The 118,394-nt window shown below is 35.9% G+C and overlaps 6 protein-coding genes and 2 non-coding genes across 10 annotated transcripts; 3 read left to right on the top strand and 5 right to left on the bottom strand.

The window, feature by feature from the left end:
• Window positions 1-352: 352 nt before the first annotated feature.
• Window positions 353-15,911, bottom strand: LOC126812112 (ras GTPase-activating protein-binding protein 2). Its single transcript, XM_050538363.2, has 11 exons — window positions 15,751-15,911; window positions 12,496-12,620; window positions 11,853-11,934; window positions 10,910-11,011; window positions 9,846-10,014; window positions 8,572-8,659; window positions 7,662-7,810; window positions 5,931-6,096; window positions 5,323-5,507; window positions 4,701-4,759; window positions 353-3,686 (listed from the first exon to the last, which is right to left on the bottom strand). Exons 2-11 carry the CDS (start codon window positions 12,588-12,590, stop codon window positions 3,342-3,344), a joined length of 1,440 nt encoding a protein of 479 aa, XP_050394320.1. The 5' UTR covers window positions 12,591-12,620; window positions 15,751-15,911; the 3' UTR covers window positions 353-3,341.
• LOC126813711 (small nucleolar RNA SNORA16B/SNORA16A family) lies at window positions 7,013-7,144 on the bottom strand. Its single transcript, XR_007677036.1, has one exon. It is a non-coding gene; the product is annotated as a small nucleolar RNA SNORA16B/SNORA16A family (small nucleolar RNA).
• Window positions 9,040-9,171, bottom strand: LOC126813710 (small nucleolar RNA SNORA16B/SNORA16A family). Its single transcript, XR_007677035.1, has one exon. It is a non-coding gene; the product is annotated as a small nucleolar RNA SNORA16B/SNORA16A family (small nucleolar RNA).
• Window positions 15,912-16,273: 362 nt separating the features above from the next.
• On the top strand, window positions 16,274-22,859 carry LOC126812468 (uncharacterized). Its single transcript, XM_050538876.2, has 5 exons — window positions 16,274-16,587; window positions 18,716-18,804; window positions 20,693-20,828; window positions 20,977-20,999; window positions 21,829-22,859. Exons 1-5 carry the CDS (start codon window positions 16,492-16,494, stop codon window positions 22,073-22,075), a joined length of 591 nt encoding a protein of 196 aa, XP_050394833.1. The 5' UTR covers window positions 16,274-16,491; the 3' UTR covers window positions 22,076-22,859.
• A 6,117-nt stretch (window positions 22,860-28,976) lies between these two features.
• Window positions 28,977-36,477, bottom strand: LOC126812130 (citramalyl-CoA lyase, mitochondrial). The gene is made up of 7 exons (XM_050538388.2): window positions 36,231-36,477; window positions 35,395-35,742; window positions 34,614-34,802; window positions 33,286-33,484; window positions 32,479-32,592; window positions 30,681-30,859; window positions 28,977-29,266 (listed from the first exon to the last, which is right to left on the bottom strand). Exons 2-7 carry the CDS (start codon window positions 35,626-35,628, stop codon window positions 29,168-29,170), a joined length of 1,014 nt encoding a protein of 337 aa, XP_050394345.1. The 5' UTR covers window positions 35,629-35,742; window positions 36,231-36,477; the 3' UTR covers window positions 28,977-29,167.
• Window positions 36,478-40,030: 3,553 nt separating this feature from the next.
• LOC126812151 (L-xylulose reductase) lies at window positions 40,031-108,623 on the bottom strand. The gene is made up of 7 exons (XM_050538420.2): window positions 108,478-108,623; window positions 107,267-107,364; window positions 106,121-106,275; window positions 104,455-104,497; window positions 103,758-103,919; window positions 41,933-42,050; window positions 40,031-41,382 (listed from the first exon to the last, which is right to left on the bottom strand). Exons 1-7 carry the CDS (start codon window positions 108,527-108,529, stop codon window positions 41,279-41,281), a joined length of 732 nt encoding a protein of 243 aa, XP_050394377.1. The 5' UTR covers window positions 108,530-108,623; the 3' UTR covers window positions 40,031-41,278.
• Window positions 56,793-101,986, top strand: LOC126812128 (uncharacterized). Of its 2 annotated transcripts, XM_050538384.2 has the most exons (5): window positions 56,793-56,960; window positions 71,527-71,723; window positions 97,190-97,903; window positions 98,733-98,914; window positions 99,957-101,986. In XM_050538384.2, the coding sequence occupies exons 2-5, from the start codon at window positions 71,684-71,686 to the stop codon at window positions 100,062-100,064; spliced, it is 1,044 nt and encodes a 347-aa protein (XP_050394341.1). In that variant the 5' UTR covers window positions 56,793-56,960; window positions 71,527-71,683; the 3' UTR covers window positions 100,065-101,986. The 2 variants fall into 2 exon arrangements, with proteins under 2 accessions (XP_050394341.1, XP_050394343.1); XM_050538386.2 differs by lacking the exons at window positions 56,793-56,960; window positions 71,527-71,723 and adding an exon at window positions 80,054-80,733.
• Window positions 108,624-108,743: 120 nt separating the features above from the next.
• LOC126812105 (uncharacterized) lies at window positions 108,744-116,738 on the top strand. 2 transcript variants are annotated; one of them, XM_050538351.2, is made up of 5 exons: window positions 108,744-108,877; window positions 110,035-111,762; window positions 112,764-112,905; window positions 113,305-113,485; window positions 114,930-116,738. In XM_050538351.2, exons 2-5 carry the CDS (start codon window positions 110,750-110,752, stop codon window positions 115,094-115,096), a joined length of 1,503 nt encoding a protein of 500 aa, XP_050394308.1. In that variant the 5' UTR covers window positions 108,744-108,877; window positions 110,035-110,749; the 3' UTR covers window positions 115,097-116,738. The 2 variants fall into 2 exon arrangements, with proteins under 2 accessions (XP_050394308.1, XP_055955007.1); XM_056099032.1 differs by having other exon boundaries at window positions 108,748-108,877; window positions 109,974-111,762.
• The last annotated feature ends 1,656 nt before the right edge of the window (window positions 116,739-118,394 follow it).

Below are 118,394 nucleotides of genomic sequence, written 5' to 3' on the forward strand. Positions count from 1 at the left end.
CAGTGTTACAGGACACAGGGCCCCGACAAGGACAGAGGTCTGGTCGTTTGGACGAAAAACCGAGGCCCCTCTGTATACATTTTGGCGTGCATGTAAAGGGTCCCCATGACCCTAGCGTTGCTGTCTAGGCAAAATTTCCCCTCATAACACACTGCATGGCGTAAACCCGTTTTCATTAGCCCAGTCGGAGCAGAACAGTGGGACGTTAAACCATCTGTTATCGACCAAATATTATCTTTCTGAATTTCACCAAGATTTCAGTTTATGAACAGGAATAAGTCGCAGCAACTCTCAAAACAAAAGAGCAGTATGACCATTATTATTTGCAATTTTAAAGAAAAACAAGATATCAAAAAATCCTAGGAATTTATTTTCAAAAAAAGTGCAGCTGAAAATCTTAATACAATTATTTCATAACGAGAACATTTTTCCGTTTCAGCTGTCAGTTTTTTCAAGACAATAGTTAAAATCACAAAATTCAACTCGTGAGAGAGAAAAAATTCAAACATATTTTTAAATCTAAACATAATGAAGTTTTCACCCATTCTCTCTTCCAAGTTTTAAACTTTGTTTAAATAATATTGCAAATATAATTAATTTGTTAATATAGGTGTAATATTCATAACAAAGAAAGTAGCTGTAGAATGATATCTTCATTAAAATAAGGGTTACTTCCAACTACAATTTTAACACAACTTTTTAAAATTTAAATCACATATTTCGAAGAATTTGTAGCATTAAAAATGGAAGCATGGGAGCTATCATCAAGATCATTCCAGAAATCTAAAATTAACGAGACCTGTTACATTCTCAATTTCTACCCTTATACAAATGGTAGTGGTTCAACACCTGCTTCTACAAATCGTCATTCAAAATTTGGTGCAGTTTAAAATTAAGGGAAGTAACTCTTATGTAAAATTAGATATCACTGGGTCATTTTAATCTATCTTTAAATTTTATTTGAAAGACACAAGGCAACCTAATTTGATATCAACTACACAGCACTTGTAACCAGTAAAATTTGACTGCAAATTGTTTCATTAAATTTCAAAATTTAAACATTAAATTACCTTTGAGTATTGCCTCAGAAGAATTTTGAACAACTAATATAAATCACATATTTTTTGATAAACAAACTTAAAGCATGTATCAATATTATGAATTAATTAAATCATTTGAAAACTAAAATTTGTTACGTTATAAATAACTGAGAACTCATGTTGACTTGTATTAAAGGACAGAAGTTTTTATTGAAGCCAAATTCACAATGCTTCGGAGAAGAAAAAATATAAAAGTTTTATGTTTGCACAATATGACAGTTGTGTTGGTATTTGCAACCGACTAGCAGAAATGGATCTTGTTAAACGATGGATGAACAATATTGAAATGTAATTTACAATGGAAAAATGTTGAATGATTTTGTTTTAAACACAGAAATAAGAACACATCGTTTCAATACACTTAATAGAATATCATTGTTTTAATACTTTTTTTTTTTATTTTCTTTTTTTAAAACTTTAAAATATTTAAAAGCATGACTATCATTCTATGGTAGACATTCCAGTACCACATATAAGGTAGATTGATTGATTCGACTGTACTACTAGTACTGTACTTCAAAAATAATGCAAATACGTAATAAGTCTAAATTTGGTATATTTGAAAACTGAAAAATTACCAATTCTAAAACAATGATATTCAAGAAAATCATTAAAACTAACGGTCTTTGTCTATAGAAAAACTTGATGTCAGGGATAAAACTTTCACCCTAGAATAAACTACTCAAGCATGAGATCATTAGAAAAGTAAAAATATTTTCTAAAATTGTCTTAATTCATAGTTGATCTTTTATCATATATCTTTATCTTTTTTTCATAACTCAACACTTTGTAATAAATAAAATGTAAAAATGATCAAAATTTACATTAGTTACGTATTAGTGACTGAATCCTGTCCAAACGATATCTAAGTCCGGTGTAGACGCGAATTAAATCGAATTGGACAGAAAAAGTGACCACATATCTAAAGCCATTAATAATCTACATGTTAATTGGTTTAGTTGCCCTTTTTTTATTTTTTTTCAAAATGTCGTTAAAAATTAATGACATTAAATCATATTATAAAACAATAGAACTCTATTTAAGGGGTCGGATTTCAGGTTATACGATTTATCCAAAATTAATAACCAAGGCAGGATAATCTATTATAGCACTGTAGACAATTGGTGACCGAATGGAGTCAATAAAAATATTTTCGTTAGAAACTGAGACAATCTAAAAATATTGGAATCACGTTCAATAAATATTTAATATTAATGAAAGCAGCCTGAAACATAAATCCAGAGGAATGTTCAGTCCAATCAACCATAGCTAGAGAATTTCACCCAGGCAGAGACAAAGGGTGAGGTTGGGGTTAGGGGAGGGGGGTTTTGGGGTGTCGGATTTATTATAATGCACGACATGATAATAGTAAAACTTAAGATCGCAATATGACAATGGAGTGAATAACAAGAGAGTGAACTCCGATTATTAAATAACTTTGCATAGTCTTGCACCATGTTTTTTTCAAATATAATTTCAAATAATTAATCGATTGATCCTAGATTTTTTTTAAAATTCTCGATTTATTAACCAAAAAATTAAATATAATATATCACCTTGGTAACAGTATGAAAATAAGACTGGGTCTTTCAATATTCTTTTATACAATAAATTTACAAATAGGATATTGTCAAGTTGTCACAACTAGGACATACCACCAAAAATAAAAACAACTTTTACTTTTCTTTCTAGTGGCATTTTACAATTATACGAAGACAGACATTTTCACACAAAACACATAATACAGAAAATATGCAATTCAGCTGAGGGCATTCAGAACTCGTCCTTTCATACAGTCTCTTTTTAACAAGTGAGAATAACCTTTGACCTTAGTGAACCAATGTCAACCAATTGAGACCCGTTCTGCGCACAAAAAAAATCTGTACAAAGTTTTTAAATTGGTTAACAATCGGTTATTAGATGTTACTTTAACACACGTGGGATCGACATGTAACCATGACAACACAGGACCAGCGATACTTGTATATTATCAAAACAAAATCGCTACTTGTTGCCGTTTAATCTGCCCATATAAATATATATAAATAAAGGGGCGTCGTTAGGTTACGTCAATCACATGAATGTTCTATGGCCATTGGCTATTTGGTTACCATGTTACAATAAATTATTAGCTGATCTTTTACATTTATAAAGGACTATTTAGCCATTGATATGCTCCTTTATTAACAGCTATAAATTGCATACTTTCCAATATATTAATTAAGCACCAGAATTCATTCATCAACGTCTTGCATTACTAAATCCGCCACCACCACCACCTCCACCGCCTGAGTTACCCCCTCGGCCCCCGCCTACATTAGAATTACCTCCCCTGCCTTCCGAACGATTACCAAATCCCCCTCTATTCATTCCCCCACGTCCACCTCCGAAACCTCCACGGCCACTGCCCCCAGAATTCATTCCTCCTCGTGACATTCCCCCGCGTCCGCTACTCGGTCGATTTCCGTCACCTCTCGGCTTTTTCTCCTCTACGTTTAATCTGTGATCTCCATTGTATCGAATTGGTTTGTTACTCAATATCTGTTGTACGGGATCCGGGCTGTCAAATACTACAAAACCAAAATTCTGAAAAATATCAATAACACCAAGACTAAATATTTTTACAAAGCATTCAATATATTATATCAACCATTATTACAACAAAATAATTTTCATTGTCAGAAATTGATGTTAAAGACTGCATGAAACGTTCAATTTTTTTTTTCTCAAGCCAACTAAATTATAAATTATGCGAAAACTTGCAATAACTCAATGACTACAGGAAGGACACTAATGTGTGTTGGTTGGCATGCACGTTAAAAGAGAAATGGGGGTTTTAACGTCTACCGACACTAACTAGGTCAATTCAGAAATGAAATGGGGTTTAACGTCCTACGGTTCTGCTCCTATACTGGGCATACGCCATACAGTGTGCCATGAGGGAAATTTTGCCCGGGCAGCGGCACTATCGCCTACTCTTATATCGAATTCCAACTGCCAAGGGATCTTTTACGTGCATTCCAATGTTTACACGTGACCTCTGTTTTTTGTATCATCCGAAGTACTAGACAGCTGTCCTTGTCAGACCCTGTGTCCTGCATCACTGACAAGGGGGAAACCACGTCGGAAAATCGGGATGAACTTTCTCGGCCAATGCAGGGATCGAACACCCGACCTCCAGGCTAGCGAGCCAGCGCCTTACCCACTTAGCCAACGTGGCTCCCAGGTCAATTCAGGACTATTTCAATAATTCACTTTCGTGCAGGATCTTTAGCAGTGGGAGGACCCGGAGAAAACCCACGAGGTTCATCTCTGTGCTTTGCCAGCTCAAGATGCAGGTTCTGACTAATTTTCATTTAAAAAACTGGGCCCTTATTCACGAAAACTTAAACTAAGATACAATCGAAATTTTAAGAAATACTGCAATTCGATTGGCTGACCAGTAAAATCAATTTGCATATATCCAATGAAGTTGCAGTATTTCTTAAAATTTCGATTGTATCTTCGTTCAAGTTTTCATGAATAAGGGCCCAGCACAACATTACAACAAGTATTCTCTTATCGTTTCAAAATTAAAATCTATTGTGTACAAAAACTTACCGGTACTTTTCCACCGCCACTTTTTGTATTTATTCTTAATTCCATAACATTACCATAATCTATATAAAAAGAAAATTATAAAATATTTAACAACAGTTTATATCAATTCAATTTGTAGAAATTTCATTTCAAATTTAAATTCTTTGCTGTTGAAATTTTAGTCAACTCATTTCTTATGAAAGCTGGCTCACTATGATCGGTAAATCTGTAGTTGGAAAAAGTCTTTTTTATTTTTATTATGCGAGAAAGAAATGGGGTTTAAAATCCACTCGACACAAACTAGGTCATGGTTTAATTTTATTTCAATAATTCGCTTGCATGTAGTGGTCTTTAGCAGTGGGAGGAAACCGGAGGACCCGGAGAAAACCCACGAGGTTAGACAGGCAACCATACTCCTTGTCATGTACAACCTGGGAATCGAAACCACAGCAGTTGAATCAATGACAGACCTTAAGATACAGCGCGCACTCGCTAACCATTCGGCCATACATCCTCCCCTTATTATATTCAGATAATTGAAAACCAGCAATGAATTATTTTTAAATGGCAAGTTATATTTTTACAAACAGGAATACAAACGACATTTTTTTTTCTTTTCTGTCGAAAATTATACAGTACTTACGTTCAAAGAAACTTTTCAAATCTTTTTCGAGAATATTGTGTGGTAGATTTCCGACGAATAACTGATGACTGTCTGGGTATCTGGGCATTCTACGTCCACTTAAACTGTCGTTATCTCCATCACCATCAGCACGGCTAAAACTGCTCGTCTTTTCTCGTTCACGATTTCTGTCTCTTGGTACAGGTCTGGAAAGGCAAAAACAGAATTTTATTTTTTTAATACCGTTTCTTTGAATTCAAGTATGCTTTATTCAAATTGAATATACTAAATCTTTGCCAGAAAATTCATGGATTTGAATTTTTTTTTTTTATCAATCTGATTAAAACAAATACTATTTCCTTTCGTTTTTTTAGTACAAAATTTTGTTTTACTTGTCTTTACTACTCTAGGATCTGGAAGAGTTGTTATATAACCTGCGTTCTGCTGGATGATGTGAGGGATTATCCAATGAAACTTTTACGGCAGAACTGTGGGTAACCCACTAGAAACATTAATGCCGATTGGTTAATCGAACTGCGATTATAAATGTTAACTGCGATTATAAATCTTAATTGTCATAAATGTTACCAATTTAAACAAAACATTTTTAACAAGCAAATTGATTTTACCTGGCTTGTCTCTGTGGTTGCGGAGCCTCATTTTGGTCTGATTTCGATTCGGTAGAAGTTGTTTGAGGTTTGTTAGCCGCCATATTGACCTGGCTAGCAGGAGGAATATTGCCACCAGGTGTCTTTTTACTCGCTAACGCAGCCCAGGAAAATGGCTTAGGTTCTGCTGTAAAAATAATCAAAATAATACATAAATGGAAATCTTTATTAAATAATGGGTAAAATTTTTGTTGCTCAAATGACAGGGAGGTGTCAATCTCGGGCAAGTTATTGCCCACACAAATCTTTGATATTAAGCATATTTCAGACATTTAGTGTTAAAATGAATACTATTTTGAATGACAATTCACTATATACAAATTCTGATCAGAAGTTTCTCTGATCAGAAGTTTCCTTTACATGTACCAAATAAGATATTCTATACTACTGTCCCTAATAAACATTGATTAAAATGTAGCTCAGTAAAAAAATATTCGTCACACATAAGTCGGACGCAACTTACAGACATCACTGCTACATCCATCAATAATTTAAATACATACGTAATTCATTAGATAAGACAATAATTATTAATGTGAAATGATTTTTTTTTTATGTTAATGACATACAAATGTAGTGCCATTAGTAAAATTTCAAAATAGTCCAAGTTTTGATAATCCTTAAAGATTAAAAGTAAAAAAATTTCTTGAAAAGTAATAAAAATTGATAATTGAAATGGTGATGATCTTTAACCCAGATAATACATTGAGAGAGACTCAACACAAACTAGGTCATTTCGGGACTAACATATGGTTCAATTTTATTTCAATAAAATCGCTTGCGCATAGGGGTCTTTAGCATTGGGAGGAAACCGGTGGACCCAGATAACCCATGACGTTGGACGGCAATCCTATTCCTCGTCACGTGCACCTGGGGAATCTAAACCACACCAGTTGGCTCAATGACTGACCTTATGGTACAATGCACATGCTCTAACCATTTGTCCATCCAACCCCCCTACCCCCTCCCCACCATGTGTGATGCATTGTACATGGTTATGGCCTCATGTCCTGATCACTGTTGTCTTGTTCAATCTGAGTAAGTTTTGTACTAACATTTGGTAATGCTTAGTCAATTATAAAACCGACTAGCGACCGTCTGAAAGATTTGATATTGGCTCACTTTTGACCACTCCAAGTCATGGTGACAAAGAAGTGACTTCGATAAAGCCTTTACATTAATTTCAAAGACTGTAGAACAACCATTATTTTTTTGCTAAGTTTGAAGATTGTGTGTAAAATTACATTATCCATGAGGGTAACTTTTTCTTTGGACAGACCAAGAGAGATGGGGATTAACGTCCACTTGACACAAACTAGGCCATTTCGGGACTAACAAGGTTAAATTTTATTTCAATAATTTGCTTACGCATAGATAGGGGTCTTTAGCATTGGGAGGAGGTTGGAGGACCCAGAGAAAACCCACGAGGTTAGAGAGGCAACCCTACAACTAGCGAATCAAAAACCATAGAGGTTGACACAATGACAGTCCTTATGATACAACACGCATGTGCTAACCATTCGACCATCCAACCCCCCGGACAGACCAATAACACAGAAACCAGTCTGGTCTACATGTATGTCAATGATGATTTATCACTTTCAGCCTGTATCTGCGAGAAGAAAATGCAAATCAATGTTTCGATTGTTGGGAATTTTATTAAGACTAATTTCAATCTTGAAGTGGACATACCTGGAGGTTCCTCTTCAACTGGGGGTTCGGGTGATTTCGGTACAGGTTCTTCTTCGTATTTATCTTCTTCAATATCTTCTTCCTCCTTCATTTCAGGTTCTTTTAAGGGAGGTGACTCTATTCTTTCTTGTACATGTGCTGTTCCATTACTAGAATATAACATACCTCAGAGTGATAAGTGTAAGACAATGGTATTGGGGGGGGGGGGGGGTTTATGTGTGTAATGATAGAATAATGAATTCCACCCACTCTTCATGGAATTCTATAATAAAACCTACATATTAGAGAGAGAGAAACAGGGTTTAACATCCACTGACACAAACTAGGTCATTTTGGGACAAACATATGGTTTAATTTAATTTCAATAATTCGCCTGCGCGTAGAAGTCTTTAGCAGTGGGAGGAAACTGGAGGACCTGGAGAAAACCCACAAGGTTGGACAGGTGAACCTACTCCTTGTCACGTAAAACTGGGTATTCGAAACCACGCCAGTTGACTCAATGACAGGTCTTATGATAAAGCGCGCTCATGCTAACCATTGAGCCATCCAACCCCCCTGTATTGGAAGGTGTATCACACATCTAATAATTAAGTTAGTTAGTATGACATCACGTCAATATTATTAGATAATATATGATTGTCTGTTTAATGAAGGCTACTAATGTATATGTATTATAACTTGTGAATGGCTGTTAAATACTAATAACACCTTGACCGTTATAAATGATAATACTCTAGGAGGGATAATAAGATCACATGCAACTAGAGCAAATAACGAGAAACAGCATTTTAAATAAAATCAAGTTGCAACATAAAGGGAAGTCTGCATTGACTAAATGGTCACTTGAAGAATTTTACAACTACAACCGGATTGAAAGCTGAATTATTTATTGCCAAGATGTAAGGCTTACCTGATCGGCGAGTCTGTGTTTGCGTAAAAATTTGATGGATCTCCCTGGGGTTCAACCTGTTGGCCATTTTCAACTTCTGATTCAACGTCTGAAAGAAATAATTGATAAAAAGATATAATTGATAAAAATGAAATGACATGGGGGTTTAACGTCCTACTGTTCTGCAGACACTATACAGTGTGGTATGCGGGAAATTTTGTCTGGACAGTGGTGCTACGGCCTACTCTTATATCGAATTCCATTTGCAAAGGGATCTTTAAAGCATGTCAATGTGTACATAGGACCTCGGGTTTTTCGTCCCATCCGAACAACTAGACAGCTGTCCTTGTCAGGCCCTCCGTCCTGCACCACAGACAAGGTGAAACCATGCCTGAAAATCCTGATAAACATAATTGATAAAAAGATACAATGGTTCACATTTTTACAAACAATAGAACTGTGCAGGGCTTAACCGTAATTTATACAGCAGTTTGTACTAACATTTGGTAATGCTGAGGCGATTATAAAATTGATCAGCGACCGTCTGAAAGATTTGATATTGGCTCACTTTTGACCACTCCAAGTCATGATGACAAAGAAGTGACTTCGATAAAGCCTTCCTATATCAATTTCAAAGACTCTACAACCACCATTATTTTTTTAAGTTTTTGTAAAATTACTTATCAAGGGTATCGGATAAACCAAGAACAGAAACCGATCTGATCTAAATTTAAGGTCGTGGAGACAGGAAATGTCGGATACAAGCCAAACCAGTAGAAGACAACCCTATGAATAAATTAATAAATTTTCCATCATATGATACAGAAGTCATGGATGGCGCAAGTAGAAATATATGTACAAAACCATCACCATGCCACCCCCCCCCCCCCCAAAAGAAGTGAAGAAAACCAAAATATTCGTAAGCTCTAATTAGTGTTTAGCAGGCCCCAAGTTCACAAAGCATTCTCATGACTTATGTATAGAATTTACTCATAATTGTTCGCCTATATTTTTTTTTAACTAAAATATTATAGCTCTTAATAAAAATTTTGTTGTTTTAATGTATCAAATACATCAATAAGAAACTATGTGTAAAGTTTTTTGTTTCTGGAACAAAGATGTTTCTCAAACAGTGATTGAAAGTTGAGAAAATGTAAAGACATGCTCCGGGGAGGGCGGGGGGGAATCAATACAAGCCAGAGTGGGATAAAAAGACGAACTGTTATCAATAATTTATGCTTTCTAGTTACTATTCGGCAGTGATTATAAAAGTTGTGATATTCTTGATAACTTACCACACTCCTCAGTGATATCCACATCACTGTCATTATCATGAAATACTTCATCCTGATACCGAAAGATGTCATTGTGAACGTAGTATTTTTTTGGTGATTGAGGAGCCAAAACAAACGTCTGCATGAAACGTCTCATTTGTTGTCCATTGTTCGACAGTTCACCGGTTACCTGTAGAATGCATAACATGGAATATAATATAAATAATCTGCAATTAAAATGGCAGGAAACCTATATACAACCCAAGAATCTTACAAAAATAACTATTACTAAACTATCAAATCAAGCTCATAAACCTCCAAGTTAATTTCATCCAATATGCTCTTATTTACAGCCTTTTGTCACAAAATCTTTAAAATAATTTCTATGACAACTGCCTTTTAATTGGTTAGATTTGGACTAAATCTTAGTTCTCGACCAATGAAAACGTTGAATCCTTTAGTTAAGTACATGTATTTGTGAACAAGGCCCCAGATTAAATTACCAGGAAAGAAACAGTAAGGAGTTAACCCTACTAATCAAATAGTTTTTCTAGTAGCTCAGGCAAAATCTTCGTCATATATTAATAAGACGCAACTTACAAACATCATTGCTACCGATTTTTTTCTCCAAGGGAGTTAAACTGGCGGACCGACGTTAGAAATAGGATGTAGGGCCAATTCAACAGCCATTTTAGTATTAACATATATGATGTAACCTTATCTTGTGTAATAAACAGGAAAATGAAATGTGATATAACGTTTCAATTCTCTGCTCCGACTGGGTCTTATGAAGACTGGGACTGATGTCTGCCGCACTACAGCCTACTTATTACATCAAATTCCAACTGTCAAGGGATCTTTTCCGTGCACGTCTGCCAATACAGTGTGCAATGAGGGACAGCGGCACTACAGCCTACTTATTACATCAAATTCCAACTGTCAAGGGATTTTTTACGTGCACATCAATGTTTTTCGTCCATCATCCCACCCAAACGACTCGACAGTGCTAGTTTTAAATGTTGAAACAAAGTCTGTGAGAGGTGCTTTATGCCTAGGCTTGGTGAAAATGTTAGTAGAAAACAAACCTGGACGACAACAGCTTCTCCAACAGTAGATTGACTGTCAACTTGTCTAATCTTGGCATGACAATCTCGGAAATTCAAAGACATTATCTTCTTGTGGATTTCCTAAAAATAAAATCAACAAAAAAAGCTGTTAGTCATCTATTTCTGATAATCATCTTTTGGGGGTTTTTATATACCAGAAAATGTATATGAAATATTTTGGTTTTCAATAGAATTCACACCCTCAGCTTACTTTTGTATAACATTTTTGATATGTCAAGTCTTGGAAAATGAAATGGGTTTTAACTTTCTACTGTTCTGTACCGACTGGTCTAATGAAGACAGGCATACGCCATACAGTGTGTGCTATGAGGGAAATTTTGCCCCCGGGCAGCGGCACTATGGCCTACTCTTATATCAAATTCCAACTGCCAAGGGATCTTTTATGTGCACACCAACGTATACACAGGACCTTGGTTTTTTGTCCCATCCAAACAACTAGACAGCTGTCCTGCACCGTCGGAAATTGCTGAGAGAGAGAGATAGAGAAATGGGGTTTAACGTCCACTCGACACAAACTAGGTCATTTCGGGACTAACATGGTTCAATTTTATTTCCACAATTCGCTTGCGCGCAGGGGTCTTTAGCCGTGGGAGGAAACCGGAGAAAACCCACGAGGTTGGACAGGCGACCCTACTCCTTGTCACGTACAACCGGGGATTCAAAACCACGCCAGTTGACTCAAATGACAAACTTAATGATACAGCGCGCGCGTGCTAACCACTAAGCCCCCCCCCCCACCGCAAATTGCTGATGAACTTTCTCGGCCAATACAGAGATCTAACAGTCAAGTCTTGGAAGGGGTCCTGCACTAACCCTTTATGAATTAAAGTGTAACATGAACAGTAATTAGTGTTTAACATTTTATGAGGTCAACAACCATTTTGGTTTGAAGCCAACTTACCGATTGTCCTGTGACTGGAGGCAGTTCTTCACCAGGCTTCTCAACTCCTCCATGAACAAAACAAGAATTGTGACTGTAAAACCTGAAAGAATCATTATTGGATATTGGTATGATTTATCTTTAGACTTAGTTGAATCAATCCACACCAAGTCAACATCGAAAAGAATTTGTGGAATCTTGATTTAGCATGAGCCGTTTTCTAACCAAGTAATTCTGTAACCCAAATTTGGTGAGATTCTTTCTATAATATTGCTTCATTTTTTGAATCAGGAACTTGTTCTTCTTGAGGTGACACAATTCAAGTCGACTTTAAAATTGGTATGTTTTTTTGAACAATTCTGCATCAATATGGTGAATTAGATTTTTGAATTTTATCCAACAACATGGTCAGTTCCTGGTCCATAATTCTATCGTACTTGTTTTAGGAGCAGTCCACTGGACTGGACCTTTTTGATGGACAACCAATTGAACTATCGGTTCAAGGTCTCATATTTATATCAGTTTTCATAATGTACAAACATGGTTGTGCGCAATGCGAGGTAGGAAAATTTTGTGCCGAACCTGGGCCATTATATCGAGGGTCTCTACATGCATATAAGGATCAATGAGAAAATTCCTTTTAATTCCTGACGAAATTACTTACCTATGAAGATGCCTTGGAGCTTCATGAAGCAAAGTGTAATATTGCCTCACAAATTCCCTGCCAACACATTGTGGGCTTGGGGTTTCCATGACCATGACTTTAACTTGGCTGTAAAAAGTCTATAGCTGAAAAGATAAAGAGAACTATCATTAATAATTTGTTTATTTCACGTCAAATCCAAATCACAAGGATATGCTCCATTCGTAGAAATGTACACTTCCCTCAAATCGGGCCTCTGATACCGCATATCATATGTTAAGTTGCATAATTGGGTTAATGTAAACTTACGATACATTTTTAAACTTTTCAAATCATGCAAAGGACAATAATTTTTTCTACAATAAGATCACATGAGCACTAAACCTCAGCAACCGCATTTACAGAATGGGGACTGAGCAGCACAAATGATACATCTTACAAATGTATTCAAAGTTAGAAGTACAGTGGCCGGTTTCACAAAATTTTAACTAAGATAAAATCCAAATTTTAGTAATTTGATTGGATAATATTAGATTGATTTTAGTGATTAGCCAATCAAATTTGATGTACTAAAATTTGGATTTTATCTTTAGTTAAGGTTTCGAGAAACAAGGCCCTGGCCCCGAGTTCACAAAGCATTCTCAGACTTAATTTAAGAATTTACTCAAAATTGTTCGCCATATGTAAACTAAAATATAGCCCTTTATAAGAAATCATGAGCAAAGTTTTTGGTTTCTGGATCAAAGGTATTTCTTATAAACAGTGATTGAAAGTTGAGTAAATTCTTAACTTTAGTCTGAGAATGCTTTGAGAACTCCGGGCCTGGTCTCAAGATAAAATTCTTCATTTCTTGCTACATGTATGCATATACACTAAAAGTGCTCGGGGAATGCACCACGAATAATTTACATATAACAAATTTACAGACAAAACACAATGCGCAGAAATCAAACGTACATATCAAATTGAGTAATGACAAAAGAGCCAAAGTACAAGAAGTTGAGGGAGAAATATTACTGTTATTTATTTTAACTGCCTAGTTCAGTATGTGTAGTGTATGTCTTCCTCATCAATATATAAAGCTACTTGCACACAACCACTACATGTAAGAAATATTTACATTTCTCTGGCTAATCAAGTGAGCATTATTATTAACAGTAGCACCCAGCGATATTCATCCTATGTGACAATTTAATTCTCTGGAACAATTCCAAAATCAATAGTATGTTTTACTCCTAGCCATGTATCAAGTTCTTGTCATAAACGTTTCTATTATTGACATTCTGTGTATCTCAATACATGTATTTATAATTACCATTAACAAATTATGGCTAATTATAAATTAAAGGCTCAATACCACTCTTGTTGTAACTGAATAATATGTCCCAATCTTTATTCTGGTCAACAAATTGTACTATTTCACAATATTCCAATTAATTGATGATACAAATTTTATCTTAACACACCTAATTTAAAAAATTGGAAAAATTCAACTAAATGATTTGAAAACTCTGACGTAAAGCTTTTCAAATGTGACTTTTTTGAACCCTCTGGACAAGTAAAATAGGATTTAATGGATAATTTACACAACAGGTAGGACACTTACAAATCTAGTACTTAGAATAAGGCTATTTTTTTATTTTCTGGAGCTGTCAAGCCAGCAAGAGTGTTATTGTCCCTTTAAACCGAGTCGCCCTAAACAGACTGTACTGTATCCACTAAGTAATGAAATGTATCTGCAGATCAGCTGGATAGGCTTATAAGGGTGGATCCAATTTGAACCGACAAACAACCAGGGAAGAGAGAGAAAAGAGAAATGGGGTTTAACGTCCACTCGACACAAACTAGGTCATTTCGGGACTAACACATGGTTCAATTTTATTTCAATAATTCGCTTGCACGTAGGGGTCATTAGCAGTGGGAGGAAACCAGAGCAGAGAAAACCCACGAGGTTGGACAGTTGACCCTACCTCCTTGTCACGTACAACCGGGGTTTCGAAACCACGCCAGTTGACTCAATGACAGGCCGTATGATACAGCATGCACGTGCTAACCATTTGGCCACTCAACCCCCCATCAGGGAAGAGAGCTACAAAATACAACTAGCTTTGTGACTGTTCTACTATCATATTCAATTTTTAGCAATGTCAATTACAGTACTGTAACTCAGCTCCAAACTCAGATCACAACATCAATGTTGATTTAAATTGACAAAAAATCGTGTTTTCAATGTCAAAGATTTTGGATGATATTGAGTTACGAGACTTAGCTACTTTAAGTACTGATTCTGACCACAAAACTGTTTTCGGAACAATGGCAGCAATTCTATGGTCTGACATTCTTATATCAGAAAGTCAAAGGTTCAATACAAGGCTACTTTATGATCAAAACTCAGTGAACTGATCTTAGTCGTGATCGTCAATCCAGCTTTCTTACTAGTATACTACCGGTACTAGACTAGGCCTATTGGATAAAACTACTGATGAGGACATACAAAAAAAAACGTTACAAAATAGGCCTAGACCACTGAGTGATACACAAATTTTCTACAATGATTTATTCATTTAATATTGTCAGTAACTGTTCCTAAAAGTACAGGACGAGAGTAACGAGACATTCACTAGATACTAGTCTGACCATTTTGCAAATAACTTACACTGGTAATTAAATTAAACAGTACTAAACCTACATCTTTCATCAAATTTATTAACTGCCATTCAGATACAGTACTACTGTCAGTAGCATGTTAGAAAAATTCAAAACCATAAAAAAACACCCACGACACGATATGATGATTCATGACCTGAATAAGACAATTTTCTACTTGAAATAATTAGTTTAACGTTGTTTCTTTTTTTGTAAATACATGGAGAAAATGAATACAGGTTTATAAAGACAACATGAAAGCAGGCGAATCAGAACAAAAACACGTGTGAACAGTGGGTTACGACTTCGCGGACGACCGAGTGCCAATTTCAACCCTTTCTTTCAAAAGAAAATAGATCCTGAATCCAGGCGTGTTCAAACACGTGGTTCATCGGCCGGTTGTGTTTTAGATTTTACAACAAATTATATACATATCTGGCATTATATACAAAAGAAATAAGGCTTCTATTCCTCAAAACAACAATGACGTAATTTTCAACATAATTATTTACGTATATTTTTCACCGTAATACCACAAAAAAAAACAATATCTCCAAGAGGAAGCTAAACTGGAAAGGGAGTTTCGTAAGATTAAATGGTCTTTATCGAAATATATCGGGCATTACTCACCTCAAAAATGATCAATTAATGGTCTTTGAATACTTGTATTAGATACACATTTAACAAATAATACGTAAGTGCCAATTATTCAGAATAATGTGGATTTTTGGTTGTAAAATTTTCAGATGCACATGCATAGATGCGCAGAAGTGGTCTAAAGAATTTCAAGCCAGCGCACGGATAGTCCTTCGTGAAATAGAAAATGTAAACCCCGGACGCTTATTAGCCCACAACATGGATTATTAATATTTGATCTCTAAAAAAGCGCATTAAAATAATATTTTTAAATGGACAGGCATACAAATACGAAAGAGAAATAAATTCTCAAGTATAATCTCCCACTACATGATAGCCAAGTAGCCTGACATTTAATTATTACCAAATTGAAAATGATGTGGATTATTTTAATACAAATTATTCAGATTACCGGGCCAAAATCATTTCGTCAGGTGAATTGATATATTTATGAAATTATCATACTAGAAATTACTCGAAATTGACAAAAAATGCCCCCTGGAATGAAATTTTGGAAAATTATGAAAATTAGTGATTTTCCGGAAAATAATTCTCGAAGAGTCTTTCGCAAATTGCGCAACCACGTTTCCAATGGTTACGCTTTTTAGCTTTATAATGCTGTGATCACGATTCGTGTTAGTTTATCACGGCTTCAGTGTTCTGCAGATTGGATTGCCTTGACACTTGACAGTGATCAAATTATATTGTTTGTTAATTTAAATTAACGAGGACAAAATGGCACAGGCATATCATTGGGACGCGTTAAGGAAAAAAAGAGTACTGGATCGAAAACACGAAGCCCTGGATCGACTAATGCATGCGGGCTCCGAGGTAATGTATAATGTAGCTTGCGCATTCTTAGAATTTAAAGGGATCAGTTAATATTTTCTTCACTGAAGGGTGGAATACGATAACATAACGCACGGTAGATGTCGACAAATAACTAGGTCATTTATGTAGTTTATGAATTGGCCACAAAGAAAAGCACAAAAATAATGTTAAATTTTTAGTAAAATATTATAATTATTCTATTAGATCATAAAATCTAGTCTTCTTTTTTGGAAACCATATAGATCTAAATTAAAATAAATATAATATTGGTGAAAAAACATTTTTAAAGTTATTATTTGTTTGTGCAGTTAAAAATAATAATATACATTATAATAGATTATAAGTTTCTTTTCAACAAATTTAGTTTTCGTTTATGCAGGCCTACTTGACAGTAGCCAACATTAATCTGGAGTGAATGAATCAAATAAAGACTTTACACCATCGGACAAGGCAAACGGCTTAATAAATGAATTTATTAACTAATTGAAACTTGACAACAATATAGGCCTAATAATAATAATAATATAATAGTAATATGCCCCATCTCAATAAAAATCCTAATTCTCTTACAGAGATCGTGGCCTATCTTCGGCACGAAAGAAATTACAGACATTCATTCTGTGTTTCGATCTATAGGGCCTACACCAAAACTAAAGGCCCTAGCTGATGATATCCGTGGGAAAATATTAAACATTGTAAATGAAACAATATAAGCAAACCACTATGTCATATTTTTATATCTTTCACGTAAGAAAAAGTCCCTGAAATTTGGAAATCCTCAAATGTAGTAGCAATTTTTATGAAAGCATCTCTTCCCCCCCCCCCCCAGCCCACATTGTGGAATTGTACGCTAGGTGTGGCTAGGCTATAAGTAGACTATACACAATGTGTTGCTTATAGGTATGTCAATAATTCTTGGGTTTTCAATAATAAATAATTTGTAATGATACATTATGAAATTGATTATTGCATGTTTATTTTTGTATTTAAAGTAGCTAAGTCTCTAACTCAATATCATCCAAAATCTTCAACATTGAAAACACGATTTATTTGTCAAATTAAATTAACATTCATGTTGTGATCTTACCGGAAAAAGATGGGCTTTTGATATCCAATATTTAAGACAAAATAAACATTTTACCATTGGTACACGAATTGTGTACCATAATGCGCTTCAGCCCCAGTTGTATCAAGAGACTCGAGGGACGAGGCTAGACACATTGCACCAAATCAAAAGGCATATGTAGACTGGAATAACCAGACGCTAGAAATTTGCACTCGCTTGAGACTGCTGGCTTATTTCGCCGAACATAACTGATTTGAAATTGGAGTAAATACGGAAACCATTGAATGTAAATCAGGTTATATACATTCATACTACAGTATATGTGTTGCGACCTACTTTTGTCAATTTCTAGGTCCCAAATATTAGCGATTTAGCTCCTTTAATCTTTGGGTATTTGTATTCTGATAGGCCTTTGGTGCTGCTGACACTGCCGCAATTCAGACCCGTAAAAGTCTGATTGCCTAAATCCTGGCATATAATCTTATCTAATCTGGTCGGGAACCCAATTGATCCTTTTTTTTTTAACCCAAAGGTTCTGAATATAAAAGAAAAGGATATCCCCCCAATGTTGCACACTTTTTATTTAGTCTACAGAACCTTTCCAGTAAAACTCCCTTTTTGACTGTACTCTGTGATCTGATTAACAGAAATGAATGCTGTATTCATTAATGTGAGGGAGCCACATACGGTGGGTAAGACGCTGGCTCGCTAGTCTGGATGTCGCGTGTTCGATCCCTGCATTAGCTGAGAAAGTTCATCATAGTTTTCTGACATGGTTTCCCCCTTGTCAGTGGTGCAGAACGAAGGGCCTGATAAGGACAGCTGTGTAGTTGTTCGGATGGCACGAAAAACTGAGGTCCCGTGTATACATTGATATCCACGTAAAAGATCCCTTGGGAGTTGGAATTAGATACATGTATGAGCGCCACTGCCTGGGCAAAATGTCCCTATATGCCCGTCTTCATTAGCCCAGTCTGAGCAGAACAGTAGGACATTAAATCCCATTTCATTTCATTGAATTAATGTGAGAACTTGTAATTTATGACAAATTGATTATTCCAGAATCCAGTTCCGACACACATCATGACGAGAACTTGTGAACCAGGGAATAACATTGTCTCTACAGACCCAGAACAGTTTAATCAAATAAGGTTTGTTTGGTTTTTTATTCAATATGAAGGGGTCATAGAAGTTAACTGTACAAATTGGTATAGCGAGAGAGAAAAATAGGGTTTAACGTCCACTCAACACAAACAAGGTCATTTTGGGACTAACATATGATTTAATTTTATTTCAATAATTCGCTGGCGCATAGGGGTCTTTAGCTGTGGGAGGACCCGGAGAAAACCCACGAGGTTGGACAGGCGGCCCTACTCCTTGTCACATACAACCAGGGAATTGATACCCCCGGCATTTAACTCGATGACAGACCGTATGATACAGCACGCGCGTGCTAACCATTCGCCCCCCCCCCCCAATTGGTATAGCATGTGGAAGATCTGATAGCACAGTTGAAATGCTAAGAGTAGTAGACAGAAACGCTGCTGACCTGGCAAAATTCTCTGCCTCACAATGTACGTGTACCAGTACTGCGGATAATATTCCAACATCGTAATGAAAATGAAATGGTTTTGGAAAGACATTAAGCCCTACTTTCTTTTTATTTAATAAGGAATACCCCAATGAAGTTTACTGTTTGTTTCTCTCTGGGAAATCTTGCTGGCCAATTTGAATGTCACGTGATGTATCCTTCTGCCCGTCTCTTTTATATAAAGCATATTTTATGCTCATATCGCCGAATCACACACATTGCACGCTAAAACTAGTTTCAAGTAAATAATCAAAATGGCTGTTTTCGATTGATGTGGAAAATGTTCATTTGAATGGGACAAAAAAAACTGAGGTCCCGTGTACATATTAGTGGCATGTAAAAGAATTGAAATGAAATGGGGTTTAACGTCCTACTGTTCTGCTCCGAACTGGGCAAATGAAGACGGGCATTTGTAAAAGAACATCTTCACTTTTGGAATTTGATGTAAGAGTAGGCTGCAGCGCTGCTGTCTGGGCAAAATTTCCCTCATTGCACACTGCATGGCATATGCCCGTCTTCATTAGCCCAGTTTGAGGACATTAAACCCCATTTCAAATTGATTACAAAATTATTCAAAGGGAGAATACTCTGATTTCTTTCATAAGAACATCTAATCTGTAGAGACAAAGGGAGTACCAGTCCAAAACTGTTAAACGAAACAAAAAATATCATCTCGCAAAGTTTTATTTATTACCAATACCTATGAGATTGGGTTTGTATGAAATGATCACATAAATTTTTGAAAGTCTAGAAAAATGTAGGAGGGCAATTCCATGGTAACGGACGTACCATTTGCACACTTTTCCCTTCCTTTGAATAACATTTCTCGAAACTTGTATGATGAAAATCAGTCATTTTGAGTGACAATTGATAGATCTTAAATAGGGCCTCGAAATGAGTGTTATTACAAATCTGACCAATCATCTTAGAACTTGCTAAGCAAATTTGATACCACTTTTTGAAATATAAATTGAATTAAGAGAAAACATTTTTTGGAAGACTTACTTCAGATGAGACCTTGCCCTGAAAATATATAATATCATAAAGTGGGGGATGGGGGTGAGAGACATTGAAATGGACTTTTTTTTCTGATTTTGTTACGAAGCACATCTGATAAACTATTCCCGATATCCTTATGACACTTTAAAATACACACGAACCTATTAGTTAGAAATTTCTCAGATTTATATACTTTTGTGTTTTCATGGATCCAAATTTGACTTTTGCTACAGTAATTAGAAATATCTTAGATTTATTGATTTTTGCTTTTTCATGGACACAAATTTGACGTTTTTTTGGTAAACTTATACAAGGTTGGGACATGTTGATGACAGCCTTGTCGTTATTTTTAGAATTTGTGTTTTCACGGATATAAATTTGACAGTTTTTTTGTAAACTTATACGAGGTTCGGACATGATGATGAGAGCCTTGTTGTTGTTATTTTTAGATCTGGGCGCTCTATATTGGAGGTTACGCATGATACCAACTTTAAATATCGAGTTTATAAAGGAATGAGCAACGAACCAATACATGTAGATAATATATATAAAGTCATATACCCAGGCTCCTATTATAATGATGATGTAGGTTTTTAACATATTTTGTCTAACAGCCAGTTTTTATCTGCTATCAATTTCTTCTCTAAACTCTCTAATTGATATTTTTTACACCTAATTTTAAGATCTGATATTAATAATATTCATACTTTACTTTTTTGTCTATTTTAAAAAGTTACCTAATAAACCTATAATGAAGTATGGAAATAAGGCATATTACACAATGTCAGGCAGATGGGCACAGATACAGGCTTTGTCGGGCACAAAATAAGTCTTTGTCAGGCTGTGTGGGACACAAATTTCGGCCTTTGTCAGGCACAAATTTCTGGCAGAAAATCAGGCTTTGTAGGGCAGAAATTCGGGCTTTGTCGGGCAGAATTTGGGGTTAGTTTCATCTGAAGTGCGTCTTGTTCTCGACTGTTTTACATGTACTGTAAGTTTTTTTTTTACAAAAATCAGGATGTGCCCCACCTAAAACACTGTCCTATTTTAGGTATATATATGATTGCAATTAATCTCTATTCACCTTAAAAAAAAAACAAACAAAAAACCCCGAAAAATGTGGAGCCATGGTGGTGGGTAAGGCGCTGGCTCGCTAGCCTGGAGGTCACATGTTTAATCCCTGCATTGGCAGAGAAAGTTTATCGAGATATTCTGACGTGGTTTCCCCTGTCAGTGGCGCGGGACAAAGGGCCTGACAAGGACAGCTGTCTACTTGTTCGGATGGCATGAAAAACCAAGGTCCCTTGTATACCTTAGCATGCACGTTAAAGATCCCATGGCAGTTAGAATTCAGCATAAGAGAAGGCCATAGTGCCGCTGCCTGGGCAAAATTTCCCTTATAGCACACTGTATGGCGTATGTTCGTCTTCATTAGCCGAGTTAGAGCAGAACAGTAGGAATTTAAAGCCCATTTCATTTTCTAAAAACAACCTCTCCCATTTCGGATATGCTCCTTCAATATATATAATTACTATTAATCTGTATTCATCTATCTCCATTACTTAATTTAATAAATTATTTTCAGAGATCCCCTTCCACACTTTAGAGTCAACGAAGAGGGCTTCCAAAACCGATATCGTAAAAATGCCAATCAAAATCCACATTGTGATCACATCTACACAACCTTATATCCAGGCAGTGACAATATTGAATATACGGAAGACGTCAATAAAAAAAATCGATGCCTAAATCAAAATATAGATAAATATGAAATCACTGAAAAAATAAACGGAAAATTCCATATGCATTGCTTATCGCAAGTGCCCGATTAAACATATATTATGCAAGAGCTAAATCTGCCTAATGCAGGTCTTTCTTTAGGCCTGAAATGTTAACTAAATTATTAATTCGACATTAACATATCCAGACCATAATCAACTCTTGATGCCATCGGATCTCTGATATTGAATAGATTAGAACGGTTCAGCCATATCTTGATTTAATTTAAAAATGGAGTAGTGAGACTTAGCTTCGAACAACCAGTACAGTGGTTGAAATTATTGCATACGTCTTGTCAAAACTGTCAAGGGCTAATATTTTCGCTCGCAATAGAGTAATTTGAATGAAACTTTAAAAATTATTCATTTTACATTATCTATTTTTGAACTATTATAGCAAGAATGGCTAGCTCTTTATCTAAATCTTACATAATGTATCTTTAATTTCAATAGAAAACTGAGTAAAAGAAGCTGACTTTAAAAAAAAAAAAACCCCAAAAAACCCAGGTTATACCGGTCCATGTATATAATTTACGATTTTTGAAGTCGATGTAATATATATAACCATCATGCTTACAAACATGTTAAAATTTGTAAAAAGTACAACTTATCTAATATTTTACAAGTCTTATTGAATTTTAATTTAAGATATATATTTACAATGTAAAAGCCCAATGCAATTGTTCGAATAATTTTTCTCCGTTCCATGAAAAAAATTATATTCGGATGTTTGCTGTGGAATTCAGAGCCAAAGGTGTTGCAAATTTGCCGTGTTTTTACACTAACTTAGATTGATAGTTGTTGTTCACCCTTGAAATTTAAAAAAAATATAATTTATTTTCAGACCCGGGAAAAATCTGCCACAATTTTATAAATTGGAAATGCCAGAAAAAAGTCGAAATAGTCATCTGCCATTGATTCCATACCGACCCCTTCCTGAATCTTTTACGAATGTTAAACGTGATCAGACTTACACACTCTTTCATAACTATGAATTTTATCAGGAGTAAAATAAGATTTGACATCTCGAACAAAGTACCTTCCCAACGACATTGTTAAAAGCCTTTATTTGCCAAATTAAAAAAAAACAACAAAACATTAAAGTCCTGATCGCCATTGTAATGCTATAGATTCACTCTCTAATAGGAATATCGGTCCAAAACTGGTTAAATTCCGATGGAAACAAAGCCAGGATATTATCTTTTATTTTGATTTTGTTTTCTTAATGAAATTTTTTAGCAAAAAATGCCAATGGCCCATCAGGACTTGAATGTTTGCAAATATATATGCTGTATGTCCATCTTGTTTTTAATGTGGTTTGAGCTATATTATATATTTGATCTTTTATATTAAATATTGGTTTGAAAGTGTCTTGCTTGCTATTTAATGTTTAACTAACAAATTTGTTTTGGTGGAGGTGCTTAGGGGAACTTGAGATATTTGACTGTATGGAGGGAACAAGTTTATGGAAAATATAAGCTTGCTTTCTTTCTAGCTTCTCTCAATGTATGTACATCTAACCCAGTTTTCACTATGTTTAAAAAAACCCGAAACAAAACACAGAAAGAATCAGACCATGTGTTAAAGATAGTAATCTGTTTATGCGGGACATGTCATCCTGAATCGACAAAGTCCATCTGCAGATCGACTGAATTGGACATTATGTTAAAATTGTTAAAAATTCAAAAAGTTTCGACTGTATTGAGACTGTAGTGAACTACTTAACACTGTTAATTTCATTATACGAGACAGTTTACGTCGCCACAGTTTCGTTGTGTCCGGGGATTTTATGATTTAGCGCAAAAAATGTTATTTTTCCAGCGCGCAAAATGACCGACGGGTCTGATCCAGTTTCGGTCATTTTCCAAAGCCCTCGGGTCCCAAGCGGCATGTACGGCCGATATGGAACCCATGATTGAGAATATATCTATTACTAATCTCAATTTTTCATGTGCATGCTGGGTAATTTTACCATATATTTTGGTGCTTTCTGAATTTTTGCTTAAATACGCTTTCCTGTAAATGCGAGTGAAATATAGATTTAAGCTTTGTAATGGATGAGTTACCCGGCCTGCTCTTGATGGATTAAAACTGCACCAGAAATTAACCATGTGACTAACTACTAATATTTATTTCAGGATTGAGACTCGCTTATTTCTGAAGAATAACCACAGTTCTAACATACCAGAAGATAAGATCTATCCCATAATACACCCAGAACCTTCGCTAATCCCATCAAACGTCCTGCCACCAAGAAAACCTCATTATAAAGTTTAATCACGAAATACTAAACTTAAAATACTCATATTTTGTAGCTTGCCTGGTAAGTCTTAAAAAAAAATGACCCAATGATTATATTCCGACAGAAAGCCTTGAATTTTGACAAATTAATCCCAAAGCAACAAAACTCACAAGACTATGTTGAAAATAGACTGGCTTAATTCAGGACATGTTGAGGGTTATTTTTTATTTTTTTTTTTTTTTTTTTAAGCAAAATTTGTATTCAGGATATCTGGGATTGGGGGGGGGGGAAGGCTTAGTCTGTATAAAACCCCTCTTGTTATCGTGTGACAATACTTTATCATTGGTACCTTAATTGCACTGATCCAGGCAATGCTCCATCTCTCCATGATTTAACTGTTCATTTAGTTGCTATTTTGGAGTAACCCCATAAAAACATGAGCCTATTATGAGATTTTGCATCCAGCATTAAGACCAGATACATATGCAAATATCAATTTAACTTTGAGGAAAATACAAAATTTAAAAGTATTGTGTTCAGGTGTTATATTTTAATCTTGAATGTTGCATGATTTACTGTTGACTTTTAACTTGCTTGCTTGTGTGTTTTGGAGCTTGGGTGCTTGTGGCTGGTTTGTTCAGAAAATAATCTGCTTCTGCTTAAGTCGTTCTTTAAATAGTTTTTTTTATACCCCCCACCCCCCAAAAAAAAAATAAATTAAACTTTCACATATGAGGAATAAATTAAAATTTTATTTTTCCTTTCATTAACAGAAGTGTGAATAGTTGGATTGGGCGAGAAAGAAATAAACGGGAATATGATCACAGTCGAGACGGTCCTTTACTTAACTCTTCATGGCAAGGTCTTCGCACAGAATATGGTTTCCGTAAACAAGCCACCCCTGCTTTAGAAGGGGACAACCAGTTTCGTTTTTAGATTTAGTTTTAAATAGGAACTCATTAAGATAATCAATTTGTTGTTTCTTCAAAATCTATTACAAAATTCCTCTTCCATTTTAAATGAAAAACCTCTGGTTAAGAAATAATACACACATTATGGATCATTTTAATTCTAAAAATTCTAATTTTTAAGGGTGTTTGTTTACAAGGGAGGAATTTTTCAACATTGATTTTACATTAATTTAATGATTTCCTTCTTTTTGAAAAGTTAAAACTGGCAATTTGAAACATTTAAATTTTAGATAAATAAGCTGGGCCCTGTTTCACAAAATTTTAACTAAAGATAAATCCAAATTTTAGTACATACTTCAATTTTGATTGGCTAAGCACTAAAATCAATCTAATATTATCCAATCAAATTACTAAAATTTGGATTTTATCTTAGCTAAAATTTTGTGAAACAGGCCCTGGAATTCCAGTAAAGCATGAAATGCACATTAATTTAATTCACACCTTTTGAAATTTACTCGTTAAACAATAGGTGTGAAACTAACATTTGCAACACCTTGTTAACATATTCTTGTTTCAACCATCACAGTATTATTCATTGTATATATCAATTGTTTATTTGAATGTTATTAAAGAGGTATTAACACTTTTGAAAGGCATTGTCGGTTGGTAAAAATATAATTTGATTTCGTCTGATTTGATGTAATTTGACTAGTTACATCGGACATGCTTAAATAAAATTTGAGATAAATCTTTGAAGTTGTCAATCAATTAGATGTGTCGTGCAAATTTTCTCCCCATGGTGATAGTGTTTTTCTATGGGTTTAAGCCAACACTATCACAAAATACCTTACTTGAAATAAGTCTATTTTGGGGAGTTGTAAGGAGGGGGGGGGGGGGGGCAGGGGTGATAGTGATAATACCTCTTTAATGTATTTCATTGTTAATTTATGAATAGAAGTGTGGGTAGGATTGTTTGTCATCTTCTTACTACCTTTCACAAACCAACAGTATTTGACTTATTTGTTAGGATCTACCAAGGCCACACCAAGTTGATTTTCTGCACTTCGGAAACACCTGTTAAGCCTTTCCTTCTGTCTTCGGAGAAATAGACTAATTTAAAAACCATCCTTCTGTCTTTGGAGTAGTAGACTAATTTAATAACCAAAAGTACTATAATTGTACTGTTCAAAAGCTTTTAGTTACAAATCTGTAAGTTTTGGATATTAAAACAAAACATCTTTCACATGCTTTAAGACTAATTTAAAGACCAAAAGTACTATTATTGTACTGTTCAAAAGCTTTTAGTTACAAATCTGTTTTGAAATATTCAAAAAAACATCTTTCACGTGCTTCTAGTGGTTTTATATTGATCCAGATCCTGAAGAACTCAAAATTAATTTGGTTTGGCCTCAATCCACCATTTTGATTACCAGGTAGTCAGTGATCACATGCTATTAATACATGTATATATGATATTTTTATACTTTTGTATTTCTTTTTTATTGATGTTTAATTGAGACCAATCCTAGTTAGTGTGAACCTTGTATAGTATTGGTGGATACTGTATTAATTTAACTCTTTAGTATCCCGTACATGTAAATATTCCCTTAAAAAAAATAAGAGAAGTGATGTAACTCATTTATGAACCCACCAGAAACTACTTTTCCCTAGTCCAGGGGGTTTGGATGCTGAAGGATTAACATACGCGCTTTAGATAAGATCTGTGGTTTTGATTCTCGCTTGTATATGACATAGGGACTCCTGTCCAACCTTGTGGGCTTTCTTTGGGTACTTTGGTTTCACCCCACTGCTGAAGACCCACACACAGAAGCCAATCATTGAAATAAAAATTAACCCATGTTAGTCCCGAAATGAGTGTGTCGAGTAGACATTAAACCCCATTTCTCTGTCCCTAAACCACCTCAAGCAGTCGGTCATAGCACAGGTCAAGTTCGTGTCCTGACTTTTCACAGGACATTGAGTAGCAAAAGGAAGCAGTACTTTCTGGTGGTACCAGTTGTTAAAGGGTCAACTGAATTCAAAGCATTATTGTTAATGGATCCATTTCCCAATGATATGATTTATTTTTGAATGTTTTTATTTGTAAAGCATTTATTATTTGTTTTTGTATGTGAGCACAACTGTGATAATTGATTAATTATATTGATGAATTAAAATTGAAAGATTTATAATTTTGTTAAATGTTTGTTTTGAAATAAAATATATTTGTGTGTACTGAATGCATCTATCCTTGTTTTTAATGAACTGGACTATAGTCCTCGATGTTGGCTCCCCTACCTGGACACACCAGACATTTTCTACAAAATGTAGTAAGGATTATGGGTTTTTTGAGGACTTTTGGCAAAATTAATTCAATTGCCCACACTTTAGAAACTCTACAGAGTTCAGGTCAACACAGTATTTAGAAATTTGTTATTGATTATGTGTGTAGGACAGTTACGAAAAGAGTTATTTAGAACCTTGAACTTTGCTTTTATTATTGTTTTTAGTAAAAACAAATTTCCAGATTAGAGAAGAGACGCTAGGAACTGAACTAGGCATAGAAAAACAAACTGAAACATAACTTGCAGGACCAGCAAAATGCATCGGCAGCGTTTTAGTGCAGCACTTATGAACTTGAAATACATGAGCCAGGTGGTCCCTGCCTCTCTGGCATTTTCATGTACAGCTTTGGTCAATTTTATGCAAGCTACGAAATGAAATGGTCTAACAGTAACACAGTGGTTCTCAACCTTTTTTAGGCAACGGCACACCTTAGAGCACATGAAAAAATAGCGGCACACCTGGCTAAATATATATGAAAAATATCTGAATTTTGCAAAATAAAAACTTGTCAAGTCATAGACGGCATACAACCGTAGACACAGGCTAATCATAGAAACATAGAATGGCTCACACTAAATAAAGAAAAATACAGCTATGAAATTATCAGTAGGCACCAGTAAATGCTCAAATGGAATCCTGTGGGATTTTGCATTTTCTTAGTGTGCCGTTCAAAATTTTGCGGCACACTTTAGGAAGATCTCGCAGCACACCTGTTTGCCGCGGCACACTTGTTGAGACTCACTGGTCTAACACATGCATATTAGATCACAAGGTGACGTTAATGATCTCACACTTGTATATGACATGGAGTAGGGTTGCCCGTCCAACCTTGTGGTTTTTTCAAGGTACTCTGGTTTCCTCCCACTGCTGAATACCCCTATGCACAAGTGAATTATTGAAATAAAAAACTGAACAACATGATACTACCGAAATGACCTAGTTTGTGTCAAGTGAAAGTTCAACCAGATTTTCCAGCGTGGTTCCCCCTTGTCAGTGATGAGATGAAACAAGGTCCCATGTATATATTGGAATGCACGTAAAAGATCCCCTGGCAGTTGGAATTCGATATAAGAGTAGGCGATAGTGCCGATGCTCAGGCAAAATTTCCCTCATAGCACACTGTATGGCGTATGCTCGTCTTTATTAGCCCAGTATAGGAGTAGGACATTAAACCCCATTTCATTTCATTTCATTTTCATATATTATCTTAAAAACCAAAATCATTTCCCTCTGGTACTTGAACGTTTGTCTCAAGTGCAGTATGTGGTCTCTTGTAAATTTTGTTACAATTTGTTTTCTATCGCTGTTAATGTCTACCCACAGTTCCCAGTGCTAAACAAAAAGCACTCGACTCAACAGACCACTTGATTGGCTAATCCCTCATATCGACCAGAACGCAGGTTATTTAACAGCTCTCCCAGATCCTATTTTGAACTATAAAAAAAACGAAACAAAATAGGATCTATGTTTTATTCAGATTGCTGAAATCTAGAACCCTGCCACTGTGTCCCTCTATTGTATTAATATTATATAATAGTTATATCAATGTTTTCTGTGTATATTATAATATTAATACAATAGTTTTCTGTGTGTATTATTGACAAGCTGTGTCCTTCCCTTGTTTGTATTAATATTATATTAATTATATCAATGTTTTCTATTAATATTATTAACAAGTTGTAGAATATTTCTGGCTTGTAAAACTAATGGCATATCTATCATACTTCCTCTAAATGTAAACGCTCCCTGAAATAAACAATGAATGTGAATTAAGAGAGAGAAATGGGGTTTAATGTCCACTTGACACAAACTAGGTCATTACGGGACTAACATATGGTTCAATTTTATTTAAATAATATGCTTGCATGTAGGTTTTTTTTAGCAATGGGATGATTTGACTCAATGACAGACCTTATGATTCAACGTGCATGCAATAACCATATGCCCACATGTTGCAATGGATGGACGGAGAACTGGGAAATAGGACTTATCCTTTTATTGTTCCAATGCTTTACAAAGAATTAGAAAAAATCTGTTAAAAATGGTAGCGCTTCTATCCCATTCACAAGTTTTTTTGAAAAGGGGTTAACTTAGGAACAAAATGTCAAGGACTGCTGAATATCGACAGGGTTGGTTCATCTTTTCATGCCCCCCAATACTACACACCAAATTTGAAATAAATCGGTTAAAAACTAGCCTCTATCATGTTCAAATGGTTTTCGACAATGAGGTGAGGGGTAACTCCAGAACAGAAGTTTGCAGAACCCTGAATGATGAACCCAATGCTTTACACCAAATCTGAAGAAGATTGGTTGAAAACTGGGGCCTCTTGAATTTTTGGCAAAACAACAGAAAGAACAACTGTGACACAGACTGTGACACATTAAGCATATTGGCTAGTGCTCGCTGTGTAAAACCCATTTAAAGCATTCCAATAGCACATAGACGTTCATCATGTTGAAGACGTCTCATTGCAAATTAAACGTGACACACTAAAACAAAGATACGCCAAACAGTAAATCTTATGCAAGAACCCATAGGAAAGCAAACAATAACATGGATAGGATAGCCAGCACCAGGGTTCCCGCGGCTTCGTCAAACATTTTTTCAAGGATATTCAAGGATAAATATATGTCAAATTCAAGGATTTTCAAGGACATTTTTTAGCCTAAAGTTACAATTTTTTATCTTAAAAATAACCAAAACATTACCAACTATCGTTATAATCTCATATTTAAAAGGAATTGAAGACATTTTAAACAAAATTAAGGATCTCAACTGAAATTCAAGGATATTTTCCTATTTCCGCGAAATTCAAGGATATTCAAGACCTTGAAAATGAAATTTTAAATTTAAGGATATTCAAGGATTTTCAAGGACCGCGGGAACCCTGCAGCACGCGGCAGTTTTCATCAACCCATCCTTGAAGTGTCAAATTTGACAATGAACCCCTCCCACGTGTATGGCGCTATTGCGTGTGCGCATCTGCAGCTCAGTGGTTCTGTTGGGGTGGTAAGTTCTTCATCTGTGCACATACTCTCAAAGCATGTCAAGTGTTCGTGACTATTTATCATATCACAACCTGTATAGGTATTTGCATTTCAATATCCCCAACTTTTTTTGAAGAGTATATAATAGATCTATATTATATTATAAATACCTGTCCTGATTGATGATGTGTATTAAAGGCATCTATAAGTTGTGTAGCCCATTCTATTTTATCTTGACTAGGAGTAAATGCTGTATTAACTGTATCTATTTGACTGGGATGTATTATTTGTTTTCCCGTATATCCCATTCTTGCTCCTTCTAACGATTGACGTTCTAGGGAGGCTTGATCTGTAAACATGGAGAGAGAGACGAGATGAGACAGAGAGAAATGGGGTTAACGTCCACTCGACACAAACTAGGTCATTTTGGGACAAACATAATGGTTCAATTTTATTTCAATAATTCGCTTGCGCGTAGGGGTCTTTAGCAGTGGGAGGAAACCGGAGGACCTGGAGAAAACCCACGAGGTTGGACAGGCGACCCTACTCCTTGTCACGCACAACCGGGGATTCGAAACCACGCCAGTTAACTCAATGGGAGATGAAATAAAATGGGGTTTAACATCCTACTGTTCTGCACCGACTGGGCTAATGATTGACGTTCTAGAGATGCTGGATCTGTTAACAAGGAGAGACGACATAATGGGGATGCTCGATTGAATGTTCCGAAGTTGAAATCTGTCAAACCCCAAAATAGTGACAATTGAATGCTAAATCTATTTGTTAAGGCCAGCTCAATTTTTGTCAAGGTCGTTGAGATGTAAATACGGTTAAGGCACATGATTGTTGGCAAGATTGTAGGTTAGGGTTAGGGGTTTAACGTCCTACTGTTCTACACCGACTAGGCTAATGAAGACAGGCATACAATTCCAAGATGGCGGCAATGGCATCATGTTTCTGGTTCAAACATCAGACAGATCTGGCCATTGCATGGTAAGTTTGCGACTTAATGTTTGGGTTGTTTTTTTTTGTGAATGAAATGGGTTTAACGGCCTACTGTTCTGCACTGACTGGGCCCATGAAGACAGGAATACGCCATACAGTGTGCTATGAAGGAATTTTTGCTCTCTAATGACAGTATCACAAAAACAAGATATTACAACAGTGGTAGGCAAACTTTTCAGGTGAAGAGCCAAACACAAAATTTTGAAACAAAGCGAAGGCCAAACAAGGATTATGAAATGTCACTTTATTGAATAAAGTAATACGAAACAATGCACTTTTTCTGTGCTTATCATTCGGCTCCATAGTTATATTCAGAGAAAAATCAAAACATGTCAAATAATAACGTAAAATGGAAGTAGGGCCAAGTAAAGTGACGTCAGCTAGGCAACTACGTCATTGAGTGACGCTGTAAGCTATAAATAGACCTATAAAGATTTTTGATCCTACAGAGAGTAGCGCCTGTTTAGATTTTGGGCACAACAATAAACAATTTCTATTTTTTATTTCATTTAGAGATAAAAGATTTAGAGATGTAAAGGAGGGATCGTAGTTTGCCCATCACTGTATTACAGAAATGAAACGAAATGGGGTTTAACGTCCTACTGTTCTGCTCCTATACTGGGCTAATGCAGACGGGCATACGCCATACAGTGTGCTATGAGGGAAATTTTGCCGGGGCAGCGGCACTATCGCCTACTCTTATATCGAATTCCAACTACCAAGGGATCTTTTAGTGCATTCCAATGTATACATGGGACCTCGGTTTTTTGTCTCATCCGAAGGACTAGACAGCTGTCCTTGTCAGACTAACCCGTTCTGCACCACTGATAAGGGGGAAACCACGCCAGAATATCTGGATGAACTTTCTCGGCCAATGCAGGGATCGAACACCCAAACTCTAAGCTAGCGAGCCAGCGTCTTACCCACTTAGCCACCGTGACTCCCCACTGTATTACAACATACCTTTTATATCTATAGATACCATATCTATGGCCTGAAGTCGGAAAGCCTTCGCTGTCATCACTATTTTCTGTCGTGCGTAAATCAACTCTCCAGCTTCTGATGTCCGTGTTGCACCTAATGAATATAAAGTTCCATCTAATTATTCTGTTCCATTCTTAAAGGAACTAATTAACTGCATTGAAATAAAGTTGAAAATAAAAATATTGTATTGGATTGATCTGATGTGTTCTTTCAAATTACTGGTCAGATAATCTAAGATTAAAATTAACCATACATTATGCAAGAGCTTAATCTGCCTATTGCAGGTCTTTCTTTAGGCCTGAAATGTTATCTAAATTATTAATTAACTTATCCAGACCATAATCAACTCTCAATGTCATTGCTAGCCTACAATATTTACTGGATTAGGATCCCATTTTCTGCTCGACTTCCATTCATAATTTAATCAAGAAATGGATGATCGAGACTATGTTTTTTATCATACAGACTTTAGTAATGCTGATCGAGACTAGGCCGAAATTTCAATCTTCAGCAAATTGCCTTTACATTATCTAGTTTTTAACTATTATAGTGAGAACTGCCAGCTCTTTAGCTTATCTCGCATAATATATCTTTAATGAGAAGTCGGCTTGTTTACTAGTTTTAGTTTAAATCTTTTGTCAACGGTGGAGCCCACGATTTCAATCGCAGTACGGATCATGATAGTGGGAACCTACCATTAGGATTCTAGTATTATCTTACAAATCTTGTTATTGTTATTTGGGTTTATATTTCTTTAAAATCTTGTAAAAATTCAGTAGGCCCTACCTATATCTGCACAGAAATCATCAGAACCAAAAACTACGCCATCCAACAGATAAACACCTTCTTCTGAAAATCGTAATCCTGTTTTTATAATGTCCACCATGTTCATAACAGCTTGACCACTCTCAATAAACGTAATTAAATATGGCCGATAATTTGTTTCTTTTCTTCTATTTATTTCTCTCTTCATTATTTCTGTAAACTGTTTAAAAAAAAAATTAATATGAGATTTGTTTATAAAAAGGATAATAAAATTGTGTAACTGCTGTTTTTTGTATCAATGTGCAGTGGCGCTAAAAAAACAGTTAAAGATACATTAGATAACGCGCTGGCAGTTCTCACTATAATAGGTAAAAACCAGATAATTTAAAGACAATTTGCTGAAAATTTCAGTCAAATTGATCCACTCTTAACCGAGAATTTAGCGATTCAATTTTCGGTCTAGCCTCGATCATCATTACTAAAGTCGGTATGATAAAAAAACAGTCTCGGTTATCCATTTCATGATTTAATCATGAATGAAAATTGAGCAGCAAATCGGATCCTTATCCAGTAAATATCGCAGGCTAGCGATGACATCAAGAGTTTATTATGGTCTGGATAAGTTAATTAATGTCTAATTAATAATTTAGAAAACATTTTAGGCCTAAAGAAAGACCTGAAATAAGCAGATTTAGCCCTTTAACTAGTATAGTGTTACCGAATCTCCCATAATTTATCTTTAATTTATGTCTAACTAATAATTTAGAAAACATTTCATGCCTAAAGAAAGACCTGAACCAGGCAGATTTAGCTCTTGCATAACAGTTTAACTAAACAATAAATGTAAAAAAACATGTTTCTTTATAGTTTGTTGTCGCAAATTGTCACGACTGCCAAGTCCGAGTCGAGTCTTGAGTCGCACTAAATATTTTAAGTCGAATCAAGTTGTGAATGCAACTTAAGTTAGACTCGAGAGAGTCCATGTCGCAGGACTCAAGTTCCTACCCCTGGATTAATCCATTATATAACGTCCTTGACAACTGCCACTCACTGTGTGTAGGGCATAATATAATGCCTTGGAGGTATTTTCCCCAACCTATTCCTGGAACATAGTTCGTCACTTGGACGTTATATTACGTCCTGGACAACTGCCACTCACTGTGTGTAGGGTGTAATATAACGCCTTGGAGGTATTTTCCCCAACCTATTCTTAGAACATAGTACATAGTTCTTCGTCACTTCGTCAAATTAATTACACAGTAGGGGGTAGTTAACGTTTTAAAAAACGTCATGCTTAACGGGTTAATGACCAACTAGGTCATGTCCCAGCCGACTCAAATGAAACTTACGTAATTCAATTCATCTACGTTATCAACTTTAGGAATTAAAACAGTCTGTGGTAGTTTTTTAGCAGACAGAATTATTTTTAAATCTTCCTCTATGAGTCCACTGGAAACTGAATTAACACGGACAGCGCAATCTGTCGGACCAAAATCTATTTCCTCTAATATCTGACATATGTTCGCTCTTGCTTCTGCCTGTAAATTACAGAACAAAAAATAACATGAATGAACAAAACAAAAAAGGGAGCCGTTGTGGACCAGTGCGTAAGATGCTGACTCGCTAACCTGGAGGTCCCGTGTTGGATCCCAGGGTTGGTCAAGAATGTTCATTGGGATTTGCAGAAGTGGTTCCCCCATGTCAGTTTTAGGACAAGGGAGCTGGCAAGGAAAAAGTATAGTCATTCCGATGGGACAAAAAACGGAGGTCCAGTGTACACATTGCTGTGCATGTAAAAGATCCCTTGGTAGTTTGAATTTGATATAAGAGTAGGCCGTAGTGTCGCTTTCCAGGCAAAATTTCCTTCCTAGCACCACTGTCCAGGGCCTTTTACTCATTTAACATACCCATTTACACTAAATAGGACATATCTTTTTACCTACATAGACTTCAAACAACTTTATTTTTCTAATGCTTAAAAAAAATGTTCTAGAATTTAATTTGCAGAAGGAAAAAAGCTAATTAAGCCGCATCAATATCATCCCTATTGTAGCAGCCTAGCAAATATTCACTGCTGTCAGTGTGCCGTCTTTGTTCAGACCTTTGCTGGATATTGTCAAAATTTAATACCTTTTTACTTAAAGCCACACCATCTTCACATTCTAAAACAGCGCAATCTGTGTTCAGCTGTGGAATTTTCCGTAATTTCTTCAAATCATGCCCAGGAACATACATCAATGTTCTACGTGGGATATATTGTCTCTGAGCAGACATCGTTGAATAACATCCAACGGATTGTTTATTTAAAACATTTACGCTTAATCTTTTATTCCAAAATGTAGAAAATAATTTCCTGGAAGTCATATTTGAATAAGCAGGCTCCTACTGAATTATCTATGCGTTTGTAAATAAATATATGATCTGATCAATGTCCGTTCTTTTAAAATAACATCAGATTTTTCTACTGAACACGACCACCTGAAATTATAAAAAATAAGACACAATCTCAATAATTTCAAAAAAATACTAATGCTTGTTTTTAAAAAAGAACAACAGAAAGTTGGCAACATGACAAACTAAAAGTATTATTAATGTGGACGCAGACATTATAGTGAAAAATGGAAGGAAGAATTTAATGACTGGCCGATGGCCTTAGGCCATCCTAATTCCTATCGGTCATGTTAAACTGGGATTTTTTCTTTTTAAATTACTCTTTGGAATATTATCATCATGAAGTGTTAAAGTAATACTGTGTCTTTTAGTCTTGTTGTTCCTTTAAAGTTCAAATAACTAATTACTAATAAGAACATAAAAAAAGATAGGAGTTGCCTCCCTTTAATCTAAATGAATTTTTTTGCATTTAGGAAATCGAAGACTTCGATATTGACATTAAATGCCTCACTCACCGATAGATTACTTTGTAGTTTATGAGAGCTAAGAAATCATAAAACTGAATATTTACATACCTGTGTTTTAAACATTATGCAGATAGTCAGGTTGAATTTGCACACATCGTTCCGTCGAATCTTGACCTAGTGAAGTTAGTCGATCCTTAGTTGTTAGGCATTGGAATAATATATTCGGTGATAAATATTTCTTCAGAGGAGTAATACTAATTAAGAGACCTTATTTATCAATTTTATAGATGTATCATTTTGCTGTTGCTATATTCCTCATAATATGTTTAAAATCTGAGCAGACTTTTAGCTGATTTGCTGGAAAAACATGAATTTTTGGAGACTAAGGGGGTGATAACTCCAGGCAGATTGAACTGGAGTCAGACAGAAATTAATTACCAAAACATTCCTGCCTTTAAATGATTGATGTACATAGACAACTGGTTGAAATGAAATGAAATGAAAAAAATGGGGTTTAACATCCTACTGTTCTGCTCCTATGCTGGGCTAATGAAGACGGGCATATGCCATACAGTGTGCTATGAGGGAAATTTTGCCCGGGCAGCGGCACTATCGCCTACTCTTATATCGAATTCCAACTGCCAAGGGATATTTTACGTGCATTCCAATGTATACACGGGACCTCGGTTTTTCGTCTCATCCGAAGGACTAGACAACTGTGCTTGTCAGGCCCTTCGCTCTGCACCACTGACAAGGGGAAACCACGCTGGAAAATCTGGATGAACTTTCTCGGCCAGTGCAGGGATCGAACACCCGACCTCCAGGCTAGCGAGCCAGCGTCTTACCCGCTTAGCCACGTGATCCCCAGACAACTGGTTGAATCTAGGTCACAAGCCAAAATATTTTTAAAATATGTATTAAAAAACAAAACAAATTCCAGCAAAAATTCGATTGCTATGGTTCACTGAACATGAATAAGGTCATATCAAGACCAAATGGTAGCCCTTATATTTATATTTCACTACTTCACCTGCACACATCACAGGTGTCTTCAGCAGAACCCTTTGATTTATCACATACAAAAATGGTATCAAACTTTCGAATGGTTTACAGAATTTCTACATCCAGAGCTGGATTAAGGTCCTGGACTGTGAAGCAGGGTTGGATGGCCGAATTGTTAGCAAGTGCGCGCTGTATCATAAGGCCTGTCATTGAGTTAACTGGCGTGGTTTCGAATCCCCGGTTGTACGTGACAAGGAGTAGGGTCATCTGTCCAGCCTCATGGGTTTTCTCCGGGTCCTCTGGTTTCCTCCCACTACTAAAGACCCCTACGCGCAAGCGAAATAGTTAAATAAAAAATTGAACCATATATTAGTCCCGAAATGTCCTAGTTTGTGTCGAGTGGACATGAAACCCCATTTTTCTCTCTCTCTCCTGGACTGTAAGACTTCCAGATAGTCAGCTAATGTGTTATGAATCAAGAAACCTTCCACCTGTTGGTCGCCCCTGATATTCAGTACAGTGTTTATTTTTGCCGTACTATATTTATAAAGAGTAGGCCTATATTAAAGATGCATTATGTCAGATTTAGATACAGAGCTGGATGTTCTTGTTATAATACTATGTAGTTCAAAAATAGAGAATGGAAAATTAATATTGAAAAATTTCATTCAAATTACTGTTTTCTGAGCGGTGTTATGCGTTTTTGAAGTTTTGACAAGATGTAGCATAGGTTGTTTATTATTGTAGCAATGGTACTTGACAAACAAGACTAAGTCTTGATTAACCATTTTATCATTAAATCTCAAGGGTGTTCTAACTTCAAATCCATTTAAATCGTGCCCATCCGGTGGTCTAGAGAGTAGATTACAGGCTTGTCATGTGAACAAATGTCTAAATAATAGTTTTTATAACATTTGAAGTCAAAATAAACACCTGCAAATGGGCATATTTATAATCTTTGAATGGCATTTAGCGATTGAACATAATATAACACAACACAGTTCTATGGATAACAATCACTATATTATATGCACACGCTATTTCGACAAGAATTCACTGGTCGTTATCAAGCATACAAATTACAAATGAGAAAAAAAATTGTGACAGTGTTATATATATACTGATGTCCAAAAGAAAGTATACACACTAAAAGTATGACTAAGTTTTGTTTAGATTAAATACATTTGATAAAGCATTACTGAGTTTGTCTCTTGCGTCCAAACTCAACATTTCTAAGCAAAATAAAAATGTGAAACAAACTGACATTCTACCCAAATACCGTATACCATGGAAAAACGACTTTGGTTGATGCAGCACAAAATGCACAGTGTATACTTTCTTTTGGACATTAGTATAGATACATTGAACAATAATAACAGAAACCATAAGTTAACAATCATGAAACCCTAGCTTAATTGTTTACCAAAGTAAGTATACTTTAAAGTAGCCAAGTCTCTAACTCAATATCATCCAAAATCTTCGACATTGAAAACACTGATGTTGTAATATTACAGGGAAAAGATGGGCTTCTGATAGCCAATATTTAATACAAAATAAACATTTAACCATTGAAATACGAATCGTGTACCATAATGGGTTTCAGCGTCATTTGTAACAAGGGACTCGAAGAACGAGGCTAGACATATTCCACAAGTCGTATCAAACGGTGATGCCATATTCTTATCTGGAGAGCATGGGCAATAAATACTATCGATGTAGACTGTAATAACCAGACGCTAGAGATTGCCATTCTATTCAGACTTCTGGCGCACTTCGCCGAACATAACTGATTAGAAATTAGAGTAAAAACAGACACGATTGAATGTAAATCAGTTTATATACATTCATATTACATTATTATATACATTGCAACCCATTTGTGTCAATTTCTAGGTCTGAGATATTAGCAATTTAGCTCCTTTAATTATGATATCACATCGTATAGTAACTATAAGAATATTTAGCTTACAGAGTTAAGTGGATTTATCTCCCTTTCATTAATAATGTTCTCGTGCATACTTATATATCCTCCCTTTCAGGAGCCATGCTATTTTGTATAACGTTATATTTTATTATTGGACTGTTATTTGAGTTTTCTCTCTTTGTTTGATCTGTACCATGTCCCCTGTGGACCCATGAATGGAAATAGAGTTATTATTATTATTATTTTTATTTTTTAGCTTACATTATGCATCTTTAAATGAATCAATTTTTTAAATAAATAATTTAGAGTATATTTAGTATCTATAGTTTGATTCAGCATTTACAAATTGTCATTCAATCTCTGGAGGCCCTCCTTTAAACTAGCCAAGTCTCCAACTTAGTATCATCCAAAGTCTTTGACATTGAAAACATGAATTATTTCATTTAAATCGACATTGATGTTGTGACTTTACCAGGAAAAGATGAGCTTCTGATATCCAATATTTCAGACAAGATAAACATTTTACCATTGGTACATGAATAATGTCAAACGGTGACGCCATATTCTTCATACGCAATACATACTATCGGTGTAGACAGGAATAACCAGACAGGCCTTATGATACAGCGCGCACATGCTAACCATTCGGCCATCCACAGTTATTGCTTGAACTGTAGACAATTTCTTAATTGTAATGGTAATTATGATTCGTATTAAACATCATTTTGAAGTTATAACTAAACCCACTAGTTGTTCTGTTTTGTCTTTTATGCGAAAAGACAAAAATGTGACTTAGATCATTCTTCCCCTGGACTCTTCATTTTGTTTTCATAATTTATTGCATTTTCAAACATCTGTGATGGTATAAATTTTAAAAAAAAACCCCCAAAACACCCTGAATTTCTAGATTAAAGATTTTATTTATTTTTATTATAAAAGAAAACAAACAAATGATTTTATCATCATTGAAATTAAACCTGATCACCGGTATATTAAAATTTAATCAGTAAATTTCAGAATATAACAAATAAACAAACAATTTAGGTTATATATAATTATATAATTAATTATCATTTAGGTTATATATAATTACAAACAAACAATTTAGATTATTTATTTTGTTTACAGAATTACAAACAAACAATTTAGATTATATATTTTGGTTATAGAATTGTAAACAAACAATTTAGGTTATATAAAATTACAAACAAACCATTTAGGTTATATATAATGCTTACAGAATTACAAACAAACAATTTAGATTATATATATTTTGCTTACAGAATTACAAACAAACAATTTAGGTTATATATTTTGCTTATAAAATTACAAACAATTTAGGTTATATATTTTGCTTATAAAATTACAAACAATTTAGGTTATATATTTTGCTTATAGAATTAATTATCATTTTATCTATATAGCTGAATTCATTAACAACACAAAAATTTGTATATGGATAAAATTAGACATTTCAGCAGGACAAAAAAATAAATGATACATGAAGAATGTTTGAAAGAGATGAAGGTTATATTCTCCTATCATTTGTTGTCTCTTAAAATATACAATACTGTATTCAAGACCAAAACAAAAACATAATTGATATGGAGAGCAAGAGAAATGGGGTTTAATGTCAACTCGGCACAACTAGGTCATTTTGGGACTAGCAAATGGTTCAATTTTATTTCAATAATTTGTTTGCGCGTAGGGGTCTTTATCAGTGGGAGGAAACCGGAGGAACCGGAGAAAAACCCACAAGGTTGGACCGGCGTTCCTACTCTTTGTCACTGGAAGCTAAGAACAATCCATTTAATTCAATGTTTCATATTCTCCCATAATTGTCTGAGAATCCACCATTGTCTGAGAATCCAACATCCATATACATAGTAACAACACTCTTTCAATCAATTATAATCAATTTTTTCAATTTTTTAAGATTAGTATAAAATCTTATGCTTGGTTATCAGACTGAATTCTTATCAGGGCCCTCGATTCAAAATCATCCCAGACGGACATTTTACCCCTTGTTACAGTTATAGCTTTCAATGTGTCTGGACATGTTTAATTTAATGAAATACGAAATAAACCCGTTTTCCCAAGAAAATATAAATTTTTAATTTGTGACTATTAAAATTTTATGGCACCAAATAATATGACTGACAATTGGTATTTGTTAGCCAGACTCTGATTGGCTAAATTGGATCAACTGAGCGCCCTGATTCCAGTTGTTTTAGTTGGTATGTAATCCTCCATCAACAGGAAGTTGTACACCATTTAACATGGAGGCTTTATCACTCAATAAAAACAACACAGCATTAACCACCTCTTCTATTTCTGTAAAATAAAACAAAATAAACAAAATATTATAATTTAAATTCATCAAATTATGAAGATGGACATACAGTGTGCTATGAGTGAAATTTTGCCTCGACGGCGGCACTATGGCTTACTCTTACTTTGCATTCCAACTGTCAATGGATCTTTTATGTGCACACCAATGTGTACACAGGACCTCAATTTTTCGTCCCATTCGAATGACTATACATTGTCTCATGCCAAGCCCTCCCTCCTGCTTGTTAAACCAAACAATAAGACAATAGCAGGAACAAGAGCCTTTAGCTACGTTGCTCCTGAATTATGGAATAATTTGAGTGAATCCCTGATAAATGCATCATCATTAGCTACTTTTCTACTTTTAAAACCGCCCTTTTCCTGGGTGTTCAATCGCTTGTCTCTGTGCGTAAAATGTGTTATGCTTGTGTTTATTTATTATTTCTACTTTCAATTTTACAAATTGTGTTTGTAAAGCACCACTGAGCAACACTTGTGTTGGATATTCGGCACCATATAAATGATAAATTATCATTATTATTGATATACTCACCTACAAACCGTCCAAGTGGTATTCTATCCAACACAGGTTGACATTTTTTAGGATCACTCCAGGCATATCTACCCATATCGGTCATAGTCACAGTAGGATTTACAGAATTCACACGAATCTGAAAACAATAGAAATTTTTTTTTTATAGAAATGTGAAGATGTATAGGTTAAAAGATAGGTTGCCAGGCAACAAAAAATACAACCACAGCACCTAAATCGTCCGAGCGGTTATCGCATATTTATTCTTTTGTAGGTAATTGGAGGCATTTACAAGATCATTTCATACAGATCAGATTATAATTTTCGTTGTTTGAGGGTTTACAAGGTTCTTCAAACTGAAACAAGGGCCTTAACTCTGGAAGTAATTGACACTTTTAAGGATCACTCCAGGCATATCTACCCATATTGATCATAGTCACAGTAGGATTTACACAATTGACACAAATTTGAAATTTATATTTGTACATTCAGCCAACGTAGATTAATTTACTCCCCGGCGATCCAACCTTCGTTCCTCAAGTAGAGCGATAAGCAATTGGATTGGTCGAGACTTTGAAACGCAATATCTCTCCTTCTAACGGAAGTAGAATATTCAAACTTGGTGTAGGTGTTCATTAGGTGAATGTCTTGATGGAGTTCGAAGATGAGAATTTTCTGCTTACAATAAGCAGAGATAAGCTATTTGATTGGTTGATGCTTTGGGACTCGATAACTTTGGTTCTATTTAAGTGAGAGCGATGAAACTTGGTGTATAGTTTTGTCACACCAATACCTTGACTAAGTTCGATGATGAGAATTTTTCAGCTTAGACTAAGTAGCGATAAGCTATTTAATTGGTCAAAAAGATAAAAGTGGAATTAATCAATACATGTATGTATCATCTATTTATTTTGGGATTTCGGCGGGGGACATAACATTTGAAGCTCTTAAACATACATTATGCAAGAGCTAAATCTGTCTATTGCAGGTCTTTCTTAAGACATAAAATGTTATCTAAATTATTAATTAGACATTAATTAACCTATCCAGACCATAATCAACTCTAGATGGCATTGCTAGCCTGCGATCTTTATTGGATTATGAGCCGATTTACGGCATAACTTTCCTTCACGATTTAACGATTAAATGGATAATCGAGACTATGCTGTTTATCGTACTGACTTTAGAAATGATGATCGAGGCTAGGCGGAAATTTCAATCGCTTAGTTATCGGTTCATAGTGGATCAATTTGAATGAAATTTTCAGCAAATTCCCTTTACATTATCTAGTTTTTAACTATTATACTGAGAACTGCCAACTCGTTATCGAATCTCCTATAATGTATCTTTAAGTGAGAGTGTTGAAACTTGGTGTATAGTTTTGTCACACCAATACTTTGACTAAGTTTGATGGTGAAAATTTTCTGCTTAGACTAAGTAGCGATAAGCTATTTGATTGATCAAAAAGATAAAAGTGCAATTAATCAATATGTATCATCTATTTATTTTGGGATTTCGGCGGGGGACGTGAGTCTCACTGTGGGGTCACCCCACTATGCCAGTTTTTAATCCCTGAACAGTTAATGATTATCGGATTATAATTAACACCTTAATCAAGTGGGCCAGTTTCATGGTGTAGTTATCATTTAAACATTTCCTTTAATCATTTTCGATTCACTTACAAACATTTTCCATTCACTTACAAACATTTTCCATTCACTTACAAACATTTTCCTATAAAATATACATTTTCAATAAATCTAAAATTAATTTTACAAGCCTACTAAGTTCTCTACAACATGAAACTGGCCCACTTGATTAAGGTGTTAATTATAATCCGATAATCATTAACCGTTCAGGGATTAAAAACTGGCATAGTGGGGTGACCCCGATTTAATTAAGAGTTTCAAATGTTGTATAAACAAGCCAACAGTGAGGATTTACCCCCACTATGCCAGTTCCTTTGTTAAAGGATTAATTAATCCCTGGCATAGTGGGGGTAAATCAATAAATCATTCAATAGGTCGATTAAGCTCTTACATAATGCATCATTAGGGCATTTATAGGTTATACAAAGAAGTTTAAAATCGATTCTGTTATTGACTGGAAGCCAATCTAGATCTGTGAGAAGAATGGATGTGACATAGTGAGTTCAAGTTGAAGGGGAAACAAAAGTACATAAACATTGATTGGAAAACATATGAAATCACTTTTTCAACGAACCCAAGTTAATGGCGCCATCTAGTAGCAAATTATATAAGGTTTCTGTGGAATAATCAATTTCAGGTACAAACGATCGGAGTCACTAAGAACCAATGCCCTTCTGAAATGGCCTCCCAGACATATACAAGTTCATTGTATTTATTTGACCTTAATTTGGCTAAAAAGTGGAAGTCAGTTGTTGTACTGGTAATTAGGATTCGTATGTTTAAAAACATCATTTTGAAGTTGTGATTAAACCCACTCATTGTTCTGTTCGCGTCAAGCATTCTCATCCAAAAGTGTGTTTTACCTTTTATGCAAAAAGACAAAAATGTGACTAGATCGTTCTTCCGCTGGACTCTTCATATATTTCTAAGCAAAAACAGTAGCCTATCTTTTGAGAAATATTTTAGACATCACTGAGATATAAATGCTTGACAAATTGTACAAACTTTTTAATGGTTTTAAATGAGGTTAAGGAATACTCATGCAAAATGCACAGTACATAGACTGTAGCAACAAAATACACAGTACACAGACTGTAGCAACAAAATACACAGTACAGCACTGACTGTAGCAACAACAACCACCTTTACAATCAAATGAAATGAAATGGGGTTTAATGATTAACGTTGCTAGTCTGGAGGTCGGGTGTTCGACTGTTCGATCCCTGCCTGCATTGGCTGAGAAGTTCATCCAGATTTTCCGGCTTGGTTCCCCCCTTGTCAGTGATGCAGGGCGAGGGGTCTGACAAGGACAGCTGTCTAGTCGTTCGGATGGGATGCGAAGCCAAGGTCCTGTGTATACATTGGCATGCAGGTAAAAGATCCCTTGTTAGTTGGAATCCAATTTAAGAGTAGGCTATAGTGCCGCTGCTCGGGCAAAATTTCCCCTCATAGCACACGGTATAGCGTATGCCCGTCTTCATTAGCCCAGTCGGAGCAGTACAGTAGGACGTGAAACCCTATTTCATTTCATTTCATTACAAAATCAATATCGTTAAATTAACAATGAACAATATTGATAACCATTTGAACTATGGCATTCAAGCAAAGCAAGATTCTTCATGTTAAATTTCTGTCAGGAAATATTATTTCCCCAGATAATCACAAACATTTCCTCGTTCAGTAATTGTTATAATTTCACCCAATTTTACATAGTTTAATGTCTCTCCCTTCCTTTTTTAGTTGAAGTGTCAGGCAAACTGTCGATTATCGGATCAAACTTCCATAATATTTTGTGATAAGAACATGCAAATCAACCTTGTGTTAATTACAACTGTAATGTCTCATGGGCGACAACAATATGAAGTGAGAGGGTTTTTTTTCGTTATTGTTAAAAAGTTGTTTTTTTTGTATGACATTTTTGACCTTGTGTAAATACCAACTGCGTTGTTTTTGGTTTTTTTGTTATTGTTAAAAAATTGTTATTTTTGTATGACATTTTCGGCTTTGCGTTAATAACAATCTAAATTGAGGGAGGGGGTGTCGTTATTGTTAAAAGGTTGTTGTTTTTGTACGACATTTTCATGTTTTGTTATGATATAAAGCGAGACAGTTATATGAATGAAGGTGGGTTTTTTTTTGTCATAGATTGAATAAAAATGTAAAATATAAAGATTGAATCGTACTAGTATTACACAATGTTTTTCTCTGGGTTATTTTCCTGATTGGTTGTTTTTCAATTTTGGGGGAAGTCTGTATCACTACAGGCCCGGGACTGTACAACCCAGTAGACACTTACGGCTCGTCCTTTCACTTAATCTGATATGTACGTTTGCATGGACCTTATGTATTATAAGGTCCATGACGTTTGTTTATGATTTCTGCGTATTGTGTCTTGTCCGTAGATTTGTTTTGTGTATTTGTGAGAGAGAGAGAGAGAAATGGGGTTTAACGTCCACTCGACACAAACTAGGTCATTTCGGGAACAACACATGGTTCAATTTTATTTCATTATTTCGCTTGCGCGTAGGGGTCTTTAGAAGTGGGAGGAAACCGGAGGACCTGGAGAAAACCCACGAGGTTGGACAGGTGACCCTACTCCTTGTCACGTACAACCGGGGATTCGAAACCACTCCAGTTGACTCAATGACAGACTTTATGATACAGCACGCACATGCTAACCATTCGGCCATCCAACCCCCCTTGTGTAATTGTGTGTGGTGCAGTCCCCCTGCACTTACTAATAGACATTGTTATTCATCATATTTATCTTAAAGGGGCATTAGCTGAAATTTCTCGCTATAATAGTTAAAAAATAGATAATGAAAACTAAATATGCTGAAAATTTCAGTCAAATTGCTTCACTCTGAACCGAGATATTAGCCATTGAATTTTAGGCTAGCCTCAGTTGTCATTACTGATGTTAGTACAGTATGATAACAAACAAAGTCTTGATTATCCATTTTTACGTTAAATTATCCATCACAAAATGTATCGAAATCCAGTAAATATCGCAGGCTAGCAATGGCATCGAGAGTTGATTATGGTCTGGATAAGTTAATTAATGTCCAATTAATAATTTAGATAACATTTTGGGCCTAAAGAAAGACCTGCAATAGGCAGATTAGCTCTTGCATTTTGTATGTTTAAAGGAATGTAAAGGAAACTCGATATTAGGGTCGCATAAATTTGAGTCTGTTTTTCCCTCATATCGCTACCTCCTACTCTAATTTCAAAATCCAACCGTCAAGGATTCTTTTATGTGCAATTTAAATGAGTTACCTCACCCTACCTATCACTTCTAAAAGGCTCACGGGTGGGGGGGGGGTAGATGGCTGAATGGTTAGCGTGCGTGCTGTATCATAAAGTCTGTCATTGAGTCAACTGGCATGGTTTCGATTCCCCTACAAGGAGTAGAGTTGCCTGTCCAACCTCGTGGAATTTCTCCGGATCCTCTAGTTTCCTCCCAATGCTGATGACCCTTACGCGCAAGCGAATTAATGAAATACAGAATTAAAAAAAACATATGTTAGTCCCGAAATGACCAGGTTTGTGTTAAGTGGACGTTAAACCCCATTTCTCTCTCTCTATCTCTCTCGAAAAGTCTCAATATTTTGAGCTGAAATTTTCAGACACAAGCTATTTGGATTAACTCTTATTATTTTGCCTTTTAATGTGTATACTTAAAGATACCTTATGTAAGATTTAGATAAAGAGATGACCGTTCTTGCTATAATACTTAAAAAATAGATAATGTAAAATGAATATATTGAAAATTTCATTCAAATTACTTTATTCTGGGCAAAGTTATGACAGTTTGAAGATTTAGCCTAGATCATTTATTATCATAACAACATTACTTGACAACCAAGACAAGTCTCGATTATCAGTTTTATCATTAAATTTCGCTGTGTTCAAATCAATTTAAATCTCAGCCATCTGATTTTGTCATATGAATAAATGTCTAAATAATAATTCATATAATCCGAAGCCAAAATAAAGACCTGCTATTGGCAGATTTAGCTCTTACATGCGGCATCTTTAAGCATATGTTTATAAACGAATGCTCTGTGAAATTAGAGACTTCTCATGTAAGATCCTGACCAGAAAAAAAAAAAAAGAAGAGAGCTCAGGTTAAGGTCCCCTAGTGATTGTATAAGTTGTGATTTTCTATCCGTTTGTTTCTTGTAATAGGATATTGATTTATGACCGAAAACAAGATCTTTTTTCACCTCCTGTTGGTTTCTGGGTAATTTAAATGTCTCGCTGGTACGTCAGGTCACTATGAACTAGACAATTGAATATTGTTTTTATATCTTTGTTGATTATGACTGTAATTCCATCTACGATTATATGTCTGTCAGGGGATGGATACAATGTGTAAAATTTCAGCCAATTATAAATATCTCGGAATCAGTTTGCTCTGGTGTTACATTAAAGGAAAATATATTGTCACAGAAATTGATCCACTCTGAACCAAGATATAAGCGACTGAATTTTCAGCCTAGTCTCGATCATCATTGCTAAAGCCGATACGTTAAAATACATAGTCTCGATTATCCATTTAATGATTAAATTATGAATGGAAGTCGAACAGGAAATCGGAACCTAATCCAATAAACATCGCAGGCTCGCGATGCCATCGAGAGTTGATTATGGTCTGGATAAGTTCATTAATATCTAATTAATAATTTAGATAACATTTTGGGCCTCAAGAAGGACCTGTAATAGGCAGATTTAGCTCTTGCATAATGTATGTTTATTTTTTAAAACTTAAGTTTATCTTTCAAGATACAAGGCCATGTTATCATGAAGTTTGTCTTTTATTGCAGCTGTAAATGACATGAAGATGGGGAACTTTGCCTGGACAGCGGCACTACGGCCTACTCTTATATCAAATTCCAACTGCCAAGGGATCTTTTATGTGCATGCCAATGTGTACACAGGACCTCTGTTTTTCGTCCCATCCAAACCACTATAGGTAATTGGTAGTTGGCAGGTAACCGGATGTGAATACCTTGCTTGATACAGCGTTTACTGGAAGTGGGTGTGGCCTGTCTATGTGTTTGTTTGCCCAAAGCGATTGCCATTGTTGTTCTACAAATTGAAAACAAGTATGGCAGTCGTTTAGGGCATTACCTTGTTTTTATTCAATTATTTCTGTAGTTTTGTAATCGGAGTTCAGCTTTAATGAACATGGACTTATGGTCTTCAAAGATAAACTAAGATTGTGATCCTAACCTTAAAAAGAGAGAGAGAGAAATAGGGTTTAACGTAAACTCGACACAAACCAGGCCATTTTGGGACTAACATATTGTTCAATTTTTTAATAATTCACTTGCGCATAGGGATCTTTAGCAGTGGGAGGGAACGAGAGTACCCGGAGAAAACCCACGGGGTGGGACCTAACCATAAAGCTAGAGATTGGTGAACAATCCTGCAAAGTATCACCAATGAACTCCAATCAGTACTCAAGATACAGAAAGGAAATGATTTATAATGAATGGACAATGGTGAGGGGAGCCATGGTGGCTAAGTTAGTAAGACGCTGGCTTGCTAGTCCGGAGGTTGCGGGTTCACTCCCGGTGTTTGCCGAGAAAGTTCACCGGGGTTATCCGGCGTGGTTTCCCCTTGTCAGTGGTGTAGAATGGAATGAAAAATTGAGATCCTGTGTACAAAAAAGATGTGCACGTAAAAGATCCCTTGGCAGTTGGAATTCAATATAGCACACTGTATGGCGTATGGCCGTCTTCATTAGTCCATTCGGAGCAGAACAGTAGGACGATAAAAAACCCATTTCATTTCATTTACAATGGTGAGGGTGAATTAATGAAACTTTTGCAGTTATAATGTCTTGCCTCACATTATTTTCTGAATGGCTTGTAATTTTACAGATTATGAAACGGTAAAAACACAACTCAATCGTGTAGCAAATTACCGTTTGCTAGAATAATCAAAAGGTCTGTTTTTCATTGTAATAAATTCAAATCAAACCATCATGCCAGCTGCTATAATAGGCTGTATTTAACTCAAACTAAATTACCATGATCGTTCAAACGAAAACAATATAATTTTTTTTTAAAAGACAAAATAATACATTTCCAATATCTTTGAATTCAAGGCTGGCATAATGAAAGAATTTCTTCTATTTCATGTATAAATCAAATACAATCGGATTAAAATACAGATCTATATTTCGTTTCGTTTTTTATAATTTCGATGGCCTACACTACATGAAGATCTGACAAGCTGTAGCGATAGGTCGCGTCAGAGGTCATACAAGCGGTTTTGACCCTAGGACGTCAGATATTTGATTAACCAATCAGCATTGATGTTTCTAATGGATTACCCACAGTTCCGTGCAAAACACATCTAAACCTCGTCGTAACAGACCGTTTCATTGTCTATTCCCTCACATCATTTAGAACACGTCAATGTTAACAACTCTTCCAGATCCAAGTGTAGTAAAGACAAGTAAAACGAAATTTTGAGTTATAAAAAACAAAACGAAATAGTATCTATGTTTTAATCAGATTGAAATCAAATTGTGAATGACATTTTTTTTCTGAAAGACAATAATACCATCTATAGCATACTCCTCGCAGTGTTTTGTTTGATTAGACCTAATCCTACTTAACACTGCTGTAATGGAAGCAAATTTCTGTTCCAAATTATGACTAATACCTAACTGCTTAACAATATCATCACGCTTTAAACAAAGCTCTAAATTGGACCAAATATGTTTACATAACGTTATGTCATGACTCACGATTTTATTACGCCCAATTAACTAGTGCATAGTAGAATATTGCAGAAAAACTAATTGCGTGACAAACAAGGCTATTAAAACTGATACAATGTAAACAATATTGTTTGGAGACGAACAATACTTTCACCGTTTTTAATACCTTAAATCACTGACCAAAGTTTTAGGGAAGACCCCAGATTAGACGAAGGGCTGTCATGTTGCTGTGCTTGGGATAGACCTCATTGAACGAGAAGAATACACAAATTCCCTCAAAAGCTCAAGTATCAGAAGTCAATCCAGCAATGGCCAGAGAGCGACTTCTCGGGCGATTGCTTCAGGAATATGATTTAATAACTGCTTTAAAACAACATAAAACAGTTATATAGAATTCATACTGATAGCTTTTTCTGTTTTGATGTGATTTTATTAAATAATTCCGGTAGAATTGTCAAATCAAAGATGACAAGTTTGAAGTTCTCTCATATGAAATAATTCCTAAAGAAATCTTAAAAGAAACATCTTTTCATGTGATATAAAAATAGTAGAAACTATAATTATGCTTTCTATTTATTTTTCATTTTCTAACATTCCATATTCCCTATTTTTTATTTTATACGACTCAATATCAGTTCAATACTGTAAACATTCGAGGGAAACGCAGCTTTTACAATCATGCTTAGATAATGTCCATTGATCTCTTTAAATCATGTGGCATATAGGGTGGAGTTAAGCGGGAAGCTGACTGAGCTGCAGCCAGGGGTCCCAATAACAAACCAACATTGAGGCTGATGTCCCCTGCTGAAATCCCAAAACAAATAGATGACACAATTTGTTCAATACGATTGACTAGACAGCTGCAACACTGACATGGGGAAACCACGCCGGAAAATGCAGATAAACTTTATCGGCCAAAGTAGGGATCAAACACACAAACTCCAGACTAGAGAGCCAGCATCTTACCCCCTTAGCCACCGTGACTCCCCAATTACTAAAAAGAGAGAGAGAGAGAGAAATGAGGTTTAACATCTACTCAACACAAACTAGGTCATTTCGGGACTAACACATGGTTCAATTTTATTTCAATAATTCGCATGCGCGTAGGGGTATTTAGCACTGGGAAGAAACCGGAGTACCCAGAGAAAACCCACGAGGTTGGACAGGCGACCCTACTCCTTGTCACGTACAACCGGGGAACCGAAACCCTGTCAGTTGACTCAATGACAGACCGTATAATACAGCATGCATGTGCTAACCATTTGGCCATCCAACACATCGCAATTACTAAAAGCCATTAAACAATGTATGTATTCAAGTCGGAGAATCATAGCCCCGAAACGAAACACCGGAAAAATATTATTTAGATTTTTCAAATTACAAAGAATTTTATGCCAGTTGCTGTCTACTACAAATGGAACTGACCATCTGAAATTTTATTCTTTATGGGTCAGTTTATTTAATTTATGAAAAGTAGACTTCAAATTAAACCCTTACTTAAAGTAGCTACGTCTCTAACTCAATATCATCCAAAATCTTTGACATTGAAAACAAGAATTATTTGTCAATTTAAATCAACATTAGTGTTGTGATCTTACCGGGAAAATATGGGTTTTTTTTATCATTGGTAAACGAATCGTTTAACATAATGTGTTTCAGCGCAATTTGTAACAAGGGACTCGAAGAACAACGCTAGATATATTCCACAAGTCATGTCAAACGGTGATGCCATATTCTTATCTGGAGAGCATGCACAATAAATACAAATACTATCGGTGTAGACTGGATTAAAAGACACTAGAGACTTCCATTCGATTGAGACTTCTGGCGTATTTCTCAAACATAACTGATTACAGATTAGAGTAAAAACGGAAACAATTAAATGTAAATCATTTCATATACATTCATATTACATTATTATATGCGTTGCAACCCTTTTGTGTCAGTTTCTTGGACCCAAATATTAGCGATGAAACTCATTTAAGGACTATTTAGTGATCAGAAGTTTAGGCCGGTTTCGAAAATGAGGTAAGAAACATGTGTTTTGTGTAATTCATTGAATGAACAGGGATGGTTAATATTTACCTGCCTGAAATTACTGCTTCTTTTAATGTTTCACATGAATAACTATGAACTGTTGAAGATTAGGTCCCGAGTTTACAAATCATTTTCAGACTTTCAATCACTGTTAATGAGAAATATCTTTGAACCAGAAACACAAAACTTTGCAAATAGTTTCTTATTGATATATTTGATACATTAAAACAACAAAAGTTTTATAAAAGACTATATTTTGGTTAAAATAAGGCAAACAATTTTGAGTAAATTCTTAACTTAAGTATGAGAATGCTTTGTGAACTCGGGTCCAGAAGTTTCGGATAGTTTCCAAAATGAGGTAAGAAACATGTGTTTTGTGTAATTCATTCAATGAACTGGGATGGTTGATATTTACCTGAACCAAGTGCTAAAATGTTACGCCATATTAATAATACTTTCTGTAGATAAATCTGAGTTATGTAAAATATGTGAATAATTGGCCTGGATGTTGGAGAAGACATAATTTAAAGGGACTATCTCGATTTTAACGGAGTTTCAGAAATGAAAGTCTGTGTAAGTATGAAATTTAAGCGCCAAAATATAGATAAATGGTGTATTTACCCTGTTTCAAAATTTTCCATTTAAAATGTTGAGTCGTTTGAATGTGAATGTTGAAACTTCTTATTCGGAGACTTAACCCATTTAAGATTTCGGGTGACCTGATAATCTATTGCCGTTCTTTTTGAGATCTATACAGTGCATGACCCACGTGCTGTACTTGATAACAAAAGGTAAATTTCACCCACACGTTATTTTTTATAAAATAAAAGTCTGGTTTTATCCAGACACCATATAATACAACTTGGGGACCAGTCTTCATTTCCAGATGAAGACTTGACAGGTTTAAGTTATTTGAAAACGTATCACGTATATATATTGAGTTAGTTGCTCAGCCCTAAGGTAGGGGATTTTAAGGGCTTTCAACACAAAATTAAGGAATTTTATTTTCCAAAATATATGTGTGTGTGAGTTAGTTGTATTTTACGTCCGCTTCCACCGAGGTGATATCACAGACAATCCAAAATATAATCGAGATTGGTCCTTTAACTTGAATTCATTCCATCTGTAAGACATTCCATACTTGTATCAAAACAGTTCAGTTAATTATAAATAAATACCATAAACAACATGTTTGAGTATTAATTTTAATAACTAGGGTGTGATAACATTAATGGATATGTTTTTAATTATCTTAACCAGATTTTTCTAGATTCATTCGTGTGGAACTGATGAATGTAAACTGAACACAGATTTGTAGATATTGATTCTCTAGTTAAAGACGCAGAACAATAATTATTACTCTATGCCTGGGATGATTAGAAGTGCCGCATGGCATCCCAATGATAATAATAAAGTACGGCAGTAAGCCTACTCATTATTTTTTTTAGCAAATGCCATCTTCTTTCATATCAAAAATAAAAAAAGTTCAATGAAGGAAACTTGATAAAATGGACTTTTGTCCTGCAACAGTTTTACATTATCTAGTCGTTGCTACATTATCTCCCTTTACTGCAGACACGTGAACAATTGCATTGTCCAATCTGAGGTTGTGACACAAACACACTCAAATCAAACATGGCAACCTCCACGAAAACTCTGACATTGAACGAACCTTAAATTTGGCAACTTTTTTCTTGAGGAATCTGAGACCCCCAGCTGGGTCAGTGAGAGATAGAGAAATGGGGTTTAACGTCCACTCGACACAAACTAGGTCATTTCGGGACTAACATATGGTTTAATTTTATTTCAATAATTCGTTTGTGCGTAGGGGTCTTTAGCAGTGGGAGGAAACCGGAGGACCCGGAGAAAACCCACGAGGTTGGACAGGCGACCCTACTCCTTGTCACGTACAACCGGGGATTCGAAACCACGCTAGTCGACTCAATGACAGACTTTAAGATACAGCGCGCGCACGCTAACCATTCAGCCATCCAACCTCCCAGCTGGGTCAGTGGCCAATCGAAATATGCAGGGTATTACGTGAAGAGCTTGATAAAATATACAGAGTTAAAGTGAGATCAAGCCTTTTATTGAAGATGGGTGTCTCCTGGCTAGTGAATCAGTTGTTTACTCACTGAGATATGTGGATATACATTGGAATGCACGTAAAAGATCCTTTGGCAGTTGGAAATCGATATAAGAGTAGGCGATAGTGCCATTGCCTGGGCAAAATTTCCCTCATAGCACACTGTATGGCATATGCCCGTCTTCATTAGCCCAGCATAGGAGCAGAACAGTAGGACGTTAAACCCCATTTCATTTCATTTCAGATATGTGGAGCCTATCCTAAAATAAGTTAGCACTAACATATATAAAACAACATTAATTCTAAACTTTTTACTTTTATGAAGAAATTGGATGATTCTGAAAGTCAATTACATTTAAAAGTGTTTCGAATAGTCATGCTTCTCTTAAACAGAAGAAATTACCATAAGGCACGATAGAAAATGGTTCAATAACCATATCCTAAAAGACATTCACTCTTCATCAATTGAAAAAACTAAAAAATTGTTTTCTTAAAGGGAACATGTAAGATTTAGATGAAGAGATGACAGTTCTTGTTATAATAGTTAAAAAATACATAATGAAAACAAAATATGCTGAAAATTTCAGTCAAATTGCTTCACTCTGAACCAAGATATTAGCCATTGAATTTTAGGCTAGTTAGTCTCAGTCGTCATTACTGCCTATCGTATGATAACAAACAAAGTCTCGATTATTCATTTTTATGTTAAATTATCCATTACAAAATATATTCAAATCCTGTAAATATCACAGGCTAACGATAGCATCGAGAGTTGCTAAATGGTCTGGATAAGTTAATTAATGTCTAATTGATAATTTAGATAACATTCCAGGCCTAAAGAAAGGTATTTATGCCTACTCTCTTTTTTTTTTCGTTGCTAGTGGGAGAAGTTGTTTTAGGTGTTCCAGGGCCTATAGGATTGCTAAAGGGTTAATCTTACTCTTGCCAGGTACGTCTGTCTTTAGACTTTCGTTAATTAATTGAGTCTAAAGATTTTTTTTTGCAAATTAATTACATTTAATTCCTAGGTCAGGGTGATAATTAATGCCTTTTGATAACTGAAATGCACGTCTTTAATCAAATAGATTGGTTCCAGTGCCGGTTTATCTATAGGCTTGGCAGGCTCAAGCCTAGGGCCTCAAGATTAGGGGGCCTCTAGCCAAGGTCTATAATAATTTGAACATTTCCATAAGACATTCTTACACATAGTATAGTCTTAAACGTCCGTCATATCCGCGGCTTTGCACAACTGTATTTATAACATACTTTTTATAAACTTTCAACTTTCAATTTTTTTTATTTGTATATTACGTCCATTAACAGTATACAAAACATACACATACATCAATATACATGTATACAAAAATATATTTTACATGGAATAATATACTGTCATCGTCCTCTAGTCGTGACTTTAAAGTAGCTAAGTCTCTAACTCAATATCATCCAAAATCTTCAACATTGAAAACACGATTTATTTGTCAAATTAAATCAACATTCATGTTGTGATCTTACCGGAAAAAGATGGGCTTTTGATATCCAATATTTAAGACAAAATAAACATTTTACCATTGGTACCGGTACACGAATCGTGTACCATAATGCGCTTCAGTCCCAGTTGTATCAAGAGACTCAAGGGACGAGGCTAGACACATTGCACCAAATCAAACGGCGTATGTAGACTGGAATAACCAGACGCTAGAAATTTGCACTCGCTTGAGACTGCTGGCTTATTTCGCCGAACATAACTGATTTGAAATTGGAGTAAAAACGGAAACCATTGAATGTAAATCAGTTTATATACATTCATACTACAGTACTATATGTGTTGCAAACTACTCTTGTCAATTTCTAGATCCCAAATGTTAGCGATTTAGCTCCTTTAATCAAATAGAATGGTTCCCATGCTGGTTTTCTTACAGACGTGGCAGGCTGAAGCTTAGGACCTCAAGATCTAGGGGGCCTCTAGCCCAGGTGTATAATATTTTTGACACTGTCATAAGCCAAGGTATATCATATTTTTGACACTGTCATAAGCCAAGGTGTATAATATTTTTGACGCTATCATAAACTTTCCTTGCACACATTGTAGTCTTAAACATCCATCATCGCTCCTTTGTTAAATTGTGTTTAAAACACACTTTCATCTTTCTGTAGTCATGAGGGTCAGGGAATTGGGAGGGGCCTCATAAGTGGAATAACCTGGGGCCCATCTTCATCTAAATCCGACCCTGAATGGCGCTTTAAATACTGGAATTTTATTTTTAAGTGAAGTAGAACTAATGAGTTGTTTTTTCATGGCATGTGTCAGAACACCAAGTCTATAAAGCTACCTATTAGCTGTTAGACAAACCCATGTGCTCTCAGCACAGTTAAAGTCAACAGATAAAACCAGCTGATTTTACACTCTCCCTTCATTCACTAGATTCTTCTACTACTGATAAAATATAGCACAGTTTGTTCAATAACACTTGACCACCACAGCTAGCAGTAGAGAATATTGTAGCATGGATATAAATTGATGGATACAGCGTTCAGGTAGGGTATTTATTTTCTTTTTAAATAGAAATTATGAATAATTTAACATTTAACAATTTTATTTAACATTTGAAATTATACAAGCCAGATGGTTCAAATATCTTGAAAGTAAAAAATATGTAATGTCAAAATAACATCCTATTTGAGGGTTCGTTAATCCCTCTGATATTGTAAACGATGAATCTCTACAGGAATATCAGTCCAAAAATATTTACTATTTTGAGGGCTCATTAATCACTTGAAATTCTTATATTGTAAACTCAAATGAATCTCCAACAATCAGTCCAAAAATACGTCCTATTTGAGGGCTCATTAATCGCTTGAAACTCTGATATTGTGCACAATGAATCTCTAACGGGGAATATCAGTCCAAAAATATGTACTATTTGAGCTTTCTTTAATCCCTTGAAACACTCATATTGTAAACTCTAATGAATCTCTAACAGGAATATTGGTTCAAAAATATGTCCTATTTGAAGGATTGTTAATCCCTTGAAACCCCGATATTGTAAACGATGAATCTCTTACAGGAAAATCAGTCCAAAAATATGTACTATTTGAGGGTTCATTAATCCCCTGAAAGTCTGATATTGAAGTGATGAAGCTTTAACAGGAATATCGGTCCAATATCAGAGCAGTATTTACAAAGATGTGGTGAATTAAAAGTCTGTCAACATTTGGCACCTTCTGCAGACGATATAGTCACCACATGCCAGTGCCACCCCTTGAGTTCACTGAATGGGCCTCTTTTTGTATGTGATCTTACATTCTACACTGAACCGTTATGGGATGAATTAAAAATGGGGAAACATTCGGCACCCACTGCAGACCATATAGTCACCACATGCCAGTGCCAACCATAAGTTCACTGAATGGGCCTTTTTTGATTTGCCTCTATTTGTGTATGTCTTACACTCTACACTGAACAGTTGTTGGGGTTTTTAAAAGATTCCACTGCACTGGCAATACCTATGACACAATTCTATGTTATACAACTATTGTTTATTATTAGTCCTAGTCGAAATGGTTGCATGGCCATATCTGGGTCCTCCAGTTTCCTCCCATATGTTAGTCCCGAAATGACCTAGTTTGTGTCGAGTGGACGTTAAACCCCATTTCTCTCTCGCTCTCTATCTCTAATCATTGATTAAAGTTCAATAAGAAGAGCTAAAAGGAAATTTCATCAATAAATAATTATCATATAAAGATTTTATTTCTTATTTCAACATAGACATTTTTATCTCGACCACACTATCGTGAAAGTTGTATAGACAATCATATGAAATCACCACCCCGTAACATGATTAAATAAATGATCTTTCTCTCTCTCCCCTCTCTCTCTCTCTCTCTCTCTCGTCAAAATGTTGCTCTAATACAGTAATTGTGTTCTGTGTATTTAAAAGATTTAGTTCCTAATATTTGTGTGATTATATATTATATGTACGGACTAGTGTTTTGTGTTCCAATTTTTCAGGGGGATCACGTGGCTAAGTGGGTAAGACGCTGGCTTGCTAGCCTGGAGTTCATATGTTCGATCCCTGCATTAGCCGAGAAAGTTCATTCAGATTTTCTGGCGTGGTTTCCCCTTGTCAGTGATGCAGCATGGTGGGCCTGACAAAGACAGCTGTCTAGTCGTTCGGATGGTACGGAAAACCGAGGTCCCGTGTACACATTGGCATGCACGTAAAAGATCCCTTGGCAGTTGGAATTTAATATAAGAGTAGGCTGTAGTGCCGCTGCCCGGGCAAAATTTCCCTCATAGCACACTGTATGGCGTATGCCCATCTTCATTAGCCAAGGTTAGGAGCAGAACAGTAGGACGTTAAACCCCATTTCATTTCATTTCATTTTCAATTTTTCAAGAAAAAATTGCTCCGAAGCTGCAATTTGAAACCTAAAATTTGTGTGATTATATATTATATGTATGGACTAGTAATTTGTGTTTAGTTCTGATGCACAACCTTCCAATTTTTCAAGAACAAATTGCTCAGAAGCAGCAATTTTAAACCACAGCATTGTAATTATAGATTTTTATTTCTAATTATATATTTTACATTTTTACGGCTTTAAATCCATATAAATACTTGTATAAAGATTAAAACATGCTGTAATTCACACAAAATATCACAAGCGATCGAGTCAAATATAAATCAATTTTATAGGTTTATAGGACAGGAGTACCTTATATAATAAGTGCATGCGGACTGAGACAGAGAAGGAGAAATGGGGTTTAACATCCACTCGACACAAACTAGGTCATTTCAGGACTAACATATGGTTCAATTTTACTTTAATAATTCGCTTGCACTTATGGGTCTTTAGCAGTGGGAGGAAAACAGGAGGACCCGGAGAAAACTCACAAGGTTGGACAGGCGACCCTACTCCTTGTCATGTACATTCAGGGAATCGAAACCACGCCAGTTGACTCAATGACAGACCTTATGATACAGCGCGCATCCCCCCCCCCCCCGCAGGATGATTGAGGATAAGACACTGCATGCAATAAACAACAAACATATATCAAATCAAGTGAATTGATCCGGGGTGTCAGCCGTAAGATTGCACTACGCTGTACAGTCCCCGGCCTGTACAGGCTTCACTCAAAATGAAGGGTGAAATGGAGTCTTATGTCTTACTTTTCAGCTCTGACTGGGCTACTGAAGACTGAGAATGCCATACAGTGTGCTATCAGGGAAATGTTTGCCCAGGCAGTGGCCTACTCTTATATTGAATTCCAACTGCCAAGGGATCTTTTACATCCATGCCAATGTGTACATCCCAACCGAATAACTAGACAGTTAGAGCAGAACAGTAGGACATTAAACCCCATTTCATTTGATTTTCTGAAAGATATAATAATAGGTAATCAGTTAATCAGAAAAATGTTTGATGGTAGAATAGGTCAATAAGGACAAGTGCTGTTACTCCCGATATTTTATTCATCTGTCAAATTAATTAGCCACTCAATTTAAAGTAGACTGACAGAATGTTATAGGAAACCCATAAACTAATTTCTTACAGTAGTCGCTAAAATGTTCAATAACTTCTAGTTATCACAGAAAAAAAAATTCTACAAGTGGTAAGTCAATAAAAGGATTAAGTGAGTTTACTCTGGCAGTACCGTCTTCAATAGCCCAGTCAGAGCAGAACAGTAGTACATTCAACGTTCAATCCTATTTCATTTAATTTCTTACAATATTCAACGTTCAATCCTATTTCATTTCATTTCTTACAATAGTCGCTAAAATGTTCAAAAACTTTAAGTCTCAAGTCAATAAAAGTGTTAAGTGAGTTTACACTGGTAGTAGTCAGTTTGATTTGGATGAAAAACGAAACTCACACATAGTAGTAGAAGAAGGAGAAGTGGATTTGAATGGAATCATTCAACAAGCCTTTAGGTCAATAAACAACAGACAACTGATTTTTACATTTTCTCCATTAAGCCAGGGAGTTTAAATTGTATGTTTTATTATCTTTCTGAAAGTAACAAATTTATCATCATCAGACGGCTTGATGATAAATGTTGTCTGGAAGTCGCTTAAACATATTCACAGAAATATAAAGGGATGAAATAGTTCCCCACTTGGGATAAAATATTTCTGTTCCGTGATTGAGTGGCCTTTTAAATCATGATAGTAGCCGAGTTGAGGTACATTTTTTGGCAATAACACAGGATTTATAATAAACCTTGATAGTAATAGGATTGAGGGTTGTTTTTATTTTTGGGCAATCTCTTCCCAGTTAAAGTGAACTTATAATATACCAGGACAGTAATAGAGTTGAGGGTTTTTTTTTTCTGCGATATCATCCCGGTTAAAGTGGACTTATAATAAATCACGATAGTAGTTGAGTTGAAGTACTTTTTTCTTATAATATACCAGGACAGTAATAGAATTGAGGGTTTTTTTCCCTGCGATATCATCCCGGTTAAAGTGGACTTATAATAAATCACGATAGTAGTTGAGTTGAAGTACTTTTTTCTTATAATATACCAGGACAGTAATAGAATTGAGGGTTTTTTTCCCCTGTGATATCATCCCGGTTAAAGTGGACTTATAATAAATCACAATAGTAGTTGAGTTGAGGTACTTTTTTTCTGCGATATCACCCCAGTTACAGTGGACTTATAATATACCAGGATAGTAATAGAATTTAGGGTTTTTTCTTTCGGCGATATCTTCCCGCTTAAAGTAGACATTAAATAAATCTATTTGACATTCTGTAGTAGAAAAGTTATGATCTATACTGTATCATATTGGGCTGGAATATAAAAATTGTTTTACAGTAAGTTGTTTTTTTATACTGGATCTAACAATCTGATTAAAACACAGATCCTATTTCATTTCGGTTTTTATAGTTCAAAATTACGTTTTACTTGTCTTTACTACACTAGGATCTGGAAGAGTTGTTACAAAACCCCCATTCTGGTTGATGTGAGAAATAAGCCAATGAAACGGTCCGTTACGGCGAGTTTTGCCTTGCGATGCACAAAACTGTGGGTAAACCACGAGAAGTGTCAACGATAGTTGATTAATCGATGTCTGACATCTTAGGGTCAAAAGCCACTCGTATGACCCGCTGACAAGACCTTTCACTACAACCTGTCAGATCTTCGTGGAGTGTAGGCCATCGAAAATATAAAAAAAAATGAAACGAAATATAGATCTGTATTTTAATCAGATTGCGGACCCATGGATTATCAGACTAAATCTATCTACCTCCTGTCTACACCAGGTAAAGGATTATCAGTTTAAATCTATCTACCTCCTGTCTACACCAGGTAAAGGGAAATCAAATGTTTAATTAGAAGAAAAACATGAAGATTTAGTCTCATATACCATAAACTAAGAAATATTTGTTTCCATGGAAACACACAAACTGTCAAAATCAAGAAATTTTTAGTAGCAAAGGCGCAACTATTATGTAGAAAGCTTCACAAAGATATCATTATCAGTTTATGAGATATGCTCAGCAGCCTTTTAACTTTGTTCAATGTGGGATAATTACACATGGGCATGCATTGTCTTCATGGGAAGTAGATACCATTACTAAATCAATGATGTTATACGAATCATTCATTGATTAAATGATATAAAGCATTTATATGTTTTTACTGTTACTTTAACTAGGGCTCATTGGACTGCTCCAAACTGACGCTAACTAGTGCTCATTAGACTGCTCCAAACCACCCTAATTCGGGCTCATTAGATTGCACCAAACCACCCTAACTAGGTCTTGTGAGACTGCTCCAAACTGACACTAACTAGGACTCATTAGACTGCTCCAAACAACCCTAATTAGGGCTTATTAGATTGCACCAAACCTCCCTAACTAGGGCTCATTAGATTGCACCAAACCGCCCTAACTAGGACTCATTAGACTGCTCCAAACCACCCTAATTAGGGCTTATTAGATTGCACCAAACCTCCCTAACTAGGGCTCATTAGATTGCACCAAACCGCTCTCACTATCAACACAAATTTGATTACATACATAATCTCTATATATTACAAATAAATTGTTAAATACACAGAAAAGATTGTATCACTTCAATGGATGTTTATTTATAGTATATAAGATAAGAAGTTTTCTACATACACCATCAAGTCTTACAACATCGTATTTATATCTCATTTCCTCAAGTAGTCCACCTGACTAAATTCACACCTGTGCCAGATAGTCCTTAAGATTGGACAAAAAATGGAATCCTATGTACACATTGGCAGAGAGAGAGAGAGAGAGAGAGAGAGAGAGAGAGAGAGAGAGAGAGAGAGAGAGGGAGAGAACTCTAAACTGACACTAACTAGGACTCATTAGACTGCTCCAAACAACCCTAATTAGGGCTTATTAGATTGCACCAAACCTCCCTAACTAGGGCTCATTAGATTGCACCAAACCGCCCTAACTAGGACTCATTAGACTGCTCCAAACCACCCTAATTAGAGCTTATTAGATTGCACCAAACCTCCCTAACTAGGGCTCATTAGATTGCACCAAACCGCTCTCACTATCAACACAAATTTGATTACATACATAATCTCTATATATTACAAATAAATTGTTAAATACACAGAAAAGATTGTATCACTTCAATGGATGTTTATTTATAGTATATAAGATAAGAAGTTTTCTACATACACCATCAAGTCTTACAACATCGTATTTATATCTCATTTCCTCAAGTAGTCCACCTGACTAAATTCACACCTGTGCCAGATAGTCCTTAAGATTGGACAAATAATGGAATCCTATGTACACATTGGCAGAGAGAGAATCGAAACCAAGCCAGCTGACTCAATGACAGACCTTATGATACAGCGTGCACACGGTAACCATTCAACCATCAAACCCTCCTGGCATGCCCGTAAAAGATCCCTTGGTAGTTGGAATTTGATACAAGAGCAGGCTGTATCGCCATTGTGTGGAAAAATTCCCCAATTGCTTCATCATTAGTCCAGTCGAAGCAGAACAGCAGGACGTTAAACTCCATTTTATTTCATTTCATTTCACAGCTGTGAACGTTTAATCCCACCGAGACGTATCCCATCTGTCAGTTTGTTTATAAACAATATTACGTTTAATCCCACCGAGACGTATCCCATCTGTCAGTTTGTTTATGAACAGTATGACATTTTATATCTGAAAACATTTGTTGATCCGGTACAGGAACAGTATAAAATTATGTCTGATTTATTTCCTGTATAAAATATCATTTATATATGACATTTTAATAAATGGCCTCCTAGACAACTCCCACTTATAACTTAAGTCAGTCGGTCAAATTCATTTCAGATTAGCAAGGTACTGTTTTCATAAAAAATGACAATTTATAGCAGTATCCTAATTCTTAAATATATCTAAAAGTGTATTTACACATGGCAGGTATGTTAATTTCACTGGCTGTCAGGTAAGCAAGTCTGGACTTAAGGCACCTGTCACAGACTTTGTCAGACACAAATAATCGCACAAGGTACTGGGGCGGATCCAGGATTTTCAGAAAGGGGAGTGTGCTGCCCCCACTTGGGAGTGGGAAGCCTGGTCCTCGGTGGGCGGAATGACGGGCAAGCAACCAAGTCACCAACCGACTCGTTTCGGAGTAAATTACGATTCCCAACCTAAACTGACTGAACAACAGCGCAGATTGCACCTAACATATATACAAGCCTGGACGTAAGACACTTGTCACCAACTTTGTTGACACAAAAAAACACACAAGGTATAAGTTGTGTGATAATTTGTACTTGACAAAGTCCATGACAGGTGTCTTCTGTCCAGACTTTCAGGTAACTCTGGCAAATATGACTAAAACAAGAGCACTGGCATGCAATATTTTCAACCAGTCAATATCTGATTGCTTTGGGTAGAGGGGTTTTGCATAGACTAAGCCTGTTCATGAATTCCATTCTGATATCCTGAATAAAAATACACAATTACTGAGTTTAATACTAAGCGACTTTTCGTTGAGGATACTCTCGTCTTTATCAAGCAAATGATACAAATATGTGAATATTAGACAAATATATACAGAATATGCAACAAAGATAATTGTGTATCCATAAAATTGTACCTTGTGTTAATATGTTCAACTAGAAGAATGCCCGGCTTCGCTCGGGGGTCATAACCCCGATAACCCTGAAACCGGAAGTGGTAGACTAACGCCACCTGGCCTATGTTACTCCCCGGTCCGAGCTACCCCTATACCCCAAATTTCAGACTCGGGGCAGACCTAGTGTAGCCGCCAACCCCGAACAAACAGACAAACAGACAGACAAACGACAGTCACAAATATTAGTATAGATTACTAAATGCCAATCAAAGAAAATAAAAATATTATTTAAAAAAACAAATTGCTATTGAAAATAATATGTTTAAATGCAATTTGATTAAAACACAGGTCCTATTTCGCTTCATTTTTTATAGTTCAAAATTTTGTTTTACTTGTCTTTACTACACTAGGATCTGGAAGAGTTGTTATATAACCCGCGTTCTGATTGATGTGAGGAATTAGCCAATAAAACAGTCTGTTACGGTGAGTTCTTGGCGCGCATTGCAATGAACTGTTGATTAACATCAACACTGATCAGCTAATCAAAAGTCTGATGTCATAGGGCCAAAAGTCAAACGCATAACCCCTGATGCGACCTCCCATTACAACTGGTCAGATCTTCATGTAGTAGAGGCCATTGAAAGTATAAAAAAACGAAACGAAATACAGATCTGCATTTTAATCAGATTGGTTTAAATGGATCAGAGATCTTCAGAAACCCTTCCATTTAAACATTTTATATTTTTGCTATCAAAAATCTTATTCTTGAATACGATCACGAAACAAGAATTAGGAGATCAGTTCATCATACCATCTAAAAATGTTTCTTCAAGCTCACACAATTTTATATTTATTGAGATTTTCCTGTATTTTGATATTTTCCCCACATTCATTTCATGTGTGATGAATGCAGGGATTAGCTATTCCATTAGTTTTATTATATTTTACTCTGTTTAGATCTAAAGACATATTTCTAGGTATAAAAATAAAGTCAAGACAACGAACGATAAACCCTCATCTTTCTCTTCTTCAAGCTAGGTTAAGTAGCTTCTAATATCCTAACTACAAGGTATAACTTCAATACAGGATTTTGCAGTTAACATTTTTGATCCATAACATAACACAATTGCAATATGACTGTAATGTGATGTGACACAATTGTAATATGACGTGACATGACTGTAATGTGATTTGAGACGATTGCAATATGACTGCAATATGATGTGACACAATTAAAATATGGCTGTGATGTGACACGATTAAAATAGGACGTGACATGGCTGTAATGTGATGTGAGATGATTGCAATATGACTGTAATGTGATGTGACATGACTCTGATTAGATGTGACATGACTGTAATGTGAAGCGACAAGGCTGTAATGTGATGTGACATGCCTGCAAAGTGGTGTAGCATGACCACAATATGATGTGATATGACTAAAATGTATTGTGGCATGACTCCACAGTGATGCCACATGACTGCAACATGATGCAACATGACTGCAATATGACATGATTGCAATGTGACATGGCATGATTGCAATATGATGTGACATTGTTGTAATGTGATGTGGCATGACTGCAATATGATGTGACATGACTACAAAGTATTGTGACATGGTGCCACTGTGATGTCACATGACTGCAATGTGACTCGATATGACTGCAATGACATGTGACATGATCTAGGGCATTCTGGACAGCGGTTAAGCGCATTACCTTTATATACAACCAATGTTGTTATCCTTTAAATAATATGTCTATCGCAATTAATTTTCAAAATTAAAATCATGAAAAACAAGAACAAACGCCTACATTAAAAATATAAACTAAATTAGGAAACAATGATCCCGAAGGACAACTAAATTCAAAGGTCATAAAAACAACAATAGTAATAAAAGATGGACTTCTCCAGGCGAATGTGTATCCCTAGGGCAGAATGCAGTAAATAAATTCATGTAATCTTGTCAGCTAGACGATTGGTCTAACCCCCTTTAATTTCATACCAAAAACAATTTCACACCATTGCTAAATTAAAGCAGTATTAAGCTGATTGTTTTTAGAAATTGATGGATGAAACGTTTATCATTGTTGACAAGTAACTACATTTAAAATGTCATAAAATCACCTATGGTAATAATTTCTGATAAACTCAGCCAGCCATCATAAAGTACAGAAAGGTAATGCGTGTTATTACCATCTAACCAATAATATTTTCAAGCTCGAATTCTTCCTACTTTCCCCACTAGCCTTTAAATCAATATGAATCACTTTCTATAGAGTCAAATCACACGTACTTACTGAATTGAGTGATATATTTATATATATAAAAACAGAGGTATTTTGGTAAAATTCTTACCATTATCAAAATATCCATCAAATTCTATCTTGTTTATGACAATTGTTTGGTACACCAAATAAGGTAATGTTCTCCCCCCGCTATCTGGCAAATGGGGATGTTAATTCCAGATTTGGGAAGGAAACTAATGCCAAGGTCAGCCTATAACGTACAGAAGTTAGGCGGTTATAAAAGAGGGTGTTGAGCAAAATTCATCAGAGATCATCCAGATATTCCAAGCAGCTATCATCTGTGCTTTATAGAGAACGAGGGACATTTGAAGCCAACCAGTTTAACAATAAAGTTGTACAAACAAACTAACCTGTGATTTTATTTACGATCACAAAGGAAAAAAGGAAGTCTGATATTACTACACGTATATGGATTCTAAATATACTAGTTTAACAACGTCTAAATTGGTCGTTGGGTCCAAACTTCGAACAATTTCTAGCAGTTTTCAATACAAGCAGTTCAGACACTTGATTCAACTAAAGATTTAAAGCGGAAAGCGGAAAGTGGAACCTTGGTTTCATATATCTGGGATCGAAACCACTTCAAAATTTTGACTGTTGGGCATGTTTGATAATACACAGAAACTAAATATCATTTATTTAATCATGTCACAGTGTGGTGATTTCATATGATCGTCTTTACAACTTTCTAGATAGTGTGGTCGAGATAAAAATGTCTATGTTGAAATAAGAAATAAAATCTTTATATGATAATTATTTATTGATGAAATGTTCCTTTTAGCTCTTCTTATTGAACTTTAATCAATGATTAGAGATAGAGAGTGAGAGAAATGGGGTTTAACGTCCACTCGACACAAACTAGGTCATTTCGGGACTAACACATGGTTCAATTTTATTTCAATAATTCGCTTGCGCGTAAGGGTCTTTAGCAGTGGGAGGAAACCGGAGGACCCGGAGAAAACCCATGAGGTTGGACAGGCGAGATTAGAGATGAAATGAAATGGGGTTTAACGTCCTACTGTTCTGCAGCGAACTCGGCTAATGAATACAGGCATACGCCATACCGTGTGCTATGTGGGAAATTTTGCCTGGCAGTGGCACTACGGCCTACTCTTATTATATTGAATTCCAACTGTCAATGGATCATTTACGTGCACGCCAATGTGTACACGGGGCCTCGGTTTTTCGTCCCATCCGAACGGCTAGACAGCTGTCCTTGTCAGTCCCTCCGTCCTGCATCACTGACATGGGAGAACTCAATGATTAGGGGAAAATAAAGAGCTGAAATATGTTTGTAGAAAGATCATTGTTAGTCCGACCCTACTAATCATACTACATGCTCTAAAATACTGACCTGTTGTATTACAATAGGGGGGTTGGATGGCCAAATGGTTAACATGTGCGCATCATATCATAAGGTCTGTCATTGAGTGAACTAGAGTGGTTTCAATTCCCCGGTTGTACGTGACAAGGAGTAGGGTCGCCTGTCCAACCTCCAGTTTCCTCCCACTGCTAAAGACCCCCCTACCTGCAAGGAAAATTATTGAAATAAAACTGAACCAAGAGAGAGAGGGATGGGGTTTAACTCCAATCGACACAAACTTGGTCATCAAGCTGATTGGTAAAACAATGAACCAGCCACTATGGTATCATATAAATCAATCTACTTTCGGCTAAATTAAAACCGGTTAATTATTACAACAGTCATAGCTTAGTGAGAATCGACCATGTGGTTCATAATCCGAGTAGCCTAATTAGCACAAAACCAAAACAGGGTCATACTTATGTGGTGGACATTAATCGTAGACATGTATGAGAATGGGGATGAGAAAAATATGCTAGTTTTACTTGACCACTGGGTCTAAACAACTTTCTATCAGTTTTCAATACAATCAGTCCAGACACTTGACTCAATGTCGGACCTCGAGATCTTAAGTGCCACCACTCTTAAAGACTGAAATCCTTAGTGTTGTATCGATCAGATTCGGATTTGTTTCCCACAATGTGTTACTTTAAGAGGGAGTGAGAGAGGAATGGCATTTAACGTCCACTCAAAACAAACTAGGTCATTTAGGGACTAACATATGGTTCAATTTTATTTCAATAATTTGCTTGCATGTAGGGGTCTTTAGCAGTGGGAAAAAAAGCTGCGAGGTTGGACAGGCGACCCTACTCCTTGTCACGTACAAGGGGAGAATCAAAACCACACCACTTGAATCAATGACAGACCGTCTGATCTAACGCATTAGCCATTCGGCCACCCCAATCTCGTAGGTTTTCTCTGGCTCCTTCGGTTTCCTCCCACTGCTAAAGCCCCTATATGCAAGCGAATTATTGAAATAAAATTAAACCATATGATAGTCCTGAAATGACCTTGTTTGTGTTGAGTGGACCTTAAACCAAATCTCTCCCTCTCCCCCTCTCTCTCTCTCTCTCTCTCTCTCTCTCTCTCTCTCTCTCTCTCCCTCTCATTCGGCCACCCTACCCCCCTGTAACTTTAAGATCAACAAGATCATGAAATAGAAGGTGTTTTGTTCTGGGTTTTCTAGCCACAATCCAATCACGAATAATGGGTTGATGGTCTCATGGATGTAATTTCAGTGTAATTGACAATTTGTTAGCAGAATATAACATTTCTTGCTAACAAACTCTCCCATAAAATCTTGTCTCTCTAAACATAAAAATGTCGATTCTTATTTATCTGGTGATATTCAATTTCTCCATACTCCATTTCTTAGATTCAACGTGGGTAAACATGAAAAATAAATTGAGTTTCACGACAGACAACTACTTAAGCTAAAAACAGATAATGCCCGCACATAACCTAGGAATTTTAAAAAAAAAAATCTTATTCTTCAGGGAGTCATTTCAGATTTTGCAAGCATGTTTTGAATGTGCAAATCTAATGTTCAATTATAAAGCAGTCTTAAAGTTTGGCAGCAGACAACTACTTCAGATTAGAATTGCTACGCCCAATTGGCTTATTCTTAAGGGGGCCATTTCAGATTTTGCTGGAAAGTTTTAAATGTGCAAATCAAATCACAAATTGTTAAAAAGTTTTAAAGTTTTAAATACATGTTCTGGAGTTGTTCAAACATGAACTACAAAAAGATAACCCAGCAATTTCAAGTTTTTTAAAGTTGCATTATGTAACATTTAGATAATTTATGCAAGAGCAATATCTGCTTATTACAAGTCTTTCTTTAGGCCTGAAATGTTATCTAAATTATCAATTAGACATTAATTAACTTATAATCCAGACCATAATCAACTCTTGATGTCAAGGCTAGCCTTCGATGTTGGCTGGATTAGATTCCTATATGCCGCTTAACAGCCATTGATAATTAAATCAAAACAGTGGATAATCGAGACTATGCTGTTTATATTGATTTTAGTAATGATGACCGAGACTATGCAAAAATTTCACCCGCTTCGTTCTCGGCTCATAGTGGATCAATTTGACTGAAATTTTCAGCAAATTACCTTTACACTATCTAGTTTTTAACTATTATAGCGAGAACTTATCTCCCATAATGTATCTTTAATGCAAAATAAATATATGAGGGAAATTTTGCCCGGGCAGCGGCACTATCGCCTACTCTTATATCAAATTCCAATTGCCAGGGGATCTTTTACGTGCATTTCAATATATACATGGGACCTCGGTTTTTCGTCTCATCCGAAGGACTAGACAGCTGTCCTTGTCAGGCCCTTCGTCCTGCATAACTGACAAGGAGAAACCACACCGGAAAATCTGGATGAACTTATGGACAATGCAGGGATCGAACACCCGACCTCCAGGCTAGAGAGCCAGCGTCTTACCCACTTAGCCAAGTGATCCCCTCAAATTACTCTATTCTAAGTGAAGTTATCAGACTTTGAAGTGTTTACACTGCTTGTTTAGGTTGCAGTATGTGAGAAGTGTTTTCGTTTCTATCTTTTATCATTGTGTGTTTTACGATGATGCTGCCTAAAATATGCTCAGATGGAAATAGTTTGTGTCTAGTTGACCTTAAACTGCATCTCTCTCTCTCTCTCTCCTCTCTCTCTCCTCTCTCTCTCTCCTACCCTCTCTCTCTCCCTCTCTCCCTCTCCTATCCTCTCTCTCTCCTCCCTCTCTCTCTCTCCTACCCTCTCTCTCTCTCTCTCTCTCTCTCCTCTCTCTCTCCTCTCTCTCTCCCCCCTCTCTCTCTCTCCTCTCTCTCTCTCTCTCCTCCCCCTCTCTCTCCTCCCTCTCTCTCTCTCTCTCTCCTATCCTCTCTCTCCCTCTCTCTCTCTCCCTCCCTCCCTCTCTCCCTCTCTCTCTCTCTCTGAATTAGGGAATGAGTAGCAGGGGCACCAATATATTGTTTAATACGTCTACAGGTTTCTCAAAATAATGCAACTCGTTTAGTCACACCTTTGCAACAAAACTTGCGATCTTGAGCAGATAAAACATTGCTTTCCGTTCCCAGATATAATAAATCATATGGAAAATACTCTTTACTTGTACATGGTGCATGTTTATGGAATGAGCCTCCTCGACAAATGTGCTCAACAATTCTATTTTCAAGTTTTAAGACAACACTAAAGACACATCTGTTTACTAAATATTTGTGCAAGAACAAATAGTTGAACTCACTGTGAAGCGCTTAAAAATGACAAGTGGACATAATTTAGCGCTATATAAGATGATTTATTATTATTATGATTATTATTATTTATTTCAGATTTGCTAAATCAAGAAAAAATCTTTTTGATGGAGTAATGTAAGAACCAAACCAACAAACCAAAAGAAAATCAAGAAATAAATCTGGAATTGTCTGTAAAAATAATTCCGAGGATCCACATCTCCTGTACAAAAAGAAATCATTATGGTTGTTTGTCATGCTTATTCTCAGATCAAATGATCGCCTACTACGACGAGGTAAAAATATCAATTTTTTTAACAGACAGTCGAGACTTGCATTTTTTTTAAAAAACATGTATATATCCTAAAAATACATGATTACGGAATGTGATTGGCTTTGTTGAGATAGTTGGCATCGCAAGGAGTTAAGTCGATTCAGTTAATGAAATGTGCTTTAAAGGGACCATCCCGATTTTAACAGAGTCTCAGAAATAAAAGTCTGTGTACGTATGAAATTTAAGCGCCAAGATATAGAAGAATAGTGTATTTACCTTGTCTCAAAATATTGAGTCGTTTGGACGTGAACGTCATAACTGCTTCTCAAAATTTCCGTTCAAAATATTGAGTCGGTTGGATGTGAACGTCCAAACTGCTTATCCGGACACGCAAACCCTTTTAGGACTTCGGGTCAAATTTTTGGTTGGGTAACCTGATAATCTATTGCCGTTCCTTTAGAGGTATATACAGTGCATGATCCACATGCTGTATTTGATAACGAAAGGTAAATTTCACCTACATGTTATTTTTATAAAATAAAAGTTTAGACACTGTATAATACGGCTTGGAACACTGGTCTCCATTTCCTGATGAAGACTGACGGGTTTAACTTGATTGAAAACGTATCACGCATATTGGTTTACCTGCTCAGCCCTAAGGTAAAGGATTTTAAGGGCTTTTAACACAAAATTAAGCAGTTTTATTCTCCAAAATATAATCAAGATTGACCCTTTAATCTTCTATTTTTCTGCACCAATGAAGTCTGGCATACAAAAGTTTGCATGGAGGTTTCGATTCCCTGCTTGTACTGGACAGTAGGGTCGCCTGTCCAATCTCTAGGTTTTTCTCACAGGTTATCCGGTTTTCCTCCCAATGCTAAAGACTATCACTAGATCATGATTGTATAACAGTTAATACTCCCGTTATATGATAATTGAAGGCCAGCGATTAAAAACTCATTTCCGCAGTACATGTTAGACGTGGTTATTTTCTCCTTTGAAGATCTGTAGCTATATTAGCTGTCACAAAATGGAAATTTCTTTTATAATAAGTCGTTACATAAGTAGTTGTTGTTCTTAGTGTTTAATGTCCGCTTCCATCGAAGGTGATATCGCAGACAAGTTGTCTTATTTTCATTTTTATTATTATGGCGCACGTGCAGGAGTCTTTCCTGTGAGAAGAAACCAGAGTACCTGAGTAAATCACGAGGTTGAGAAGGTGCCCATATCTCCAAGCCACATACTCTCACACTGCAGCGATCAAAACCACGATTGCAAGACCGATGTGACTGGCCATCCCAATGTACCTTAGCTGTAATTAGTAATGGGTTTTATACATGTAGCGCCATGAGCACGACTATATGTGGAATTAGCGCGATATACATGGACTTATTATCATTTATTATGGTACCTTATGGTATTGCACAAGTGCACTTGTTGTGTACTTTCTTGGATCTTCGTTGTTGACTAAATAAAGACAGGAATCTTGTTGATTGTTAATATTACTATATATTCTTTTGGTATACAATAATCAACATAAATCACAGCAGACAATTAATATAACAATTATTGGTTCAATGCTTAATAGTAAATAAGCTCCAATGTGGATATGGGAATTGACATTAACTTATGTCTCCAAATATCCAAATACAGGTAAATAAGGTCTGTCCTTAGGAATGTGACCTAAGTTGATCTCCTGTCAGGTTTATTTGTAGAATCGTCTTTCCTTAACCGACTCATTTGGGTCTATATATTCCCCTGCATTACCTAGGGCACTATAAATCTATCGTCTATACAAACAATATACCCTGGTAACTAAAACGTTATAGCCCGTAGACGTTAATTATAATTTATAAGCTCAATTTAAAGCGTAAAACAAAGAATATTGGAGAGAGGTGATTAATGAAATATATAAGACAATATGAAGTAGATATAAATGGGGGGTAATTAAGGTGGATTAAGATCCATTAAAATATAGTTTACTGAATTAAGTAACACTGTGCGGATTAGCATGACGTATTAAACATTTACTATTGTGCCGTAATTTACCCTGCTATAGTATGTTCATCACTTCTCATCTATTTTAGTCTGTTCTGATGTAATTTTGTTTTGTTATGGTACCAGATTAAATTGTTCTAGATTAATTGTCATGTAATGTCCAAATTAGGTACTACACTCGCAACAATAATGTTGGTCAGATCTAAATATCAAGGCCACCTGCAGATTTCGCCAAGGTCACGAGATGTAAACAGGGTTAGGGCACGTGATTGTTGCCAAGGATTGTGGGTCAGGGTTTGGGTTAGGTCTAGCATTAAGGTTAGCACTAGCCCTGTTTAGAAAATCTCAAACTTTCACAATCTTTAAAGGGACTATCCCGATATCAAGAGAGTCTCAAAAATAAAAGTCGGAGTACGTATACAATTTAAGCGCCAAAATATAGAGGAATGGGGTATTTACCTTCTCTCAAAATTCCAGCTCAAAATATTGAGACGTTTGGACGTGAATGTCAAAATTGCTTATCCGGACACGTAACCCTTTTAAGATTTCGGGTCAGTTTTTTCGTTGGGTGACCTGATAATCGATTCCCGTTCCTTGAGAGGTCTATGTAGTGAATGATCCATGTTATTTTTATAAAATAAAAGTCTGGTTTTATCCAGACACCGCATAATACAGCTTGGGCCCGGTCTCCATTTCCAGACGAAGACCGACGGGTTTAAAAGGTTTGAAAACTTATCACAAATATTGAGTTAGAAGATCGGCCCTCAGCTAGAGGATTTTAAGGGATTTTTACACAAAATTATGCAGTTTTATTCTCCCAAAAATATCGGGATTAGCCCTTTAAGTCACAGTGCAGTAGCACTGAAACTTTTATCATCCAAGGGAACTTTTGATCGTGTCCCACCAAATCCAAATATGGAGGATCTGAGACACTTGTCCCATTTTGACCCCCCACCCCACCCCACCCCACCCACCTCTAGTTCTGTATTGATCATTCTATTGTACCTTTGTCCTAATTTGGTTGAACCTTCACAAATGACGGCCCAGAGCATGACCTTCATATTTTCAAATCTAAATTAAAATCCCTCAGTCATCCAATAGAACCATTGATCTTATCCCATCAAATCCAAATGTAGGGGACCCGGTACATTTGTCCCTGTACTGATCAATCTTTTGTCCTAATTTGGTTGAACTGTCGCGTTATGAAAATCGAAGAAATTACAGTGCTGTGATGGCGTCATTATTTTCCTATAATTCAAATTGATCAACATTATGGATTGTACCATTTTTCTGTCTCTACATATCAAAGTAATCTAACTTTTAGATTAGGAATGATATGTGTAATTACACGTATCGTGACAGTATCATCTTATAAATGTCTATTTAATGATGTGATGTATTTTCTTTAATTTGTGTTGGTTAATATATAATGCACATATTAGAAGATACCATACTGGTAATAATAGCAGTTTGACAAGAGAGAGAGAGAGAGAGAGAGAGAGAGAGAGAGAGAGATGGGTTTAACGTCCACTCGACACAAACTAGGTCATTTTCGGGACTAACATATGGTTCAATTTTATTTCAATAATTCGCTTGCGCGTAGGGGTCTTTAGCAGTGGGAGGAAACCGGAGGACCCAGAGAAAACCCACAAGGTTGGACAGGCGACCCTACACCTTGTCACATACAACCAGGGATTCGAAACCATGCCAGTTGACTCAATGACAGACCATATGATACATTCGGCCATTCAACCACCCTAGATAGGGAAAAAGACATGAAAGGAAATGAAATGGGGTTTAACGTCCTACTGTTCTGCTCCTACTGAGCTAATGAAGATGGGCATATGCCACACAGAGTGCTATGAGGGAAATTTTGCCTGGGCAGCAGCAATATGGCCTATATTGAATTCCAACTGCCGATGGATCTTTTACGTGCATGCAAATGTGTACACAGGACCTCAGTTTTTCGTACTATCCGAACGACTAGACAGCTGTCCTTGTCAGACCCTCCGAATAAGAAACAGTTTATCACATTTAATCATGTAGATCTACATGCCCTCTGTCCTGCATCACTGACAAGGGGAAACCACGCCGGAAAATCTGAATGAACTTTCTCGGCCAATGCAGGGATCAAACACCCGACCTCCAGGCTAGCGAGCCAGCGTCTTACCCACTTAGCCATGTTATCCCCCCCCCCCCCCCTAATAGGATAGCAAACATTAAAATGTTACTGTCTCAAGTAAGTCTGGTTTTAACAATATCACAAACAGCTTGTATGTTTGTCTGGTTTTAATCAAACTTCTATACAATTTTTACTTTTCATTTCGTATGTTTATTTTGTTTTAACCAAATTCATTTTTTCTTTCACAATTGGCACCTTAAAGATTAATTTCCTTTTTGATATTTGAACCAGTCACGATCTTGGCTCTGATTCATAACCTCCAGTATTTAATGTTTATGTCTTCGGTTTATTTGGTCATAGAGAGATTTCCATCGAATCTGTTTTTAGGCTGAAAATTGACGCTCTGACGATTCCTATCGGTTTTTACATTTGAACCTTGTGTGATCCATACTTTATAAATATATAGCATTTAAATCTTTTCTTTAGTGGGAAAATTGAAATTGCGAAGATAAAATCTGTTTGTTCGTTTGAACTACAGCTTTATGTTCTTCCATCTATAGGGATAGCATTACGGATATAACGTAACGGAAAGTAAACACACCAGGGAAGACAATAAATAAAAGATTAATTATCAAGCTTCCAGTGAATTTTAGTTATTTTATCTAAGTTCCGAATGATATCATGTTGCTCTTCCTCATGGCAACCTAGACAATTAAATTAAACATTGAAAATTCTAAAAGATCAAATCCCGATTTATTTATTAAGCTTCGAGTGAATTTTCTTTATTTTATCTAAGTTCCAAATAATATCATGTTGCTTTTCCTCCTGGCAACGGAAACCATTCAATAAAACAGTGAAAATTCTAAAAGATCAGATTTCTTTATATTTAACATTTTTGGCATCTCCACAAGGATTTTTATTTTAATACAAGGAATGATACTGTGTTGCTCTTCTCCATGGCAACCTACAGACAATTATATAAAACTACGAAAATTCTAAAAAATCGGATTTCAATATAGGTAACATTTTTGGCATCTCAACAAAGATTTTAATATGAAAGTTGAAGACTTTAACACACAGAAAGGAGATTTTTTTTTCTGACAATCTGAGTTTTTCTGCTTCCTCTCAATCAGTTGTCAGCAGAAACCATAAAAAATCAATGATTAGATTTTCTCGTTGATGAACTGGGTGAAGGTTTAACACGTTTGAGACCTTATTTCCTACACGATGTTATATAAGCCAGGAACAAAGTGTCAGGCGGCAGAAGATCAACTTGATTAATATCTGATAAATGCTTTTGTAATTAATTTATATGTGCTCCGAGGGCTGAAGCACTTAAAATCACATAAATGTTTGTTTGTTTTTTTTTATGGTAGTTTCAGAGATTGTATAAAAAGATTTAATCTTAATGGAGGTTATTGTTCTTACACTGGGGGTATAAACAAAAAGGATATAATTATATTTACAGTCCTTAAATCAGAGACATATCCAAAGGGAAGGGGGATGAGAGGAGGAGGAGGTGCAAAGATGCCCCCACACCCCAGCCTCTTTTCATGGTTGCAAAGTTATGGTAACATTCATTACAGTAGCGTGACAATCATACCCATCTTTATTCATGCAAAAAACACTTTACCAACCCCTTTTTACAAAGCAACAACCCCATTTTTCATACAGCAAACACATACACCCACCCCTTTATATACATCCAACACCCCACCCACCCCTTTTCGTACATCAAACACCCCACCCACCCCTGGGGGTATAAACAAAAAGGATATAATTATATTTACAGTCCTTAAATCAGAGACATATCCAAAGGGAAGGGGGATGAGAGGAGGAGGAGGTGCAAAGATGCCCCCACACCCCAGCCTCTTTTCATGGTTGCAAAGTTATGGTAACATTCATTACAGTAGCGTGACAATCATACCCATCTTTATTCATGCAAAAAACACTTTACCAACCCCTTTTTACAAAGCAACAACCCCATTTTTCATACAGCAAACACATACACCCACCCCTTTATATACATCCAACACCCCACCCACCCCTTTTCGTACAGTGAACACTATACCCACCCCTTTTCATACATCCAACACCCCACCCCTTTTAATACAGTGAACACTATACCCACCCCTTTTAATACATCAAACATCTCACCCACCCCTTTTCATACATCAAACACCCACCCACCCCTTTTCATACATCAAACACCCACCCACCCCTTTTCATACATCAAAACCCCCACCCACCCCTTTTCATACATCAAAAACCCCACCCACCCCTTTTCATACATCAAACACCCCACCCACCCCTTTTCGTACATCAAACACTCCACCACCCCTTTTCATACATCCAACACCCCACCCCTTTTCATACATCCAACACCCCACCACCCCTTTTCATACATCAAACATCTCACCCACCCCTTTTCATACATCAAACACCCACCCACCCCTTTTCATACATCAAAAACCCCACCCACCCCTTTTCGTACATCAAACACCCCACCCACCCCTTTTCATACATCAAACACCCGCACCTACCTTTTTCATACATCAAACACCCCACCACCCCTTTTCATACATCAAACACCCACCCACCCCTTTTCATACATCAGACACCCACCCACCCCTTTTCATACATCAAAAACCCCACCCACCCCTTTTCATACATCAAAAACACCACCCACCCCTTTTCATACATCAAACACCCCACCCCTTTTCATACATCAAACACCCCACCACCCCTTTTCATACATCAAACACCCCACCCACCCCTTTTCGTACATCAAACACCCCACCCACCCCTTTTCATACATCAAACACCCCACCCACCCTTTTTCATACATCAAACACCCGCACCTACCGTTTTTATACAGCAAACACCCCACCCACCCTTTTTCATACATCAAACACCCACACCTACCGTTTTTATACAGCAAACACCCCACCCACCCTTTTTCATACATCAAACACCAGCACCTACCGTTTTTATACAGCAAACACCCCACCCACCCTTTTTCATACAGTGACCCTACTAAAAGTACAAGCCTGACTCAATGCCAGACCTTAAGATCTAGAAGTACACGAATCAGAACACTCAGCAACACAAAACCCCGAAATTCTATAAGTCTTTTTCAGTTTCTTTAATTATGCCTCAAAACCATTTTCATAACATTGCATTCCATTGACCTTAAAGTACACGATTAGAACACTCAGCAACACAAAACCCTGACGATCTCATTGCATAGTTCAAAATTCTATAAGTCTTCTTTAGTTTCTTTAAAAATGGCCCAAAACCATTTTCATAACATTGCATTCCCTTGACCTTAAAAGCCTGTTATTAAAGCGTCTGGGATACCATATAAAGAACCAATAATTTAACATTTGTTTAAAAATAACGGAAGAACCACAAAAATCAATGACATAAACCACAATTGGCATAAATCAACAGATAAATATTGTGAGAGAGAGAGAGAGAGAGAGAGAGAGAGAGATGGGGTTTAACCTCCACTTGACACAAAGCAGGTCATTTTGGGACAAATATATGTTTCAGTTTTATTTCAATGACTTGCTTGCCGGTAGAGATCTTTAGAAGTGAGAGGAAACCGGAGAACCAGGAGAAAACGTATAGGATTGGACAGGCGACCCTAGTCGTTGTTACGTACAACTGGGGAATCGAAACCACGCCAGTTGACTCAATGACACAACGTGCAAGCGCTAAAAAAAAAATAAATATTGAATAACTTCGACTTAATTAGTTCATAGGTCGGGCCCCAAGTTCACAAAGTATTCTCAGACTTAAGTTAAGAATTTACTCAAAATTGTTCTCCTTATTTTAACTAAAATATAGACCTTTATAAAACTTTTGTTGTTTTAATGTATCAAATACATAAATAAGAAACTATGTGCAAAGTTTGTAGTAATATCGTCACTGCGACATTGTTTTTAAATTTATATAGACAAGATGGTTTAAACAATATTTGTATCTTTACAAATTATTCTCTATTGTCTGTATATTAGCTATGGTATGAGTTTATTTAAAACGCAAATTAATTGTTTATGAATTAGTGTGAGAATAACAGGAAAGAGGGTCTAAGTTCAAGGATAGATTGTGTCAAAAAACATGTGACTGGAAATTTACCTATTGCATCATTTGGTTTAGTTTGACCAATCTCTGTTATTATTTACAACATATTTGACAAATTAGATAATTGAACGTCAAAACCCAAGCTACAAAACTATCATATTGGTGGGCGATTGTCAGACAACAGCTTGATTCCAGAAGGGAAAAGATGTAACAGTTTTTATCAGCAGACTCGCCCAGCGAGACTGCCTGGCTAGTGTTCGAGATGACTTTATTCTATTATGCAGCTATGATATATAAAATGTAAAAACGAACTGTTGCATTGTTATAACTGATGAGAAGACAAACGTTTTAAGAAAACAGTAAGAAGTAAATACACAGCGTGAAGCAGAAGCAAAGACAGCTAGAGACAAATTCTAGACGATCACAAGGCTACTAAGATATGTAGTTAGAAAAGATGCATGGATTGTACGTAGGATGTGGCGACTGTTTTTTTCCATGCCCGCTCTCCACGTCTGACAGAATACTCATGGTGCTACAAGTTTTGTGTTTCTGGATCAAATATATTTCGCATAAACAGTGATTGAAAGTTGGGTAAATTTTTCTTAACTTAAACATACATTATGCAAGAGCTAAATCTGCCTATTGCAGGTATTTCTTTAGGCCCGAAATGTTATCTAAATTATTAATTAGACATTAATTCACTTATCCAGACCATATCAACTCTCGATGTCATCACTAGCCTGCGATATTTACTGAATTGGAATCCAACCTGCTGCTCAACGCTCATTCATGATTAAAGATTACATCAAAAATTGGATTATTGGTACTATGTTTTTTATCGTACCAACTTTAGTAATGATGTTCAAGGCTTGGTCGAAATTTCAATCGCTTAATTCTCAGCCCAGAGTGAATCAATTTGACTGAAATTTTCAGCAAATACCCTTTACATTATCTATTTTTTAACTATTATAGTGAGAACTGTCCGCTCTTTATCTAATCTTTCATAATGTATCTTTAAGTCTGAGAATGCTTTGTGAACTCGGTGCCAGAATTCAAGACGATATGTCACAAAAAATACACCACAGGCTACAGACCACTTTATAAAATCACACAGGTTTCTCTTAACCTTGCTGTTAAAATAATCGATCTTTAAATGTTTTCTTTTTAAAAAACAGAATAAATGTGTCTATGTCTTGTGGGCTTCGGTTGGATTGTGTGGTATTTATTTACTATTAACATCCAAATAAAACAGCTTACTGAGAACACATATTCACAGACAGATTTATTCACGAATGATTTTTTGGTTGATTTCACAAAAACCTGATTAAACTCAATTTCTATTGAATTTTCATACCTACTGGTAAATGAAGGGAAGACGTTCATTGAAATCTGCGAGATTTTTTTTTATTGAAGTGACGGGTCCCAGATGGCATGTATTTAACAGTGCAAATATTTCTACGGTCCGTTTTATTAATTTTTCCATTTATGTTTATTTTATATGCACACAACCCTTGATCATTATGATGTTAGATGGAGTTTAAAGATGAATTATGTAAAAAAAGAGAGTGAGAGAGAGTGAGAGAGATTTTGGGACTAACATATGGTTCAATTTTATTTCAATTATTTGCTTACGCGTAGGGGTATTTAACGGTGTGAGGAAACTGGAGAGAGAGAGAGCTTTCCGGGCCAATACCGGGATCAAACTCGGGTCACCTTCTGGTTACAGAGCCACTGCCTGAATCATCAAGCCATATCCTGTTTCTAAATTACAATTCGTCGGGTGTTCGATCCCTACTTTGGCCGAGAAAGTTCATTCAGATTTTCCGGCGTGGTTTCCCCTTGTCAGTGATGCAGGATGGAGGGCCTAACAAGGACAGCTGTCTAGTCGTTCGGATGGGACGAAAAACTGAGGTCCCGTGTACACATTGATGTGCACGTAAAAATCCCTTGGCAGTTTGAATTCGATATAAGAGTAGGCCATAGCGCCGCTGCCCAGGCAAAATTTCCCTCATAGCACACTGTATGGCGTATGCCCGTCTTCATTAGCCCAGGTTAGGAGCAGAACAGTAGGACGTTAAACCCCATTTCATTTCATTTCATTTTCTAAATGACAATTCAAGATGACATTACAATATTACATGAATGAATAAAAAGCTGATGATCACTGCCGAATATAATCCGATGAGAGGAAGAGGGAGCTTTCTGGACCAATATCGGTCTGGTTCATGAGCCACTGCTTTACTCATCAAGCCACCCAGTCTCAAAATAACAATTCAAGATTACATGAATGAGTAAACAGCTGATGATCAGTGATGAATATAACCTGATGAAAGACGAAAAGTGTAAACAACTATAACTAACTTGTTGATTGGTTGATTGATCGTAGGTTTCCAATGATTGATGTTAATTGAGTGTAAAATACGGAAACGGATCTAATCATCTAACTCAGTTGACAGATAAACTATTTGTTATCTCAACCACAAAATGTTAGTCGGGGCCCACGCCATTGGAATCCGGGAAACTAATTAACTAAATATTTTCTGTAGAACCTGCATCAATATTATTCTAAGTGAATGTCTTTCGTTATTTCTTGGTTCAATGATTTTTCTCTACCAATGCAAAAACTGCCATTTTATTTTTTTAATAAGCTGGGGTTTTTTTATTGCTGCCATATGTCGACCTCATTTTGAGTGCCAGTGTGAAGGCACTTGTTAAACAAGCATGAGTGTTACTATAGACAAGGAACCGAGTATGAAGTCATTGTAGCCATTTTGGAATTGTGACATCACATCAAAAATTGAAATTGGCAGATCGATGCACAATTGTCCAAGGAAGAAGCAAGTCAAGTTTCATGACAAATGGTGGTGCCTTAGGCTTTTTAAGTGGATCATCGCCCCCAAGAAAAAGGGATCTTTAGCAGTTGGAGGAATCTGGAGAACCAGGAGAAAACACACAAGGTTGGACAGGTGACCCTCCTCCTTGTCACGTACAACCGGAGATTCGAAACCACGCCAGTTGACTCAATGACAGTCCTTATGATACAGCGCGGATGTGCTAACCATTCAGTCATCCAACCCCCCCATCATATCAAATGGTGGTGCCTTAGGCTTTTTAGTTTTACATATCATCACCCCCAAGAACAAAAACAACATTGTCATGAGTGGTTACTGGGCCAAAAATAAAATGGCAATAATATCATAGCCGTATGAGCCAGGGGTGGGGTGGGGCTGCCACCCCACCGAGATTTGGTTTTGGTGAACCGTCCATTTTTATGACAATGCATTTCTGTTTCTCGGACACAAACCGGTTTTTCATTTGAAGAATGATCTAAGTCAGTTTTTCAACGAACCCCAGTTAATGGCGCCAACTGGTAGCAAATTGTATAAGCTCTGTGGAACAATCAATTTCAGGAAAAAACGATCGGAGTCACATCAAACGAAGGCCCTTTTGAAATGGCCTCCCGCACAAATACATCCATCGTACCCTTTAGTTTACCTTAATTTGGTTTGGCTGGAAAGTTGAAGTCAGTTGTTGTACTGGTAATTATGATTTGTATTAAACATCATTTTGAAGTTGTAATTAAACCCACTCGTTGTTCTGTTCGCATAAAGCATTCTCGTCCAAAAGTCTGTTTTGCCATTTATGCGAAAAGAAAAAAATGTGACTTTGATCGTTCTTCCCCTGGACTCTTCATTTGGCATCAAATGTTATATAAATTATAGCACCATTCCCACAAAGAATGTTCAAAGGCATTTTACAATAAACAAATGGTAAAAACATGAATGCATGACGTAAAACTTTTAAAAAATCATGAATGTTCAAAAAAAAAAAAGATCACAAATATTCGAAGTAAAAGTAAAATAGAAATTGACATTGACAAAGGTTATTAAAAAATAGCTCTATTCTTCAAAACCTTAAAATAGACGAAAATGGGTCTATAGGTATATGGCTCTATTCTGCAGAACCTTAAAATAGACAAAAATGGGTCTATCGGCACATATTAATATAATACAAAGTTATATAAAGTGACTTATATTCAATTAAAAAAAAAAATTGTATTTTCTGGGTATCACTGTGGCTAAGTGGGTAAGGCGCTGGCTCGCTAGCCTGGAGGTCGGGTGTTCGATCCCTGCATTGGCTGAGAAAGTTCGTCCAGATTTTCCGGCGTGGTTGTCCCTTGTCAGTGATGGAGGACGGAGGGTCTGACAAGGACAGCAGTCTAGTCGTTCGGATGGGATGAAAAACCGAGGTCCCGTGTACACATTGGCGTGCACGTAAAAGATCCTGTGACAGTTGGAATTTGATATAAGAGTAGCCCGTAGTGCCGCTGCCCGGGAAAAATTTCCCTCATAGCACACTGTATGGCGTATGCTCGTCTTCATTAGCTCAGTTCGGAGCATAACAGTAGGATGTTAAACCCCATTTCATTTCATTTCATTTCATTTATTGTATTTTCTAATTAATTATGTTCGGTGAAATACAAAACATTCAGAATGGAACGGCAGTTGTTGTTGCCTGCTGACATCATACTACCGGAGACTGCCGATGAAAGGCCTGCTAATCAAGGGTACCGTAGCCATCAAGATTGTTACTTGATGATCGAGAATATGTGGGTGGAGTTATTGTCTGTCAATCAAATGATCGGCAATTCTCAGAAATGGTGCAGAGACAGTTGATGCCCATTTCTAGGCCAAACTTCCAACAGTGACAACTTTGTTCACAATAATGTAATTTTGACTGAAATTTTCAATATTTTCTTTTGTATCATCTATTTTTGAATTATTATAGCTAGAATGACCAAGTCTTTATTAAACTCTTAAACATACATTATGCAAGAGCTAAATCTGCCTATTGCAGTTCTTTCTTTAGGTCTGAAATGTTATCTAAATTTTTAATTAGACATTAATTAACTTATCCAGACCATAATCAACTCTCGATGTGATCGCTAGCTTGCGATATTTATTGGATTAGATTCCGATTTCCTGTTTGACTTCCATTCATAATTTAATCAGAAATGGATAATCAAGACTATGCTGTTTATCATACCGATTTTAGTAATGATGATCAAGGCTAGGCCGAAAATTCAATTCCCTTTACATTATCTAGTTTTGAACTATTATAGTGAGAACTGCCAGCTCTTTATCTAATCTCCCATAATGGATCTTTAATAGCCTGTGATTTTAAATAAACTACATATTTCACTGAATCGCATGTCAGAAATCAACGGTTTTTATACATCCACATTGACATGGGATCTTATATTGTTGTTTACCCTGTCTAGTTACAATTGCTTGTAGAATCTATGGAGCTAAGTTAATATCTGATTGATTTAAAAGTATCTTTAACAGTTGATTTGGTTTTATCAATACTTGATGTGTAACACAATGATCTGCCTTGCTAATGAACGGAAAGGGGATTAACACCATCCAAACTAATGAAGACATGCTGCCTTAATTAAATGTTATCATTAATTTTAACGCTAAAAATATTCTCAATTAAAATCTTCATGCAATGTTGTTTTAATAAATATTTCATGTGCCAGAACAGAATCTGATTATTTCTCAAAACCATTCATTTAATTAATCCACAGGTGATTCCTTTACATAAAGATGCATTATATAATATTTAGATAAAATGAAATGTTCTGCTCCTATACTGGGCTAATGAAGACGGGCATACGCCATACAGTGTGCTATGAGGGAAATTTTGCCCGGGCAGCGGCGCTACGGCCTACTCATATCGAATTCCAACTGCCATGGGAATCTTTTACGTGCACGCCAATGTGTACACAGGACCTCGGTTTTTCATCCCATCCGAACGACTAGACAGCTGTCCTTGTCAGGCCCTCCGTCCTGCATCAATGACAAGGGGAAACCACGCCTGAAAATCGGGATGAACTTTCTTGGCCAATGCAGGGATCGAACACCCGACCTCCAGGCTAGCGAGCCAGCGTCTTACCCACTTAGCCACTTGATCCCCCGATAAAGAGCTGGTCGTTATTGCTATAATAGTTTAAAAACTACCTTAAAGATGCATTATATAAGATTTAGATAAAGAACTGGTCGTTCTTGTTATAACAGTACAAAAATAGATAATGAAAAATGAATATATTGAAAATTTAAAGTTGCATTATGTGAAATATAGATACAGAGCTGGCCGTTATAGCTATAATAGTTACAGAAATAGATAATGCCTTAATTAAACATACATTATGCAAGAGCTAAACCGACCTATTGCAGGTCTTTCTTTAGGCCTGAAATGTTATATAAACTATTAAACATACATTATGCAAGAGCTAAATCTACCTATTGCAGGTCTTTCTTTGGGTCTGAAATGTTATATAAACTATCAACTAGACATTTATCAACATGACAAGACCTTAATCAACTCTCAATCTTATCTGATGCTTCCGATTTTCATTAGATTTGAAGCCGATCTGCCGTTCAACAGCTGTTGATGATTAAACGCAAAAATTGATAATCAAGACTTTTCTTTTATTTTCATCACAAAGGCAACAATGAAAATTGAGGCTACAATAAGTTTTTTTTAAATGGGTATTTCTCAGCTTAGTGAAGTAATTTGACTGAAATTTCAGAATATTCCATTTACATTATCTATTTTTTATCTATCATAGTGAGAACTGCTGGCTCCTTATCTAATCTTCGATAATGTATCTTTAATGAATGAAATTTGGCTTAACACTATCTAATAAGTTGCCTATTATAGTGAGAACTGTCTGAAATTTTCAGAATATTCCATTTACATTATCTAGTTTTTCACTATTATAGTGAGAACTGTCGGCTCCTTATCTAATCTTCCACAAGGTATCTTTAATGTGTCACCACGGTCTGTCAAGTCGTTATAATTATCCTCCTATGGTTTAATTAATTATGGGTTACCTTCAAATTGATATGAAATCTTAGAGCATAGTCTTCTTAACTAGTAATCTAATAAGAATAAGACTGAATTGGAATAATGTGTTAAATACATGTATATAGTTAATATTATAAGCTTATTTCTATGCCTATAATCTTCTTTGTATTCTTTTAATATTTTAATCTGTGTCTAAATTGTTGTGTTTATGTTAATTGTAATATAGGTATCTAGGGGCTACATCTTCATAGATATAAATATGGAGATGGCCCCATGAAGGAATCAAGTTAGGTAGGAGACACAGGTAACAGGCTACATTTAACTTAAGCCAACTCTTGAAATTATACCTCTTAGTTGTGCATAATTCTGTATAGTTATAATTTAGTTCTGTGCATTGTCGGACATTTTACCGAAAATAAAGGGGCATTACTCTTATCGATATATAAAAAGACGGATTCATACCACAATTAAAAATCACGTGTCAACAAAATATTTAAATGCCGTACGTAATAACAATAGGTGAACCTCGCTATTTTTCATATTTAATTCCCGTACGGTAATCAAATATATGTCAGTAACATTCCTTCAGTGTATGGCGTATGTGACTCATAGCACATAGCTTTATAGTAAGCACTGTCTTGTAACTGTAAGCGATTTTCGTTCGGCAATCGAATGTGTCAATCACTTGTCAACAAAATATTAAAATGTCGTACGTAATAAAAATAGGTGAACCTCGCTATTTTTCATATTTAATTCCCGTACGGTAATTAAATTTATCTCAGTAACATTCCTACAAACTCCTGCTTCGGCATCAAATTCACAATAGTATGCATTACGTGTCTTTGTTTATACGGCAGCAAATGAATGCAGAACTTCCGGAATAAGAATCGTTTTCTTTATGTCAACAAAATATTCAAATCCGCGCGTAATTAAAATAGGAACACCTCGCTATTTTTCATATTTAATTCCCGTGTGGTGTTCAAATTTTTGTCAGTAATATTCCTATAAAATTACGTGTTTTCGTAATACGATAGAAGGAAAGTTTGCCGATCCGTAACTACTTAATTTAGCTTCCTTCAGCGTATGGCGTACGTGACTCATAGCACATAGCTTCATCGTAAGCACTGCCTTGTAAGCGATTTTTATTCGGCAATCGAGATCGCTTGAAAGTGCCACTGTTGATGAGAATTTCTATATGGAGCCTTAAAAGACGTAAAAAATATCGTAGCCAAAATGACTATCCATTGATTTGGGGTGTTATATACATGTACTCTAATGATATGTGACATCTAAGACTAGTTTATACATGCTGTGATTAAAATTCTAATCGCTCTTATTGGATTGATGAATAGCCCGACAAAGGAGAAGCAATGACATCTGTTTAAGATTAGATTGATGAATTGTCCGATAAAAGATTAAGCCAGTCAATCATGGCAGATTAAATAGTTAATCAAGGTGGGTGTATAGACAGTATAACATGATAAATACGTTAATCACTTAATTACCTAATCAATCCAGCCTATTATTAACGATAATCGGGTTGAGTGGTAGTTATACACTCAGTACAATATATTAATTTTGGAATTTTGAATATTATTCACCATATCTTGATGTCCGATTGCGCATATTCCCGGTCGGACAATTTTGGAAGTTCAGAAAATAGCGTCGGACATGTCCGGAATATACGGGCAAAATCCCATTACTGGTCTGTGTAATGTCTGTTATAATTGTTATTACTGTATCTACATAAAGTTCTACAACTAACTGAACCAAGTGTTATGATCTATGATGAATAGCCAACAGTACTAAGAACCAAGCTGATTACAAATGAATGAAATTTTGCTTAACACTATCTAAGTTGCCATAATGAATTGTTATCATTAATTCTAAAATTGATAATAATCTCAATATAAATGTCTTCATGCAGAGTTGTTATAATAAATATTTCATTCCCCAGAATGAGATTATTTCTCAAAACCATTCAAAGAATTTAGAGACAAGAAATAAGCCATATTGATTTTATTTTAATTGTTTAACTATGACATTACATCAATATTAAATTAGCATTAATTAATGGCCTTAGAAATGAAGTGGGGTTTAAAGACCTAATGTTCTGCTCCTATACTGGGCTAATGAAGACAGGCATATGCCATACAGTGTTCTATGAGACTAAATTTTGCCTGGGCAGCGGCACTATGACCTACTCTTATATCGAATTCCTACTGCCAAGAGATCTTTTACGTGCACACCAATGTGTACACAAAACATATTTTTCGTCCCATCCGAAGGACTAGACAGCTGTCCTTGCCAGGCCCTGCGTCCTGCATTACTGACAAGGGGAAACCACAACGGAAAATCCTTATGAACATTCTCGGCCAATGCAGGGATCGAACAACCGACCTCCAGGCTAGCGAGCCAGTGTCTTACCCACTTAGCCACGTGATCCCCCGATAAATAGCTGGTCGTTATTGCTATAATAGTTTAAAAACTACCTTAAAGATGCATTATATAAGATTTAGATAAAGAACTGGTCGTTCTTGTTATAACAGTACAAAAATAGATAATGAAAAATGAATGACCTCGGTTTTTCATCCCATCCGAACGACTAGACAGCTGTCCTTGTCGGGCCCTCCGTCCTGCATCAATGACAAGGGGAAACCATGCCTGAAAATCGGGATGAACTTTCTTGGCCAATGCAGGGATCGAACACCCGACCTCCAGGCTAGCGAGCCAGTGTCTTACCCACTTAGCCACGTGATCCCCCGATAAATAGCTGGTCGTTATTGCTATAATAGTTTAAAAACTACCTTAAAGATGCATTATATAAGATTTAGATAAAGAACTGGTCGTTCTTGTTATAACAGTACAAAAATAGATAATGAAAAATGAATGACCTCGGTTTTTCATCCCATCCGAACGACTAGACAGCTGTCCTTGTCGGGCCCTCCGTCCTGCATCAATGACAAGGGGAAACCATGCCTGAAAATCGGGATGAACTTTCTTGGCCAATGCAGGGATCGAACACCCGACCTCCAGGCTAGCGAGCCAGCGTCTTACCCACTTAGCCACGTGATCCCCCGATAAATAGCTGGTCGTTATTGCTATAATAGTTTAAAAACTACCTTAAAGATGCATTATATAAGATTTAGATAAAGAACTGGTCGTTCTTGTTATAACAGTACAAAAATAGATAATGAAAAATGAATATATTGAAAATTTAAAGATGCATTATGTGAGATATACATACAGAGCTGGCCGTTATAACAGTACAAAAATAGATAATGCATCTTTAAATTTTCAATATATTCATTTTTCATTATCTATTTTTGTACTGTTATAACGGCCAGCATCTTTAAATTTTCAATATATTCATTTTTCATTATGTGAGATATAGATACAGATAATAGTTACAGAAATAGATAATGCCTTAATTAAACATACATTATGCAAGAGAGCTAAATCGACTTATTGTAGGTCTTTCTTTAGGCCTGAAATGTTATATAAACTATTAAACATACATTATGCAAGAGCTAAATCGACCTATTGCAGGTCTTTCTTTGGGTCTGAAATGTTATATAAACTATCAACTAGACATTTATCAACATGACAAGACCTTAATCAACTCTCAATGCTATATGATGCTTCCGATTTTCATTAGATTTGAAGCCGATCTGCCGTTCAACAGCTGTTGATGATTAAACGCAAAAATTGATAATCAAGACTTTTCTTTTATTTTCATCACAAAGGCAACAATGAAAATTGAGGCTACAATAAGTTTTTTTTAAATGGGTATTTCTCGGCTTAGTGAAGTAATTTGACTGAAATTTCAGAATATTCCATTTACATTATCTAGTTTTTATCTATTATAGTGAGAACTGACGGCTCCTTATCTAATCTTCCACAAGGTATCTTTAATGTGTCACCACGGTCTGTCGGTCTGTCAAGTCGTTATAATTATCCTTCTATGGTTTAATTAATTATGGGTTACCTTCAAATTGATATAGTCTTCTTAACTAGTAATCTAATAAGAATAAGACTGAATTGGAATAATGTGTTAAATACATGTATATAGTTAATATTATAAGCTTATTTTCTATGCCTATAATCTTCTTTGTATTCTTTTAATATTTTAATCTCTGTCTAAATTGTTGTGTTTATGTTAACTGTAATATAGGTATCTAGGGGCTACATCTTCATAGATATAAATATGGAGATGGCCCCATGAAGGAGTGAAGTTACATGTAGGTAGGAGACACAGGTAACAGGCTACATTTAACTTAAGCCAACTCTTGAAATTATACCTCTTAGTTGTGCATAATTCTGTATAGTTATAATTTAGTTCTGTGCAGTGATGGGATTTCAAAATTTTCATTGTCGGACATTTTACCGAAAATAAAAGGGCATAACTCTTATCGATATATAAACAGACGGATTCATACCACAATTAAAAATCACGTGTCAACAAAATATTTAAATGCCGTACGTAATAACAATAGGTGAACCTCGCTATTTTTCATATTTAATTCCCGTACGGTAATCAAATATATGTCACTAACATTCCTTCAGCGTATGGTGTACGTGACTCATAGCACATAGCTTTATAGTAAACACTGTCTTGTAACTGTAAGCGATTTTCGTTCGGCAATCGAATGTGTCAATCACTTGTCAACAAAATATTCAAATGTCGTACGTAATAAAAATAGGTGAACCTCGCTATTTTTCATATTTAATTCCCGTACGGTAATTAAATTTATCTCAGTAACATTCCTACAAACTCCTGCTTCGGCATCAAATTCACAATAGTATGCATTACGTGTCTTTGTTTATACGGCAGCAAATGAATGCAGAACTTCCGGAATAAGAATCGTTTTCTTTACGTCAACAAAATATTCAAATCCGCGCGTAATTAAAATAGGAACACCTCGCTATTTTTCATATTTAATTCCCGTGTGGTGTTCAAATTTTTGTCAGTAATATTCCTATAAAATTACGTGTTTTCGTAATACGATAGAAGGAAAGTTTGCCGATCCGTAACTATTTAATTTAGCTTCCTTCAGCGTATGGCGTACGTGACTCATAGCACATAGCTTCATCGTAAGCACTGCCTTGTAAGCGATTTTTGTTCGGCAATCGAGATCGCTTGAAAGTGCCACTGTTGATGAGAATTTCTATATGGAGCCTTAAAAGACGTAAAAAATATCGTAGCCAAAATGACTATCCATTGATTTGGGGTGTTATATACATGTACTCTAATGATATGTGACATCTAAGACTAGTTTATACATGCTGTGATTAAAATTCTAATCGCTCTTATTGGATTGATGAATAGCCCGACAAAGGAGAAGCAATGACATCTGTTTAAGATTAGATTGATGAATTGTCCGATAAAAGATTAAGCCAGTCAATCATGGCAGATTAAATAGTTAATCAAGGTGGGTGTATAGACAGTATAACACGATAAATACGTTAATCACTTAATTACCTAATCAATCCAGCCTATTATTAACGATAATCGGGTTGAGTGGTAGTTATACACTCAGTACAATATATTAATTTTGGAATTTTGAATATTATTCACCATATCTTGATGTCCGATTGCGCATATTCCCGGTCGGACAATTTTGGAAGTTCAGAAAATAGCGTCGGACATGTCCGGAATATACGGGCAAAATCCCATTACTGGTTCTGTGTAATGTCTGTTATAATTGTTATTACTGTATCTACATAAAGTTCTACAACTAACTGAACCAAGTGTTATGATCTATGATGAATAGCCAACAGTACTAAGAACCAAGCTGATTACAAATGAATGAAATTTTGCTTAACACTATCTAAGTTGCCATAATGAATTGTTATCATTAATTCTAAAATTGATAATAATCTCAATATAAATGTCTTCATGCAGAGTTGTTATAATAAATATTTCATTCCCCAGAATGAGATTATTTCTCAAAACCATTCAAAGAATTTAGAGACAAGAAATAAGCCATATTGATTTTATTTTAATTGTTTAACTATGACATTACATCAATATTAAATTAGCATTAATTAATGGCCTTAGAAATGAAATGGGGTTTAAAGACCTAATGTTCTGCTCCTATACTGGGCTAATGAAGACAGGCATATGCCATACAGTGTTCTATGAGACTAAATTTTGCCTGGGCAGCGGCACTATGACCTACTTTTATATCGAATTCCTACTGCCAAGAGATCTTTTACGTGCACACCAATGTGTACACAAAACATATTTTTCGTCCCATCCAAATGACTAGACAGCCGTCCTTGTCAGGCCCTGCGTCCTGCATTACTGACAAGGGGAAACCACAACAGAAAATCCTTATGAACATTCTAGGCCAATGCAGGGATCGAACAACCGACCTCCAGGCTAGCGAGCCAGTGTCTTACCCACTTAGCCACCCTGACGCCTTTTTTAATTAAAGAAAATATCAAATTTCCATTTAAAATGTAGTCAGATTGATCATCTAACATCTATTATGTAAGGGGGGGGTTGGATGGCTGAATGGTTAGCATGCGCGCGCTGTATCATAAAGTCTGTCATTGAGTCGACTGGCGTGGTTTCGAATCCCCGGTTGTACGTGACAAGGAGTAGGGTCGCCTGTCCAACCTCGTGGGTTTTTTCTCCGGGTCCTCTGGTTTCCTCCCACTGCTAAAGACCCCTACGCGCAAGCGAATTATTGAAATAAAATTAAACCATATGTTAGTCCAGAAATGACCTAGTTTGTGTCGAGTGGACGTTAAACCCCATTTCTCTCTCTCTCTCTATTATGTAAGAGTTTAATCTTCCTATTGCAGGACTTTATTTTGGCTTCAAATGTTATCTAAATTATTAATTAGACATTTATTAACAGTTTGTTAAAATTCATAAAAGGGTTCACTAGGAATACCCCCTCCCCTGGAAAAAAATGGCAGGCCAGATGAAACAGGCATTAAATAAGTTATTTCAAACACATCAATTTTGCACAATTTGAATGAATAGCTTAAACATACATTACGCAAGAGCTAAATCTGAGTATTGCAAGTGTTTCGTTGGGCCTGAAATGTTATATAAACTATTAATTAGACATTTATTAACATGAAATGGATAATCGAAACTATGTTATTTATATTACCGACTTTAGAAATGATGATTGAGCACTAATATCTTGGTCCAGAGTGGAATAATTTGACTGAAATTTTCAGCATATTCCCTTTTCATTATCTTGTTTTTAACTATTATAGTGAGAACAGCCAGCTCTTTATCTAATCTCCCATAATGTATCTTTAACTGAAACTTAAATTTTGACTTAACAAGTTATATAGCAAGTAAAAGGCAACTACTACTCTTGTACTAGTACCCTTATATAACGGTACTCAAATTATTATGGTAAATATTATCCTCCTACATATAAATGTACTTTTGTAGATTCTGGTGAAATCAATTCTAGTGACCCCTTGATTGCCTTATCTCATCCTGATGGTAATGATTAGGTTCTACATTCTACACTAATCAAACGGAAACCGGTCGCAGTGAAAGCCAAGTATTTCCTGAATGTAATTTCATTCACAGCTAGAGATCGAGGAATTGCTTGAGCTCTCAACCTCGGATTGAAATAAAGATCATAACATTTGGTAGAACGAAAGAAATGTTGATTTAAAGTTAACAACATTTCCTGCAAGAAATGTCAGCCTTGTTAAAGGAGGTGGACCACATGGATTTCAGTCAAAATCTATTTGTTAAGGCCAGCTCAATTTTTGTCAAGGTCACTGAGATGTAAATAAGGTTAGGGCACATGATTGTTGGCAAGATTGTAGGTTAGGGTTAGGGTTGGGATTAACGCTAGCCTTGTTTACATCTCATGACCTGTGACGAAAAAGTCATATTTCCTATTTTTGTACTATAAAAGAAAGCAAGAAAGTTTCAAAAATCTGAATTATTTTACCCTGACCCTGGCAATCAGAAACTGTAATATTTTCCAAAATCGGGTGGTAACTGTTTGACTTGTGCTAAGTTACCAACCTTGAAGAACTTGCATTATTCTGATGTGCCCAGATTTTTCAAAATACCTAATTCACTTGTCTATAAACAGCACAAAGAGAGAGAGAGAGAGAGAGAGAGAGAGAGAGAGAGAGAGTGTGTGTGTGTGTTGGTAGTGGGAAGAATTTGGAGAATCTGTAGAAAATGAATGAGTTTAGACAAACAACCCTACCCCTTGGAATCAAAACTAAGACACTTGACACAACGATAGACTGTATGATCTAAAGCGCAAGGGTGGATCCAGAGATAATGGATGAGGGGTGGAGGGGGGCACGAGAGGCGAGCGAAAACTAGAAGCTCAGATATGCCATTTCCAGTTATCTGAGACAAGAATCTGGTTCTAGAGTGCACCCGCTGGATCGCGGGGCGGGCAAGCGAACACATATGACAAATCGTCTGCCACTGTTGAACTAGTACCTGGTATTTTGAACTTTGTGCCAGACATGTTGAAAAAAAAAAATCCCACTGAAAAAAGACAAAATGACAGGCACCAGGGTGATTGCCTTGACAAAACCTGAATTTGTGCCTAACGATATCTACCTATGACATATGCCCTATTTCCGAGCTTGCTAAAAACTTAGTTTGTGTCCCCCAAAAGTTAAATTATGATTATTTGGACAGCGATCTTTCCAGAATAACTCAGCAACATTTTGAAATAAACTACCATCAGAAGTTACCAACCTTATTGCAATTCAAGAGTTTATTAAAACCACACCTGTTTAAAGAATACTATGAGACATAAAACTGTTATAGCACATAAACCATAATGTCATTAGACATTTTGTAGCCTTATGAGCATATACTTAGTGTATGGAGTTTAGCATGTTAAAAGTGTACTATTACTATTGCTAATTAGTATTAGTGTCAGTGCCTCTTTAAAATAAGAAACCATCAAAAGCTGCAGGTATAATGAGAAAAGTAAACATTAGGTTAACAACAGATGGTAAGAACTAGCAGTAAATAATTTTTATGGTTGTTGTTAGTCATAATAAACATAGTGAAAGATGATCACTTTATACATGATAGTTGATTTACCATTCATAATTTTACACTGACCCAGATTCACTCAAATAATTGACATAATTTAGAGGAGAACAAGCCAACAGTGAGGCTGATGTCCCTAGCCGAAATCCCAAAATAAATAGATGACACATATTAATTAATCGCACATTTATTTTTTTCAAAAGTATCAAGCAATCAAACTGATTATCAACAATACACTTATAAGTTGACATAATTTAGCAGTGTGATTAAAACACAGATCCTATTTCGTTTCGCTTTTTATAGTTCAAAATTTCATTTTACTTGTCTTGACTACACTAGGATCCGAAAGAGTTGTTATATTATTGGCGTTCTGGTTGAAGTGAGGGATAAGTCAATTGAAACGGTCTGTTACGACGAGTTCTTGGCGTGCGATGCACGCAACTGTTGGTAAACCACTACAGGGTCAAAAGCCACTTGTAAGACCCCTGACGTGATCTTCCACTACAACTGCTCAGACCTTCATGTAGTGTAGACCATCAAAAGTATAAAAGAACAAAACGAAATATAGATCTGTATTTTAATCAGATTGTTATTTTAGAGGAGAAAAATAATCTGTGAATGGTGTTCGGGAAAGGTTTCTCAGTCTACAAAATACGTACACCGTGATGGGGGCTCAAAGAAAACAGTTGGTCTGAGGGTCCAGATACCCATCCGGTCTCGACCAGATTTCACAGTAATATTCTGACTTCAATGAATAAAACTTCTTATTTACATATATTAAAATGTCTATTTACACATGTAGAAATACTAATTTATATTTTTCTTAAATTTTTAAAATACAGTAATTGTTTATTCATAGACTCGTTGTGTTTGTTTTAATGTGTTCAATTACTAAATGTTGTTACTTATTTTTTATTTGTATTTGACTACAGGAGCCACAGTGGCTCAGTGAGTACACCAGGAGCTAGAGTGACTCAATGAGTACTACAGGAGCTATAATGGCATATTGAGTACACTATGAGCTAGAGTGGCTCAGTGAGTACTACTGGTGCTACAGTGGCTTAGTGAGTACACTAGGAGTGACTCAGTGAATACACCAGGAACAACAGTGGCTCAGTGAGTACTACAGGAGCCACAGTGACCCAATGAGCACTACTGTGTGCACGTTGGTTGGATCATAAGGTCTGTCATTGACTCATCATTGAGTGAAATAGCATAGTTTTGATTCCCCATTTGTACGTGACAAGCAGAAGGGTCGTCTGTCCAACTTCAGTTTTTTTTTCGGAGTGTAAGCCCGAAATGACCTGGTTTGTGTCAAGTTGACGTTAAACCCCATTTCTCTCTCTCTTTGCTTTTGATATAAAATTTTCTATTTTTTCTTCTTCAGGCTGTTACCTCATCATATTATTTTTCTGCTTATACAACGTCTGGTTAATCCATTCTACTATATCCAGGACATCAAGTCCATCCGATCAAGGAATTGTTAGAATACTAGATCTACATGCTTCTTCTATTGGACGCCGAAGACTATCGTTAGTGAAAGAATACCTAGCAAACTTGCCATCGTATTTTCAGCTACATGACTTGAGGTCAAAGGTCAATGATGCAGGATTTAACTGCACTGTTTCCAAAACGGCTCCAAGATTTCCCGTATGTGTTTACGAACCCGAAGCTGATCAGTACATATCCGGTGCTTTGTTGTCGGGAGGTGTTTGGGAGCCATACCTGACTAAAGTTTTTCAAATTGCGTTAACGAAACATCCAAATGCTGTGGTCATAGATATTGGCGCCAATATTGGATATTTTAGTTTACTCGCTGCTAAAATGGGACATAATGTAATCGCCGTGGAACCTGTGGCAGAAAATGTTAGAAGATTCCACAAAGGGGTTCAGTTGAATAATTTTCAAGATAGCGTTAATTTGTTAAAAAATGCGATGTCCAATCGGCATCAGAACGTTTCTCTGTCTGTAAATAAATCTAATCAAGGTGGTATAAAAGTTATAGAAAATGTACAAGAAGGGGAGACAATTCCCACTATAACTCTGGATGATCTCCTGTTTGTGATGACGCCAAATGAAGCTATTATAAAGATTGACATTGGTACGTTGGCTTTGTATTCTATCTGATTAAAACGCAGATCTTAATTTGTTTCATTTTTTATAGTTTAAAGTCTTTTTACTTGTCTTGTCTACATTAGGATCTTGGAAGAGTTGTTATATTACCAGCAATCTGGTTGAAGTGAGGGATTAGCCAATGAAACGGTCCGTTACGGCAAGTTCTTGGTGTGCGTTGCACAAAACTGTGGATAAACCACTAGAAATGTGACACAAACTAGGTCATTTTGGGACTAACACATGGTTCAATTTCATTTCAACAAATGCGCTTGCTCGTATGGGTCTTTAGCAGTGGGAGGAAACCGGAGAACCTGGAGAAAACCCACATGGTTTGACAGGCTACCCTGCTCCTTGTCACGTTCAAGTGAGGAATCAAAAACCATGCCACTTGACTCAATCGGTGACCTTGTGATTTCACCCTGCACGCATTAAACCACTAGACCATCTAACCCCCGTGAACTATCTTGACCAACATAAGGTTTAAACATGGGAACTCCTTAATGCTAGGTTCCCACTGTCATGTGATGCATTACGATAGGATTCTCCCTATTTAGCCCTTGATCTGGTACGTTCAGATACGTTTCGATACAATCAACAAGATTGCTACGACAGACCTCAATATATTATAAGACCTGATAGGATCACCATGATTAATCCACGATTTCAATCGTACCACAAATCGTGATAGCGGGAAGATAGCATTACCACAATGACTTCACTAAAACGTTGTTAGGAGCCATGCATATCCCTGTCTAACCCATGCTTTGATGGTGGAAATTTGTAATTTAATTTATCATATAAATTGTCTCTTTCAGAGGGTTATGAATGTAAAGCTCTGAGTGTATCGAAACAATTCTTTAACACGATTCACGTACCCTATATATTCATGGAATGGCAGCAGATGTTTAAAAATAGACATCAAGCGTCACCATGTCCTATCTCATCAATTCATCATCTGACAGATATGTTAGCTCGTAGAGGCTTTGTACCCCATGAAGTAAGTTAAAACTTTAGTCACATAAAGAATAATACAATCTATCAATCCATACAAATTTGTCTCATCATCCACTTGTTCACCCATCATCATCCAGTAATCAATTTCAATCCATCCCTTCATTCTTCCACAGACTTATCCATCTATCTCACCACATCCATTAGCTCTTCATCCATCATTCATCCCTTGATCTTCATCCATCAATTCCTATATCCATCCATCAATCCCTTTATCCATCCATCAATCCCTATATCCATCCATCAATCCCTTTATTCATACATCCATATATTCATTAATTTCTTTATCCATTCATCCATCCATAAATTTCCATTAACTAGGTATTACCAAAATTGAGTTAATGTGAATAATAAACTATAGTATATTAACTAGGTACATACTGGTATTAAGTTAAATATGAATAATAAACTATAGTATATTAACTAGGTACATACTGGTATTAAGTTAAATATGAATAATAAACTATAGTATATTAACTAGGTACATACTGGTATTAAGTTAAATATGAATAATAAACTATATTATATTAACTAGGTACATACTGGTATTAAGTTAAATATGAATAATAAACTATAGTATATTAACTAGGTACATACTGGTATTAAGTTAAATATGAATAATAAACTATAGTATATTAACTAGGTACATACTGGTATTAAGTTAAATATGAATAATAAACTATAGTATATTAACTAGGTACATACTGGTATTAAGTTAAATATGAATAATAAACTATAGTATATTAACTAGGTACATACTGGTATTAAGTTAAATATGAATAATAAACTATAGTATATTAACTAGGTACATACTGGTATTAAGTTAAATATGAATAATAAACTATAGTATATTAACTAGGTACATACTGGTATTAAGTTAAATATGAATAATAAACTATATTATATTAACTAGGTACATACTGGTATTAAGTTAAATATGAATAATAAACTATAGTATATTAACTAGGTACATACTGTTTTTGAGTTACATATGAATAATAAACTATGTATTATTTTATATTAACTAGGTACATACTGGTATAGAGTTAAACGTAGAGAGAAGTACGACGATCTGGAGAGTTGGTGATATTTACTGGAGGCATAAATCCCACCCATTGTTAATACCTTCACTTTAACATAAACAGTGATGGTCTCAATTACAGACTAGACTGATACAAGTAATACAATCTGCAGGACTAGTGATATTAAATGGAGAAAAAAAAAGTCACAGTCATGCGCTTAATATATCAACTCTGAAGCTACGAAGAATTAACCCCTAACTTAATTTACAGTTATAAGTTTGCGAACGAATCACTGATATAGTGAAGACAAAAGTGATTCTCAGTGATACAATTGGGGGGGGGGGTAAAAAAAAAGGAAATGGGTCCTTGAAATAATCCGAAAGTTGTAATCGTCAAGCAATAAACTGACAAGACTGGATTGAAACTAATGAAGGGCTAATGTTTGAAATGTGTTTATGGATTAAACAACTTTAGTTTCTACAGAGTCTTGTCTGCTCTTTTCTTTGATTATTACCTCCCTTGGATTTTTTACATATATAAATAGAGAGATGGTGGGGAATCAGATGGTGTCCTTCATTAACTCATGCCTAGGCCCTGGGTTCACAAAGCATTCTCGGACTTTTGTTAAGAATTTACTCAAACTTGTTCGCCTTGTTTTATCTAAAATATTATAGCCCTTTATAATAATTTTGTTGTTTGAATGTATCAGATACATCAATAAGAAATTATGTGGAAAGTTTTGTGTTTCTGGATCAAAGATATTTCTCATAAACAGTGATTGAAAGTTGAGTAAATTCTCAACTTAAGCCTGAGAATACTTTGTAAACTCGGGGCCTGATTACCACCATAGGTTAATTAAGCAGACACTCGGTACAGTGTTCTGGGGAGTTGGTAAAATCTGTTGGAGACATTACTGACATATCTTTACTTTATAATCATATCTGGAAACTTAACAAGCCTGGAAATAAGGCATCTGTCACAGACAATGTCAGGCACAGATTCAGGCTTTGTCAGGCACTAAACCTCTGGTGCCTGTCATTTTGTCCGGCACTGATTTGTTTTTTTTATTGATATTATTAATACATGTCTGGCACTAACTTGAAAATTTCAGGTGCTATTTCATTAGTGCCTGACATTTTGTCAGGTACATCTAAAACCGTTATTTGCAGGCCTGGGAAACAAATTAACTTATCACAAAAGTATAATTGGTCCACAACAGCATTGTCCTTTAAGAAACTTGTTTAATACTGGTTTTCAAGAATGTTGAAATAGTAGTCATGGTGCCAAATGTGCAAAAATGTAATTCTAGTTTTCTTAAAAATGAAATTCCTTTTGTAAGTCTCCACATTAACTTACAAAACACTTTATACTAAATACAATGAAATTCTCTTTATCCATTTTTAAATGAACTTTACTGAGCTGGTCTCGGACAAATATCTTATATGTAAATAATTTGTAAATATGAATATAAACATTTCCTATAAATTCTTATTTCCCACGTATATTTCTATAACTGTAAAATAAAAACTACACTGATGAATACAGTAGACTAAAACTGGACTTGTATATATATCAGGGTGATTCTTGTAATTTCGAAAAGTTAAAGGGCTACCCTCCATTTATGTTGGAATTGATGAGAAAAAAAATGAAAAAAAAATATATAAAGAATAAAAAAGGTCGAACAAAATGTGACTTTTTGGCATTTTTTCATTGTTTTTATTTTTATGGAAAAAAATTACAAATGACAATAAATGTTGTTTCCTGGTTAATTAGAATGTAAACAAGACAAAAATAATATCTATGAAGCTACACGAGTGATTCCAGTGTTTTATACCGAGGTTTGAAAATTGGAGCAATCAAGATTTTTCAACTCTCTAGACTATCGAATGGCCGAGATTTAAATGGATTTGAACAGCAGAAAGAATTTAAAATTTAACAAAAAGATTTTAAAATTTAACAAAAAGTTTTTAAAATTTAACAAAATTTTTTAAAAATTTAACAAATTTTTTTTAAAATTTAACAAATTTTTTTAAAAATTTAACAAAATTTTTTTAAAATTTAACAAAAAAAATTTAAAATTGAACTAAATACATGGATAATCCACACTTAGTCTTGGTTGTCAAGTACGGTTGCTACAATAATAAACACCCAGAATAATGGATTTAAATGACATGTTTCAATATATTCATTTTTCATTATCTATTTTTGAAAATAGTTCAAAAATAGATAATGAAAAATGAATAATTTGAAAATTTCATTCAAATTACTTTATTGCGAGCGAAGATATTAGCCTTTGAAGGTTTGACAAGACGTGTGCAATAATTTCAAACACCGTACTGGTCGTTCGAAGCCAACTCTCTCGCTCCTCAATTTTTAGCTCAAATCAAAATATGGCTGAACTGTTGTAATCTATTTAATATCGGAGAAATCCTATGGTCTAGAGAGTTGATTATTGTCTGGACAAGTTAATTAATGTCTAATTAATAATTTAGATAACATTTCAGGCCTAAAGAAAGGCCTGCAATAGGCAGATTTAGCTCTTGCATAATGTATCTTTAATAAACAGTATTTGTATTGTACATTTCTTTATGTGTCACATGCCGTTTGTATTTATATAATATTATTTGCTAAGTTTCATGTGTATCTATGTGTTCAATGCAATGACCTATATGACAATGAATTTAAGTTTTTCTTTTTTAAATTGGTGAAACGCACAATGCAAATTTGTTTGTCTTTATATAAAGTCTGTATAATAAAATGGCTATTTGCAAATCTTGATTCTTTAAAAGCAGAAGCTTGGTGTGTGAGGTGGAGGTGGTGACACGCCAGCCAGAAGGTCTGGGAGTTCGATCTCAAAGTTGGTAGAGAAAGTCCCTCAGGATTTTCCAGTGTAGTTTCCCCCTTATCATTGGTGGCGGATTGATAGGGTGTAAAACCGAGGTCCCATGTACACGTTGGCATGTCTGTACCTCGGCAATTGTAATTTAATGAGGTTAATTGGTAACGCAGCTCTCTCGGCAAACTTTACCCTATAGTACTCTGCATAGCATATGCCCTTCTTCATTTGCCTAGTGAAATATGTGATCAGTCCAAACTGAACGGCAGTCGTTTACGCCTGCTTAGTCCATTCTATGCATTTTTTAATTATTATTTTGTCGTTTCTGCATCATCCATTAATAATTACTTCTGCATCGTCTTGTAGGGTGTTTTTCTTTGTTCATTACAAATGGCGCCCAAAACCACACAAAATACAAAATTCGTGTTCGGATTTTAAAATGTCTGAAATATTAGATAGTAGGATCCCATATTGAAAAATGTTAGTCCCAAAATGACCTAATTTGTGTCGAGTGGACGTTTAACCGCATTTCTCTCTCTCTCTTTGTTGTACCTAATCTTAATCGAATTTCAACAGCCAAGGGTTCTTTTCGTCGCATCCAAATGACTAACTGCCGTTCATTGCCAAACCATCCATCCTACTCCACTGACAAAAACACTGACCTGTAGAATGTCTAAAACAAATTGGCATACACCATGTAGTGTGCTATGAGGGAATTTTGCCCAGATAGTGGGGCTTGTTGTACCTAATCATCATCGAATTTCAACTGCCAAAGATTCTTTTCTTTGCATCCAAATGACTTATTGCTGTTCATTGCCAGGCACTCCGTCCTGCTCCATTGACAAGATCATTGACCAGTAAAATGTCGACAAACAAATTCTGGATGGAAAGATAAACTGACGAATGACTGACATAGGGAACAAGAAAATACATCTATATAAATAAAGGAATAAAAGATAATATTTCCATACCGTGGGACCCAATTCAAGAGCCATAACTTTTGTCATCATGTCCAGAGCACCTTTAGAAGCACAGTAGTTTGTATGTTCTTTAAGTGCTAATGTTGACGCGAGACTGGAGACATTGACGATGGCACCTCCTTTACCGGTTGCTAACATACCCTTAACGACCACCTGAAAAATAAAAGGTATCAAATTACTTGTAAGGAAGGCACAGATTTTTTCCGCTATGTTTGTATATTTTAGAGTTAAAACTCTCAAGTACAACTAAACATTTATTTATAGGCCAGTTTAGGAGAATAAATGTGCAAATATGTTTTTCATAAATTCTATCTTAAAATACATTTTATACCAGTAATTTGGGGAGAAACCTTCATTTCCGTGACAAAGAGAGAGAGAGAGAAATGGGGTTTAACATCCACTCGACATAAACTAGGTCATTTCGGGACTAACACGTGGTTCAATTTTATTTCAATAATTCGCTTGTGCGTAGGAGTCTTTAGCAGTGGGAGGAAACCGGAGGACCCGGAGAAAACCCACAAGATTGGACAGGCGACCCTACTCCATGTCACATACAACCAGGGATTTGAAACCACAGCAGTTGACTCAATGACAGACCTTATGATACAACGTGCACACGCTAACCATTTGGCCATCCAACCCCGCCCTTCTGTGACAAATCAAACCTTGTTAATTAAAAGTAACATACCTGAGATACATTAATAACAGCTTTAACATTTACATTCATGATACTGTAAAACACAAACACAGATGCTAGTTTCACATTTGATGGTCAAAGGGGGATAATCCATATTTACATTCATGATACAGTAAAATACAAACACAATTAAACAAACATTATGGGAGAATTGATAACGAGTTGGCAGTTCTCACTATAATAGTTAAAAACTAGATAATGTAAAGGCAATTTGCTGAAAATTTCATTCAAATTAATCCACTATGAACCAAGAACTAAACGATTGAAATTTCCGCCTGGTCTCGATCATCATTACTAATTAAAATATAAGTGTGAATTCATTGGGGATGTTTGACTGAACGAACCGGATTTGAATTCTGTCAAACCCCAAAATTAGTGACAATCAAGTGAAAATGGGATTTCAGGCTAGAACGCATGCGCTGACTGGATAAGAAAATATCTCGACCAACCATGACAGCTGAAACATATTCGTTAGGTTTAATTTTGTCACGTTTCTACTCTCACTGCCTCCGTTGTCGGGAGTGACAGAACTGTCACCTGAATCCTGTGTCACTCGATTGCAATTCAGTCAATTCAGAACGTTCTGGACTGATAATCGAGCATCCTCATAGTTTCAGATTTGATGTTCAAAGGGGGATAATCCATATTTAAAATTTGATTTCATTGACTTTAATGTTAATTATGGCCTCTTTGCCTGGCTCAAACCTTTCCTCAAATTTTCATTGGGCTGAATGCTTTTCATTACAGACAGAGCAACAAATGGCCATGTCTTTGTTCCAGATTTTGTATGAGGTTGCCCAATAAAATTTTTAGATATACAAACTTGAAGTAGCATATACTAAAATCATGTAACTATCCACGGTAACCAACCTGTTATCCTTGCGCCTCTAAATCATGAATATTTACCAAGACCTGGCAGAAAATGTTAATTTAAACCCTTTTCTTCCATTCTATACCAAAAAATCAAGCAGAGAGAGAGAGAGAGAGAGAGAGAGAGAGACTACAATTTTGGATATCTAGATGGTGAAATTTAATAGTGATCTGCCTTTATTTAAAGCAGCTTCCAATAAGGGGTAAACCATGGTGGCACAGCGAGTATGGCACTGATTCCCTAACAGGAGGTTCCAGGTTCGGTCCCAGTATTCACCAAGAGAGAGAGAGAGAGAAATGGGATTTAACGTCCACTCGACACAAACTAGGTCATTTTGGGACTAACATATCGTTTAATTTTATTTTAATAATTCGCTTGCGCGTAGGGGTCTTTAGCAGTGGGAGGAAACCGGAGGACCCGGAGAAAACCCACGGGTTGGACAGGCGACCCTACTCCTTGTCACATACAACCGGGGATTCGAAACCATGCCAGTTGACTCAATGACAGGCTTTATGATACAGTTAGGCTTCGTGCTCTCCTGACATTATCACCCTATCTTGCTTTAAGATGATTTTCTGAAAAAAAGGGGGGTAATTCCTGAACAAAATGTCGCTGAATGATCAATGTCATTAGGCTTCAAAGCAAATTTGATAAAAATCTATAAAAAACTGTATCCTCTATCATGTTTACAAACCAATTAGTGACAGACCGATAGACGGGTGACAACATAATATAAAAAGCTGCTGTAGATCTAAGAAAAGTAATGTAACAAAACTTTTAACTTACAAATCAAAATCTTCTGGTTTAACATCGATGAAAGAGCCAAGTCTGGATACACCAGCATTATTAACTAATAAGTCAATATTACCCAAACCTTCTATTGCTGATCTGGTAGCATCCCAGTCACTTAAATCTACTGTACATGTTTTTATATCTGGTACCTAAAATCAAAATCAGTAAATGAAACGAAATGAAATAAAACGGGGTTTAATGTCCTACTGTTCTGCTCTGACTGGGCTAATGAAGACGGGCATACCGTACGTCATACAGTGTGCTATGAGGGAAATTTTTTTCGGAAAGTGTTTATATGTGAACCGGTGTATATATATGAAACAGTGTATCCTAATCGTGCATTCTAAAATACCTGATACCTCTTCTAAGTTCTAATATATTTGTGAATTTCACGCAGTTCCAAATTTATGATGCAGGGTCAAAAAAACACTCAAAACAAATTCTTGGAGTGAGAATAATTCTAAATTTAAGTTTGGTGTTGATAACATGAGCAAACAAACATAATTTGGATTCTTTACAATCCAAAACAAATTGACAACTGATATCTGGAGACTAAAGGGAGGTAACTAAGTGAGAAAAGTTTCAGTGGATATGCCCCAAACCACCAAGGTGATATACAGTCCTGGTGTAAAGAAAGCTTTCTTTTTACATTGGCTAAATAAAAACAAGAAATTAATGGTTAAATGCCTAAGTCCTTAAACATACATTATGCAAGACCTAAATCTGCCTATTGCAGGTCTTTTTTTAGGCCTGAAATGTTATCTAAATTATTAATTAGACATTTATTAACAAAACAAGACCATAATCAACTCTCAATGGCATCGGATACTCAAGATTTTAACTAGATTAAAACAGTTTGTCATTTAAAAATTTAATTTAAAAATGGGAAAGCGAGGATAAGTCTCAAATATACCAGTGCCCTGGTTACAATACACAAACATCTTGTCAAAACAACAAACAATGATAACATGGCTAAGAAGGAAGTGCATGTAATTTGAATGAAAGTTTCTATATTTTCATTTTACATTATCTATTTTTGAGCTATTATAGTAAGAATGGTCAGCTCTTTATCTAAATCTTACATAATGTATTTTTAAGTTTCATGCAATTACTTAGCAATAAAACATATATCCAGTTTACCTCAGCTTTTAATGAGTCTAGATGAGTTTGGGAACTTCCTAGGGCAATTGTTTCTGCTCCACCTTTAGCTAGAGCAACACTGATAGCTCTACCAATACCTGTAATAATAGAAAAAATATGCTGTAAGGCAACTTTAAAACATTGAGTCAACTGGTGTGGTTTCGATTCAACGGTTGTACGTGACAAGGAGTAGGGTCGTCTGTCCAACCTCGTGGGTTTTCTCTGGATCCTCTGGTTTCCTCCCACTGTTCAAGCGAACTATTGAAATAAAATTGAACCAAAATTTAGTCCCGAAATGACCTAGGTTGTGTCAAGTGAATGTTAAACCCCATTTCTCTCTCTCTGTAAGGCAACAAAGCATTTGACCACAGCAAAAACGAATGGAATGAAATGGGCATATGCCATGCAGTGTACTATGAGACTATGACAGAAATTTTGCTTAGAAATTGACAGTTGTCGTCTATTCTTCATCGAATCCTAATTGCTAATTGTTTTTTATATTTGAGCAAACACATACACAGGACCTAGTTTGTTGTCTTATCAGAAGGATTCAACAATGTTCTAGACAGGCCCTCTGTCCAGCATCACTGACAATTAAGGGGAAACCAAGCTGAAAAATCCTGAGGAACTGTCTCTACCAACACATTCGGGATTGAACCCTGGACGCAAGTGTGAGTACTTCCCTTGCTTGCTGACAAACAGCAAAAAAAGAGGGGGTAGAGTTCACCCGTGCTACCAAACTATATATATAGAGAGAGAGGGGGTTTAACATCCACTCAACACAAACTAAGTCATTTCGGGCCTGATATATGGTTCAATCTTATTTCAATAATTTGCTTCCGCGTACAGGGCTTGACCAATGGGACGAAACAGGAGTATCAGGACAAAACCCAGACGACCCTATTCCTTGTCACGTACAAGTGGGGAATCAATTCATGCCATGGGTCAATGACAGACCTTGTAATTTTACGTGCATGTGTTAAACCACTAGACCTCCCCCCCCACATCCTTCTCCTAGATTAAGATGCAATATCTAGAGATGAAGGTCATTATATTGTTTAAGGGCATATTTTTATAGGTATGTGTGTCAATGTCAAGAGCTTCGCTGTCCTTGCATAGTAGTACATCTTTTTGTTTTCAATTTTGCAATATCGCTGTTTTGTTTTATGGCGGTATTGAAATTTAACAATCCTGTTTGGCGCATTTATTACCTCGACTGCCACCTGTAACAAGTGCCCGCTTTCCTTTGAAAGAAATTTCCATAGTTGTAGCAGTGAAATTGTCCGACTGAAAATTGACACCTTTTCTTTAGCTTCAGCAAACGGTATTAAAAGGGGCGTGGCGTTGTTTACGGAAGAAGAACTCTCGGTTATAAAAGATCAGTTTTACTCATGATATATCTTATCTCAATTTTTATTGGCTGATCTTTCACTTACAGCCAATCGTTAATGATATTACATAATATTGTTGTCGTTAACAGAGCAATGGCGTATTTGTTGATAAAAACACGCCAGGGTAATTGAAACTTCGCAAAATTACTGATTTGATTATATTCCAGAACTTTTTAATTAGAGTGTTATTTATAAACGTGTATTACAGATCGTGGAAAACGTAAGATTTTTACTAAGAATGAATTAGTTGGGAAATTTAGCTTTTGATTTTGTTTTAAATAATTTCATCAGAAATTTTGTTTGTAAATCTGGGTGTGACGCAATGTTTGCATCTGATTTTAGACATAATTAACTCAATCGAATCAAAAAGATGTTATTACTACAGTAAAGTATAGTTTCTGAGAAGCAGATCATTTGTAGACGAGTTAATTACTGACTGGATATTTCATTTATGCTGAACTCCTGCAGATGCGAAGTCTGGACTTGGTCTGTCGAATGTGTTTGTTTTTAGCAACAATTTGAGGCTATTAGTATTAATTTACCATTGCAAACTCGCTTTTCTCATTCAAGCTTGTAGTTTCTTGGAAATGATATTCACAATACCAAAGTACTCAATTAAATCGAATTTGCTTACATTTATTATGAGAAATATAAAAGAGCTAACATAAATGGTATCATTGTTTTGAGAAAAGGTGTAATGCAGTTTAGTTATGGCCGAATTACAACAGGAGTGATTCATGACAGATGAGCTGGGATCTTCTAAAAGCCTTACATGTATATCACTACCTTGTTTTGTCATACCATTTGTCTGTGTCAGGGGGGTTGGATGGCCGGATGGTTAGCATATTAAACCATATGTTAGTCCCGAAATGGCCTAGTCTCTCTCTCTCTCTTTTGTCTGTGTCAATAGATTATGCATGTATGTAGGAAATATCTATTTTAAACATACATTATGCAAGAGGTGCAGGTCTTTCTTTAGACATTAATTAACTTATCCAAACCATAATCGACTCTCGATGTCATCTTATGTGTCATATTTTCACTGGATTTGAATCTGATCTGCTGCTCAACGCTCATTGATGATTAAATCCATAAATGGATAATCAAGACTATGTTTTTTATCGTACTGACTTTTGTAATTATATTCAAGGCTAGGCTTAAAATTCAAAAGCTAATATCTCGGTTCACAGTGGAGCAAGTTGACTGAAATTTTCAACATCTTCTATTTACGTTATCTGTTTTTTTTAACTATTATAGCAAAAACAGTCAGCTCTTTATCTAATCTCCAATAATGTATCTTTAATTATATTTTTCAGATAAATCAAGATGTTAACGAAAGTTAGCTTATTTAAACCAACTTTGATGTTCTTCTTTCAGCTGGCATATCACCAGTTCTCAACACTTGTGTTTGTTACCTTTTCATCTTGTTGTGTTGATTTATTTATTTAAATAACGCCCACAGAGAAAGTCAATTAACAAATGATGATACCATTGTTAAGAAAAGAATACAACAAAGAAAAACTATCATTAGACGATAATCTTATACGCTGAAGTGAAACTTTACTGAAGAAGAAGGTGTCTTTATTTTATTCCAGCAAATTTAGAAAAGATGGGAAAAATCTTAAATTAATTGATTTATAACCAGACCGATAGCATTTGATTATTAAATTTTGCAATTGAGTTTTATTATTAGTTGAAAAACAAAAAAATTAAAATCTATGTGATGTCTGAAATTATTCCATATGAAAATTGGTATCCGTTGTTTGCAAACAAGCTAACATCCATCTTGTTGTTTTTCTTTCAATTTGCGTGGAGGACTCGTCTTCGTTTGCCAAGTCTGATTACAGTAACGTTTCTAGCACTCGATATCAGAGTCCGCGTAGAAATACAGATTTAACATGAGCATTTGGGGAATATGATTAAAGGAATTGATGTGTCGTGGTTTGAATTTTGTGATCAAAAGATGTAAAACTGGAATCCTAAATGAATGGAATTGAGATTTAGTTGTGATCCAAAAATTAGTCATTAGTTAATTTCATCGATGTGACATTAATTATTTTACGAAGCCAGAAGCAGTATTAATAACTTCATAATGAGTAGAGGTGTCCGGGATTTACGCGATTTAATATGCGTGTCAAGACTGACATATCGAGACAGTGATACAGAGGATTTTGAGAGTGACGAAGGGGAGCTAACTCCTAAAGATTTTGATCAACTATCTTTGACAAGTAGTGGATCCGACACACCAACCAAGAAAGAAGAAGAACCGATTAGAGTTGCCTCCCCTGATTCTGGTTTCCTGACAACAGAATCTCCTACAGAACCAAAAAATAAAACTCCTACAGGATCCAAACCCGGTTCTAAAAAGAAACGTAGAAAGAAATTACAGACATATCCAACCAGACATGAATTACAAAGGACTGAACCCCTTCCTCCTGTTTCATCTAATCCAGAGACAATGTCACGATTTAGCGTCAGAGAAAAGTTAAACGTGGCCAATAAAAAGGTTAACTTTGATCACATGATGTGTTTTATGGACGCAAGTATAGTATCGGGCTGGTTAACCAGAGCTAATGATTCTGTGGAACATTTAGCTAAATTTTATAACGCCGAAGATAATTTTGTTCAATTTGGACATTTTTGGTTATCAGAATTTCCAGATGTCCAAAAGCAAGACATTTATGAATTAGAATTTAGTATTCTAACTGAGGAGATTGGCTTAGCATTTTCTGTCGGCATCGAGTCTCGTCAGATAACGAATCGCGATGTTCTTGATCTTGTATCAGCATTATACAGGGAATATCCTGCCAAGTTACTCAGTTCTAAAGGTTCGCACATGTTGTTGGATTATCTAGATATCATGTCATCAGAACGCAAAGATCTTTACAAGAAATTATTATCCGATGTCCGTTGTTCAACTAAAAACAGACAATATGCACAGTGGCTGTTAGCTATTCGATCATTTACCCTGGTCAATGTCTGGTCGGCTATCACAAACTTTTATCGTAACCTGAAAGGTCAACACAAGATGTTGAAATGTGTGCCACTTCCTTCCAGCGTGTCACAACAGGGTGTTCATCAGCAACGATTTTATCAGGCAATAAGGTAAATATATAAGTTGGGAGATTTTATCAGGCAATAAGTTGGTGGGGGGGGGTATTAGGCAATAAGTTGAGGGAGTTTATTAGGCAATAAGTCGGGTGAGTTTATTAGGCAATAAGTTGGGGGAGTTTATCAGACAGTAAGAGTAAGTTGGGGGGAGTTTATCAGGCAGTAAGTTGGGGGAGTTTATCAGGCAATAAGTTGGGGGAGTTTATCAGGCAATAAGTTGGGGGAGTTTATCTGGAAATAAGTTGGGGGAGTTTATCAAGTAATAAGTTGGGGGAGTTTATCAGGCAATATACTGGGGGAGTTTATCAGGCAATAAGTTGGGGGAGTTTATCAGACAATAAGTTGGGGGAGTTTATCAGGAAATAAAAAGGGGGAGTTTTATCAGGCAATAAGTTGGGCGAAATTATCAGGCAATAAGTTCGGAGATTTTACCCGACAGTAAGTTGGGTGAGTTCACCAGGCCATAAGTTCAGAGATTTTACCAGGCAAAAAGTTTGGGGGAGTTTATCAAGTAATAAGTTGGGGGAGTTTATCAGGCAGTAAGTTGGGGGAGTTTATCAGGAAATAAGCTGGGGGAGTTTATCAGGCAGTAAGTTGGGGGAGTTTATCAGGCAATAAGTTGGGGGAGTTTATCAGGAAATAAGCTGGGGGAGTTTATCAAATAATGTGATATATAAATTGGGGAGTTTATCAGGCAAGGTAAATAAGACTGGCAGAGTTTATCATAGCACACTGTATGCCAGACTTCATTAGCCCAGTCGGTACAGAACAGTATGACATTAAACCCCCATTTTACGGGCATGCCAATGTGTACACAGGACTTCGGTTTTTCATCCCATCCAAATGACTAGACACCTGTCCTTGTCAGACCCTCCGTCCTGCACCACCGACAAGGGGAAACCACATCGGAAAAACCCGATTAACTTTCTCGACCAATGCTGGGATGGGTCACCCGACCTTCAGGCTAGTACCTGTGATTGCATTATATATTTCAGGTGTGGTTATATTGATGTGATGCATTATTTAATAGTTAATGGCCATGTGAATCCTCACCAGATAGATAGTCATAATAGAACGTGGATCTTCACGGCTGTAATGAACAATCAACCATCAGCTGTTAAATATCTTCTACATAGGGTAAGTTGATTTAGGCATAGGTAGGGTTGATTTATAGAGTGTGCCTTAGATCATATGGGAGCCACAGTGGCTCAGTGAGAGAGAGAGAGAGAGAGGGAGGGAGAGAGAGAGGTGTTTTTACGTCCACTTGACACAAATTATATCATTTTGGGACTAACATAAGGTTCAAATTTATTTCAATAATTCGCTTGCATGTAGGGGTCTTTAGCAGAGGACCCAAAGAAAACCCGTTGGACGATTTGAAATCCTCCTCTGTTATATTCAATGGCACTACTTTTCCTTGGGGTCTAAAATAATGCCGTTAAAATTTCCTGTGACAATATTAATGTCACTCGAATGTAATTCCGTTAATCAGAACATTCTAAAGATATAAACTTTTGAAATAATTTAAATTTACAGGTAAAGCCAAGAATAGATGTTAATGTGGCATGTGATACAGGTAACACTACCTTACATGCTGCAGCTAATAATGGTTATAGTAAACTGGTAGCAGAATTAATCACATGTTCTACTTTAGACATAGATCCAGTAAATAAACAATGTGAAAATACCACACCATTACATCTAGCTGTCATGCATGGTGAGTACATTTATCACAGTCTTTATTAATCTGGAGCATGTTTCACGTAATTTTAACGAAGATAAAATCCAAATTTTAGTAATTTGATTGGATAATATTAGATTGATTTTAGTGCTTAGCCAATCAAAATTGAAGTCTCTACTAAAATTTGGATTTTATCTTTAGTTAAGATTTCGAGAAACAGGGCCCAGATTCAAGTAGGACATAAAACCACATTAAAGCTTAGAGCATATTTAACAAACTGTTTCAATGGCATTAAGTAATTGAACTAGAGTATACAGGTCACAATTCTATGGAATACAATTACTGCTTATTACTGAGCAACATAGATACTGACTAGGGAAGCAGGGGCTAAGTGAGTTTTGAGTTTTCGTGCCACCTTGAGTTTTTGTGCCCCCTCACAATTGGTAAAGAGTGGCCCGGTTTCAATGCGGTTTTCAACATTATTAATCATTATCATAATGCTTAACCAATGTCAAACATATACCTTGGGTCAGATATGCTACAAATCGACTCTAGCATGTTCCACAGAGCCCAATATTACCCGGTGGCACTGGGATGGACACTCCTCCTCCCCACCCCGCACACATATATAAATCTTGTTTTTTTTGGGGGGGGGGCAGGCGGGATCTTGGTCCTCTTGCAAAATCCTGGGTCACCACACCCCTGTAGAGAAACCTAGTGAAGACATCGCTCAGTAATAAGCAGCAATAGACTTGTGACCTGTATATTCCACTTCAATTACTAAATACCATTGAAACAATTTATCATTATTTAGGCCTGTATCAGTGTATTTATATTCATGATCAGTATTTAACAAGTCAATTTAACAAGGCAGATTAAGTAGTCAAACATACATTATGTAAGAGCTATTAAATCTGCCTATTGTAGGTCTTTCTTTAGGTCTGAAATGTTATCTAAATTATTGATTAGACATTAATTAACATATCCAGACCATAATCAACTCTCAATGTCATCGCAAGCCTGCGATGTTTATTGGATTAGGTTCTGATTAGCTGTTCGACTTCCATTCATAATTTAATCATGAAATGGATAATCGTGACTATGTTTTTTTATCGTAATGATGATCAAGACTAGACCGAAAATTCAATTGCTAAAATCTTGGTTCAGAGTGGATCAATTTGACTGAAATTTTCAGTAAATTGCCTTTACATTATCTAGTTTTTAACTATTATAGTGAGAACTGCCAGCTCTTTATCTAATCTCCCATAATGTATCTTTAATAAATTAAGGTAGGTGAATAACACCATAAAAGAATCCATGACAGTCAGTTGAATTCGAAATAAGAGTACGAGTCATAGTGCTGCTGTCCGGGAAAATTTTATTTCATCATAGCACACATGTATGCCCGTGTCCATTAACCCAGGCAGTGCAGAACAGTAGGATGTTAAACCCCATTTCATTTCATTTTGTATGTTGACAGGTCATGTAAAGGTTGTTGAACTGTTAATAAAAGCTGGAGCCAATACACAACTGAAGATGGGAGATTTAACCCCACTAGAGATAGCTCGAGATTTTCAGCATGATGATATAGTTAAACTGTTTGAAGATACCGGTATAGAATCACCAATAGATGAAACAAGGATTTAGTTGCTGTAAACAGGACTGATGTAAATAAAAATACAGAGAGATGTCAGTATTGTGCGATTTCAGAAGAGGATAAGTTTCAGTATATGGCTGGTTGACAACAAGGTTATAGTGAAGGCTTAGTGTATAAAAAAGACGGAATATTTAATGTAAATAATCCAGTGAGTCGTCACTATTGTGCCATTTCAGAGATTGAGTTTTAGTTTGTGGTCCGGTTTCCTCCCACTGCTAAAGACCCCTATGAGCAAGAGAATTATGGAAATAAAATTGAACCATATGTTAGTCCCGAAATGACCTGGTTTGTGTCGAGTGGATGTTAAACCCCATTTCTCTCGCTCTCTCTTTAGTTTGTGGCTGGTTGGCAACATGGACATAAACAACGTTATAGTGAAGCCTATAACATAGTTGTTATAAAAATGACTCAATATTTAGTGTAAATATGACAGCGATTTCAGTTTGTGACTGGTTGGGAACATGGGCATCAACAAGGTTATAGTGAATCCTTGGTGTATAACTAACATACACCTATAGTTGTTATAATGCTAGGTTCACACTGTCATGCGATGTTTATAGATAGGATTGTCCGACAAAGGATTAAGTCAGCCATTCAAGCCAGTTTAAGTAGTTAATCAAGGTAGGTGTATAGACCATATAACATGATAAATACGTCAATCACTTAATTAACTAATCAATCCTGTCTATTATCAACGATAATTGGGTTGAATGCTAGTTATACACTCAGTACACTATATTAATTTTGGAATTTTGAATATTATTCACCATGTCTTGATGTCCGATTGGGCATATTCCTGGTCAGACAATTTAGGACATTTGGAAAATAGCGTCGAACATGTCCGGAATATATGGTCGAAATCCCATCTCTGATTGTCCCTATTGAGTCCATGATCTGGTACGTGAAGATACGATTGACACGATTGCCACGACTGACCTCAATATATGATAAAACCTGACAGCATCACCAGTGGGAACCTAGCCTTAACAAGAATGAATATTTGATATAAAAAATGTCACTATTGTGTGTGATTTCTGTAGAAGATGAATTTCCGTGATATCAAGTGAATTATTGAAATAAAATTGAACCATATGTTAGTCCCGAAATTACCTAGTTTGTGTCGAGTGGAGTTAAACCCCATCTCTCTCTCTCTCCCCTCTCTCTCTCTCTCTCTCTCTCTCTCTGTCATTGGGTCATCTAGCGGGGTTTGGATTCCCTGTTTGTAGGTGACAAGGAGTAGGGTGGCCTGTTCAACCTTGTGGGTTTTCTGCAGGTCCTCAGGTTTCCTCCCACTGCTAAAGAACCCTACTTGCAAGAGAATTATTGAAGTAAAATTGAACCACGTGTTAGTCCTGAAATGACATAGTTTGTGTCGTGTGGACATTAAACCCCATTTATCTCTCTCTCTCCAACATGGTTTCCCCTTGCCAGTGGTGCAGGACGAAGGGCTTGAATGAAACCATTGCTTTAGAAATATAATCAAATAATAGTATATATATAGTTATTTTATCTTGTAAATAATATGATAAGAGTATTTATATACATGTAATATATGTTTATTGAAAGTCGAGTGATGTGCCAGTAATAAAAATATATATATATATATTGAAATTAAATTATTATGGAATGATTTGTGGGGTTTTGTTGTATTTCATTAAAAAAATGTTGCTGAGAAATCAGTGGTGTGGCATGGGTTGTAGACATCGAGAGATCTACAGTGTAATTCAGAGGTGGGAACTCAAGTCAGGCATTACACAAGACCTAAATCTGCCTATTACAGATAAGAAATGTTTTCTAAATTATTAACTTTTGGCATTTATTAACATGACAAGACCATTATCAACTCTCGATGTCATTGGATACTCAAGATTTTAACTAGATTAGAACAGTTCGCCATTTAAAAATGGGAATGCACACATCTTGTCAAAAGTACAAACAGTGATAACTTGGCTCAGAATGAAGTATTTTGAATGAAATTTTCAATATTTTCATTTTACATTATCTATTTTTGAACTACATGTATTATAGAAAGAAAGGTCAACGCTTTATCTAATTTTTACATAATGTATCTTTAAAGTTAAGAAAAAATTCTGGGACTGTAAGATATTATTATTACAAACGTCTGGGACTGTAAGATAGTATTATGACAAACGTCTGGGACTGTAAGATATTATTATTAGAAACCAAGCCTGGAAATAAGGCACCTGTCACAGACAATGTCAGGCACAGATGCAGGCTTTGTCAGGCACTAAACCTCAGGTGCCTGTCATTTTGTCCGGCACCGATTTGTCTTTTTTATTGATATTATTAATACATGTCCGGCACTAAGGTGAAAATGTCAGGTATTATTTCATTAGTGCCTGACATTTTGTCAGGTACATGTAACACCGTTATTTCCAGGCCTTTTAGAAACGTATGGGACTGTAAGAAAGTATTATAAGAAACGTCTGGGACTGTAAGATAGTATTATGACAAACGTCTGGGACTGTAAGATATTATTAGAAACGTCGGGACTGTAAGAAAGTATTATAAGAAACGTCTGGGACTGTAAGATAGTATTATTAGAAACGTCTGGGACTGTAAGAAAGTATTATAAGAAACGTCTGGGACTGTAAGATAGTATTATTAGAAACGTCTGGGACTGTAAGATAGTATTATTAGAAACGTCTGGGACTGTAAGATAGTATTATAAGAAACGTCTGAGACTGTAAGATAGTATTATTAGAAACGTCTGGGACTGTAAGATAGTATTATAAGAAACGTCTGAGACTGTAAGATAGTATTAGAAACGTCTGGGACTGTAAGATAGTATTATTAGAAACGTCTCGGACTGTAAGATATTATTATTACAAACGTCTGGGACTGTAAGATATTATTATTACAAACGTCTGGGACTGTAAGATAGTATTAAGCCAAATATAGCTTATCTGTTTTCTCTCGGTGAACAGGCTTTTAAAGGGACAATAACACTCTTGCTGGCTTGAAAGCTCCAGAAAATAAATGATATCTCTATCTAAGTACTAGATGTTTAAGTGCCCTACCTGTTGTGTAAATTATCCATTACATCCTATTTTACTTGTCCAGAGGGTTCGAAAATATTTTTAAATCGAAGTTTCATTTGAAAAGGTTTACGTTAGACGTTTGAAACCATTATGTTGAATTTTTCAAATTTTTTAAATAAGGTGTGTTAAGATGAAATTTGTATCATCAATTAATTGAAATATTCTAAAATAGTACAATTTGTTGACCAGAATAAAGATTGGGACATATTATTCAGTTACAACAAGA

The sequence above is a fragment of the Patella vulgata genome, chromosome 2 (genome assembly GCF_932274485.2).
Source record: "Patella vulgata chromosome 2, xgPatVulg1.2, whole genome shotgun sequence".
In the NCBI taxonomy this organism is placed as follows: Eukaryota; Metazoa; Mollusca; class Gastropoda; family Patellidae; genus Patella; species Patella vulgata.

Coding starts and splice junctions, on each gene's coding strand:
- LOC126812128 (XM_050538384.2), top strand. CDS start 71,684: ATGCTTATTCTCAGATCAAATGATCGCCTACTACGACGAG. Junction 97,904..98,732: donor TATTATAAAGATTGACATTG/GTACGTTGGCTT, acceptor TGTCTCTTTCAG/AGGGTTATGAATGTAAAGCT. Junction 98,915..99,956: donor GAGGCTTTGTACCCCATGAA/GTAAGTTAAAAC, acceptor TATATTAACTAG/GTACATACTGGTATAGAGTT.
- LOC126812468 (XM_050538876.2), top strand. CDS start 16,492: ATGGCACAGGCATATCATTGGGACGCGTTAAGGAAAAAAAGAGTACTG. Junction 20,829..20,976: donor GCTCCTATTATAATGATGAT/GTAGGTTTTTAA, acceptor TATTTTAAAAAG/TTACCTAATAAACCTATAAT. Junction 21,000..21,828: donor CCTAATAAACCTATAATGAA/GTATGGAAATAA, acceptor AATTATTTTCAG/AGATCCCCTTCCACACTTTA.
- LOC126812105 (XM_050538351.2), top strand. CDS start 110,750: ATGAGTAGAGGTGTCCGGGATTTACGCGATTTAATATGCGTGTCAAGA. Junction 112,906..113,304: donor TTAAATATCTTCTACATAGG/GTAAGTTGATTT, acceptor TTAAATTTACAG/GTAAAGCCAAGAATAGATGT. Junction 113,486..114,929: donor ACATCTAGCTGTCATGCATG/GTGAGTACATTT, acceptor GTATGTTGACAG/GTCATGTAAAGGTTGTTGAA.
- LOC126812112 (XM_050538363.2), bottom strand. CDS start 12,590: ATGGTCATGGAAACCCCAAGCCCACAATGTGTTGGCAGGGAATTTGTG. Junction 10,015..10,909: donor GAGAAGCTGTTGTCGTCCAG/GTTTGTTTTCTA, acceptor TGCATTCTACAG/GTAACCGGTGAACTGTCGAA. Junction 8,660..9,845: donor GGATATCACTGAGGAGTGTG/GTAAGTTATCAA, acceptor TATTTCTTTCAG/ACGTTGAATCAGAAGTTGAA.
- LOC126812130 (XM_050538388.2), bottom strand. CDS start 35,628: ATGACTTCCAGGAAATTATTTTCTACATTTTGGAATAAAAGATTAAGC. Junction 30,860..32,478: donor GGTATCTATAGATATAAAAG/GTATGTTGTAAT, acceptor CCATGTTTACAG/ATCAAGCCTCCCTAGAACGT. Junction 29,267..30,680: donor CACATCATCAATCAGGACAG/GTATTTATAATA, acceptor TGTTTATTTCAG/GGAGCGTTTACATTTAGAGG.
- LOC126812151 (XM_050538420.2), bottom strand. CDS start 108,529: ATGGAAATTTCTTTCAAAGGAAAGCGGGCACTTGTTACAGGTGGCAGT. Junction 104,498..106,120: donor AAACCAGAAGATTTTGATTT/GTAAGTTAAAAG, acceptor TGTGTTTTACAG/TATCATGAATGTAAATGTTA. Junction 41,383..41,932: donor ACCACTTGGACGGTTTGTAG/GTGAGTATATCA, acceptor TTTATTTTACAG/AAATAGAAGAGGTGGTTAAT.